This window comes from Sorex araneus, chromosome 7 (assembly GCF_027595985.1).
Source record: "Sorex araneus isolate mSorAra2 chromosome 7, mSorAra2.pri, whole genome shotgun sequence".
Lineage (NCBI taxonomy): Eukaryota > Metazoa > Chordata > Mammalia > Eulipotyphla > Soricidae > Sorex > Sorex araneus.
This window is the reverse complement of record NC_073308.1, coordinates 57364511-57508689: the sequence shown is the minus strand read 5'-3', so window position 1 is coordinate 57508689 and position 144179 is coordinate 57364511. Positions and strand designations below refer to the sequence as shown.

General features: G+C 39.5%; 1 pseudogene; it reads left to right on the top strand.

The window, feature by feature from the left end:
• Positions 1-49264: 49264 nt before the first annotated feature.
• Positions 49265-139902, top strand: LOC129406457 (probable ubiquitin-conjugating enzyme E2 W-A; annotated as a pseudogene).
• Positions 139903-144179: the final 4277 nt, after the last annotated feature.

Genomic DNA, 144179 nt, shown 5'->3' with positions numbered 1-144179 from the left:
TATGTCTGATGAAGATATTGCAACTATTTATTACGACATTCAATTAATCCTCATGACCTCCTATTTCTAGTCATCTTTCCAATATAATGATTTTTTCTTTTACTAATTCATGTTATATTGATATTTCAGAGGAAGCAGAAGTATAAAATTCTCAGTGAAGATGCATGTTGCACATTAGTGGTGATAATAGATTTTTATCTTGGGTGTCATTCCAGAGTTTTGTTGGGTTTTTTGGTATCTTATTTCATTTGCACTAAATTTATTATTAATTTTGTTTTTGATTTTTCTTGTTTGTAGCACATTATACAATTGGATCCTGAACATTTGTTAGCCACTAAATAGAAGGAGACACTTTGTACCAGTAAATAAAATGATTAGGGGCATAGTGCTCTTATCTTGACCCTATATTAATTTTTATTTATTTTAGTTGGAGGCTACATCAGTTGTGTTCACTCCATGCTCTGTGCTCTTGAGTTCTTCTTCATACTGCTTAGGCTATGGAGTTAGTGCTTTGTGCCAGGAATCAAATATAGGACTCCTGAATGCAAAGCATCCCCATTCAGACCACTGGTCCTTGATCCTATTTTTAAAAGAATGAAGTGTGCCAACTGCCTTTTATTCTTCAGTATGAATTATTCCTTGAAATGACTGGAAGTCTTGTTCATCACTCTAGTAGCTTACATTCCTAAAGAATTTGATGCGCGGATTCATAAGAGCATGGCGCTGTGGATGGGATGAGCTAAGATGTTGGGCATTGTTAGGCTCAGTTTCAAGTATTCACTTTCACACCTAGTCCTTAGGAGGGACTTTCACACCAAGTAGTTATGAGACTTTGAGTAGTCTTAAGACACCTTGTGACTTATTGTGAGTTCCAGTCTCGTGTGTTCAATAGTTAAAACGTTGAGTTTCAGTCAAATGAGATAGTACATCAAAGTGCAGAGAAACTGTACCTGTTGGTTAAGAAATTTTTGTTACTTCTTTTCATATTTCAGCTAAGGAAATACAGAGACTGAGAAAAAGGCTTGAGACTTTCCAGGTCTTTATAAATATACTAGCAGAGCTGGAGCACAGGCCTTCCAGGTTTTACTAGTATGCTTTTAATTAAAATAAAGAGTACTTTGCCCTGCTAGATTATCATGCAGATGTGAAGGAATGGTGCAGAGCTTCAGGGACAAGTAACAACAGAGGGAACTCATATACCCTTGAGAAAAGTTGTGCAAGAAGCATTAAAAGACAAGACAAAGGTCTCAGCTCTTGGCATGGAGTATGGCATTCTCTCATGTCACGTACAATTGCCCTCTACTATCCTAATAACGATTTCACCTCTAGTTTGTTAAGAGATTTTATATGTTTTGGATAAGACATAATGAAATTCATAGCGTGGGCCAATGGTAGATTCCAGGACACCTGAAAATTTCTGAAAACCAATTTATAATGCAACAGCCTGTTTGAAACCTACCTCTGTCATTAAATTTCAAATTGAAAACACAAACATCATTCTCACCAGATAAGTCCTGGCTGTCCCCTTTTTTTCTTTTAGGATTTAAAGAAAAGCTCTAACAAAATGAGAAAAATATACTTCCCTTCCATTCATTTATTTATAAGATTTAAAAAATTGAATCACTGTAAGATAGACCCTTACAAAGCTGTTCATGATTAGGTTTTAGTCATATAGTGTTGCAACACCCATCCTTCCATCAGGGTACATTCCCAGCACCAGTGTCTCCAGATAAGTCCTGGCTGTTATCTTTTTATTTTTCCCCCCAGGATTTTAAAAATTGTCTCATCATAAGATATACAATTACAAAGTTGTTCATGACTGAGTTTCAGTTTGAGTCATAATAATGCCAGTTTCCCTTCCACCCTCCCCCGCCCCTCCCCCTCGCAGCCTGCCTCTATGGAGGGTGGAAGATATTTTACTTTTCTTTTCTCTTCCCCTCTTGCTCCCCCCTATCTCTCATTTCCTTTAAGGCACCATGGTTTGCAATACTGTTACTGACAGGTTGTCAGGCATGTCACTTAACTCATTCATCTTCCTCAAGTCTACATCAAATCCTGCTGATTTAATCTCCTTTATTTCTTCAACAGCATCTTCTCTTCTGGCTAACTCATCACTGTCCTTGCTGGTGGTCTCACCAAGCTTTACCTAGTCCAGTCTAATAATTACCTTAAGATTTCTGCCATCTCTAGATCATACTTCCCAGAGTCATTTAATGAAACATGGCTTTTCCATCACCTATGTTATAAATTCAATGAGCTCTTATATTTAGTAGAAAGCTTCCATGACTGCATATATTTGTACACTCTGTTCCAGGGATTCTCAAGGCTTTGTGTGCAGAATAAATATTGCTTGGAACTTGTTAAAATGCAGGGGCTAGAGCGAAAGTCCAGCAAGTAAGGCATTTGCCTTGCACGCAGCCAACCTGGGTTTGATTCCTCCGTCCCTCTCAGAGAGCCCGGCAAGCTACCAAGAACACCTTGCCCCTACGTCAGAATCTGGCAAGCTACCTGTTGTGTATTCGATATGCCAAAAACAGTAACAAGTCTCACAATGGAAACGTTACTGGTGCCCGCTCGAGCAAATCGATGAACAATGGGATGACAGTGCTACAGTGACAGTATTAAAATGCAGACTTCATTTTCTAATGGCTTAGATTCAAGTTTGGAGGGATTAGACCAAGATTTAAGTGTCTATAATTTTATCAACTTCTCCATGTAAGTGGGATCTATGTTGTTCTTCAAATTTTGAAATGAATAAAACCCCAGTTTTGGTTTCATAGCTTACCTCCTTTTCACATGTTTTGGTCTTAGAAATATAGTTATTTCTGCACTTCACAAGAAATGTGACTGAGATAAAAAGACAGCCCAGGAATGGGAACATTACTTACCCAATATCTGTATGACAAGAGGTTAATATTAAAGATATATAAGGCACTGGTAGAAATTTATAAGAAAAAATAAAGACCAACGCTATCAAAAACTAGGGAGAAGAAATGAACAGAGACTTCCTCAAAGAAGAAATACAGATGACCAAAAAGCACATGAAAAAATGCCCTACTTCATTAATCACCAGGGAGACACAAATCAAAACAACAATGAGAATCATCTCACACCACAGAGACTGGCACATATCTAAAAGAATAAGAACAACAAATGCTAACGTGGAGGCGGAGAGAAAGAGACTCTTACTCATTGTTGGTGGGAATGCTAGTTGGTCCAGCCATTTTGGGAAACAACATGGTCATTCTCTAAAAAACTAGAAATTGAGCTTTCATATAACCCAGAAATAGCACTTCTGGGGATATACCTTAAAACACACAGCAGAAACCTCATCTGTACCTCTGTGTTCATTGCAGCACTATTCCTTATTGACAGAATCTGAGACAATCTGAGTGCCCAATAACAGATGACTGGATAAAGAAACTATGGTACATCTACATAATGGAATAATGGAATACTATGCAGCCATCAGGAGAAATGAAGTAATAATTTTGTTTTTTTCTTTTTGGGTCACACCCAGCAATATACGGGGGTTACTCCTGGATCATGCACTCAGGAATTACTCCCAGTAGTGCTCGGAGGACCATATGGGATGCTGGGAATCGAACCCAGGTTGGCTGAATGCAGGGCAAATATTCTACCCACTGTGCTATCACTCAAGCCTCAAAATTTCCTTATAATTGAATGGAGACTATCATGCTGAGTAAAATGACTCAGAAAGAGAGGAACAGATATAGAACAATTGCACTCATTTTTGAAATATCAAATAAAACACATTATGAATCTAATATTCCAATACAATAATACAATATAAACAAGGGTCAAGAGGACTGGGACACAGTTGGAAGCCTGCCACAGGTAGAGGAGAAATAGGATAGAGAAAGGACCGCTATGACAAAGACAGTTGGAATTGACCACTGGGGGGGGGGAATTGAATGCTGTTTAGAGTAGGCAAAATGATATACATGGTTACATCTCAGTACTTGTATTATAAATCATTATGCCCTGAAGAGAAGACAAAGAGAGACAGAGACAGAGGAGAGACAGGGACAAGACAGAGACAGAGACAGAGAAGAAAAGTGCCTGCCATAGAGGCAGGCTGGGGTGAGGATGAGGGATGGGGTGGTGGCAGCCAGGAAACTGGGGACATTGGTAGTGGGAACTGTACACTGGTGAAGGGATGTTTATTAGAGCATCCTATGACTGAAACAAATCATGAACAACTTTGAAACTGTATTTCACAGAGGTTCAATAAAAAAAATAGAAATTTACTTCATTGTAGTGATCTTTTATCTACCACTCTTCCTGCCGTGGGCCAAAGGATGAAGAGATCTCTAATGCAGAGATCTCTGACTGCAGCACAGCCAGAATAACTAATGACTGCTACTGTTAGTACAGTGGCATTAAAGATGTTGTGCTTCACAAGGCTAATTGGTAAAAGAGAAAATATGCCAGGAATTCCAAATTACAGTAATATCACATAAAGAGAATGGATTATAGAGTCGATCCAGGTTACTAGTAGGATAGGGAAACATTTATCATCACTAATGGGGGCTAGTCTACATATCAGTAGCTGCAGAAAGTGACGGTGATCCCTGTTCTGGGGGAACCCAGTAATTAATAATTAATGGATAGAATTATATAGAAAACAATTCTAAGTAGGATGTTTCAAATGAAATGGTGAGGATATGAAAAAAACCAAACCAAACCAAACCAGAATCTGACTTCCCTGATGAAGAATCATCTACAAGAACTGGAAGAGAGTCAGCAAGTTTCATTTCTTTTCTTGCCCTCCATGGAAACAAGATGTCAAGGGAGACTTGAACTGAGTTGCAAGCTGCAGCCCCAAACAGCAGAGTTGTAGCCAAAGCCAGTCAACTGGGAGCTGAGAACAATAGATGAAATCCAGTGCAGGCAGCAGTTGGAACCTTTGGAACTTTTGCTTGGGAAGTTGCTCATTGCCAAACAATATTAGGAGCATCTTCGAGATAAGCATGAGAGACTTTGGGCAACCAGGGCCCAGTGACTGCCTCCTTGATAACAGGTAATGTTGGGGGCTTGTTTGCTGATTTCATGGTATTACTGGCATCCCATTGCTCATCGATTTGCTCGAGCGGTCACCAGTAGCGTCCCCATTGTGAGATTTGTTGTTACTGTTTTTGGCATATTGAATACACCACGGGTAGCTTGCCAGGCTCTTCCGTGCAGGCAAGATACTGTTGGTAGCTTGCCGGACTCTCCGAGCGGGGAGGAGGAATCGAACCCGGGTGGACCCAGAGCAAGGCAAACACCCTCCCTGCTGTGCTATAACTCCAGCCCATTTGCTGATTTAGAGGTTCCAAAATCAAGACCATCTCAGAGCTCACCTCTGGGATCGTTTTGCCAATCTTTGCAACCAAATCACTTTTGTGGTATAACTAGCTTATTCTGAATGCTGGGGTCTCAAGAATAGACCTTTTAGTCCTTGTACCCTCATAATCTAGCACAGTGCCTAGCTAGGGATTTAAAATAATAATAAAGTGCTTGTCACTTAAAAATCAAAGCAGATTGATATGATTAAAAAAATTTTTTTTTTGAATCACCATGTGGAAAGTTACAAAGCTTTCAGGCTTAACTCTCAGTTATACAATGCTCAAATACCCATCCCTTCACCAGTGCACATATTCCACCACCAGGAACCCCAGTATACCCCCCACCCCGCTCCGTCCCCCACCCCTCGCCTGTGTAGCTGATAAATTTCACTTTACTTTTCTCTTTACTTTGATTACATTCAGTATTTCAACAAAAAACTCACCATTATTGTTTGGAGTCCCCCCCCACCGCCCACAACCAAAGTCAGACCTGTTGAAAAGGAAGCATTTGATAATTTGTTTTCCATTGCTGAGAATGAAGAGATATGAGGTCACGTGGTTTTGGATTTCTGTATTTTAGTAACTAAGTCCAGGGAAATTTTTGCCAGAAATTGCATCACTGAAAGCTCTAGCACCTTTTTTAGAGAAATTGCATCACTCGTACCTCCCTTTTGTGGTCGTCATAAGATGACGGCCGGGGCTCAGTTCACAGTCTAGAGACATTTCTGCAAGAAACTGCTGGTGCCCAACATAGTGTAGCTGGCCTCCGGGACCATGGTCGTGCAGCAGCAGAGAGACTGCACACGTGCAGCTGCCGGGGTTACATCTCGGCGGAGGGCCTGATATGATTTTTTTGATAACAGTTTTGTATCAGATAATTCAATGAAGTAATTTGCTGGAAAAAAAAAACAACATTGAATGCTTGAGGGATCTTTGGTGAAGTGTCCATATTTCTCGGGCAAACAAACTTGAATAAGAGTGAAAGAGGTCCAGGAATGGGCAGAGAAAGCTGTAAAAGAAGACACCTTGGCAGTGAGAACAAGAATGACACCCAGCAAAGAGACAGACATTATCCAGAGAGAGGGACAAAGATTCTCTTCCTCTAACCATTTATTTTTCCATCGATATCAAGCTTGATAATGTTTCTGCTTTTTGCTTTTCTTCCTTGATATAGTTTGCCTGGAATGTTTTGCTACCTTCCCAAACAGAATTGTGCATAGATGTGTGGAGGGGATGGGGTGGGAGTGGGGTGGGGAGAGATCATATGAAAGAGGAAAATCCCTTCAACTGCCTTTTTTTTAAAAAAAAAAAAAAGAATTTTCTTGATTTCACTAGTGTTGTTTCCTCTGTTAAAAAAAATTACACTTGTTATCTAAAACAGAGATAAGTGTAGGAAGAAAAGCAAACGCTAATGGTCACAATCCTCCTTCTGATTGTCCAGGGAGGTTTCTTCTTCAAGGTCAAGCTTGTTAATTTGAGAGTTAAGCAGTCCTAGCAGGGGTAGTCAGCTGCTCTGATGTCTTTGCACGAAGAATGGTTTTTCTTTATCAGGAGAGATGGGCCTCTCCCTCGGGGCATGCTTAGGACTCAATACAAATACTCGATATTTATTGAACAGTGTATTCAATCTGGTTCATGCTGGGAACAGATGGTCCACTTGGCTAGGAACTTTGGAAACAGTTTTTAAGAAGGAATGATTGACACAAGGGTGGGCAGGGTACAGGGAGTGATTAAGAAATGGAGCCTGAGCATCCAGATCCAGGATCTAGTAGAGAGTCATTATTGGCTATTGGCAGGGGAGAAACAGCATTCCCAGAAGAGTCCAGTCTGGAACCCTCATGAGAGACTATTGACCCTGCGTGAGGGGCAGGGAAGGCTGTAAAGGGAGGGAGCAAAGACTGTACCTTCCCCAAGTTCCCATGGCTCCTGGCAGTGCTCCCTATAGGCTGGAAGCAGCCAAAATACAGGTTTCTCAGTTTGGATGCTGGAGATCTGATGTTCCAGTCAAGAGTGGACCACAGAAGTCCAGCAAGAGATGGGGGCCAATGGAAAGGAGGTTAGACATTATGTGAATTGAGCCTTGTTGCCAATTTCCTTATGGAGAAACTGAGGCACCACAGGGAGAAGGTTATAGAGATGGCAGGTAACTATACTGGTATTAAAATCTGTGTCTTTAGGCCAAGTCATCCCATCTCAGCCAGCTGCTTTGTACTCTGCAACTGGGTCCCTTCAGGGTCCTCTCAGTGACAAACAGTTGATGTTCGATGCCATGATGTGAGATCTTATTACATTATCAAAAATAAGAGTTATTCATCTAACTGTGCTTAATACAAGATATAATTTTTAATTTTCTATTTCAACACTTTTTAAAAAAAATTATTTTTTAATTAGTGAGTCACAGTGAGGGGACAGTTACAGATACACACATTTTCGTGCTTGTTTTTCCCTCATGCAATGTTTAAGAGCCCATCCCTCCACCAGTGTCCATTCTCTACCACCAATGAAACCAGTATTCCTCCCACCCTCCAATCCCATCCCCCACCCCACCCTGCCTCTGTGGCAGGGCATTCCAGTTTGTTCTCTCTCTCTCCTTTTGGGTGTTCTGGTTTGCAGTAGGGGTATTGAGTGGTCATCCTGTTCAGTCTCTAGTCTACTTTCAGCACGCATCTCCCTCCCCGTGCGGGATTTCCAATCACATTTTACTTGGTGTTTCCTTCTTTCCCTTCCTTTTCTTGCTGTCGTTCTAGAGTCATTTGCTACTGGGTTTTGGAAACCAGACAGAACTAAGCTCTGCTCTAAGGACTTTATTACAAGTGTGTACAGTGAATGGTTTAGGAATATTTGTTATGAATATCACAAGAATGACCAATATCTAGTCACTTAAAAAGACAAAGCTCTGATCTTCCAGAAAATTAGTTGAGATAAATAAATATATTTGCAGGTGCCAAAAATGGAACACAATGTGGTGTTCCAGAAGCAACTCTGGACAAAATTCGTAAAACTGGTGTCGTAATTCTTTCCATTTTATTTTTTTTTGCTTTTTCTTTTTTTGGCGGGGGTCATACCCAGCAACCCACAGGTGTTACTCCTGGCTTTGCACTCAGGAACTCCCCCTTGCAGTGCTCAGGGGACCATATGGGATACTGGGAATTGAACCCGGTTCGGCTGCATGCAAGGAAAATGCCCTGTCTGCTGTGCTATCACTCAAGCCCAAATTCTTTCCATTTTAAAACTCTGTGTCCTAAAAAGATGGTGTGAGCATTCTGGTACTCTTATTTTCAACTTCAAATTGGGAATAGTACTTGTATAACAATGGGATTGTTGTCAGAATCACGGGAGATTATGAGGTTGGTTTAAGTAATTTATAAGATTCCTTTGGAGCTCACAAAGTCTCTAACATGCATTTCAAAGTGCTTTGTTATCTGCAAAGTACAATTCAAAAAAAATAAGGCTTACAGGCAGTATTTAAACAATTGAAAATTCTTTCCAGTACTTTTATGAACATTCATTTCAATTTTAAGACAGAATTAGAAGGTTTAAGTGTACCAGAACCAAGATAATATCATGGTTTTAGAAGAAAGGTATAATTTATTTGAAAGGAATTTTTTTTTGTCATCACATATTTTCCCAGTCCCACCTTATATTAACTTCATTTGAAATTGCGCTTTGGATTTTATACTTGACACCTTGAGTAAAAATGAGAAAGGCAGAACGGATAACTTGTACCCGTCGTGCTATTGTGCTTTCAAGCGGCTCACGGCTAATTGGCGCACACGATGTCCTGAGGAAACCACGCTAGTGCCGCTGCAGGGACAGAGAAACACCGCTCGGAGCCGAAGCTGGGGCTGGGGTTGTCAGGAGAAGCAGGATTCACGGTTACGGTTGCATTGACTATTCAAATAAAGGAAGAAAGTGATTTCAAAAGACCCATTTGAACTATTACTTGTTTGTTTGAAATAAATGGCTGGGGGAGGGGGATGCATGTGTTTATGAGAGTGGAAAATCCCGAGGAGAGGAGTTTAGATGATGTAGCTTGATAGAGGAGAGGAATCTGTCTCTTGTTCTGTTTTGTCTAGTTATCTCGTCTTCAGGAAATAGCTGCAAATGGAGGGCCGGAGAGATGACACCAAGGCTAAGGCACTTGACTTGTGTGGTCTCAGTGCCATTTAATCCCTGGCACTGCATGGTAACCTGAGCACCCTCAGGAGTTGCTCCTGAACACAATCAGGAATAGCCTCCGAGTACTATGAGTTTATCCCCCCAACCCTCACCCCTTTCCTATTTTTCAAATTTTTATTTGCAGATGGAAAGCAAGATGTGGGGATGGGAACATTTCAGAAAACATTGATGTAATTACCAAGTAAAAAAGTCTCGGGAAGCTAAACTCATAGGTTGGAAGTCTGACATACAAATATGTTCACTATTTTACTTGGCTCAATATACTATGTGGACATAATTCCAAACCCTTTACAAAAGGACTTGCTTTAAGCTTTGACAGACCATGGGTTATCAAGGTTAAAACCACTAAGTTAGTGAAAGATTCGGGAACCAGAGTGTGTGGAAGTAGGAACAGTGAAGGAAAGAGGCAACAGAGCCATTTGGGCGAGAAGGATCATTTTCAGCTACTGATGGACTTTGCTCAGGAGGAAGAGACAGAGGATTGAATGAGGATTGAAAGATAACTTTAAATTCTTGGAGGTTTCTGGTCACACCAAGTCATTTCATGATCCTGGAAATGTCATTTCTCTTTGAAGTCCACCTTCCTTTGTAAGTGGGAATCACTGTAAGATTCGGTGATTTAATGAACTGACACATGTAAAACCTTCTCTTAGAACACAAATAACCTTCATTAGGAAATAAAACATCTGAATTTATTGTTTTGTTTGCCATGCAAGGCAGAGTGAAGTCAAGGACTAGAAAGAATGAGGAGATTTGGGTTTACAGAGGTAAAACTACTGTAAAAATTATTTCTATTTAAATAGATCTTTCTCACTGCCTGAAAAAAAATTTAGAAGCAAGCAGCATCACATTTTCCACTCTCTGTATTTGAAATATTCAATATTTACAAATATTCAAATGCTTGAATTCTTAAAGAAGTACAATGTATATAATACAAGCATTAAAAGTTGGGATTTTTAAAATAGACTAATCCCAGAACATCCTAAAAATATTTATAACACAGATCATACAAATTATCTTATCAGCATTTATCCAAAGATTCTACTAGTTAAAGTGCTTTTTATAATCTGCATATCTTCTAAGATGCCAAGGCTTGGGGTCTAGGGTCAAACCCCTAGAATCAACGTCATTTTAATAAGTTAAGAAAGCTCATGAAAATTTACATTTCAACCATGCAATCCTAAACCCACCTTGCTAAATTTTGTAGCTTTCAGGGTGCTTCATCAGATGGGATTCTAAAGCTGATGCTTTATTCCATTTATAAAGTTTGAAATAAATCTGTAAGATGATTATTTGCAATAAAAATTATCTTTAGTGTCCTGAACAGGAATGTCAGTGGAGAAGTTAGGGCCAGAAATAGCAAATCAACCTCTAAGGCAGTTCAATGTGATGTAAGCGTGAAGATTTTAGTTTCTGAAATATGTGTATTATAATTCTATTTTTAAATTTTTTAATTTAATATTTGTATTCTTTTTTATTAATTAATTTATTTTTAATTAGTGAATCACCGTGAGGGTACAGTTACAGATTTATACATTTTTGTGCTCATGTTTCCCTCATACAAAGTTTGAGAACCCATCCCTTCACCAGTGCCCATTCTCCACCACCAGTAAACCCAGCATCCCTCCATCCCTCCTACCCTCCCTAATCCCATCTGCCCCCACTGTGACAGGGTATTCCCTTTTGTTCTCTCTCTCTAATTAGGTGTTGTGGTTTGCAATAAAGGTGTAGAGTGGCCACTGTGTTCAGTCTCTAGTCTACATTCAGCCCGCATCACCCTTCCCCCGAATGGCCTCCAACCGCATTATACTTGGTTAGGGCCAGAAATAGCAAATCAACCTCTAAGGCAGTTCAATGTGATGTAAGCATGAAGATTTTGGTTTCTGAAATATGCGTATTATAATTCTATAATTCTATTTTGAAGTCCCTCTCTGTGATGTGACTTTCAATTCATGTTAACTTTTCTGACCCTCAATTACAGAGATGAACAATGATTATTATAGAGTGGTAATTTTGGTTTATTTATTTGTGGTTCCAGGTATGGCACTCAGGCTTTTACACTTATAAAGCAGGTACTCAATGACTGAGCCACAACCCCAGATTCTTAGATTAGTTTATTTATTTATTTTGGTTTGGGGGGGTCACACCTAGCAGTGTTCTGGGTTTACTCCTGGTTCTAAGCTCAGGGACCACTCCTGGTGGGTGAAGGGACCATAAAAGATGCTGGGAATTGAACTCAGGTTGACAGCATGCAAAGCAAGCACCCTACCCATTGTCCTATCACTCTGGCTTTCCCTTAGAGCACACAGGAGTTTAGGAGTTTCTCTCCTAGAGTTGAAAGACAAAAGGAGCTAATTCTTTCCACAGAAAAGCTCCAAATGGTAGCAATCACAGCCATCGGACTGTAAACATTCCGGGCCTTCTAGGTATAAGGTAAAGTTAGAGAAATGCAGGAAAGAAGCACTAACTGAAAGTTAGGAGAAGCAATAAACTCGTGTTTTCAAGGACCTATAAGTTATTTGTTGAGCAGACATAGAGGGAGACGAAGGGAGGTAGAAGGTAGATGAAGGAAGAATAGGCTTAAAAACAGTAGAACACCTAGTAGAGAATGTTGGGAGGAGCCACTCGGGTAGAAAGCTGTGTGCCAAAAGTAGACAAACATGATGGCCACTCAATACCTCTATTGCAAATTACAACATCCAACAGGAGAGGAAACAAAAGGGAATGCCCTGCTGCAGAGGCAGGGTGGGGTGGTGAACTTTTAAAATTCAACTTGCATTTTTACTTTGGGTTGGGTTGGGGGTGGTGGGAGGGATACTGGCAACATTGGTGGAGGAGAATGGGCACTGGTGGAGGGATGTAAACGATCACTGTATGACTGAAATGCAAACATGAAAGTTCATAAATTTATAACTGTACCTCACGGTGATCCACTAATAAAATTTTTTTAAAAATGAGTGGTGTGATGAATGCAAAGAAATTTAAATGTTTACAAGTTAAATGTTTGGTATACAGATTATAATGATTACAAAGTTTTTCTAAGGGCTTACTGTCCACTCAACTTCATATCTGTTGGCATATGTATATCTTTTTTTGGGGGGTCACACCCAACGATGCACAGGGGTTACTACTGGCTCACGCACTCAGGAATTACTCCTGGCGGTGCTCAGGGGACCATATGGGATGCTGGGAATCGAACCCGGGTCGGCCACATGCAAGGCAAACGCCCTACCCACTGTGCTATTGCTCCAGCCCTGGCATATGTGTATCTTTTAATACCAGAGTATTTTATAGAAGAGGAACCGGTATAAAAATTTACACAGCTGATAAGCTAACTTTCAACCACTGTACATACTGTTTTCTAGTTAGCAAATATAATTAATGAATATTTAGATTATTTTCTAGTATTTTCCATCATAGAAATCAGTATTGATCTACTTAGAGCATTAAATAGAAATTTGATGTTATTAATATTTTTCTGTCAGAGATGAACCCATCATTAGACTTCGTAATGACTGCTAAAATGACGTGAGGGAAAAAAGCATTGAGGCTCTGTTTCAAAATCAAATTTGACTTGACTTTTAATGCGACTCTCTTCTATTTGCTAGATTCTGTTAGGCATCTGCACAGAACAGACTCATAAGTCATCATGTCTGCTTTTGTAAAGGGCACTTTGACATGTGGATGGAGACAAAACTCATATGTGCCTGGGCCAGGAAGTTACAATATGAATCTGTTTGATTAAAATCCTGTCAAGGTCTAGAGTAAGGACCTTAATTCTTTCTTTTCTACAAGTACCAGGTGGTTCATAGATCACAGCTTCAAGCTCCAGTTTATGGGTCTACACTCTTACAGTATGAAGTGTTTTAGTTAGAGTGCAGTGTGTAAAAGACCTTTGAAACTTTGATATAGTATCTCTAAAAGATACAGAAATGGGTTGGCACATGTGTAGATCATCATTGTTTTAGACAAGGAAGAAATAAATCCATTAGGACAAAGCCTATCTTGCTTTTTAAATTTATGGATTGTATGCTATACAGTTTCTGTTATACTTACGAGGTAGTGTTACAAGTGCTAGAGGTTAATTGGGTCATACATGTCACTCCATAGACAGATAAAGTGGTTTTGAAGCATGGAAGAGTGAACTTTTAAAATTCAACTTGCATTTTTACTTTGGGAAGTATTAATATTAATGGAGACTCACGATGGTGATATTTGCTTATGAGGCAAGTGTAATGAGGTGATAATAAAAATTAAAATATGTAAATTGTATACGGGGCAAGCATAACCTATTGAGATACTGCCATCAGTATGTTCTATGATGGCAGAATGATAAAGAAATGAGCTCTTAATGAAAATACTACAAAACCTTTTTTCCTGAATGATTTGAAAAGTAGAATTTACCATTTACATGTATCAGCAAGACTAGACATTACATTTTTGGTTTTAGTTTTCTATTTTAATCATATACTTTAAAAATTTAACTTGACCTATCGCCCAATCTGCCTGTTGTCTGTCATCTACAAGTTGTTCACTCATGTCATCCTGAATAGAATAGGCAGAACACTAGACGAAAGACAACCATGCTAGCAACCCAGGTTCCAAAAAGGATTCAGTATGATTGACCATATCCACACAGTGACCAAGCTCATTGAAGTTTCTCGAGAGTTTAAGTTGCTGCTCTGCCTAAGGTTCATCGATTTAAAGAAGGCCTTCGATTCTGTTAAGATTGAAATGGTCATTGAAGCCCTAGCCAAGCAGGGTGTTCAAACTCAGTACTCAAGATCCTCCTCAAGCTGTATTATGGATTCACCACCAGGACCTTACCATTCTACAAGAAAGTGATCATTAACGTAAAGAGACGGGTTCGGCAGGGTGATACCATTTCACCAAAACTCTTCAGTGCCACCCTCGAGAATATCATGCGACGACTGGAATGGGAAGGAATGGGAGTGAAGATAGACGGTCGGCAACTGCACCACCTCCCATTTGCTGATGACATTGTTCTAATAACACCAAACATTAGTCAAGCGGCACAAATGCTGGCCGACTTCGACCATGAGTGTGGAAAGGTAGGACTACAGCTGAATCTCACCAAGACAATGTTCATGAGAAATGAACTAGTCCCTGACATTCCATTTGTTCTCAATGGAACAAACATCTTTGAATGCAGCAGCTATGTGTATCTGGGTCGAGAACTCAACATGAGGAACGACTTGGTGCCAGAATTGCGCAGGAGGAAGAGAGCAGCATGGAATGCCTTTAAGAGCGTCGAAGAAGTTGTTAAGAGGACAAAGAACCTCTGGCTCCGGACACATCTTTTCGACTCCACTGTTCTTCCTGCACTAACATACGCCTCAGAGACCTGGGCCCTACGCAAACAGGATGAGAACACTATTCGGTCATCCCAAGGAGGAATCAAAAGAGCTATGCTTGGAATATCACATTTCACTCAAGTGAGAGAAGGAATCCGGAGTTCCGACTTCCGTCGATGATCAAGAATCAGGGATGCTGTCTCATTTACCAAGGCGTCGAAAATCAGATGGACCAGACACGTAATGCAATTTTGAGACGACCGCTGACTAGAGCTGTTACCAATGGATTCCACGGGACATCAAAAGACTGCGTGGCCGCCCACCAACGAGATGGTCAGACTTCTTCATCAAAACCCTGAACAAATGGTTTGAGGCTCTTTGTGTTTCTAGAGCGAACAGATGCCATCTGGCTACACTAGCACATAAAAGGGATGAATGGAGACATTACTGGCGCCCACTCAAGCAAATTGAAGATCAATGGAATGACAAGTGATACAAGTGAACTTGACCTTTTGAAGCACATTATTTTTCTCTCCTATAGATTTATAAGGTGAATCCGATTCAATCTGAAGAACAGTCACATTTTACTACAAATTATAGGGTACAAATTTTTACAGGCCATGAGATCACATGAAGGTTAATTAAAACTAGTCCTTGAACCCGGAGTAAAATGTAAGCTCTACAGAGTGGGCAGACTCTGAGTTCAGACCAGAGTTTATTCCTGGAAAGAGGGAAAAGGTACTTTCAGCCACTAGTTTAGCTGTAATTCTAAGTGTAATATTTTAAATATTTAAAGAACACCTGAAATAAAGACTGTAGCTAGGTATTTTCAAGTGTTAAAATCTTTGGTGTGACAGCCTTAAAATATGGTTTGTCAGTCTGTAAGTGCTTACTCTTTCTAGAATGGTTGAAACATTTTATATTTAAATTAAAGTGATAACTACTTTTCAAAGACCTTTTTGGAGTTCTACCCAATTATTTCATACTAGAACACCATGCTGCTACGAAATAATGATTTATGAAAACTTATTACAATCAAGTAGCTTTTTACCTATCAAAATTCAGGCAAATCCAGATCTAAGACTTTATCTTTAAATACTTTATCACTGGGGTTTTGTTTATTTTTAGTAGGTTATTTTTTTACAGCTAAAATTTTTACATTTCAGTATAGGTAATAGAGTTACAATAGTGACTAGGTTTCTTGTATTGATGTTCAAAATTACTGTATCCCACCGCCATCACAGTGCTCATGACCCTTCCCACCAATCCCTGTCACTTCTGGCCCAACTTTCCTTCCCTCTCACCTATGTACTTTTTTTTCTTCTTTCACAGGGGTTACTCCTGGCTCATGCACTCAGGAATTACTCCAGGCGGTGCTCAGGAGACCATATGGGATGCTGAAAATCTAACCTGGGAAACGCTGTGCTATCACTCCAGTCCCCACCTATGCAGTTTTAAACAGGCCTATGTTGTGTTTTTTTATTAAGACATATTAGCTCTGGTGTAAAGCATATGCCAATAATTATTCATGTATTTTCAGTCATTCTGTACTTCTGACCTAGGCCTGGGCCCAAAGAAAAAGAACAGCTATATGGACATGGACATATTCTCTTGACATATTGTTACCAAATTTAGAACATTGGCTCTTTTGTGAAGTAAGGTTCCTATGAATGAAGGATTACTTAGGGAAAAGGACTTTCAGTGCTAAACTTGGGTTAGTAGCAGGCAAACTGGGAAGGTGGACCCCTTGGCTAGTAGGTGTCATCTTAGTTAGGTCAGTGAACTGTGTGTTGGTATTAAATGGTTCCCACTCTGTCCTGGGTGTGGGTGAGGCTAGCTTGTCTGGTTACATCCCTACATAAGAGTAAGAGATTAGAGAACAAACGGTGTACCATGATTCATTAAAAATACATTAAGTGTCCGAAATGAGTTAGGTTTTGAAAAATATTTAAATAGTCATACTACAAGCCAGAGATAGGTTGGTTTTCAACAGTAAGGTTTTTGCTCCTAATCTTTGGTTTAACTTCTAGCAATTAGATTTCCACTAGAACAAGAAAGTAAAAAAGTAAGTGAAATAAAAGTAGCGTAAGGACAAGAATTGAAAAAACATTTCTTACTATGAAATCTAAGTGAGAATATTGACATAAAGAGAACTGCTAGAAATTCAAAAGCAGATATTACTTTTTGTTTTTCTTGAAATATGTAAAGGTCAGGCAATTTAATTAGGAACTCTTGAATTTATATTGCTGGGTATTTTAGGAGGGTGGGGAGGAAATTGGAGAAATGGTACAAAGAGATACAGAGTGTGCTAATGTGGTGCTCAGGTCATTTGGTTTTTAACAGGTTGCAAAATAAGTAAAAGCAAATGCTGAAATTTTAATTTCATGTTTTGATTTATTAGCCTATACTCATGGTAGAGGCAGTAAGAATGCGTTCAACTGATACATATACATACATATATATATATATATATATAAAATCAAAATTCTATTAGCATTGTACTGACCACAGTGTTTGGTGAGGCAGGTGGACATCATTATTTGTAATTAAACTGAGGACCCGGTAAATTGTTGTGATTTATTGCACTCAAACTTATCTTTCCTCAAGGACAAAATAAACAAAGGGAAAAATCATTTTAGAGAGAATGACTATTTTCCTAAAGAATAATGTGGCATAAATATGTGGAAAAAAAGAAAAACTTGGAGGACAACAACTTCACATTCTTATTCTTAGTGTTTTGTTTTAAGAAGCAATTTGTCAATACAGACAATGTGTTTGACTAAGATAATGAACCGTTGCTTATTACAGGAAAGACATCTGGATTACTGTCAAATTGACTCTATATAAAACAAAGATTCTAGGGACTAACCTTTGAAGTTAAACTAAATTTATTTAGCTATCCTGGCCTTGACATGAATAAGAATAAAATAGGTGAACTGCTAGGCAATGCCCACTGAGCTAGAATGAAACTTTGGCCTTGATAGTCTAGTCCATAGTCCATCCTATTATCTCCTTGGGATTCAGAGAAAGCAGCAAAGGAGAAGCTCAGCCAGGGGTCAAATAGACCCGTCTGATGTGTTAAAGCTTCTGTTAATTCTGTGCAACTCAGTCCCCACAGCTAAGTTGTCTTAAAGAGGATGGCATATCTGACAATGCTATGCCCATTAGAAAATACAGAGGTGATTACAGGAAAAAGAAGGGGGAGCAAGATATTCTCAGGAGAGAGAGAGAGAGACAGAGAGAGAGAGCCTGTCATAGAACCATAGAGGCAGGCTGGGGAGGCCTGGAGAGGGAAACTGGGGGCATTGGTGGTGGGAAATGGACACTGGTGGAGGGATGGGTGTTGGGTCATTGTATGACTAAAATGTGATCATGAACAGCTTGGTAACTATGTATCTCAGGGTGACTCAATTGAAAAATAAAAATTTAAAAAAAAAGGAGTTTGCAGTTCTGTAAATAATGGCTTCTCCCAAACTCAACCATGTAGTGTGTTTGTGCGTGTATGTGTGTGTGTATGTGTGTATGTGTGTGTGTGTGTGTGTGTGTGTGTGTGTGTGTGTGTGTGTGTTTAGATTCAGAAGATCCAGGTTGAAAGAAAATTTGTCATCAAGGTACACTTAGAAATCTTCCCGAAGAGCTATGGGAATTTGTGGGACTGTGCATGGCTACAGGTTTTAGAGTTTGACGGGTTGGTAAGTGCCTTTGTCCTGCCTCCTTTTTTGCTTTTCTTACCCATTTCTGAGAGTAATGGAGTACTTTCAGCATAATTATATTGCCGATCTTTGGAGATAGTATATCAGGGAGGAGGTTTCTTCCTTGTTAATTGCCTTCTCTAAGGCATGCAAAGATTTGCCGCACTGCCCCAGATGGACCAGGAAATTTTCCCAGCATCAACCATGGGTTCAAATGTGGGAAGGAGCCATGAACTTCAGGTAGGACAAAGTAAAGGAAAAAAATGAAAGATTTGAAATTTCGGTGCCCGGTTTTCTTCCCTTCCCTTCCTGTGATGTTCTCTTCTGCTCGTCTCTTGGTTTGTGTTCTGAGAAATGGGAGTCTGAGTCCTGGGATGTCTAATGCTGGAGTTTTCCTGCATTTTACCATAGAAATGGAAATTAAAAAAGGAACATGGTGTCCATGAATAACCCAGGCATCCTTCTGAGTCTTGAGTAGTTCAGGCATTAAGACTACAGAACTTCTAGTTGAGATTTCTCCCAATAAGAATAGGATTGGCACATTAATGGCAATGAGTGGGCAGCATATAAAAGGCATGCACAGATATAGCCCAATTCAGTTTAATGACCGTCTCATCTTCCAAGCCGTATTTTAGCAAGTCCTTGGGTGAGCAGAAATTTTTACATTCTTCTCACATTAGGTTGTGCCTGACACACATTTTCCTAACGTAGCCCCTTTATCTTCCTGGACAAATCCATTCCCGCCTACTGTGCCTAAAGAATCCTGTGAGAACCTTGCTCATGTGTCTGCTTTTAGTGAATCATTATGCCATTAATGTCCATTTGGCTATGAGCAGTTCCGGCGATCAGAAGCGCTGAGTCCCCGTCACACCCCATAGTCTCCATAGAGGAGTCTCTACAATTACATCTGGTTGGCAGGTTCTTATTACCACTAAGCATAGGTGGGACACCCACAGTGATTCCCTGGAAACAGAGGCCCCTGATGGGTCCTGTGCTTCATTAGTCTTAGAGCATATATCTAGCGGTTCTACATTTATGACGCATTTTCCCAATGTTCTTTTGACTAATGGGAGCAGAGCTGTATCCTGCTTGCCATTTGAGAGAGTAGAAAGCAGGGAGGTAAGTAGGGGGTCTCCTATTCCCTTTGAAGAACCCACCTGGTCCTTCTGCTTGTCAGGGTGTGAACATGTGGGGATCTTTCTTCCAGTCATCTAGTGCTCATCAAGCAATGGCATGTCTTTCTTGGACTCCTCTGCTCCCTCCCATGGCCCTTCAGCTTGGTGACTAAGCTGTAGTTACTGAATGCAGACAGCTTGGGTCCATTCCCTGGTTTTGCAATTCAAGTATCCATGTCACCCTGTGATAGAATAACTATTTCTCACTCCAATTGGCTGGTAACAGACTGTCTCTTGGTTTTGTGAGGATTAAATGGAATTACATTTGCCAAGTACCCAGTCTGCATATTGCTTTTAAAAAGCTATTGTCTTCCTATTTGCTTTTGGTACTTCTCATGAGGATACATTTTGTTTTTATTTCATCAGCCTTGCTACAATCTGTTGAGGGTAGTGGAGTGATTGCTTAAAATAATGTCTAGGCAATCTACACAGTGGAATACTATGCAGCTGTTAGAAAAGATGAAGTCATGAAATTTGCATATAAGTGGATCAACATGGGAAGTATCATATTGAGTGAAATGAGTCAGAAAGAGAGAGACAGACATAGAAAGATCGCACTCATCTGTGGAATATAAAGTAAAAGAATGAGAGACTAACACCCAAGAGTAGTAGAGATAAGTACAGGGAGGTCTGCTCCACGGCTTGGAAGCTGGCCTCACATGCTGGGGGAAAAGGCAGCTGAGATAGAAAATGGAACTTCAAGTGGAGGATCTTGGGTGAACCCATTCGGGTTGAAAGATGCATGCCGAAAGTAGACTATAGACCGAGCATGGTGGCCACCCAATACCTCTATTGCAAACTACAACACCCAAAAGGAGAAAGAATAAGGAGGAATGCCCTGCCACAGAGGCAGGATGGGGTGGTGGGGGATAGGGTGGGGGTGGTGGGAGGGATACTGGGAACATTGGTGGAGGAGAATGGGCACTGGTGGAGGGATGGGTAAACAATCACTGTATGAGTGAAATGCAAACATGAAAGTTCATAAGCTTGTAACTACCTCACGGTGATTCACTAATAAAAATTTAAAAAAAATGTCTAGGCAGCTCTAAGTGAAGGGGGTATAGAGAATGCATCTGAGATCTGGATGTTTGCTGTTCTTCCTTACACTTCAGTAGACCCATGGAAAACACTTCAGAATGTAATACTTCCACAGGGGTCTTTTTTTCCTTTTTGGGTTACACCTGGCAATGCACAGGGGTTACTCCTGGCTCTGCACTCAAGAATTTCCCCTGGAGGTGCTCAGGGGACCATATGGGATGCTGGGAATCAACCCGGGTCAATAACATGCAAAGCAAATGCCCTACCCGCTGTTTTATAGCTCCAGTCCCAGCCACAGGGGGTCTTAATGGGAAGTCTCCGCACCACCAGGCGTGACTCCTGATTGCAGAGCCCCCAAACAAAATGAAACAAAACAAACAAAACAAAAAAGTCTCCCTAGTACCTGAGTAATTTGGGCATAGAATCTCAAATCTGCTTGGAGAATTAAGATCACCTCGGAAGCATTAAAGCCATTCCCGAGGTTGGGCCAGTAAATCTGGGGTGAGCATTGGAATTTTTATTTTTGAAATATTCTCTGGCGCACTTTGATGATAAAATTCTGTTTACAAATTCTGACCAGTTGGTATTTAGAGAACTTGGCTATTGGTATTATAGCAAAAGTTAGCTCCATGTGCTAGTCACACACACACACACAGAGAATTATGTTTTATATTAAAATTCTTTCACAAAGAAAAGTCCAATTGTGGGATTTTTTGGGGGGGAGCAGCTGAGGGTACACCTACCTAGTGGTACTCAGTTCACTTCTGTCTGTTTGCTTAGGGTCAATCCTGGCAGTGCTTGGGGGACCTTATGTAGTACTGGGGATTTTACTGGGGTTTAACTTCTGTACTCTCTCACCTCCCCAGTTGTGGTTCTTACTAAATTTGACTTTGGCATCAGCTTGTAAAACTGTCCAAATATCCCTTATATGCAAGCCAAAGAGTAGGAGATAAGAGAGGAATTCCATGGGCTGTATTATTTTTTTCTTTGTGCAATTCTGGTGTCAAGGCTATATTATTTGATTGGCATGTACATTTGGGAAAAGAAATTATAAATCATCATTACCATTAGCTGGAATGTTTTCTTAGTACCCACTCCACTGCTACGAGGTCATTCATTATCCACCTGCAATATTTACTGCTCTGAGAATGTTTTCCATCTTCTGACCTTTAGCTAAAAGAGGTAAAATCCGTGCCTTGGAATACCAGCCAAGAATGAGCTAAACGGGAAACAGAAGTTTTATGTTAATTGTATCTCATGAACACACAAAGCCAATATATGTAAATATTGAGTTTCAGGGGAGTAAATAGTTTAAGGGAAAATTTACGTTCACTCTCCTTTTTATTACACCTTGAAAAAAAGTAAATAGAGAAACTATCTGAAGAATCATGTGAATGGCTCTTCAGTGTAGTAGAAAAGACTAATTAGGTGTTTTTATTGATCTGGTCCCCAAGCAATTGCTCAACTATCTATCAATTCTGCCATCCTAGATACGAAATGCAGCAGAATAGAGCCCGATCAATTTTTGATCACCTTGAAACTGCTTCTGCCTCTCAGTTCCCCTCTAGAACATTAGATGGATGAGTTGAGTGCAGGGGGCCTCCCTCGCTGCAAGGGTGACTCAGGCGTGGCCTTGTCACATTCTCTTTGGACAGGCGCCTTTTCCAAAGCTCTGGGCCACTAACAACTACTTTCCTGTAGGATCGTCCCCGCCACACCTTCAGGATTTTCCTTATCACACTGCCCTTCTGCTTCCCTCCTTCTCTTTCTTTCAAAAGCTTGATCCTCTTGGGGAGGAAGGAATAGCACAGTGGGTAGGGTTCTTGGCTTGCACTCGGCTGACCTGGGTTTGATCTCCCTCATCCCATTAAGGTTCCCCTCCTCCCCCCATCTGCAGCACCACCAGGAGTAATTACTGAGTGCAGAGCATGGCCAGATGTGACCCCAAAATAAAACAAAACAAAACAAAAGCCTGATGCCCCCCACTGTCCCTCCCCAGCCCCACTACACACACTGCTTTTGCCTTTTTTGCCTACCTCCTCAGTAAGTGGTCTTGGATCTCTACCTTTACTTTTACTCTTCCATTTAAGCACATGAATGAAATGGTCTATCCCATCTTTAATAAGAGTACTATTACTGTTATGTTTTTGCTGCTATTTTTTAAAAAATTAATTTATTTTTTAATTTGTGAATCACTGTGAGGGTACAGTTACAGATGTACACATGTTCGTGCTTGTGTTTCCCTCATACAATGTTCGAGAACCTGTCCCTCTACCAGTTTCCATTCTCCACTACCAATGAACCCAGTATCCCTCCCACCCCCAACCCCATTCCCCCCAGTCCACCCCGCCTCTGTGGCAGGGCATTCCCTTTTGTTCTCTCTCTCCTTTTGGGTGTTGTGGTTTACAGTAGGGGTAGTGAGTAGCCATCATGTTCAGTCTCTGATGAACACGGCATCTCCCTTCCTTCATGTGGTGTCCAACCACATTTTACTTGGTGTTCCCTTCTCTATTTGAGCTGCCTTTTCCCCCAGAATGTGAGGCCAGCTTCCAAAACATGGAGCCAACCTTCTGGTACTTATTTCTACTATTTTGGGTGTTAGTCTCCTACTCGGGCTGAAGTGATAGCACAGCGGTTGGGCATTCGCCTTTCATGCCGCTGATCCAAGTTCCATTCCTCCGCCCCTCTCGGAGAGCCTGGCAAGCTACCACGGGTATTGAGCCCACGTGGCAGAGCCTGGCAAGCTACCCGTGCATATTGGATATGCCAAAAACAGTAACAATAAGTCTCTCAATGAGAGACGTTACTGGTGCCCGCTCAAACAAATCGATGAGCAACGGGATGACAGTCTCCTACTCTGTTACTTTATATTCCACAGATGAGTGCAATCTTTCTATGTCTGTCTCTCTCTTTCTGACTCATTTCACTTAGCATGATGCTTTCCATGTTGATCCACCTATATGCAAAGTTCATGACTTCATCTTTTCTAACAGCTGCATAGTATTCCATTGTATAGATATACCAAAGTTTCTTTAACTAGTCATCTGTTCTCAGGCACTCTGGCTTTTTTCAAATTCTTGCTATTGTAAGCAGTGCTGCGATGAACATATTAGTGAAGATGTCATTTTGACTATACTTTTTTGCTTCTCTGGGATATATTCCCAACAGTGGTATTGCTGGGTCAAATGGGAGCTCAATTTTAATTTCTTAAGAAGTGTCCATATTGTTTTCCAAAAGGGCTGAACCAGTCGGCATTCCCACCAGCAGTGTAGAAGGGTCCCTTTCTCCCCACATCCTCTCCAACAGTGGTTGCTTTTGTTCTTTTGAATGTGTGCCAGTCTCTGTGTTGTGAGGTGGTATCTCATGGTTGTTTTGATCTGCATCTTTTCCTGTTATTTTTACTATTACTACTATCATCCTAGATGATGGTGATAAAATAATCATAACTTTTCTTGCACACTATTTGCACATGAGGGAGAAAACAAATGAAATGAATGGCTAATGCTCTGCACTAAGTGAAGACAGATGGTAAGAAGCACATGTGATTTTGTGGTTTATACCTTTTGTAGGATCATGCCACTTACATTCAGCTATAGGATGCATTGGTTAGAGTCGGCTAGAGTTTTATGAAAATTCCAGCTCTCTACTACCTTACTAATTCCAGTGCATTTTAGTCAGTATCACCCATTTTGTGTGTGTGTGACTAGGGTGTGAGAGGTTGCTCAAGATTCCTCATTTTACTGGCAGCTTGGAATAAGTGAAACGGAAAAAATAAAATGATGCCAAGTAATAAATGGGAAGAAAATTGACAAGATGCACGTCTATGAGACAGCAGTGGAGCTCCAGAACTTAGTGTGTACTAGCTCAGAACAGCCAATGGGGCTCGCCTCTGCCCACAGTGGCCAGACCCTCTGCTGAGAATCCATCACGGTGAGTTTCATTCCACCACAGAAATCCGCAACGCTGCTCGTGCTGCTCTGAAACTTTCCCCCTGGGAGTCTGTGATAAAGGTGTGTTTAGGGTGCACTGCCTTTGGGGGGTGGGGGGTGGGGAAGAGGATCTCTTCTTTCCCTGCTTCAGCTTTGGATATTCCTTGATTGTGGCTATATCCCTCCCATCTCTTTGCCTTCATGACTGTGTTACCTTCTCATCTTCTGTAGCAAAACTCAACTTTTTCTCTCTTATGAGGGTATATGTGGCTACATTTAGCGCTCACATGGATCTAAATCCAGGATAAATTTCTCCTTTCAGGAACCTTAAGTTATATCATTTATTATAAAGCCTTAAATCACATTATTTGCCAAATAAAAGTGACCGTTATTTTGCAATATAAATGGTCACCTGCAATATAAGTTTCTGGGTAATAAACAGGGACTTTCATGTAACCCAGTGCACGTCTAAAAGTAGATTTTTTTATATATTTTTTTTAAAAAATAGTGCTGGTTTACCTGTGTACCACTGATCCTGCATTAAATAAAAATGTTTAACTGGGGTGTCACAGGAAGCAACACTTCAGTGCAAATGCCACCGAGAGATTACTGGAAGAGTGAAAGGAGAATGTACTAGCTGAGTGGCCTCTCTATGTAGGTCGTACCTTTAGCATTTTAGAGAAAAAGCCCAGTTGATTACATTATTGATGTGCTAAAATTAAACTCACCCTTCATAAGAATAAATGGTACTAATATTTAAAAGTTATAAAAGAATACAAAATGGACATTATGAGACTGCCTAAAATTCATGAAGAAACTTTTCTAATTAGGGAATGTCCTAACTTAATAATGGCCTAAATTCGTGACGGACTTATTGTTAGAGTCTTTTGAGATTTTTCAGTCTTTCTAAGTTTCATCACAAATGTGGTCTTCTTGATTTTATAGGTGTCCTAGTTGACTCTCAAAAAATTAGATATTGAATTCCCATTTGACCCAGCAATACCACTGCTGGGAATATATCCCAGAGAGGCAAAAAAGTACAATCGAAACAACATCTGCACATGTATGTTCATCGCAGCACTGTTTACAATAGCCAGAATCTGGAAAAAACCCGAATGCCCCAGAACGGATGACTGGTTGAGGAAACTTTGGTACATCTATACAATGGAATACTATGCAGCTGTTAGAAAAAAGGAGGTCAAGAATTTTGTGGTCAAGTGGATGGGCATGAAAAGTTTCATGCTGAGTGAAATGAGTCAGAAAGAGAGAGACAGACATAGAAAGATTGCACTCATCTATGGTATATAGAATAACAGAGTGGGAGACTAACACCCAAGAACTGTAGAAATAAGTACCAGGAGGTTGACTCCATGGCTTCGAGGCTGGCCTCACGTTCCGGGGAAAGGTCAACTCAGAGAAGCGATCACCAACTACATTGTAGTCGAAGGCCATGTGGGGGAAGGGAGTTGCGGGCTGAATGAGGGCTAGAGACTGAGCACAGCGGCCACTCAACACCTTTATTGCAAACCACAACAGCTAATTAGAGAGAGAAAACAGAAGGGAATGCCTTGCCACAGTGGCAGGGTGGGGTGGGGGGGAGATGGGATTGGGGAGGGTGGGAGGGACACTGGGTTTACGGGTGGTGGAGAATGGGCACTGGTGAAGGGATGGGTTCCCAAACTTTGTATGAGGGAAGTATAAGCACAAAAGTGTATAAATCTGTAACTGTACCCTCACGGTGATTCTCTAATTAAAAATAAATAAATTTTAAAAAAAAATAAAAAAAAATAAAGGTGTCCTAGTAAAGGGCCGGAAAGAGAGTATCGTGGGTACGGTGCTTGCCTTGCACAAAGCAGATGCAAGTCCAGCCCTGACAGGACAAGATAGTCCCCTATGCACTTCCAGGAATGATCCCTGAGTGCAGATCCAGGGGTAAACCCTAGACAGAGACAGGTGTACCCCCCAATAAATAAATAAAAATAAAAGTGTTTGTTCAGTGATCGTTTTTCACAAAGATAATTCCATTCTTAGATAAATAATCCATTTCAGAATGGGGAAAGGAAGTATTTATTTACAGCTGGGTTTGGTACTTTATTAAAGAAATGAAATTTTGGGGATGATTCCAACTCATTTAATATTTGAAAGTGATAGTTGATAAAGGATTTGTGACAGTGAATCTTGGAATGCCAAGACCGAAATTTAATTTTTTCCCTACTCATTAGTTTTGTACTTTTTAGTCAAATTGAAAAAAAATAATGTGTAACTCTTTTTGTCCACAGTATTAGCAGTGACGTCTAGTAAAGCTGGAATCCTACCAACTTCCATCAATTTTTGTGGCTGTTCTCAAAACATTCCTGTCTTTGCCTACATCGATCCATAAAAAGGCCGAGGTTTTAGATTCCTTTCCAGGTTTACTTGGTTCTCATGCATTCTCTTTTATTTTTTATCTTTTAAAAATCAATTAATTAATTAATTTTTGGTTTGGGGGCCACACTAACATGCTAAGGGGTTAGTTCTAGCTCTGCACTTGGGAATTACTCCTGGTGGTACTCAGGAAAATTTAGGGATGCTGAGGATTGAATCCAGGTCAACAATATGCAAGGCAAGCACTCTACCTGCTGTACCATCTCTCAGGCCCTTGCCAGTAACCCTAAATGTCCCTATTGTCATGCTAGTACTGTAAGATAGAGACTGTACTCTTAAACAAACTAGGCTTTTATCTTCTACTTGCTCCCAGAAACAAGTTCTTCAAACACGTTACTGGAGAAGAGTATGGCACTTTCAAGAGTCATAAAATTGACCATATTAGTCTCAATTATCCCCGACTATGAATTGTTCAAGATCAATTTGCATGGTTCCTAAGTTAATTGAGCTATTTTCCACTCTGGTCTTAAGTCTGTCTTTTTAATCATGTAATTGCTTATTAGACTACCCAAATGATAATGCTGAGAAGACAGATGAGAGTTCAATAAATTTCCAAAATGTAAGCTTTTGAAAGAGGCTAAAAAAGTTAAACAATGGGGTCTGTACAATTTATAGGAATGGTACATACTCATTACAAGAAATTTAAAGAACTGTAGCAAGTTCCATCCTTCCTTCCTTCCTTCCTTCCTTCCTTCCTTCCTTCCTTCCTTCCTTCCTTCCTTCCTTCCTTCCTTCCTTCCTTCCTTCCTTCCTTTCTTCCTTTTTTCCTTCCTTCCTTCCTTCCTTCCTTCCTTCCTTCCTTCCTTCCTTCCTTCCTTTCATTTTTGTTTTTTAAACTGAACCCAGGGATGCTCAGGGGCTACATCTGGCTCTGTGCTCAGGGATCACTCTTGGCAGTGCTCAGGAGACCATATGTAGTATGTGGTATCTAACCCTGGCAGGAAGCAAACACGGTAACACCCGATTATCTCTCCAGTCCTAAGTGTATGGAATTTGAAAGTTACAAACACGGAAAAATCTCACAATCACAATTGAACAGTGTTAATTTTTAAAAAAATAATAAAATTTTAATAATAAATAAAAAAACCTACCACTCATGGATAGAGCATTTGCCTTGCATGAGTAAAGTCCCGGTTTCTGGACACTGCTAGGAAATGAAGCCTACCCTTCACTCAGCCACCTAAAAAAAAAGGAAAAAGAAAAACCTGGAGTCAGCATATTCAAATTTTCTGTATCACTGTATCACTGTCATCCTGTTGCTCATGGATTTGCTTGAGTAGGCACCAGTAACATCTCATTTGTCCCTGTCGTGTTCAGCATCAGTGGAATGAGGCCCATTATTCAAATTTTACATATAGTAAATTTACTTCTTAATATGTATAACAGAGGATCAATAGTAATTTTTTCCTCTCATTTATTTTTGTCTCAACAGGCTGGATATTTTTACCTACAGTTGTACATTATTAGCTTGGACTACTTATACTATGTGGAACCATAAAGTCCACAATTACTTACTATTGATTCCTTCTTTCAGTGGCATTTCCATCAGCTGTTATGGAAGTTCTGTAAAGTGAGGCTGTGCACCTCATTGTTTACCACTACCTAAGGATAATTCTAGTAATGTAAATATGTCAAATAGATATTATTTCTGGAGTATTTAAAATTATTTGTACCATCCCTCTCGGAGAGCCCAACAAGCTACCGAAAGTATCCCGCCCTCATGGCAGAGCCTGGCAAGCTCCTCGTGGCATATTTGATATGCCAAAAACAGTAACAAGTCTCACAATGGAGATGTTACTAGTGCCCGCTCGAGCAAATCGATGAACAACGGTCCGACAGTGCTACTGTGCTACAGTGATAGTTGGTTGGACTGGAGCGATAGCACAGAGGGATAGGGCACTTGCCTTGCACACGGCCGATCCAGGTTCGATTTCTTTGTCCCTCTGGGGGAGCCTGACAAGCTACCAAGAGTCTCTTGTCCAAACACCAGAGCCTGGCAAGCTACGCAGGGCTTATTCGATATACCAAAAACAGTAACAACAAGTCTCAGAGTGGCGAAGTTATTTACTGGTGCTCGCTTGAGCAAATCAGTGGACAATAAATAGGACTATAGTGCAGTGCAGCTAATATGTATATTCATTCTAATCACATTTTACAATTCATAATTGTCACACCGATTATTGTAGCTCTTTTTTTCTGTGCCACTTATCTGCACAAACCCTTTTTGTAATTCTTAAAAATTAAATATTTAACAAACTTGAAAAAATCCAGATTTTTGAGAACATAATATATTGTGTAAAAGAACATTATAAAAGCAAATTAAAATAGAAAAATCTCCAGATACCAACATCAGTATCATTAAAAAGTTTTTTAGTCTCAGAAAAGAAAAGTTAATAAAAAATATTTTGGCAGATAATATAAAGAAACAAGCAAATAGAAAACTAGAACCAAAAAAAGTTCTAAAATTTCAAACATGGTAACTGAACTTATAAACTTGCTAGATTAGACTCAAAGAAGATTAGACATAGTTGATAAGAGTCATAATGAACTGGAAGATACGTCCACAAGAAAATAATGTGGAATCACATACGAAGACATAATGATGGAAAATACGTAAAGGGTAAGAAACATAGACAATGTAACTAAACTATCTTCAAAGGAGAGAGGAACAAAATGCACCAGAAGCAATATTTGAGGAGATAATAACTGAATGTTCCCACGCGGATGAATCACATTGAACTGCAGGTGCATGAAGTCCTCCAAAACACAAACCAAGTAATGAAAAGAATTAGACGCTTTGCACGTCAAAATAGAACAGCTGGGAGCGGGGGGATAGACAAATCTTAAAAGCAGGCAGGAACCAGAGAACTGAGGTAATACTAATTTCTTCCAAAGAAGCAATGATTTAACATAACCACAGTTGACTTCTCAAAACCAGAAATAGTAGAAGCCATAAGGAAATGGAATAGCATTTTTATAGTGTAGAAAGGATATAACTGCCAATAAATGCCATAAAATCAATTAGTAGGTACTAGAAGGCAAAAGGAAATCAGTTTTAGATGAATGAACATACATTTTTCATCAATGAATTGGTAATAAATAAAATTCTCAAAGATGTTATTTGGGAAATGATTGATATGGAGACACAGGTAAAAAAGAAATGAAAAAATAAGTATGTTGATAGGTATAAAAATATCATTCAATACATAAAATGATTTAATAAAGTATCAAACTCATTATATATTAGATTTCATGAAAGTTTAATAATGAAAATTTGAAAGTACTTTTTATAGAAAGTATGAAACAGAAAATTAAACTTTTAGCAATTGACCTAGCCAAGGGTATGAGATTTACTCAAAAAAAAAAAGGAAGACATTGAGAAAAACCGACATATGTATAATCACAAAAATTTAGAGATAATCACTAGAAGAACCATGAACAGAAATATTAAATGAGTAAAAAGAATTACCTCTGAGGAATGAGATGGGGGGAGGAAGAATAAGAACTGGGACACTAGCATCAGAGAACCAGGATATGGGTTAAGACACTTTCCTTGCATCTTGCCAACCCTAGTGGGAATCCCTGGCATCACACATGAGCACTGTGAAAGTGGGGTGAATTTACGTACTCATGAGACAGAGCTAGGAAGAGATCTTGAACATGGCCAGGTGTTACCCAACACTCCCAACCACCACCAATAGAAAGGGTATTTTGTACCAGTGGAGTCTCTGCATATGGAATTTATTGCTTTCTTAAACATAATTTTATATGAAACACAAAATTTAGACTAGGAAACAAAGGTGTTTGTACCCAGGGGAAATTTTCTCTGATAACCAAGAAGCAATTGTGCCAAACTGGTTTTGAAAACAGGATTTAAAAAATTTCAGAAAACATGAATTTGGGAGCATTTCTGTAGTAAGAAGGAAATTTAGTAAATTGAATCATAAGATACACTTTCTAGGTTCAGATAAAACATACTATCTTATTATCTTAAGCATAAACTTACTATCTTAAACATACTATCGTAAGCATTATTGTAATTCGAATTGACACCATGCACAAAAGTCAGATCAAAATGGATTAAAGACCTCAACATGAGACCACAAACCATAAGGTACATCAAAGACAAGGCAAAACCCTCCACGATATTGAAGCTAAAGGTATCCTCAAAGATGACATGCAACTGATCAACCAACTGGAAACAGAAAAAAACAAATGAGACTATATTAAACTAAGAAGCTTCTGCACCTAAAAAGATACAGTGACCAGAATACAAAGACAATCTACAGAATGGGAAAGGATATTCACCCAATACCCATCAGATAAGGGGTTGATATCAAGGGTATATAAGGCACTGGTTGAACTCTACAAGAAGAAAACATCCAACCCCATTAGAAAATGGGGCCAAGAAATGAACAGAAACTTTGCCAAGGAAGAGATACGAATGGCCAAAAGGCACATGAAAAAATGCTCTGCATCACTAAACATCAGGGAGATGCAAATCAAAACAACCATGAAATACCACCTCACACCACAGAAACTGGCACGCATCCAAAAGAACAAAAGCAACCGCTGTTGGTGAGGATGTGGGGAGAAAGGGACTCTTCTGAACTGCTGGGGGGGATACCGACTGGTTCAGCCCTTTTGAAAAGCAATGTGGACGCTTCTCAAAACATTAGAAATTGAGCTTCCATTTGACCCAGCAGTACCACTGATGGGAATATATCCCAGAGAAGCAAAAGAGTATAGTCAAAATGACATCTGCACTTATATGTTCATCGCAGTGCTGCTTACAATAGCCAGAATCTGGAAAAAACCCGAGTGCCCAAGGACAGATGAGTAGTTAAAGAAACTTTGGTACATCTATACAGTGGAATACTATGCAGCTGTTAGAAAAGATGAAGTCATGAACTTTGCATATAGGTGGATCAACATGGAAAGCATCATGCTAAGTGAAATGAGTCAGAAAGAGAGAGACAGACATAGAAAGATTGCACTCATCTGTGGAATATAAAATAACAGAGTAGGAGACTAACACCCAAGAATAGTAGAAATAAGTACCAGGAGATTGGCTCCATGGCTTGGAAGCTGGCCTCACATGCTGGGGGAAAAGGCAGCTCAGACAGAGAAGGGAACACCAAGTAAAATGTGGTTGGAGGCCACACGCGGGAAGGGAGATGCCTGCTGAAAGTAGACTAGAGACTGAACATGATGGCCACTCAATACCTCTATTGCAAACCACAACACCCAAAAGGAGAGAGAACAAAAGGGGATGGGGGGATGGGATTGGGGAATGAGAGGGATACTGGGTTCATTGGTTGTGGAGAATGGGCACTGGTGGACGGATGGGTTCTCGAACATTGTATGAGGGAAACACAAGCACGAAAATGTGTAAATCTGTAACTGTACACTCATGGCGATTCACTAATTAAAAAATGAATCCTTCTTTCCTTCCTTCCTTCCTTCCTTCCTTCCTTCCTTCCTTCCTTCCTTCCTTCCTTCCTTCCTTCCTTCCTTCCTTCCTTCCTTCCTTCCTTTTTTTTTCTTCCTCTTTCTTGCTTTCTTTTTTTTCCTAGTATTCTTAAAAAATCATGAGAGAGTAAGGAAACTCTATTGGGAGTGTTAACAGTAGAGTTACCTTTTAATGTTACCCGGAATAATTTTAGTGATTGATATGCTTTTGCTTCAGGCATCTGCTAAACTGTCTCTGGGAGATTTAGTTTTCAAGCTGAGAGTTAAAGTGCTTGGTTTTAAAACAGCAGAAACTTGAACTGGACAAATAATATTCTCTTTAAGCCAGAAACAAAAAACATTCCAATTTTTTATTAAATGGAATGATATTGTTAATTAGGAAAAAAATAATATTCATCATAAATTAATCCAATTTATTACTTTGTAATAATTGAGAACATAGTTCAGTTGAAGTTCAAATAATTCCCCCAAGAAAATCAATTAGAGATGCAGGGATGTTAAAAACATAAACATGAAATTCAGAATATTAGATTAACTATTGTTAGTGAAGACAGTAAGAATGCCATTTTCAGTTTAGTTCAGTCTGACCTACTCTGTCAATTAGGATAAGCACATGCTGGATTGAGTTCTTTGTCCTTGTGCGTTTCACACCAGCAGCAAGCTCTTCCAATCGCGTTCACTTAATATCTCGCCAACCCATTAACTCTTCGTTACATCTACATCTTGATGTTGACTCCTTCAACAGTTCTCAGCTATAGATAGATAGTCTCCCTTCATATTTATGTGATGATCTCTGAGTTGCTCCTTTATGATTTAGCACAGGTTTCCCTTTCTAAAAGAAAAAGAAGCTGACGGTGTTAAAAGAAGTTCAAGAAAACGGAGTTACAAAGAAGTCAACGGTATCTAGTATTCATATCTCTATGTGCCAGTGCTGCATGTGGTACTTGCAGGCATTCCGATAAAATTGGAGGCCACTGAGGACAGAACAGAAATCAAATACACCTGGCTCAAATGGTGTAGCATTTATTTATAGCAGGAGTCAAAAGAGAGTACGGGGTCCAGCCATTGCAATTTGTCCCTATGGCCAGAGAACATTCTCCAAATCTGACAATGGCAATGTAACTGCACACACAGTATCAGGATCTGATCCGTGTGCCAGAGAGGGAGTAGGGCACTTGCCCTGCTCAGTGGTACTCAAAGGACCAAGTAGTGCTGGGAATTGAATTGGAGTCTGCCACAAGCAAGGCATATTCTTTGGCATTTACTAACTTCCTGGTCCCCCCCCACCCAATCCCCCATCCTAGTCTTATGCTGTTGAGTGGAGACCAGAGGTTACATCTTCCAACAACAGAAAAAACAGTGCCATATTAAAATATCATAACACATGACTTCCAGGAAGTTGCTTTCATATTTCTTTCTATAAAGATTTTAAGTTATTGAGGGTTCCCAAAAAACAACATATTTTTCTTCAGCAATGTTCTAAGATTTTTATTAAGAATGTTATGATTCCAGCCCATAAATATCTTTTAAAAGTTAATAAAATACAAAGAACTATTGAAGTTTTAAAATGAACAACAAAGAAACAATTACTTATTATGGCTGGTTGTAAATACTTCCTTATTTGTAGATAGGCACGTATCAAAGATACTGTTTTTGGTTCTAGTCTATCACAGTAAAGTGAATGTAACATTAAAATGATTGATATCAAATGGATGGTTTTCCAGCCCATGTATAAAAGTTATGTTTTTACTAGACAGTGGTTTTTTACCTTTGGTACATGGGTATGTGATAGTTTACAGAGATTTACATTTGCAGTCTGTGAAAAAGTTATTGCTTCTTGACACATGAGATGCCTGAGTTTTTGTAGACCAACAGGAAATTTCCATTTACTGGAGCTAAAAAAATCACTGTATTATGTTATAGCTTATTAAATGTGCAATACGTCTAAAAGTATCTCCAAAGAACCAATCTATATCTCTTAATTAAATGTAACAGGAAAGCAGGCTAACTATATACTAGAGAAAGATGGTGCTTGTTCAACATAAGACTGCTACAGCTTTTTATTTATAAGAAGAACAAGATTTATGAAGGGCAGTGAATGTATTCATAATTAATTATTTTACAAAAAAATCTGTGGATGGTTGCTGAATGACTATGGTGTTGAAAACTATGAGTGGTAAATTTCTTATTATACTATCTTGTTGTTCTCACTGTTAAAGCATGCGATCTTTAAATATAATCTCATATTTTAAATTTATTTTTTTGTTTTGTTTTGTTTTGGGGCTGTACCTGGCAGGGTAAGGGATTGTATGTAGTGCCAGAGATGAAACCTGGGACCGCTGCATGCAGGGTAAGTTCCTTACCCGCTGGGGGCTGGAGCAATAGCACAGCGGGTAGGGCATTTGCCTTGTACGCAGTCGACCCGGGTTCGATTCCCAGCATCCCATATGGTCCCCTGAGCACCGCCAGGGGTAATTCCTGAGTGCAGAGCCAGGAGTAACCCCTGTGAATTGCCAGGTGTGACCCAAAAAGCCAAAGAAAAAAAAAAGCTCCTTACCCGATGTACTATTTCTCAGGTCCCAAATATAATATTTTAGAAGTTAGTACATATAAGTAGATATTAGAACAAATAATTATGCAATGCTATATATATTGTTCAATTAACTTACAAATACAAGAATACAGTTTAAAGAGAAAATCTCAGACATCTATCTTGCTTAAACAGGTTATGGAGGAGGTGGTATGTAATTGGCATGCATCTCTGGAATGGCTTTGGCTTTATTCAGGTACCTAATTATTGTAGGTTCTTTCAATTGTCTTGACAATTGGAGTCTCTCCAGTTTTGTTTTCTGGCGATATACTCTTTAGATTTTTTAAAATTGTTCTTAACGTTGATTTGATAAACTGCTGTTCTTTCTAACAACTCTTTTTCATTAAACCAACTAGTTTCTATTTCTCTGCTCGAAAATAGAAATACACGTCTTTTCTTCTAGATATACTGTGTCTGGGTGATTTTCTTGAAACCATCATCATTTTACAGGAGAAAAATAAGAACTCCTTTCTCTGGTAGAGAGTGAAGGAACATCTCCAATTACTTTGGTTATCATTCACTGAATGGACACACATATATTGTCCATTTCCCAGTGTTTGGGAGGGGGATAATCAATTCAGACACATTTAACTCTGGAGAAGAATTCCAGCCCTCAACCTTATTTGGCTCTTTCTAGGAGAAGTTGTACTTCACATTCTTTAAATCCTCATGTTTTGGGTTCCAGTTACCAAAGATAGGATAATGAAGAGTTTCCACACAGCATCTGTTTCAGGAGCTATTGGAAAAACTGAATAGGAGGTATTGGTAGCTTGAGTGCTGTTTTTAGCACTGCAGATGAAGAGAAGAGAACTGCGCTGAGTTATGATCAAAAGGTAGATTATGCAGCTCTAGATCATTGCTTGGGGGTGAAAGGATAAGGTCATGAATTAAATATCCTTCTGGACATTGGTTTGAAGAAACAGGTGTTATTGTTTCCTCGGATAATACACAGAAGACGTAGGAAACAGAGAACAGAGTTGGGCCAAAGTTGAGGTATCTTGTGAGATAGGCAATTCAAGATGGTAACAGGGAAGGCAGAGAGTCTCTCGCCCCCACACCTGGCTGTCTTCCCCGGGACCCCTCAGAGGGGATGGGCTCCAGCTTCCCTCCGCACCCCGAGCAGAGCTCCCAGCAGCCAAAGACCACCAGAACCTAGCTACAGCCATGCTTGAGGCCCCTCTCCACACGTTCGGAGGGGCCTCACGCATGAAGGTACCTGCAGAGGAACCCAGGTGTGTGTAATCCCATCAACAGCCAACATCCAGAGACTTAAAAGCAAGCTCCCAGAAGATATCTTGTAGCCTACTTCTCCCTCTGGGAGAAACTGGCAAGCTTCTGAGAGTTTTCTGCCCACATGGGACAGCCTTGCAAGCTTCCCATGATGTATCCATAGGCTAAAGCCAGTAACAAGCTGGATCTCATTCCATTGACCCCGAAAGAGCCTCCAGTGCGACATCGCTGGGAGGGCCGAGTTGAGAGAGACTTCTAAGATCTCAGGGAAAGGACGAATTGAGAGGTTGCTGAGCCCGCTCAAGAAATCTATGATTAACGGGATTTTGTGATCGTGATCGTGAACAGGGAAGTCAGCATACAAAGAGAGAGTCATAGATATTGGATACTGGCAGATGATGTCGAGGGAGAAAAGAAATGACGCAGGAAAGTAGATGCTTTTCTTATCATTTCTTGCTAAAGAATGTGAATTGACTATGTTTGCATGTTGACAGGAAGTAATCAGTGTTGAGAGATTAAAGAGAGTGAAAGTTGAATAGAGAGTAGCTCAAGTGATAAATCTGGGAATGAAGATATTAAAACAGAATTTGTAAGGAAGAAATTGTGATGATTAATTGGCCAAAGAACACTTTTTGATTGTAAGAGAAAAGATTGAGGAAAGAGTAATTATGGATCCAGATAGATTTATAGTCACTCATAGAAATTTAAAGAAGTTCCTATCCTATCACCAAAGTTCAGTAGGGACTTGGGAGCAAAATGCCTCGCTGGCATCTAATAATTATTTCCGTCATTTTCATGTTTTTGTGATTATTGAAGCAAAAATGATTCAAATAATTTTACATTCCAAATCATATCTTAGAAGTCAATTTTTTCCTGGGGTATTAATATAAACTTTTACATATGCCAGGACACTCAGTAAAATTAAGTAAACTCAAATCAAAGTTTGAAAAGCTTTATCATAGTGAGCACTTTGAAATCAAACTCTGAGATCCAAGTGTCCATTTTGTGGCGATAAAATGATATACCTAATAGTAATTACTGACAGGTTTGATTTGAAATCAGAGCTAATGCTTGTGGAAGGAAGAGTTAACCTTTCATATCCTCTTATTAAATTTTTTTGAAGCCTCCCACTCACAGTAAAATGACACTTTCTGGGCAGATAAAAAAAGAAGTTATTTTTTTCTCTTGTAGGCCCCGTGCTTATAACTGAGATTTAAAAGATAAGTCACTGTGATGTTGTCAGACACTTACAGCAAAGGGATGCACATTGAACAGGGGAAATAAATCATCCGTAGGGAAGAGTTTTTACTCAGTGATTCAGGGCCCAAGGCAGAAGGCACCCGGGGCAGACTGCTGATGTCCTTGCGGAGTGATGAAATGCAGAGAAGACTCTGCTGCTCTCTTTATTCCCACCAAGTGCTGGGCCACAGAGCAGGGGGAGCATTTCCCTCAGAGATTTGCTGGCCTGCCATCATTTAACTTGGCATCAGCATGCAGAGGACTCAACAATAAACATGGAAGGGTGAAAAGGGGGGAACGGTGTGGGGGACGAAGGAAGCGCATTCCACTGTCAGTCCTTGTTTCCAAAGCACAGTTCCTCCAAAAAGATATTTTTCCTCCTTTTGGTATGCAGTCCACAAGCCAAGTTCTGGGTGTGCTGAGCCTGATTCAGCGGTCTTCATTAAAAGACACAGGAGCTGCCTGGTCACTGTGAGAATAGGGAACTATGGTAAACTGTCAGCACTGTATCACTGTATCACTGTCGTCCAGTTGCTCATCCATTTGCTTGGGCGGGCACCAGTAACGTCTCCATGGTAAGTCTTGTTGTCACTGTTTTTAGCATATCAAATACGCCATGAGGAGCTTGCCAGGCTCTGCCGTGCAGGTGGGATACTCTCTACTCTCGGTAGCTTGCCGGGCTCTCGGGAGGGGTGGAGGAATCAAACCCAGGTTGGCTGCGTGCAAGGCAAATGCCCTACCTGCTGTGCTATTTTAGCAATCCCTCAAAACGAGTATAGGCTGCTTAAGTGAGGGGAAGAACTAAAGAAAAGTTTATGGCAATAGCTAAGTATCGAATTATAAGGAACTGACTAAATATGCTAAGAATGACGGAGATCTGGTATATTAAATTGTGGAGGAAAAAAGCAGAAGCAAAGTGATTAGAAAGCAGGAGAGAAGCATTTCAAGCTGGAAAAATATTGGAACTAGGGTTCCCCAGGGGCAGGCATTAGGAACCCCCCAGTGAGCTATTCACAGTTGGGGGCTGATGCAAAGAGGGGTGAAGAAAGGGAATGAAGGATTAAGAGTAGTTGAGATGCCACTGAGATTAAAATGCCAGCCCAGGAAAGCCCCATTCCTGGTTAACCCCTGTTTTTTCTGATTGATTAATTGAGCAATCAGAAAGAAATCTTTTTTTGATATTAGATACATTATTCCCTTTATTAACGTTAGCACTGTAGCACTGTCTTCCCGTTGTTCATCGATTTGCTCGAGCAGGCATCAGTAACGTCTCCATTGTGAGACTTGTTGTTACTGTTTTTGGCGTATCGAATGCGCCATGGGTAGCTTGCCAGGCTCTGCCGTGCAGGTGGGATATTCTCAGTAGCTTGCCGGACTCTCCCAGAAGGATGGAGGAATCAAACCCAGGTAAAAAAAATTGTTTTTAATTAAAAAAAATAAAGGAATCCTGAAAAATGTTTGATTTGCCCACATGGGAGAGCCTCGCAAGGTCCCCATGGTGTATTAATATGCCAAAACCAGTCTCATTCCCCTGACCCTGGAAGAGCCTCCAGTATGGCATCGTTGGAAGGACGAGTGGAGAGAGACTTCTAAAACCTCAGGGCTTGGACGAATGGAGACGTTACTGAGACTGCTCAGTAACGTCTGAAATTCGAAATTCGACGATCAACGGGATGATGATGATGATGATGATGATGATGATGATTGATTTGTCTATGTTTTAAAGCAGGCTGTCTTTAAAAGATCAGGGCCTTTCTCTCCAACAGAAAGTGATCCAGATAAAGAAGGGGAAAGGCAGGTAAAGCTGTAAATGATCAGGCTGGCCCTTGTCACCATCAGGAGGGGCCTCCCCTGCCTCGACTGACAGCTGGGACTGGAGGATCATGTCAAATGGCATGAATCTCTGGGTTAACTTATTAGTTCTTGGAACAAACAAAAGAATGATGTCTAGGTGCCCCGACAAGTCATGTTCTGTGGAGCACTGTGGTTCTGAGTATTTAATCAGTGCCCAGTAGAGAGTGAAAAAGAACTTTTTGAGGGGATCGCTGACAGTTTACCCGAGTTTCCTAATCTCTCGGAAACACTGCATGGCAATGAATTTACCGCCACAAATTGACTGGATCCATTTGTTGGCATGATCCACTGTCCTAGCAAAGCAAAAGTCAAGCTGTCTCTCACTTTATTTGTTTTAACTTTATCTCATGCTTCCCTGAAATATTCCCTTTACAGGATAATTTATTAGGAGTGTTTTTTTTCCCTTGTAATGTAGAATAGCACATGTATCCCTAAGTCACCTCAGATTTCTTTGGAATACAGTAAAATGTAACTGTAAAATGCACCTTTTTTTCCTTTCCTAGTTCAAATTAGGAGCCAAGAGTGTGTGTGGGGGGGAGGGGAGAGGCGGGGGCAATTTAGGGAATGGAGGTAGAATAGACCATCCAAGAGAATCATCTGACACACAGCTAGATTACACGAATGCCTGAGGACTAGTTTTGAAGACTTTAAAAGGAATATGATTTGCATCTCTCTAAGGTGTTTTTGTTTTTATGCCAGGAACTTTAAAATGTTTATTCCAAATTCAGGTTACATTCTAATAGGAATCCCTCATTTTGGGGAGGGGTGCTTACACTCAGTGATGCTCAGAGATTAATCATGGCTTTGCACTCAGGTGTTCAGGGGACCATATGGGGTGTTAGGGATTCAATCCAGGTTGGCCATGTTCTAGGCAAGTGCCCTAACCTCTATAATATCTCCCCATTCCCAGAATCCCTCTTTTATTTTTGTGTCAGGAGTCTTCTGTCCCTCTTGGTGATATTCAGGTGAAACTGGTTTAGTTTCTTTGTGGGTCTTTGAGTTCTACATGTAAAGTTAGTATACAAAACTAACGTATAAAATAATGTGTACAAAGATAGTTCTTTATCTCAGAGCATTAAGAACATAGTTTTGAATGCTTTGATGTTCCCTATCCAGACCTCATGCTGGTTCCTTATTGGTTCCCATGTACACTATCCTTTGTCCACACTGGCCCCTTGCTAGTTCTGTTTCCCCCATATTTCTGGTCTGTTTGTTCAGCGTCCTCCATCGTCTCGGTCTGTTGCTGATGCTCTATGGTCTGTCTCTCCTTGCTTGTGCTTGCTGCTTTTTACCTCTTTGGCTTTTCACGCACAAGTGTGTGAGAGCCGTGTCCACTTGGAGAACACAGAGAGGCAGCCTTCTGGTGCTCCCCGTCCAGGCAGGGCCTAGGGGCCTTTTCCAGAAGCCTTGTGTTTCTGCCCCAGAGCTATTTCCATAGTCTAAGTGATATTTAAAATAATTCATTACCCCTGCCTCTCCGCTTCTGCAGGGAATGAGTATATCATTTCAGGCTCAAAGTCAAGTACGGAAAATGCACTCCCACCCTTATCAAGACCCCAAGGACAAAGCCTGGGTCGTGATAGACAACTCTTCTCTAGGGGAGGCTAGTGATGTGCGGACCATCAGAGAACCATCAGTTCCTCTCAGTCATTGACTCGAAGTTCACCATTGGTTTCTGAAGTTTACACAAAACTGGCTTCATGGCTTTAGAACCTTGACAAAAAATGCCCCTTTTGTCAGTGACTTGTATTTGTGACTTCATCTTACTTTATGCAGAAGTTTTAGAACTTTCGATCATCCCTTGCTATAAGGCTGACATTGCACATCAATGTTAGGTGGTACAAAGAGCAGGCCGGCATACCTCAGGGACTTCATCAAATTCCCAAGCAAAGATGCCAACTGCGTCATGAGACTTCACTTTCCCTCAAACCCACTACCCTCTTTTGGTTTCGTGTACTCCCTCCACTAAACCTTAGTCAGGCCCCAACCTAAAGATAACATGGTTTGGAGGGACAACAAATCCACTATCTCCCCTGATCCCCAGCATCTGAACGAAACTTTTTCACTCACACCCACTCCTGTTTCCAGTGCTGAGCAATGACAAGACCGAAGTGGAACTGGTCACACTTTCAGAATTGGTACCATTCCAGCCCTAAAATCTGCTAGCCATTCACTGGAAGCAATACCAGGTATGTTCTCTTCCTTCTCCCAATCTTTCCCATGTCGTCATACCATTCCCCTGTTGCATCCTCGATCATACAGAGCTCATGGAACATGGTGACCATCAAGTAAAGCAGTACAAATGATGAGAAACACAGAACTAATTTCTTAGCAACTCTCCAGTAGAAGAAGGTGAAACATTTCACTACATCCTGGTGACTCACTCTTCCCTGAGAGAGGAGAGAATACTTTCCCTGAAGAAATTAAACTCCAGACACAGAGCTGAGCAGTTTCTACACAGTTCTTATTCCCAAGGAAAAGAAACAAAATGGAATATTTCTGTGATTTTGTTGCAACAGGACATCAGAAGCTAAGAGATGATATTAAAATCTAACCACAATCTCCTTTTCTCTAAGCACAATGAACACAATCCTTTCAGCCTTGTAAAAACCAGGGAGTTTTTAAAACTGATCATCTTCATTGATGTGCCTTTGTCCTCAAATCCTCATCTTTCTCCTTAAATTAGAACCTCCACTGGCTGCCTTGATGCATGGCCTTAATGGGGTTTCAAACAACATTTTAGTAACCATTTCTCCTCCACAGAATTTTATTTTTGTACTTTGTATTTAATTGTGCATCTTTGGTAGGTCCTGCACATCTTTGCTCCTGGATGTCTAAAGACTCAACCTTTCTTCAAGGCATCACTGCATTCCAGACTGTTTTATTTTTTTCCTGTGACAAACACTTCCTGGGGCTGTAATTGTCAGAGCAGATGGTCAAGGCCTGAGTTGATGAAAGGATCATCACAGACTGAGCCTAATCACTTGCCCTCAGTCCATTATTCTTTCCAGATCACCCTGGGGTAATTTTCCAGGCCTGTTGAAAGCTTTCTCCTCAGTGTCTTAGAACCTTAGATGCTGCATTAACTGATTTCAGTGACTCTATATTCCAGCTACAGTACAACCATGAGAACTGGTGTGTGTCACCCCTTTGGGTTTTTTTTCCTGGTTCACATAGACTTTTGCTCTTTGGGAAAATGCTTCTGGCTAAATGCTGAGATGGAAGAAGAAAAACAATTCCCATCTTAGGGTAACTGCTACCAGAATTCCTGATAATGCCTTAGACCAGTTTGATGGGTTTTTAACTTCTATCCAGTGATGCACCCTGTTTTTTTTTCTTTAAATGTTTACCTACAGATTGAGTTAACTTTGCCGTAAAGAATGCTTAGTTAAATAGGGTTGTTTTTTTTTTTGATCTCTCATAATAAGGTGGGTGAGTGGGTGGGTGGTTCAGTTCCTTTTGGGCATCCCCTGGGACCCAGCTCTGCCCTTTTTATATCTGTTGCCTTTCAGCGTTTCAGAAAGCATTGTGCTTTCTCTCATGGATTGTCAATGGAGATTGTGAACACATTGAGATGAAACTTTCGTGACATTTAGACACAAGATGAAGGAGTCTAATTAGGGAGGGCCTTTTCTCCTCTCTAGAAATATGAAGCTCTGCTTCATTGGCCATCCTTTTGGCCCCATATATCTGCAAAGGGGAATGGGAATGGATTCTTCAGTCTCAGTCATGGACACAAGAGAAGGTGTTGAAAGCAGTTTGAACACCCAACCGACGGTACTGCATAATGAAGGCATTTCACAGGCATCACCGAGGGCTCTCTCAGTGCAGTAGTACATACTGGCTTCTTACGAACCTGTCAATCATTAGACGGCATCTGTCTCCATGACTGGAGATGAAAATGCCGGATAAATATTTTTTTAGCCTCAATATCCATAAGGCGAGGGTAAACAGGGGCCAGGAGAACTGGTCAATGGTTGGAAGTTTGACACAAGAGTGTGTGTGTGTGGAGGAGGTGAAGGATAGAGAAGGAATCAGCATGACAATCATTTGAACAGGAACTGAGTGTTGAAAGTAGGTAAAGGGATATAACTGATAAACTTTCTTTATCTGTTGCAAACCATAAGGCCCAAAAGGAGAGAGAGAGTGAGAGAGACAGAGAGACAGAGAGAGACAGACAGAGAGACAGAGAGACAGAGAGAGACAGAGACAGAGAGACAGAGAGACAGAGACAGAGAGCAGATGGGCAGACAGACAGACAGACAGACAGACAGACAGACAGACAGACACAGAGGATTAAGTCTGTCTGTGGTTGTCCTTGAAGGCTGTCTTGATCCCTTCCTCTCACCAAAATAGCTCCGTTACATGGCTAGCTCACACTGTTTGTTTCCTTAAGAAAATTTGGCTTGAATTTCTTGACACTTGAAACCAAAAGCATCCTAATTAGCATATATTTCTGAGATAAAATTTATCAGCAAACTTCATGTTGGCAACAACAACAACATTAAAAGGCTAGCAAAAGGTCAAATTCCTGGCCTTCCTTCTTGAAATTGTCTCTCAACCTACCTCAGCAAATTTGCTGTCTGTAATGTTTTCATCTGTAAGATAAATCATGAAAGGATTTAAAAATATGTTTATAAAAAAAGTGATCCAGAGCTTCTCTCCCCTCTTATTTCACTCCATTTGAATTTTTTTTTTTTTTTTTTTTTTTTTTTTGCTTTTTGGGTCACACCCGGCAATGCACAGGGATTACTCCTGGCTCTGCACTCAGTAATTACTCCTGTCGGTGCTCAGGGGACCATATGGGGTGCTGGGAATCAAACCCGGGTCGGCCGCGTGCAAGGCCCCGCTGTGCTATCACTCCAGCCCCTCCATTTGAAATTTTCACTCATTTTAATATTGTTCAAGAGAATGTTTGGGGGGTTTAGTAACAAGCCTCCAAGATGGTCCCCAAAATTCTGCTCCTTGACATCCATACCTATGTGGATCTCTTTGTCAAATAGAACCATCCAGTCTGATTCAGCCTACCTACAAGTCGGCATATTATTTTCAACACAGGTGTATAAGAAACTGACACTTCTATCTTGGACTTTTCTTGCTTTCTTTCCTCTTTTTCTTGGAAAATCTAGCTGCCATGTTGTAAGCAAGTCTGTGAAAAGAAACTGAGATGGAAAGAAACTGAGGTCTCTAGCTAAAGAGTGTGAGTGAGCTTAGATGAAAATCTTCAGGCCCAGTTGAACCTCAAATGATTGTGTCCCATTTGACAGTTAAATTATAGCCTTCTGAAAGACTATTCTGTACCAGAATCAGCTGTTCTTACATTACTGACTCACAGGGAAAAAAATGTTTTTCAGAGCTTCTAATACTTTGAATGATTTGTTAGATAAGTTAATACAAGATTAAAAAAATTAAATAGTTGCATGAAGAAAATGGGAAAAAAGGAAAATCAGAATAGGGAAGGGATAATGAGATAGAAGTGAAGTTTCAACACAGAACACTTACTACAAGATCTTATTAGTTTGCTAGAGATACTCGACTGATTTACTAAAGGTTTGGACAGTCAGTGCAAAGGGAGGGAGATGTAATTAGTATCATTTCAGTAAAAATTAATTTTCCCAGTAAATCTTTATAAAAAGAATGTGGTGCAATATACAGTGAACAAGTGTTTCCAAAAAACCATAGCAGAAATAAAATTACATGTCTACTACCGACACAACTCCAAAATTAAAATATTTATTTTACTACTCTTTAAAAATGTTCTAAACTTAGAAAATATAAGAGTCTAAACTCAAAATTTAGTTTGATTTTCCATAGGTGCTTTAAAGAATTTAATTTTTAATTGATTATTTAATATGAGGGTGCATTTATAAGACCCAGAAGGAAATGGGTTCTATGGAAAGTATGATTTTATTTATAAATCCCTGGGGAACAAACGGCCCAAGTGTTCCAGGAAATATTCTGGAACCTGCCTTTATGTATACACCAGATAGCTACAAAACTAGAAGAGAAAAGGCCAGGCAGAGAGATAATACATGAGTTAAGGCACTTTTCTTGCATAAGGTTGACCTTGCTTTGATACCCAGCAACCCCTTGCCAGAATCACTTCTGAGAAGAAAGCCAAGAATGACCCCTAAGGACTGCAGATACCCAAACTTCCATCCCCTACCCACACTTCTACCCCTTCTCCCCAAACCCAAAAAGCAAAATCTAGAAGAAGGTATCTAACTAACTACTTCTCATGTGGATCTTTTAGATTTGAGCTTTGTTGTGGATATTGTATATAATGCCCATATATTGGCACATATATGTAAATGTGGTAATTCCGGGGCATGTGAATAATAAGAATAATCATGCAATTCAACAACGTGGAAGCAATGCACACTTCCCGGGTGATTAGAGACTTTATGATGCTAATTAAAGTCAGTTGCTAGAATGTGGCCACACACTGCTGGATGAATTTCTCAAACAAAATAGGGAGTAAATGAAGCAAAAGATGGGCATCAACGAAACCATTTTTTATATGAACTTAAAAACAAGCCAAAAGCTCTATGTATGTGGAAGCTCAGATACATTCTGTCCTAAGAAAAAGTGTGGTGGGTGGAATGGTCAGGAGGTGGGTTTCTGGGGGTGTTGATAAGACTTTCATGTCTTGATTTTAATGTTGGCAACATGGTCATCTTTTTAAAAATACACAGACAATTCATCCTTATGAATAGTCGAATAGTTATACATGTCTCTTTTTTGTGTATATATATATACACACATATATATATTATTCTCAATAACAAGTTAAAAATAACAAAAAGTAAGCAAGTCACTAAGTAAAAAATGAGTCAATAGGATAAAACACATAAAATCAAGGAGAAAGAATACAATAGAAGACACCAAGAGCTCTTCAATGTAAAGCTTCATGTAGGAATGGGTGGCGTGTTTGAAGTGGTGTAGGCGGATTCAATATTTGTGGAATCAATGCACAGTGAACATATCTCTTAAAAATCTTTCAACCCTTCAAATGCACGATTATTTCAAACACTTCTATAAATCTTTTTCTTGTTAACAGAAAAAGATTATTTTAGTTCAGTATTACAAAACTATAGTCTCCCTGTATGTACTCTTTTTGGCATTCATTTTGCTTTGTAGCATATGTCATGAGACAGACAACTGGCATAATGAGAAATCTGGAAACAATTTGACACACACTTCTTTAGGGAAAGTGATAGTAGTCCCACTATTTGTAAATTTTCAAAACATCCAAGAGCCTCATTTATTGACAATCCAAAATGACGTTCATGCCAGTGTCTGCTGATGATGTCTATTGGTCGGGGGGCAGATTTGGCTTTTTAAACATCATCGTAGTGAGTGGGTTTTTACTGGATTTTATGAGTTTATCAAATAAGGTTTATATCAAAACTACATTTTTACGGGTTGCCTGGTTTAGATTCTCAGTTAATCATCAGTTAGATTTTCCAGTTAACATAGGCAGATGCTTTTACTTTATTGGGCAAAAGGAACGAGTATTATTTATTCATACAATAAAAACAATGCAATACAAAACAATAGGAGAAGATCTTTTTCATCTCTGTTTTTCAACTTTGTAAAGTCTTGCCTTAATGAGGAAGACAGAAATAATAAGAATGGGGCTGTATTCTGTTATCTATTTCCAGATAGCTCCATAAATATTATGTATCTCAACGATGCTTCTCATGTACATGAAAGGACTATGAGTTCGGGACTGGACTCCAGTAAGTACCATGAATGGAGTTCTTTTCTGTTGCTGTTTACTTCAGAAACCATATGGCTTAAGAGTCTGGAATACCGGAGCTCAGATTGATATCTCATTAGGACTGACAAGAGACATATTAGAGCTTGTTAAATTTAATCTTAAGAGGAAACCAATGCTGTGGCATTGTAGTCAAATTCATATACTCTCCATATGAAAGTTTTAATGTTTTCTCCCTATAGCTTGACTGATTTATTTAAGATTCCATAGCATAAACCAAAATTTTTTTAGGCAATATTTAATTTCTGGACCCAGTATTCATAAAATAGAGATAATGATAACTCAAGAAAATTCTTGTCTTGAAATAAAATATGTCAGTAAAGTATTTCTGTACTTTGTGAGAGAGTGAAACCATCCGTTCAGGAAATGTCATTGTATTTTCATTATTTTTGACTGGCATTTCTTTGAATTTGATTCAACCGAAAAATTGAACAGTCATTATTAAGCATTCACATGCAGAGGAAAGCATAAAAATAGTTTAGGGAGTATTTCCTGTAGTTAACAAGCTTCAAAAAAAACTATAATGAAGATAAGTACACAAGTGTGAGATGCTCATAAATACCATATAATGAATCTCCCAGAACATGAGTGCTATTGGAATTTAAATGCTAGTAAAAAAGATGGATTATATGATTAATACAATTGTACAAGGTGGAATGTATAATCCATTATATGAATTTTAAAATGGATATAAAACTGGTTAATAGTTTTTGTGGAAATGAAATATATATTGTGTTATATCTGACATCTTCCTTTCTGCATGATAAAAATCAATTTTATTTCTACCAAATAACATTTCACTAATATTTAGTGAATAGGACTGATTTGCATTATTCTTTGTTTTCTACACCTTAATTTATACTTCCATTAATTCATAAAGTAGCCTATTCAACGGAAAAACAGATCTCCATGCTGTAAAGAGTTAGGGCCACAGCAGGGGTTTTGGCCCCTGGCTTTTACGCAGCTGATCTTGGTTTTATCCCCAGCACCATATATTATCCTTCAGCACTATGAGGGGTCAGTCCTGAGCACAGAAAAAGAAGTAATTCCTGAGCACTGTTGGGTGTTGCCACTCCCCCAACATGTCCCTAAAAAATAATAATGAAATCCCCAGAGACTGCTCCTATAGTGCTCAGAATTCACTGAAAGGACACCTCATAATAATTTTAAAAATCTGTTACAAAGCTTCTATCCTTTTTCTTTCTATCAGATAGTGCTCTTCAATTTGAAGTTATTTATTTTCTTCACCTCTGTCTTTATTTTTGGTGGCTGGTATCATTATCCGGTTATCTGAACTGTCTGTAAGTTCTGACACACTATGAGTGACATAGTGACTAGTCACTATGAGTGACTAGTGTGACCTACATTTTCTAGGAGGGTGGTTGGAAATGTGATGGAAATTAGCTTGCACTTCTGCCGATCTTAGTATGGAGCAAGTGCAAGAAAATTTGTTGAAAATTTTCTTAATGTGAATTCTAAGCTGGCTTCCTTCCTTCCTTCCTTCCTTCCTTCCTTCCTTCCTTCCTTCCTTCCTTCCTTCCTTCCTTCCTTCCTTCCTTCCTTCCTTCCTTCCTTCCTTCCTTCTTGCCTCCCTCCCTTCCTTTCTCTCTTCCTCCCTTCCTTTCTTTCATTCCATCACAGATCAAACCTAGGGTTTTACCCAATAAGCAAGCCAATTGCTCTACCTGTGAGCCTACTTCCCCAGACTAAGAATTTTTGCAACAGAAGTAATGAAGTTCTAGAAATGCACAAAAATGAAAGCAGGGAAATTTATCTGACCTCCTTTGGGAGGTCTTTACATTGTCTCCAAATAAAGGTTACTGTACTAAATAAGATGTCAGTTCAGGCATTAATATAAAATAATCGATCCCTGGAAGCTTCTACTTTAAGGTGTACTCCTCCCCACCCACCCCCCACCCTGACATCAGATTATGTGTAAATCTTATTTTCATTAAGAATATTGAAGTCGAGAGACACACAAAAGAGTCTTGGAACCATGCAGCTCGCTGCAGAGATGCCTCCAGACCTTGCACCAGGCCAGTTTCACCGGGGTGCCTCAGACGGGAGCAGGCACCGTCCCTCCACCTGCCTCCAAGGAATCCCAGCAGCTGCCAACTTACAGAATCCAGTGAAAAGCCCAGGTATGTGGGATAAGTGACAGCAAACTCCGAGCCTCAAGGGATAGGGGATGGGTCAGCCCTTCCCATCTCCCTGCTCCAGAGGAACTTGGATGTCAAGCCCATAAACCGCCTTCAGATGCTATTTAAGTTTGCTAATGGCCACGATCCAGAGACACACAAAAGAATCTCACATCCCAGCAGCTCGCTGCAGAGATTTCTCCAGACCCTAATTATCTAAAATTTTAGAGTTCTAGGAGCTCGCAGCCACGCTTGTGGCCATGTAACATCTTATGCTATTCATAACAAGCAATATGAAATAAATTATCTAGCATCGGCCTGTTGGGCAGGTTTGAGTGGTGGTGGGAAAATTCAAAACATTGGTGGTGGGAAGGTGTAATGGTGGTGGGACTGGCATCAAAATATTGAATGGAATCCATTGTTGTGAACAACTTTATGAAAATAAAACTTTAAAAAATAGAATATTGAAGTCTTGGGGACTAAATAGGTATTACAATGGGTAGATCACTTCCTTTGCATGTGGCCAACCTGCATCCAATCCTCAAAACCCCACATGGTCCCCTGACTAGGAGTGATCCCTAAGCTCAGAGCCAGGAATAACCTTGAGTACCTCTGGTATTGCTCCTGTGATAAAATGAATAAAAATATTGAATTCTTTATAAATTTCTTCAAATAACTTTATGTTCTTCTTTATTATCAGAAACATTTGGAATAGGCATGACTTATTTCATCAATCTGAACAAATCACTTAAATGAAAGATCCCTGAAAAATGCTTTAAAATTTCCATCCAAATGTTTCTACACTAAAATATGTGCCCAAGTGGGCAGTTTAGTAAGTCTCCAATGTTGTGCTTTTGTATAGTCCCAGGAGATGCTGGTGGCCCTGGCTAATGTGACTGCCTTGTGTCTGAGTCTTGCTCTACCAAACGCTCTGAGATCAAGCCTCAGTTCGTGGGAAATGAGACTCAAATGCATCCTGAATGAACATGCAGTTCCTTTTTGGTGAATTTGATTTCTTTTTGTGTCCAAAAGATTTTTTGATGCTGCTACTTTTTAATCTTTGGGGGAGGGGTTTTATCAAACAGAAAAGCTGCTCCTTTACCTTCAACATGACTTAGTTTTTTGGACAAGGGTTTCCAACATCACGAACCCTTTTCTTCTTCCTTTCCTCCAACCATCCTTCCTCTGTACCGGGGTGCAGAAGGACTCTCAGCAACCTAAGCCTCTCAAATCTTCCTCTTCTGAGCTTCTCCAATAACAGCTCTGTCCCTCTGTACTATCCTCGTCTTTCCTCACAGAACGTCTCAAGGGTGGAACATCTACCTATTGTGACTTCCCAAGGACAATGATGAGGACCAAGAGACCATTGCATTTGTTTCATTCTCTGTGGCTTATCCAGAAACTAGAATAGTGGTTTATGCAGAATGATGTTCCATAAATGTGAGTGTTACTAACAGAAATTGTACTTACTCAGATACATTCACAATGTGCACTGAGCAAATGCATTTGTTGCTCTCATAATTGCAGAGTGGTTTTCAGTTAACAGAACATGTAAGCTGCAGCAGAGACAACTGAAATGAAAATACTACCATCTCCATATTGAACTGATATGTGTTCCACGCCAACAAGCATCTGCTTAAAATTTTCTTTTTTATTTGCACCCACATACTGTACCAAGCAAAATTAAAGGCTGTTAAGCATATCTGGACACGGCAACTGAAAGAGTGTGAGTTAGTTACACGAAGAGGACATAAAGAACACTGGGCATAGTAGAGGAATTCCCAAAGGCAACAGAAGTTGAAAACTGGCTTGAAATTTACTCCAGGGAAGGCAAGGGAGCAATTAGGATGAAGGGAGGAAATTCTGGGACGGTTGTCCTCTGGTGTCCAGAGGGTTTGATGCTGGAATGAGTTATACATGCACAAAATTCTACCAAAACAGTATTGTAAACATGATGCCTTAACAACAACAAAAAAATCTACCGCACAGGTTAAAAACTCATCTTATACAGCCCTTCATTTTAACTTCTTGTTTGTGCACGGGGAGCAAAAACAAAATAAACAAGGAAAAAACTGTAAAGAGACCAACCTAATCATTCTCTTTATCATATTCTTTTTCTTTCTCCTTTTTCATGCTTTTTATTCATTCTTGTTTTTCCACCTTCAGTCTGCGTCTGGCTTTCCTTGAACTGGAAGTAGCAGTAGCCTTCGGTCTGGGCAAGGGGGGATGGGTCACAAAACAAGGCTCCGAGTTGCCTGGGGCCACTTCAACCAATGTTCAGTTCAATACCCGGGCTGGGGGGAGGGGCAGTCCTGCTGGGCCCCTGTAGAAATACGGTCCAGCTCTCTGTGGCACCAGCTCCCTGGCTCTGTTTCTCCTTGAGCGTGGCAAGGTTCCCTCAGTGTCCCAGCGTTAGTGCCCTTCTCCCCCAGGCTTTTGGCTCCATCTTCAGTGAATAGGTGAGAATGCTCTGTAATTAGGGGGTAATATTCGAAGCCAAATAAAGAAAAGGCCGAATGAGGTATACGGTGGATTAGAATCAGTGAGCTGTTTTCCATTTCCTCTTTAATGGTAGAATTTTCCATTTCTCTTGACTTAGGCCCTCTCCCCAGCTACTGATTTTTTTTTTTTTTAAGGCTTAGAACTCTGCCCTTAAGCTTATAAATGTGTTTGATTTTTTTGTTTTGTTTTGTTTTTTATTTGTTTGGGGGCCACACTCAGCAATGCTCAGGGCTTACTCCTGGCTTTACCCTCAGGATACTCCTGGAAGTGCTCAGGGAATCACATGGGATGCCAGGGATCAAACCCAGGTTGACCGTATGCAAGTCAAATGCTCTACATGCTGTTATTATAGGTCTGGCCTCTGGTTGGCAGGTTTTAACACTGTGTTATGTGTTCTACCTAGATTGGGGTGGGGGAGGGGAGTGTGGGCACAAGTAAGGGGGAGAAAACGGGAGTAGAAAAGAAGTGGATGGGAGGTAAGAGGTGTATGGGGGGACGGGGGCAGGGCCTCAGGCACATTGGCAATACAGGGGTGTTATATATCTGAAATATATATCAGAAGTTATATCTGATCCACAGAACCAACAAAACTAAAAGAACAAGATCCAAACTACAACAACCCACTTAAAAATGTGCCTGTCAAGGAGGCAACCTGGTGGGTGGGAGGGAAACTGGGCACGTTGGTCTTCGAAAGTTGACGCTGGTGACAGGACTGGAGGTAGAAAACTGTATGCCTGAAACCCATCTATGACTACATAACTTTGTAAAGCCTCCTGCCTTCATTTTAAAATTTTGTAAAAATGTGAGGAAGTTGAAGAAGTGTCCAATAACATGGGTGAGTGCAGATAAGGCTGGACGTCATTTCAGTGAAGACAAAATACTGGAGATTACTACATACTCCAGGAGTAAAATCAGACTACCTCCAGCTCAAATTGACTGGTCCAAACTTCAAGGCAAGTTATTTTCTCAACTTTTATTTCTAATCTTGTCATGTGTAGCACTGATAGTAGTTGTTTGTTTTTACAATGAAAGGGGTAGGTTTTGGATCCAAGACAGGGTGCTGGCTCTAGCTTAGGCTAGAGTTGAATGGGCATATATTTGAAATAAAGTTATCTGTAAAGTACAGGGAAGTAATAACACATAAAGGTAATATGTTGATAAGTCTTTTTTTCCCCTTCTTTTTCCCTTCTTGTCCTATTGAACCTTCCAAGCTCAAGTTCCTGCTTTTCTCATTTTCTCTATTGTCTACTCGAGTTTTCTTTTCCATTCATTAATATGGGGAAAGTGAAATATTTGCTGATTTGGAGTTATATTTCATTTGTTATGAAGGAAATTATCTAGACATTTTTTTCCATGTGCTTGTGAGAACTGAAAGCCCATTAAAGGAAGTATATGTTTATCACACCCCCCATAGGTGCTTCATTTATTTGCAAATTCCTCATGAATATCAATTATAATCAAATTGTTTCATTTTGATTCAAACTAAAGAATAGGTCTTCAAATAATTAGTTTTTTAGAGGTAATGAACAGAAACTTCAGCCCTTGCTTTAGAGCAATTATTTCATTAAACTTAATCATCTGAGTACAATCATCCTTTCAGCCCTGTTTCCAACAAAATAACAATCACCCTGTGTTTTCTTTTTTCAAGTGAAAAGTGGCACCTTTTCTTTCAAAGTGACAAGTAATTAGGGAAAAGAAAACACTTTTCAGAATGTTCCTCACCACCTTTGCTGCCCTTTTCTTCAAAGAACTTTCAGTTGGCCCGGTTTACTTCTCCTACCCCTCCTAAATCTGGAGTAGAATCCATATCCCTGGTTCTTCTCTAAACAACCTGGGTTCCTCCAATAGAAAGTTCTGCCATCTCTTCACTGTCCACTCTCCTAAGGCTACCTTACCGTGTTCCACCCACGTAAACCACTTTTTTGGACTCTGTGATTGCTCTCTTTCTCTAAAGCTCTCATAGAAGGCAAGGAAAAGGATATATTACATGTCAATAGTCTTTTCACAAGACATCAATATGTCTTGGCTCCCTAGTCAGGAACAAATCAAAGGGTGAATGTGGGAGTGTACGAAGAAGACAAGAAAAGATAACAGAGTGCTTCATAGGAAGCCTTAGTTAACATCTTTCTAATTTAAATATATTTAGATATATTCTTTTCTTAATAATTTGGTTCTAAATTATTTAAATTAAAGTAACATTGTTTCATAATATCAGATGGTATATGGGTGTCAGATGTGCTTTGTCATGAATCAGCATCTCTATACACTCCCTTGCCATCTCACATTTTATAATAGATTTTGATATAAAAGATTCTGCTTCAGCTATTATTTACTATTTCACAAAATGATGTGCATTTATTTTAGAGCAGATTTTTACAAGTTGTCTCTCTCTCTCTGTGTATTTGTGTGTGTGTGTGTATGTGAATATCTCCCAGGTACATTACCATTCCCATTCCCCTAGCATTGAACAGTCACAGGAAATACAAGTATAATTTGTTCTTGTGCTGCTACCGATGCAAAAGCACCATTATAAGAAGAACCACATGAGCACTTTTGCCAAAATCACAGCCATTTGGAAGTCAAAGCGATTTGGAAATAGATAGCAGCTGACAGACATAGTTTGTAAAGTAGTTTTAGTAATAAGTTTTCTATGACAGTTCTTCACAGAACAGAGGCAATGAAACTCAGACATTTTAAATTCAACTGAGGACTATTAAGAAATTGTTGGGATGAACAGGTAAAGTTGATACCTACTCTTTTAAAATTTAGTTTCACTTTATACTATTTATTTTTCTTCTTGGACTTCATTGTCTCAGAAATAACCGCAACGTTTTCACCACTCTTGGCCACATACTTTCACTGCATCACTGTCATCCCATTGCTTATCTATTTGCTCAAGCGGACATCAGTAACGTCTCCATTGTGAGAGTTGTTGTTACTGTTTTTGGCATATTGAATATGCCACGGGTAGCTTGCCAGGCTTTGCTGTGTGGACAGGATACTCTCAGTAGCTTGCCGGCCACATACCTTAGGGCAAACATAATATTTGGGGGATTAATTCAGAGAGAAATAATTTAACAATAAAAATCCAAAGAAAGAGATTGGAAAGATAATAAGGTGCTTAGCTTGCATGCAACCATCCCAGTTCAATCCCAGGCACCACATATGGTTCCCCAAGCATCTCCAAAAGAGATCACTGAGCAAACTGGAGATGGTACAACCCCCCCAAAAGTGGAATGAGATAAAAAGTTGGACAGTAATGAGGACTTAGAGTCAAAATTATGGTTGCTTGTGTTTGATAGATGTTGATATGGACGTAGTGAGTTCAAATGGTCAGAGAGGCAAAGGAAGTCCTTGATGGGTCTTTTCTGTAAGTTTGGGTCACTTGAAAATTCTTACCTTGGATTCGATGAAATCTGGTCAACTGCTCAATAAAACACCCACAGTTATGCTCTATCTGTGGATGAGACTTTTGATGTTAGTGTTCCCCTTCTTAATCAAGAATCCATTTCCATAGAAACACAAATAGGAAGAGCATCATGAAAGCAATTTGTCTGCTTCTGCTTCCATTTAAATGGAAATGGAATTTGCAGCAGTAAAAAAAAAGGAAGAAAGCAAGCAAGCAAGCTTTAATACATAATATTTTCAAATATATCCTTCAAATTCAACCCTCTCAACTTATAAAGTAGTTATTGGTAGTTGAAAATTTGAAGCACAACAAGGCAATTTATACCTGGAGCAAATGATCAGGCCCCTATTCAAGGTAGCATAGACTCCTGACCTTGAAACACAGGCTTCCCTCGGCTTCTCCAGAATCAGTGCAGCTCTTGTGTCTGGGGCTGTCTCCTACGCATCCTTAGAGACCACCGTGATGGAGGAATAGTTGCCACAGGAGAAGTAACTTAGGTCATGAGCTTTAGTTTTTGTCACTTTTCAAATGCTCCCAAAAGTGTTTCCTTTCTTCTTTGGTTTGTTTATTTGGGATGTGTTCCACCCACACCCAATGGTGCTCAGGGCTTACTCCCGGCTCTGTGCTCAGGGGCTCATATGCAGTGCCAGGGATAAAATCCAGGCCGGCCACCTGCCAGGCAAACACTGCCTGCTGTACATAACCCAAGCTCCACTCCCATCTTTGACTTTTTCTGCCTTGGCTTTACTCTGTTGTGCTCAGAGTGTCTAGACACCATTCCCAGTGACTTCATCTAGGTGGTTAAATGTGAGGGTCTATGGAGATGGCACTGCTCACATCTCATAGTGCCAGGAAGTAGACACGCCCACCCTCCCAGTCATGCTTGGGGCACATCCAACTGGCAGTGCTTAGGGGACCAGGATCATAGGAGGTTGGGGCAGGTGAAATTGGGGCATTGTACCATCTCCACAGCCCTTCTGATAAACATTCCAAATATATGGCGTTTATTATATCTATGCCTATATGTCCACATATAGTCAATATGTTTGGTCAACATGTGAGAGTTTGTGTTGTATGGGAAAATTTTTGCATTCTTCCTCGTACGGCTATGAATTAACAAAATGTCTAAAGGCGACAAAGTCCAAATACTGACTTACAATATGAATGAAAACTGGATCTTATCACAAATCCTTTATTAAGCATTTCAAATTATTCTCCAGGCTTTTATTTCAAAAGTACTGTTTGTTTCTATGTCCCCTGCCCTTTCTTGCAGCCATTATTATTGAGATGATAGGGCGGGGGTGGGGTCACCCATCATGCTTAGTTGTAGTATTTTGCACTTACGTTTATAGCTCTCACACACTCAGCCATGATGCTCTCTGGGACCACAGATTTTGACGCAACGTTTGTATGCAGGACCACTGGGGATCACAGTCATTTAGGTGTGATGCCCACACACAATCTAGTTACAGTGTTTTCCCGAGTTGCTGTGTGGTGACACCCATGTTCATGGGGAAGCTTGAAACCCAGAATGGGGTGCGCACACATCTTGGTGGCATTGCCGGAGCGTACTTGACTGCAGTACTTGGACGTGGCACTTCCTGTTGTGGTGCTGATAGTCCCAGCAGAGAAGTCAAGCCAGAGCTCCATCCACTCGGCCAGCACAGGGTATCAGCTCTCACCTCACACTTGACCACAGTTCCTTAATCCACTGAGCCCCTTCAAACCAACTTGTTCTATGTTGAAAGATGGAATTCGACAATTAGTAGAGAAGATAAAGTGTCATAGACAGATGTTGATTTAGGACGGTGTACGCTGAAACCTTTATGATGCTATAAAAATCCTTTAACAAACATTAAAAATAGATCAGAGAAAAAGTACTTTTGGAATATAGTTATATTGCAGGCATAAAAGAATTCAATTTATACAAACAATAAGTGAAACTCGAAGTGAACTAGGATTTATATCTATCAGATGGTTTCACTCATTTGAGACATGCAGAGAAACAAAAGAAGGGAATCGACAGTGTTGAATGATGAAAAACTCTTGGTCTTGTATTTAAAAATGTGAGATTAACAAACAGGGACATAGAATAGAAGTACCTTAAGGACATCAATGGAAGGTCTTGGAAACTTTGGTGGTGATGAGGAACAGTAACTTTACATCACTTGTATCACTTGTATCACTTGTATCACTTGTCATCCCGTTTGTCTTTGATTTGCTCAAGCGGGTGCCAGTAACATCTCCATTTGTCCCTGTCTTGTGCTAGTGTAGCCCAATGATATCTGCTCACTCCAGGAACAGGAAGAGCCTCAAACCATTCATTCAGGGTTTTGAAGAAGAAGTCTGGCCATCTCGTTGGTGGGCAGCCACTAGGCCTTTTGACGTCCCGTGGAATCCAGTCAGTAAAAGCTCTAGTCCAGCGGTCATTTCTGAATTCAATTATGTGTCCGGCCCATCTGATTTGTGATGCCTTGGCAAACGAGACAGTGTCCCTGATTCTTGACCATTGACAGTGGTCGGAACTCCGGATTCCTTCTCTCACTTGAATGAAATGTGATACTCCAAGCATAGCTATTTAGATTCTTCTTTGGGATACCGGAATAGTGCTCTCATCCTGTTTTCGTAGGGTCCAGGTCTCTGAGGTGTATGTTAGTTCAGGAAGAACGGTGCAGTCGAAAACATGTGCCTGGAACCGGAGGTTCTTGATGTAAAGTTGTGTTGTAGTTGTTGTTTGACACAACTTTACATCAGTAACATAAATGTTAATGCTATTGTAAACATGTTACCTAGACTACAGCAATAAATCCATAGGACTAAAATCAGTAGCTGCTTTACTCTAGTTGTATGAATAAAGCGGGTGTGACTATAGTCACATGAAGTGTTGGCCTGGCCGGGAAGTCAAAATTATCCTTCATGAATGCTTCTGCTTTGTGTGTATATGAGGGATATATATGGGGAAAGAGGCAGGACAAAGTTTGAGGAAAAGTGGAATCATGGTCACCTAACATAATGAGAAATTAATTTCATGAAGTTAATAAAAAGAGACTTTTTCTCTCAAAATGAAAAGTGAAAATAAAAGCTTCCATCTCTATTCATTGCTCAAGGTCCTGACTAGTTCTATGAGGGAGAGAGGAAAAGACAAACTGAAACTAAAAGGGTCACACCGGGGAGAGGGGCGGGGTGTAAACCCCCATGCAGGGGAAACATTATTTCTGGGTCTATTAGAAGAGTGTTTCTGGAGAGGCTCACAATGAACTGGATGAAGATTGCCCCCCTCTACCCAAAGGGCACAGTCATGCAACCTCCTGACATTCTCTTCTCTGGTATCCACAGAGCACAAGCCAGTGGAGGAGGAGGAATATGTTCCATTTTGGCTGTGTCATTGCTTAAACTAGTATATTTCTTTCTCATCTCTTTCCTGTAGATTGGGATTTATACTCTTGACAACTCTGGTTCTCCTTTCTGACTCAGTCTCCACTGACTTCCCTGGAGCTCCAACATCAGAGCAGGGATCATGTGATTTTTTGGACTTCATAATAGTATGAGCTGCTTCTTACAGTGATTCATTCTATCTATCTATCTATCTATCTATCTATCTATCTATCTATCTATCTATCTATCTGTCTGTCTCTATCAACATCTATTATCCATCCATTATCTATTAATTATCCAACCCTCCCTCTATCTTTCTCTCTATTCTATTGGTATGCTTCTCTGGAGAATCTTGACTAACATACTATCTTTGGACCTGGGAGATAGTAGAGTGGTTAGGGACATGCCTAGAGACCTGGGAGATAGTATAATGGTAAGGGTACTTTCCTATCTTGTGTCCAACTTGGTTTATCTTCAGTGCTGAGTGGTCCCCTGAGCACCACTCAATGTGGCCCTGGAGACTCTCCAAGCACCCCTGAGTGCTTGCTGGCACTACAGAGCCTGAGCAGCATAGCATCCTTGGGCCCTTTCATTGAACCACTGGTGGAGTCCCTGAGCCTCCTGAATACTGCTTAGAAGGCCCCCAACTTCCCCCCTCATTCGCCTCCAAAGTAGACCCAACCCACCTTATCCAGGAAGATTTCTTGCTACTCACTTCACATCCACCTCTTCTTTTTTTGGGCTATCAATACCTTTCTCTTGCTCTGCCACTTAGTTTCTCCAATCATTTACCCAGTGACTATATTTTGATGGTGCAAACACTTTGTGTGCAAGAACTATCACTAGCATTTAGCATGGCGTCTGGTATGTTGTAGACACTGAATTATGAATATATGCATTAATGACCTGGAATGCATCAGGGATTCATCCTCCACTACTAAAAGCTTGATATTTCACCGGCATTCGGCCCACTTAACAGCAGTTTGGTTCACTTACACATAGAGGCCTTGCACCTAATTATATCAGTTGGTTGGAGCAACTCAGACATTCATGACCTCTCTGACAAAGACACCATTTTTCTTTACAGCGGCCTTGGATTGCAATGTGATTTCCCCCTCCTATTTCCGGCAGATTTAGGAGTGCCTTATTTCAGCAAATAGATGAATTGTTCCACTTCCAAAGAGCTAAAGCCTCCAGTAATAGCCATTTTTCTTCCAAAGCACTTTTTCTGCTTTGGGTCATCATGGGATTAATAGAACATAGTGAAAAGATTATTTTTTATTAACACCCTACAGTGTCTCTGATGAGACTACCACATAGAGTCTGAAAAATGACAATTGAAATGGGGAAATGAGGACCCTGCAAGGCAGCCTTTTTCACAGCGAAGGCAGTGTGAGGATTTGATAATGGGTTGCTGCATTCTACATTGGAGACTGCTACAGTCTTCTTCATTGGCTAAGAGCAGGTTCTTTGAACAAGTTTCTTCCCACACAGAGGGTTTTTGTCTGGAGACTGATTATAGACCTGAAACCTGATTCCACTCTATTCTTTGTCGCCTGGTTTTCCCTGAATCTTATCTGAACCCATTGATTTAATATTTTAGGGGTGGGGTAGAGCTCCTAAACACTGTGTTCCTCTAGCGATTCTCAACTAACCAGTCTGAGGATCACCTCAGTGTTACTTGTGGTCCTTCATGGCAACACCTGGTGATGCTTGGTACTATGTGGTGCCAGATACGGAACTCAGGTTGGACATGTGCTAGGCATGAACCCTAAACACTGTACCTTCTTCAAATCCTAGTTTTTTTTAATTTTTAAAAAACTTAGATTCATTAGTATTTCATTTTAGGAAGAGTTGTCTATATATTGAATTATCAGTGGACGGTGTCCAGGTTCCCTCCACTCTCTTTATAAGAACTATCAGGTAGGCTATCAGGTACATATAGGTTGCCATTGGGTCTCAAAAGAAAGGGTTAGGGTTAGGGTTAGAGTTTATACTTAAATATAAACATTTGACTTGGAATAAGAAAATTCATGCTGACAATCTGGAAAAAAATATTCTTCTATGTCATGAAACTTGCCAATTTTTCTGAGTAAAATCCCTCTAAACACATTTTTTTTGTTTGTGTTTTTTTTTTTTTTTGCTTTTCACTTGATCCTCACAAAACAGCTTGAGTGAAGTGAAGAACAAGTAGAAAGTGGGCATCTTATTATCAAAACATTCATATATTCTTGGGATATAAAATTCTAAATATACAGAGCACAGAGCGAAAACCGTAATTCATCCTCTACTGCCTCACCGTGTACAGACTCTTGGAATCTTTCTTCAAAAATGTCACTAGTGTTTACAGAGCCTTTGCAAAGTCTTATCTCAAATAAGGCTCCATGAAAGGTTATCTTGCAAGAACCTCTTGCAAATTGTCAGGAACCTTGAAAAAGAATCATCTGGCTCCTGTCCTCAGGAAGCACAACCCTATAGCTCATGAAATCAACTGCAGAGACAAAGTGGGAGAAGGCCCCAATGGTCAGCGGACAGCCTGGGGGTTGGTTCCAGTGTCCAGTGATTCTGTTGCAAGAATCATAGTGTCTTCACTATTGGTGCAGAAAGGGAAATCTTCTACCTAATTTCTGCCTAAGGTTAGGAGAGAGAGCTGTGTTGACACCTATCATCTATCCACTTATCATGGTGGCTAAAATCTGGGAGCAATCAGGATGATTTCAGGGAGAGAATGTTAAGTATCCTTTGCCCTATGCTCCTGGGATCAACAAAACATTCTTTAAGTGGCTCATGGGATCTACAATGGCAACCCAGAGGTATTGAGAAGAAATAAGGTAATAGTCTTGGGACCCATACATTTATCTACTATTTTTTTTTGTCTCAAAGATTCTTCATTTCAAATACTCAAAATGGAACTCAGAGTCTTTCCCAGATATTCAAATGCTTCACACCACACATGCGTAAGGATCTTTATATCAGATCATTGTTTCCCTCCTACCCATTTTTGAAGAGGTTCTTCAGATCTTAGACCAGAGGTCAGCTGTGCATATTGCTATATAGCTATGTGTACATTTCCTATATAGCTTTTTAAAATATGAATTATTTGGTTAATGTCTGTCTCAAGAGATGGAAGTACTTTGAGACAGGATGGTCTCCTTTAAAAGTTTGAAAAAATACATTAGCTCAACCATGCATTGACGATTACTATTCTTTCAAACTATTGACAGAAAACTATTGGTTCCTCTCTAAGGATAACCCAATGCTCTGATTTTCTCTGCTAGTCCATGGGGGAAGAGAATTGCTATCTAGGATGACACATGAAGCAGAACTGAATGTATTTATATATCAATGGGTCTTTATTTCTTGCAAATTAACAAAGCAAAAAAAATGACATGCTGTTGATATGGAATCCAACTCCTTTCTTCTCAGTCTTCTCATTTATCTCTGTATGCGTCTGACACAGACAGATGTATGCTTCTCATCCCATGATGAAACAAACATTACATTTTTTTCTTTGCTTTTTGGGTCACACCCGGCTATGCACAGGGATTACTCCTGGCTGTGCACTCAGGAACCACCCCTGGCGGTGCTCAAGGGACCATATGGGATGCTGGGATTCGAACCTGGGTCAGCCTCGTGCAAGGCAAATGCCCTACCTTCTGTAAGAATTAAACACTGTTTAATTATCTTCCTTAATCTTCCTGTAAGAATTAAACACTGTTCAAAAATGCCGCCATGTAGAAACACATATACAGAGTTATGGAAATGGACAGTTATGGGGCTGGAGAGAAAGCACAGTGGGTAAGGTATTTGCCTTGAACTTGGCCAATTCAGGTGGCATCCTATATGGTCCCTTGAGCACCACCAGGAGTAATTACTGAGTACAGAAACCAGAGTAACCCAGAGTATCCTCAGGTTTGACACACACCCTCCCTCCTCTAAAAGAACATTTACAGTCATGGCTATAACATGATTCAAAGGTGTACTTATTTCAGCAGATTCTGGCACTATTTTGGTCAACATTATTTATATGAAATTCAGTTTTTAGTAGCATTGCAAATTTTATAAGAGCTTCCTTCACAGACTAGAGGTGAGAGAAAGTAATCATAAGCCATGAGCACACTTGAAATATTACTTTTAAGTCTAGTGAACAAGAATTTCAATCCTTATAGACTATACCTCATCATGATTAGTTATATTATTAGAGATTAATTATATGATTCATATATTCTAAAAAAGTACCTTCAGTTTCTATGTAACAAAGGGAGTAAAAATATTTTTAAGCTTGACTATTGTTTTTTGACTATATAAATATATACTTGCACTTTTTACATTGAGGCAGAAAGATTTTTGGTAAGATTATTTTCTAAATTGGAGCGATTGTGCAGTGGGTAGGGTGTTTGCCTTGCATGCGGCCGACCCGGGTTCAATTCCTCCGCCCCTCTCGGAGAGCCCAGCAAGCTACAGAGAGTATCTCACTCGCATGACAGGGCCTGACAAGCTCCCCGTGGCGTATTCAATATGCCAAAAACACTAACAACAAATCTCACAATGGACACGTTACTGGTGCCTACTTGAGCAAATCCATGAGCAATGGGATTACAGTGATACAGTGATACAGTGATTTTCTAAATTGATGGTATTTATTTCCTGACACTGATAGCAAGTTGATAATAAATTAGTGTATCATATGTGAAGTACCTGTGAAATTATTTTAAAAGTCATTTCAGTGGAACAATCCTACAGATTGTCAAGAATCTCATTAACAATGTGACTTGTCAGAGCAAGGCAGACATGAGGCATCCCTGATGATAACTCACATGTACTTTCTGAGCAACATTTATTAAATTTGTTTATTTGTGGTTCAAAGCAACTTGGCAGTTTGACCTCTCATTATTGCTTTGTTTTTCATTCCCAGAGTTAATCTGCATGTGAGAAACACAAGAGTCTAGGATATCCACAATATGTGTCTGAGGGTAATCACACCAGAAGAACAACATAATGATAGATAAAAATCTCTCACTGACGCTCTATTATCACTCCGTTCCCTCCTGAGAATTATTTTGAACTCTTTTGATGATGCACCGTGCATAGCGGTGCATCATCTTTGTCAGCCCACTTAGAGATGGTTTCATAGTGTGAACTGTAATACTGTAAAAATTAAAGGAACAGCTGGATTTCATAACTTTAAATGCCCAGCATCAGAAAGAAGCAGTGAAATAAAGAGATTGTTTACTTAAAATTCTCTTCCCCACATCTGATTTTCACTTCACCTTGGAAATAAAGTCCAGATTAGTGAGCTTCAAGTCCACAGGATTCTTAGATCCTAAAATGTCTGATGGAATTCAATATATCCCCATTAGGGCTGCCTAACACTGCATTGGTGATTTTAGCATTGGTGATCATATGTACTTAATTTTTTTATTAGTACCCCATGATTATATTCACTTTTATGCATTCCAGGTTTATTTTTTGGTCAACAAAAATTACATAAGTATTTTTCTTGAAATACATTTGATATATATATATATATGTATATATATAGATCTATATGGAGAAAATTGTTTAAAGGGTTCCTTAGTGAAGAATAGTTCTTCAATCCTTGATACATTGCCTTTGGCTTTGCTAAGGAGTGATATGAATTGTTCCTGAGAAGTTATTAGTCCAGAAGATCTTGGAGTTCTGGGCAGGTGGATAATATTGGAGGCTAGCTATGGAGGATGGATTACATATTAGTCTGGACTTTGCTTTGAGCTCTTCTGGTAGGCAAACCTGAGCATATCACCATCAATCATTTTTGCATCCTGAACAGACTGGAGAGGAAGGCCCAGTGGGGACCTTGGCGAGAACTTTTACAGTCAGCTCTGTAATTCCAAGACAGGTCATCTTCCCTCAGCCCTTGAAGCTGGGTGGTCTCTGCAGGCTTCTCAGCTGAGCCGCCGCTGTACTGGCAGCACCCTGAGAAGCTTGACTAGCATTATTATGAATTATTTCTTTATTCTATGCTTCATCTCTTGTAAATGTCACTTGTCACTTGTCATCCCATTGATCTTTGATTTGCTCGAGCGGGCACCAGTAACATCTCCATTTGTCCCTGTTGCGTGCTAGTGCAGCCCAATGATATCTGCTTGCTCCAGGCACACGAAGAGCCTCATATCATTCATTCAGGGATTTGATGAATAAATCTGACCATCTAGTTGGTGGGCGGCCACGAGATCTTCTGACATCCCATGGAATCTAGTCAGTAACAGCTCTAGTCCAGTGGTCGTCTCTGAATCATATTACATGACCGGCCCATCTGATTTTTGATGCCTTGGTAAATGAGACAGCATCCCTGATTCTTGATCATTGATGGAGGTCATAACTCCAGATTCCTTCTCTCACTACTAGATATACTCCTAGAATAGCTCTTTCGATTCCTCTTTGGGATACCCTTATTGCGTTCTCATCCTGTTTGCATAGGGCCCAGGTCTCTGAGGCATATGTTAGTGCAGGAAGAATGGTGGAATCGAAAAGATGTGCCCGGAGCCGGAGGTTCTTCGTTCTCTTAACCACCTCTTTGACGCTCTTGAATGCATTCCACGCTGCTCTCTTCCTCCTGCGCAGTTCTGGTACCAAGTCGTTCCTCATGTTGATTTCTCGACCCAGGTACACATAGCTGCTGCATTTGGAGATGTTCATTCCATTGAGAGCAAATGGAGTTCAGGGACCAGTTCGTTTTTCATGAACATCGTCTTGTTGAGATTCAGCTGCAATCCAACCTTTCCACACTCGCGGTCAAAGTCGGCCAGCATTTGTGCTGCTTGGCTAATGTTTGGCATTATGAGAACAATGTCATCAGTGATGCGGAGGTGGTGTAATTGCCGACCGTCTATCTTAACTCCCATTCCTTCTCATTCCAGTTGTCGCATGATGTTCTCAAGGGCGGCACTGAAGAGTTTCAGTGAAATGGTATCACCCTGCCGAACCCCTCTCTTTACATCAATGATCACTTCCTTGTAGAATAGTGAGATCCTGGTGGTGAATCCACAATACAGCTCACAGAGGATTTTGATATACTGAGTTTGAACGCCCTGTTTGGCTACGGCTTCGATGACCACCTCAGTCTCAACAGAATCGAAGGCCTTCTTTAAGCCGATGAATGTTAGACAGAGCGGCATCTTGAACTCTCAAGAAACTTCAATGAGTTTGGTCACTGTGTGGATATGGTCTATTGTGCTGAATCCCCTTAAGAACCTGGCTTGCTCGCATGGTAGTCCTTTGTCTAGTGTTCTGCCTATTCTATTCAGAGTGACACGAGTGAACAACTTGTAGACAACAGACAGCAGGCAGATTGGGCGATAGTTGGTGATTTCAATGCCAACTTCTTGTACAACAGAATGGTCCTACTGGTTTTCCACTGGGACGGAACCTTGCATTCAGACAGATAGCGTGTGAAGAGTTGAGCCAGTGTATTGAGTACTGGTGGCAGATTTTTGAGGTGTTCGGGTCTGACCTTGCCCAGACCAGGTGCTGTATGAGTCTTTACCAACGAAATGGCTTGTCGGATTTCCGAAGGGAGAAGGTTGGGAATGATATATCCATCCTGTGGAATTTGGTACGTGGGCAGGTGGACATGGTTGTCAAAGAGATCTGAGTAGAAGTCGTGAATAATCCTCTCCATTGCCTTTCTGGAAGATGTGATAGATCCATCGGGACATCGGAGGGCAGTCATCTTGGTCTTGTAGTTCGTGAAGGACAGGCGAGCATTGTGAATACTTTTCCCGGCTTCTGCTGCACTGGCCAACGCTGCTGCTCTTTTCTCTTTGAGGTCTTCTTTTATCACATCTCTGAAAGATGAGTAAGGAGAGGCTGAAAAAAATCTCGGGGATGAACTAGACTGCCAAAACAAAGAAAGACTAAAATGATTGTCTGTACTTTCAACACACCTATGCTGGCATCAGAAGCATCCACCAAGGACTTGATGGTGCAAGCGTAGAAGATCAAGTACGACATCATTGGTCTGACCGAAACGAGGAGACATCAATCACATCATGCCATTTTTGACACTGGAGAAGAATTGTTCCTCAGAACATGTGGCAACAGAGGCGTTGGTAGCATTGGTGTCCTTGTCAACACGAACTTGGCCATGAGCATCGATTCATTTGAATGCCTAACAAACTGAATCGGACTATTACGCTTGAATAGATGTGGCTCACTGCCTGCAGTTTCTATCTTCATTGTCTACGCACCAACTTCCAACTACGATAAAGAAGAAATTGCGAGGTTCTACATGGAACTGGAGAAGTTCTATAAAAAAGACCACACCTTTTACAAGATCATTATTGGTGATTTTAATGCCAAGATAGATCCGAGAAGGTCTCCCAAAGAACTCCACATTGGGACATGATCAGGGTGAGAGACTGTCTGAATTCATCATATCGACCAAGACCATCCATGGTAACTCACAGTTCCAAACGCTGGACATGGGAGTCTCCTGGTGGACAGTTCCACAATGAAATTGACCACATCATATTCAATTGAAGGTTTTGCCTGACCAATGTCACTGTTGTCCCAAAATTTCAAACGGGATTAGACCACCGTCTCCTTTGTGCAAAATTCTGTTTCACAAAATTCTGTTTCTGGGAGCTCTTTGGCACTATTGCAGCAATGTGGGAAGATGCTGTCCTTGACAACATCGACGAGGAATACGATCGACTGATTCAGCACCTCCATGACTCTGCAAAGAATGCCGAGAGTGAGAAAGCCACAAACAGATGCCTGTCTTCGGAAACTCTCAAGCTCGATCGTCAACATGGTTTGGCACGAGCCGCAGGCAACCACAAGCTAACGTCCGAGCTCACAAAGCTGTGCAGAGATCTCTTGTAATTAATCAAGCTTTTTTACTAATTTTAGGTGATTAAACCAAGTGAAGAATTCTGAGCATTTGTTATCAAAGAGGATAAATCAAAACATTAGGCATCTGATTAGAAAGCTGATGGGGATCGATTAGAGTTGGAACTTCTGTTCCTGTATGCTGAGAGGCATAGTATTCTACATGCAGCTTGTGGAATTCGGGACATTTTCTTAATTACGTGTAAGTGATAAGTTAACTGCAATTTGCCACTTAGTTACCTTTAGTTTTCATTCAGTATACAAAAGAATACAACACAAAGACTTTCTAAATAAATGTTTTGCCAGATTTACTTCTGATATTCTTATCGGGTGCACTTTTAGCATCATTTAAGGAGGAGCTGTAAGATTATGCTGGGCATCAAATTCAGAGCTTTGCTCATGCCAGACATGTTACTCCACCATTTTGATTTCTCTCTTTGGCTTTTTCTAATTAAAAAATGTGCATGTGAAAATTAATATAGGGATGAAGTGTTATTTTTCTTTCTCAAATTGATTATATTTATTTTCTTATAAGAGATAATTCCTATAGTAGCATGGTAGCACTGTTGCCCCATTGTTTATCGATTTGCTTTAGTGGGCACCAGTAACGTGTCCATTGTGAGACTTGTTACTGTTTTTGGCATATTGAATACGCCACGAGTAATTTATAATAAATTTTTCCAGTTTACTTTTGAAGCCTTTTTGCTACTTGCATGTAGTACTGTTCAAATATATTTACATAATTAGTTTTGCATAAGTGATATGATTCATTCTATTTTACAAATTTTACTTTAAATCCTATAAATTTCTTATCAGTTGCCAGGAGACTGTGCTGGGTAACCCAAGCTATGAGTGGCACCACTTTGTGCATGCCTACCTGTGGTTAGCTGTGCACTTGCACGCCAGGTGGAGCAATCTGGTGGAGATCAGTGGCACTGGGCCTAAGATGGCACAGCTACTCTACTACCACCTTAGAAAGACCCTAGAGTTCAAGTGCTAGATCCAAGGCTAGGAAGTTTCTTCTGCCTTGTTGATACCTGAATGATTCCATCAGTTAATATGATCTTATGCTAAGAAACATCTCCATAATAACACAATGAATATAACAATGAAATTAAAATGTCAGTAGAGATTAAAAACTATCCATAGGCCCAACAATATAGGCTCTCATTCACCATGGTTATTTAACTACTGCTGCTGTCAAGAGGCCAACTTGTCAACAATATAGCTACAAGATGAGCTCTCACTGTGGCACCTTGGTTCTAGGAAATCAACCAGGCTAGGAGCAGGGGGTTGATTACAATGAACATCTTTTTTTTCCATTCTGAAGAGATGATCATTCATTTTAAAGAGTTTAGTTATGTTGCCTATACTGCTTGCAGGAATCCATCTAGCACTATTACATTATTCAGGCTATTTAAATGATTGACAACAACTCTCATGCGACTATATATGAGTAAGACAAATGTGGTGGTAGGCACATGACTAGAAGAATCATCAGTTTTATCTCATAACTACACTTCCCAAGAAGCCCCGAGCTAGATTGAAGAGGTGGGATATGCTGATTTTGAGACAATATTACATAGGAATGGAACACAATTCTCTATGACACAGTAATGAATGAAGCAGGGAGGAAGAGAGTGGGAATTCTCGAGCAATGAGTTCTTGGGAAGTGAAAAAAAAAAAAAGCAAGTTGAAATTTGAAGAAGTTATTCTGTCACTAGCTCAAAGTAGCTAAAAGCACTGTGACCAAACCCACTTGGTGGACAAGGTAACTGAAGTCTGATAAGATATAACTGACGTCTGCACAGGACTCTGAGAAGGGTGGTAACCTCTTTGGAGAAAGTGCAACAGGAACAAAAGGTTGTAATAAGGACAGGAAAGTGGATGACCAGAAGTTTGCAGCTCATCTTTTTGACAACATAGCATGGGACTTTTTCTTAGGACGCCCCACACATAGGAAGCTTGGGAGAAGATCTATGAAACCAACTCTGCAATGCAAACTCCCAACTCCCTATTCCGAAGGGCGGCCCACATCTTCATCTGAGATGTGTATGCTCAGCTCTTTCCTCTCTGGAGAAGCTCATGTTTTCTTGAACACCTTTTTTCTTCTTTTCTTCTCCATAACCACAAATCCAGCATTTTTACTTCACTATTCATCTCCTCTTGAAATTCTTTTCTGTGAGGGAAAGGTGATGAACTTGACCAATCTGGGTAAGACTTAATGACTGACTTTTCTTTCCCGCAAAGATCATTTCCTCACTTTAGCCTAAGCCCATGATTTCCTGAAAAATCTGGTGGCAGATCATTTCCCACACCATGAAGAACAAGTGGACTTCAGGTTCAGCTTCATGGCTGCCTTGTGGAACTGTGAGATTCGAGGTCTGTACCAAGCAGGGGCCCATCACAGACTTTCATCAGTTCTACATTTCCCCAGGCACTTCCTGTGGGACCACGGCCCCTCTCCATTTTATCTACTGAGAGGGAAGTGGTAGATGCCTTTCTTGACATTGTCACTTCTTCCTTCTCCCCATTCACATAAGTCACCTTCAATGATGTGTTAACTAAATCCAGGAATATCTTATATCCTTATCCTTAAGCTCACTTGACGATTTTGACTTCTGTTCCTGGAACTCTTGGAGCTGCAGGCAAAAGGTTTTATTTCACACATCAGAAAGATGAAGTTTCTACCAAGAGACACAGCAAAGAATGAATTAATCATTTATCTATTGCTGCCTCCTGATTATCTTGAGTTTCAGTAGCCGAAGAAAACAGTCATTATTCTGGGGAAGTTGATCCTGGCCTTTAGGAAAATCCAAGACTTCTGGTTCTAGGTAAGGGTGGAAAAAATGATACCTGGCATCTAGGTGATTGATTATTGGTTAATCCAATGATTTAAATTATATAGAAATGCCAAGAACTAAGAAGGCATGAGTCCCAGTGGCTCATCCTTCTGAAGGTAAGAAACACAGTGGATTCACCCAGTACCTTACTGTTTTCCAGATACATTTTTATCTTGTTCTAGTAAAGAGTAGGCAAATTTTGCTAGATCACTGGAGTCCATGACCAAATTGCAGATTGGCAAGATATTAAAGGTGATGTAAGTTGGGTTCACATATCTTGAAATGCCTCATCACTCATCATTATTCTGCAGCTGTACTGAAGTAAGAAGGTGGCAGTACTGTGCATCCAACTTGATTCTGGAATGCAACGTTTTGCTACATTGATTTAGTGGTATCCCATTTCTGGTCTTGTAAAAAAAGTATTTACTGGGCAAAAGAAAACAACATAAAATCAAATACTTATCACCTTCAGTAAAACAGAAGATTTCATAGGGACCTTCAGTGCTGTATAACTTTAGAGAAGATTTATCACTTGTATTACTTGTCATCCCATTGATCTTTGATTTGCTCAAGTGGGCACCAGTATTGTCTCCATTTGTCCTTGTCGAGTTAATATGTGTGGAAAAAGACACTCCCCGTGACACTTTTCATTTTGATCATTAAAAAAATCCTTCAATATAGTGATAATTAGCATGTTAAAACTGGTGGATAGGACTTGATGGTAAATATGGTGAGAAATAGAAAGGTCTTCCTTCTCTCTTCCTCCCTCTTTCCTTTTGTCTCTCCCCCTCCCCCCCGTCTTTCTATCTCATTCTCTGTCTCTATCTCTGTCTATCTGTCTGTCTGTCTGTCTCCTACATAGTTTTAACATTAACAAACTGATGTTTAGTTCCTAGTTTATACTATGTTAATGTACGTCTGGAATTAGTACCAATTGGCTGATTTAGAAAGTAACTTTTGTTTTCTTACTTGAGTAAAAGAATAAGTCCTTGGTCTACATACAAGATAGTATAAACTATGACTTTGTTATTTGGAATTCTAGTTTCTGATTATAATGAAGTTTTAAAGGATTTGTAGCTACCTCCCCACCAAGGCATTTAAAATAAACAAAAGAGCCCTACTCTCTCTAACAACTTTTGAGACATCAGGCAAAAATGGCAGTTCAGCTAAGTGGTATCTGCGAGATGGGATTGGAGTAGGAAAGAATAGGGCTGTATTGATTTAATTCATTATTATTTATTTATAATTTTATCTATTGGCTTTTGTTGCCAGACCTGGTATTCAAGACTCATTCCCAGCTCAGTTCTTGCAGGCCATTTTTGAGATGATCAGAAAACATGTAGCAGTGTGAGGGATCAAACGCTAGCCACCTGCATGTAAAGTATGTGCTCCAGTCCTCTGAGTTATTTCTCCAGCTCATTTCTGCCATATTGTCCCAGATATCTTTTTAGCAGAAATTATGGGACAATAGCTTAAAGTGGAAATCCATTAGTCTCTCTGAGCTGAAAGACTTTGAGGTTGCTAAGATTTATGGGGATGAGTACTGTGGGGAAGTGAGCAACACGGAGAAAAATCTCCTGAAACGTGAATGGTCGTCTTTTATGTCATTGGATCAATACCATTTTTCACATGTGTAATGTGTAGCCTCAGGTAAAGAGAAATTCCTAAGGAAAGAACAATGAGCAGAAACACACGATCAACACCCAAAGGTGGTATGACTGAACAGTACTGGTTAATTTCCTCTGCTAGTGCTAATTATTAGAACAGGAGTGTGATCTCTTGTTGAGCTATAAGCTATAAGTAATTTGTTACTAATAACTTTTTTGGGAGGAAGAGGATGGTGTTTTATAAAACTGGGATATTAACAAATATCCAGGGTTTTCAATTTTTGATGTATGTATATTCTATCTATTCTTGATTGATAATAATATTTACCTATAAATATCTTTTTATAGTCATATGTTTCATCAGTCTTTGAGCACAAGTTTTAGTTTTTTTAACATGAGTATTATTTTTCTTAAATATCAAAATTGCATAATCATGGAAATGTAGTTTACATTTTACTTACAATTAACACATTTTACTTATAATTAAACCAGAAAGGCTGAATTTCTCCTCTAATTCTTCAGATCATTTTTTATAGACCAACAAAAAAGATAACAATAATGTTGAGGTAATTATATTTGAAGAGGCCAAGGAAACTTAATTATTCTTAATATGTATTCTTATACGATGAAGAAACAAATCTGTTGTTAATGACTATTTATGAAATCCAAATATATATTATTCATTAAAAGCATATTTGTTTTTTATCCTAATTTGAACGGGGACCTAAATTAGATAACTATAGAATCAATGAGTTTTTAGAAGAGTGCACATGTGAAAATAATTCACCAAAATCTAAGGGCAAGAAATAAGTATAGAAAATACCTTTTCAAAAGTAAGTCATAATGATCATCAGATAATAATTAAAGGTAAATTATGATGATTATCAGGAATTTTTGTTAAGACGATTAAGAATATGGCAAAAACACAGTGCATAACAATACTTTGATACTAAATAGGTCATTTTGGGGGGGAACAAAAAATACCCTGCAATTTGGCAGAAACAAAACACAATCCTTTGTTTTTCTCTTTGTGAATCATCCATACAACAATTTTCAGTAAAAAACTCCTCAGTCTCAGAATTAGCTGATCTTTACTCATCTGGTTTATTTAAAAATTAGCATTTGTAGGTATTGCTGTCCCAAAACGATCAGGTTCCTCCTCAGTCTTTAAAGCATTGATATCATGTTTGTTCCCAGTCCAATAAATAGAAGTAGAAATTAATAATGAGGAAACTTGGAAAAGGTATCAATATGTAGAATTACAGCCACACGCAAAAATGGAAAGCTTCTGCACCGCAAAAGATACAGTGACCAGAATCCAAAGACTATCCACTGAATGGGAAAGGATATTTACACAATACCCATCAGATAAGGGGTTGATATCAATGGTATATAAAGCACTGGTTGAACTCTACAAGAAGAAAACATCCAACCCCATCAAAAAATGGGGCGAAGAAATGAACAGAAACTTTACCAAGGAAGAAATACGAATGGCCAAAAGGCACATGAAAAAGTGCTCTGCATCACTAATCATCAGAGAGATGCAGATCAAAACAACCACAAGATACCACCTCACACCACAGAGTCAGGAGGTCACAAATTTTTTATTTAAGTGGATCGGCATGAAAAGTTTCATGCTAAGTGAAATGAGTCAGAAAGAGAGAGACAGACATAGAAAGATTGCACTCATCTATGACATATAGAATAACAGAGTGGGAGACTAACACCCAAGAATTGTAGAAACAACTACCAGGAGGTTGACTCCATGGCTAGGAGGCTGGCCTCACATTCTGGGGAAAGGGCAACTCAGAGAAGGGATCACCAACTATAATGTAGTTGAAGGCCCTGTGGGAGAAGGGAGTTGCGGGCTGAATGAGGGCTAGAGACTGAGCACAGTGGCCACTCAACACCTTTATTGCAAACCACAACAGCTAATTAGAGGGAGAGAACAGAAGGGGATGCCCTGCCATAGTGGCAGGGTGGGGTGGGGGCAGATGGGATTGGGGAGGGTGAGAGGGATGCTGGGTTTACTGGTGGTGGAGTATGGGCACTGGTGAAGGGATGGGTTCCTGAACTTTGTATGGGGGAAGCATAAGCACAGATGTGTATAAATCCGTAACTGTACCCTCATGGTGATTCATTAATTAAAAATAAATAAATTTATTAAAAAAAAAATGGAGCGGCAGAAGCAAAGTTAGTTTGGGCAATAGTCAGTCATGGAAATTTCTTTTGGGGAGCAGGTCGGGACTCAGCAAATCTCTCAGAAGCAGCTGCCGCCGCCTGGGCTGAAGTAGGCTTTGAAAAACTCCCCCATTCCATCCCCACAGCTCATTTCCAATCCTAATGCCACTCCTCAGTCAGGTGGGGCCCCGCTTTTATGCCTGTGTTATATACAGTTCAATGGCGAGAGGGAAGGGGAGAAACGTTTTGATTTTGATTTCATCTGCTTCTGATTAGAGGGTGGCAGAGGACTTTTTCTGAATTCACTCTTCGGATCGCTGGCAGATGTCTTCTTAACATTTGTACTGGAATGTAGAGAATTTTAGGAAGTGTATTCAATGATTTTCTGGTAGCTGTGGGATTGCAGAGCTCCTGAATGTGTTAGTAGGACATTTGTTTCCTTTGGAAAAATCTGATTTTCAAATGGTAGCAAAGAAGGCTTGGAGAATCATTCTGAAGGCGAATTGATTTGGAATGAAGTGACAAGCTCACAAGCCGAAAGTCACAACTGTGACCGCTGACCTAGACTAATTTGTTTTTCTGCTTCTGAGTAGACCAGAGCCTACATGTTTACAGGAGCACTTCATACTGATGATTTGAACAACGGAAAACTTTTCTGATGAGGTTATGAAAAACTAAGTAAACAAATGCTGAGTAGGAAGCCTGGGCCTTGGGGCCTGACCACCTTTTTATTCAAATGGACCCCCCCCCTTTTTATCTTTTTTTTTAATGGGTAGAGTAGAAATCTAGAGATAAACTACAGGATTAAGAATGATATAGTCACAGTGTTGTTGTTGTTGTTTAATTTAGATGTCTTGCTTCTTTCCCTTGATGGATTCATTTATCAATGAGTTGATGTCATTTTAAATAATTCTAAGAATTATTTAAGGGAGGATCTTATTAGGTCATATAATATAATAAAAGTGTGGTTCTAATTAGAGTACATCCTTATGCTTCTGAATAATGAGGGCAGTTAATAGCCTAGCTGTACTTAATAGCATTAATTATATTTACTAATATAAATTAATTCAATATACTCAGGATTACCACATCAAATCAAGACAACACTGGGTCCCTGGCCTTGGAATCCTGTGCCATATGACAAAAAATATGCAATATTTTGGAATCATTTAAATGTGCGTAAGGAGAGTTGAAAAGCTTTTGAGAATTGGGCCTCAGGAAGACCTCAGCATAGCCAGATTCAGCCACTTCCAGCAAGAAGCTGCAACAAAGTTGAGTTTCCCCAGATGCTTATTGTTGTAGCTTCCGGTCCAGACACTCAGGTTCTTGTCCTCAAATAGTCAAAACAGAAAGCAAGGCGGTAGAGACTGAAGGGCTGAATTCAGAAAAGACAAGGAGAAGAAGGCAGAAATATTTGCCTTCTGAGGTTCTGACAGAGGTCTCCTTAAAAGGATTCTAGAACAAGGCAGAAATCTTTCGCCTTTTATATCATTTGTTTCCTTGGGTTTGGGCCAGTCCCAGCACTGCTCAGAGGTTACTCATGGAGTTACTCCTGGCTCTTTACTCAGGAATTACTCCTGTCAGTACTTGGGGGACCGTATGAGATGCTGGAAATTGAACTCGGGTCAGCCACGTACAAGGCCTTACCCACTGTACTATCGCTCAGGGCCCCCTTTTATACCTTTTTAAATATAAGGCGAGGGTGAGAATTTTTCATTGAGTTTAAAGTAGATAGGCCAGTAAAATGGATTAGGATGTTGAGACGATGATTTGCTAATGTGTCATCTAGGCTACAAGACAGATCCCAGGTCATCTAGGTTATTAAGCACTCCCAACACCCACCTCTGTAACATTTGATGCCAATAATTCCTTTTATGAGGGCCATAATCCTAATGTCATCCTATCTATTCACTCTCCTTTTGTCCTCATTATTACCAAACTCTGGCTTTGCTTCTCAGCAAGTGCAGAGCTGAAAAGACAGTGTCAAAGAAACAGGTCAAAGAGAAGTTTATTCCAGATTGTGGCCATTGTAAACAGTGCTGCAATGAAAATACAAATGCAGATGTCATTTCTACTATACCTTTTTGCCTTTCTGGGATATATTCCCAGGAGTGGGTAAAGTGGGAGCCACAGCTTGGAAATTGGCCTCACATGCCGGGGGGAAAAGGCAGCTCAGATAGAGAAGGGAACACCAAGTAGAGGATGTTGGGAGGACCAACCATTCGGGTTGGAAGATGTGAATTGAAAGTAGACTATAGACAGAACATGAAGGCCACTCAATACCTCTACTGCAAACTACAACACCCAAAAGGAGAGAGAACAAAGGGGAATGCCCTGCCGAAGAGGCAGGGTGGGGTGGTGGGGGATGGGGTGGGGTGGTGAGAGGGATACTGGGATCATTGGTGGAAGTGAATGGGCACTGGTGGAGGGATGGGTGAACAATCACTGTATGAGTGAAATGTGAACACCAAAGTTCATAAGTTTGTAACGGTACATCACAGTGATTTTCTAATAAAGTTTTTTTTTTTTAAAAAAAAATAGAGATATATAAATGGGAAAAAAAAGAGAGAAGTTTACTCCTCATAGCCAGGTTAGGGAGACTTGGGAATCAAGCTCAGCAAAACCCACTCCCAGATCTTGCTGGTAGGATAGAATTGAGAGGTGTTTGGGTTTTGCAAAATAATATTGGTCATCTTGCTGCTGGGAAACCGCACTTGTTCTATGCGTGTCTGAGGTTCACAATATGCTTCTGTTGGTTCAGAAAATGTGGGATAATTCTCCATCACTGAAGCTCTGCTCCTCGGACTTCTTCAGGGTACCGGGCTTGGATCATTAGCAGAAATATATGGCAACAGCCAAATGGCCTGTTGTCCTGGCAAATATTTTTTTTTTCAGGGAGTTCTGAGACGAACTCCGTAAGTCTAGGGGCATTGCAATGACAGTGAGAAACTTAAGGTAGGGGGTAATTATACAGGACTGATAAGACAGTTCATGACTGAAGAATTAAAGCTTGACCTATGATTGCCTGATGATCTTTCTCCCAGGTGAAAGTGTACTGACCGAACTTCTGATTTGCGTAAGACTAAGTAGCCTGACATTGGGTATAAACAATCACTCTGCACCCCAGGGAACTAAACCACACAACTCTTGGGTGTGTGCTACCAGGGTTTGTAGTCCCTATAGAACTCCCAAATACATGTTTAAATCAGGCTTATTTGTTCTTATGATTCCTTATCCCAGCAGTCCTAAAGGGAATGTTTCTATCTAGCTTTGCTTCTTGCTTTCTGTTTACCTTCTTCCAACACCCTCACATGGGGGATATAATTATCAGAGTGGAGAGAGCCGAGAACAAGGCTTAGCTCCTGCTTTCTCAGCTGGGATGGGTAGAGTCTTTATTATTCCCAGACTTGTGTAAGACATTTATTCCTGTTCTCTGCAGACACCTGGCCAAATTGTTTTCTTATCTTTCGAATATATAAATGCATCCAAGAGAATTCCTATTCTTTTAGCTCCTGGTTTCTTATACTGTGTTGATCCATAGTCAAGATTTCCTTTTAGAATACGACTCCTAAGAACAAAAGCCCCTAGTTTTCCCCAAAAGGTATTACTTCGACAGTAATCAAATATTAGAATTTTAACTAAATGCCAATGAATTAGAAAGAAAGACTTGCTTCTGTATATACTGTTCAAATTAGTCCCAAAGAAATAAAGAGCTCACCTCAAAATTTAAAAAGCCAGTAAGCTTTTTTTTTTGGAAATGCTGTCCTTATTTCATCCTATAAATAAAGTTTTGCTTGAACCCCCAGAGTCCATGTTCAGATTTGAAGATTTGGTGTACTATGTCTCAGGGGACTAGTCCACAGGGAACTTATTGATCATTGATCACTACTTGCCTTCTAAAAATGTGCTTTCCTGTTATTTTTCTCTAAAAACTGCTTCTTGTGACCATCCAAACTTGACAATTCTCTAGGATGTGAGTCTACCATCTTCTGACCTGCCAGTTTGATGCTAATAAAACTTCTTAACGTTGACTTTGGTTTTCAATGATTGGTGCCACTGATTGAACTCTGGTTGTCCACTCAAGGTCAACTTCAAGTTGCATTTGACCCCGTTCTTAGAGGTTAGATTGTCTTTCTTGCCCTAGAGTTTCCTGAAAGATAGAGGTGAGTATTCAGTGAGATTAAACCTTGGATTTTTGTTTTCATTTTTGGGACACACCTAGGGATCACTTTTACTCAGGGATCACTTTTTTTTTTTAAGGGTCCTTAAATAAACATTTTTAATTGAATCACCATGAGATATACAGTTACAAAGTTGTTCATGATTAAGTTTTAGTTAAACAAACTCAAGTTACAACACCCATCCCTTTACCTAGTGCATATTTCCCACCACCTATGTCCCCAGTTTCCTTCCCACCCTCCCTCCCCTCCCTGCCTTCATGGCAGACATCTTTCTCCCCTCTCTCTCTTTCTCTTATTTTTCTTTTAGGCACTGTAGCTTGCAATACTGTTACTGAAAGGATTTCATACATGTCACTTTATCTCAGTTTTTGCCCAGAGTGTCATTTCCAACTATCATTGTCATAATAGTCCCTTTTCTGTTCTCCCCCTCCCCTTTTGTGGCAAGCTTTCTACCTTGGACCCTTGTTTCTATGTCTCTAGCTAGTTTTTCAGATACTTTTTTTTTAAATATTCCACAAGTGAGTACAGTCATTCTGTTTGTCCCTCTTCCTCTGACTGACTTCATTTAGTGTGATACTCTCCATGTAGAAACATATGTTTATATCATCCATGTATAAACAGATTTTATGACTTCATTTTTTGTAGCAGCCTCTGTGTACATTCCACTGTGTAGATGTACCATGGTTTCTTTATCCAGTCATCTGTTCTCTGACATCCCGATTTTTCCAGATTCTGGCTATTGTGAGTAGTGCTGCAATGAACATGTGGATGCAGTTGGCTTTTCTGCTGTAAGCTTTTGGGCCACTAGGGTATATTCCCAGAAGTGGTACTGCTGAGTTACATGGACGTTCAATTTCTAGTTTTTTAAGGAATGTCCATATTGTTTTCCAGAAAGGCTGGACCAGTTGACATTCCCACCAGCAGTGAATGAGAGTCCCTTTCTCTCGGCATCCACACCAGCACTGGTTGTTCTTTTTGACGTGTCCCAGTTTCTGTAGCATGAGATGATATCTCACTGTTGTTGTTTTTTTTTTTTAAATTTATTTATTTTTAATTAGAGAATCACCGTGAGGGTACAGTTACAGATTTATACACTTTTGTGCTTATACTTCCCTCATACAAAGTTTGGGAACCCATCCCTTCACCAGTGCCCATTCTCCACCACCCGTAAACTCAGTGTCCCTCCCACCCTCCCCAATCCCATCTCCCCCCCACCCCACCCTGCCACTGTGGCAAGGCATTCCCTTCTGTTTTCTCTCTCTAATTAGCTGTTGTGGTTTGCAATAAAGGTGTTGAGTGGCCGCTGTGCTCAGTCTCTAGCCCTCATTCAGCCCGCAACTCCCTTCCCCCACATGGCCTTCGACTACAATGTAGTTGGTGATCGCTTCTCTGAGTTGACCTTTCCCCGGAATGTGAGGCCAGCCTCGAAGCCATGGAGTCAACCTCCTGGTACTTATTTCTACAGTTCTTGGGTGTTAGTCTCCCACTCTGTTATTCTATATACCATAGATGAGTGCAATCTTTCTATGTCTGTCTCTCTCTTTCTGACTCATTTCACTCAGCATGAAACTTTTCATGCCCATCCTCTTAACTACAAAATTCTTGACCTCCTTTTTTCTAACAGCTGCATAGTATTCCATTGTATAGATGTACCAAAGTTTCCTCAACCAGTCATCCGTTCTGGGGCATTCGGGTTTTTTCCAGATTCTGGCTATTGTAAACAGTGCTGCGATGAACATACATGTGCAGATGTTGTTTCGATTGTACTTTTTTGCCTCTCTGGGATATATTCCCAGCAGATCACTTTTTTTTTTTAACTTAAATTGTTTTCTTTAATTGAATTATCTTGAGATACAGTCTAGGGATGGAACCCAGCATGGCTGCAAACTAGGCAAGTACCTTGCCACATGTACTGTTGCTCCTGCCCTTAAACTTTGGATATTCATGAATCTCTGATTATAAATTCCAAAATAAAAAATAACTTTTTAGAGCTCATAACAGCTCGCTTCTTTGCTTACTACGCTAACTTACTACATTATTTTGCTGACTTTTGGGGGAAATTTTCTGTTTGTTTTTTCATATCTTCGTTATCACTGTTATTGTTTGTTTTTGGGGGGAGGGAAGCGGCCACACCTAACAATGATAGGGTGTTCTCCTGGCTCAGTGGTCAGGGGCTCCTCCTGGCAGGGCTTAGGGACTTAGGCACTCTCTAGGGTGCCACTGATTGAACTCTGGTTGTCCACTCAAGGTCATCTCCATAGTCGCTGTGTCCATTATCATGATTATTGTCATCATTATTATAGTTTGGAGTACACGTTACTATAGTGTTTATAGTTTATGGCATTGATATGCACTGTTACTATACCCCCCTAAAGCATCAAGACCCTCTACTGTCCTTATGTCACCTCTAGTCCACCTCCTCATTCCCCTCACAATGCCCCCAGTGCTTTCTAATCTCAATTGTCATTGTTTGATACTATGTATTCCCTTGTTTTGTTTCTCTGTATATCCTGTATTTGTACTTCTCTGTCTGACTTATTTAACATGACACCTTCCAGCTTCCAGTCCAATATAGAACTTTATCTTTTCTGATAGCTCCATTGTATTCCATTGTGTACATATACACCACAGTTTCTTCACCTACTTTTAAATGGAAACTATATTAACCTGGTGATCCTATGTACTATTTTACTCCATATTGCCTTTGCCTTTTACTTCTACCATACACATGGCCATTATTTTCCCATTTTCAAATTAAAGGACTTGATAGGGATCTTTTTCAGGTCACCTCCAATCTGGAAGATTGTCTGACACTGAAAATATTTTTCTTGTGATCTCAGACCCACTAATAGAGAAATCTGTTTTTATTTTCACTTCAAATCTTTCCTCTGAGTTTCCTTTATTTCCTTCAATCTTACTCATGTTTAAATTTAATACATTTTATGTCAGAAAAAACGTTTTACATGACTCAAATAGTCAGAAATGGAAGAAGACACTGAGTTAAACAGGTCCACCATATCTAGGAGGCCTTTTAAATAAAAGACCTTCATACAAAATTTGCTAGTGTCAGAGGAAATAGATCAAGCCACTTCTAATCCTCCTCATTTATAGCCTTTTCACATAACCGAGGTTATTACATTTTTTTAAAGAATAAGGCTTGCAGCATTCTGAAAAGAGCTTAATGTTTTTATGAATAACATAATTAAAATGAAGACTCACATCAATGACTTAATCTGGGTCACTGCTTTATGAAGAAGTTCAGAAAGAAGCGTTTATTTAGGAGGCCTGTGCAGAGGAGAATGAAAAAGAAAAAAAAAAACGGCTTGGACTTGAAGCTGGAGGTTACACAGCCTTAGGGGGAAGCTGGAGCAGGTTCAAGCTGGACACAGTGACTGCTTGGAACTTCAGGCTAAACAGGTGGAAGGAAAACCGGATGAGGAGAGGAGAGCACAGTCTGTGGTGGAAACTTTAACCTCTTCAGAATAAGCATCTGAGACTCAGTACTCAGACTTCAGTACTACCTAGTAGAGGCAGAGAGTGAAACACCTGGCGAATGACAGGTCCACAGAGGGAGGGAAGGGGAATTTAGCACCTGCTCTATGGAAGCCTCAGCATAAAGTCTTTTATCTCCTTTAATCTTTGCATCATTCAGTGAGAAATCATGAATCTCATTTGACAGACAAGGGAACTGAGATTTGGGAAGTTGTATGACATGCCAAACATCACACTGTGTTTAAAGGATAAAATTGCAATTTAACTTTTAGGTGTCTGGAGACCTGGACAATATTCAATAGACTAGTCAGAGTGCTTGTTTTTGTATGTAGGAAGCCTGGGTTTAATCCCTGGTCCTCTGATCCTCTGAGAACTGCTGGGAAAGCCCCTAGATAAGTCATATTTAGGTGCCTGACTCCAAAGACTCTTTTGCACTGTTTCCTCTTTCCTGAAGAGATGACCTTGCTGGAAAGAGGCATTTCACTTCCTGTAGACCAGGAGGAGTTGGGGAGCTGGATACTAGGTTAGTTTTGTAACAAAAAACTTTCAATCAAGCCTAAGAAAAGAGCTGCCAAATCACACATTTCTTTATGTTCCATTGTGCAACTTTAAGATTTGATTGCTTAGAATTTTTTTTTTTTTTTTGCTTTTTGGGTCACACCTGGCAATGCACAGAGGTTACTCCTGGCTCTGCACTCAGGAATTACTCCTGGCAGTTCTCAGGGGACCATATGGGATGCTGGGAATTGAACCCGGGTCTGCTGCATGCAAGGCAAATGTCCTACCCGCTGTGCTATTGCTCCAGCCCCCAAATTGCTTAGACTTCTTTGTGGAGACTTTCTGTGTTATTCTGATATCTTAGCCGCGAGGAAATATTCTTTACCCTGACAGATCTTGACTTCCTGCCCTGTTTCTTGAGAACTGGTGCTGCATGTGTGTTTGCTGCATGGTCTCTTGTGGAAGAGAGAGGCGAAAGACATCAGGAAGTGGTGGAAAGCACTCCGCCAGCCTCAGTCAGGAGGAGCGTCTATTCCACCACTTGCACTAATTAGTTGATTTTTATATTTTTCCCCCCAAGGAGTCACTCAATGAACTATTAAATGTGGAATCCTCAGTTCTGTTCACACATGGAATTTTTCTTCTAATTCTAATTTGATACGGAGAACTTTTTTTCTGGGAAGGGGAGGGCTGTGGTTAGGTTATCCCTGGGCTGCTCACAGACTTAGCTTCTCCTGGCTCATTGTTTGGAGACTGCCACTGAGGGCCTTGAGGAATTGTGCAATGTTGAGGATCATCCTGGACCTTTTGCATGCCAAGCCCATGTCTAGTCCTCTGACCTCTCTTCCCAGTTCACAGAGAATCTAAGGAACACGGCCCATGGAATGTTGGGTTTCTTCGTCCCCCATCCCCACTTATTTTGGTTTGTTTTTTGGCCATTCCAGACAGAGGTCAGGGCTTCTGGCGCTGCAGTGAGTAAGCATTCCTGGCAGTGCTCATGCGACCATATGGGATGACCAGAAATTGAATCTGGATTGACCACGTGCAAGGCAAGCACTTACCCACTGCACTATCTCTCTAGCCACCCAGAATGTTGATTTTTTTCCTTTTTGGGTCACACCCAGAGATGCTCAGGGGTCACTCCTGGCTCTGCACCCAGGAATTACCCCTGGCCGTGCTCAGGGGACCATATGGGATGCTGGGAATCGAACCCTGGTCGGCTGCGTGCAAGGCAAACGCCCTACCCGCTGTGCTATCACTCCAGCCCCCAGAATGTTGGTTTTTAAAAAATATTTTTTTCTTGTGTGTTTTGGAGGCTATTCACTAGAGTTGCTTGTGTTTTGATGTATCATGTGACAGAGGTGCTAACTGCCCTTTTGTTTTGAACTACCAGTAAGGTTCTATAAAGCAAACAGTCTTGAAAAGAGCATTTCTGCAAAAGAAAAAACAGGCATACTTAAAGTTGTTTTGTTCCTCTTTAATGAAGAAAAAAATTATTGTGATAGTTAGCAACACTTTTTGTGTCATGTTTCCAACAGTTGCATTAGTTTTTGTGGTTTTAAAGTACTTTTACTGCAAGTTACCACCACAAAAATACCTAATATGCTCGACCAATGTCCATGCTCTTTCTGTTCCACCTCTTCATTCCTCCCTCCCTTTTATTCCCCTTTCCCTGCTTGTCAATCTGTTTTGTAGTTCAGGGTCAAGGATTTGTCATCAATCGTTACTATTACCTTGCCTTGCTTCGTTCCCAATATACCAGCATCTGTTCTTCTCCCTGACTTTTTCCTAACATGGTACCCTCCAGTTCCATCCAACATATAGCAAATTGCAAAATGTCATCTTTTCTTACAGTTGCAACGTGCTCCCTTATGTATATATATCGTAACTTCTTTATCTGTTGATCTGTCATTATATGTGGGTGGTTTCCATAACCTAGCTATTGTACTGAGTGCTGCAATAAACATAGGCCCGCATGTATCTGTCTGAATTCATATTTTTGTGTTCTTAGGATTGATGCCAATAAGTGGGATTGCTGGGTCATATGGAAACCCTATTATTAGTTTTTCAAAGAAGCCTTCATACTGTTTTTCATACAAAATTTCTCTTACCAGCGGAGAGTGAGCATGCACATTGCCCACCAGAAAAGATGATAAAGTTTCCTTGCCTCTGACACAAAACTACTCTATGCTTAGCTATTTGTCAGGGCCCATTTATGTCCTGTCTTTGGACCTGGGATAAAGAGAGAAAGATGCTGCTGCAGCGACTAAGTAACAGTGTCCTTTATTTCTGACCCTTGAATCTTGTGTCTTCTGCTAGCATTCCCACGTCGCTAATTGGCTGTGGCAGACTGGTTTATTAGTTTGTATACGGGGTAAAGCTTCAGATGATTTATTGTTCTTGCTGAGATGGTGCCATGAATGACATGTTGATGGATACTAGAAATGAGAACATCACAACATTTTAATCTTCCCTAGTGTTCCCTTTGTTTACGTACAAGCTTAGCAAGGAGAAAACTGAGGTCTAACAATTTTTATGAGCTTGAGTAATATGAAACATTTATTTAGAAATATATCATAAGCATATAATATACATCAAGATGTACATATTTAATTCTCAGAAGCAAAATTTGTAAAGTTTTGAGTTGCCTTCTGTTGTGACGAGTGCAATTGAAATAGGCTCTGTGTGGAAATAAAAGATAGTTTATCAAAAAGTGAAAACAAGCAGAACATGCAAACTCAGAAAACATTGATGCCTGGGGGAATGAAATATGGCAATGAAATAAATTAAAGAAACTCTCAGGCTCAAATGTTACCTAAAGCTGTCTTTATCTAATACATGGCAATCAGATATTGATTATTAAACAGAATCAAGTAAAGGTCATTTTTTTTTAAAACTCAGTACGCACAGGATACCAGGGCCCACACATAGTTAAATATTTACAAAATTTGTCAGCTTGATTGTAGGAAAACTAGGTTCTGGATAGAGAGAGATAGAGGGAAAATTAAACAGTGTCAACGAAGGGTCTGTGAAAGACTGGGAAAACATATTTCTGAGAGAGGGCTGCCAGTGTAAATATGATTTAACAATAGGGTAATCAAGTTTCCCAAAGAATATGGAACTTCTCTGAACCATTCTTATCACTTAACAGCAGGAGGAGGGGGGTGATGCTGTAAATAAACCCTATCTCTGCCTGTGGATGTACCTACATAGCCTTCATATTTGCAGAGCTAGACTGGACCATGTTATCTAGGCCTGTGGCCAGGACTGATAAGCTAGTGTCCAACCAGCTGGGATTGCCAAGTCTCTAGTCTGGGACTGGAGCTGTTCTCTGCAGAGCGCTGTTTCGTTTCTGGGTCTTTGCCGGGAGTCCGACTGCCGGACTGGGAAAGGCGGAGAAGCAGTGCTTGTGGCGCTCAGTTATCAAGCCCTAGAAAGTCTCCCGGTGGAGCCCAGAACTTTCATCAAGGACTTGACCATCTTTCAACTGTTATTATTAGTGTTCCTTGTCCTTTATGCTAATAGTTCATTTTTAAAATTTAATTTTCATCCTTATAAAAAAAACTATGGCCCAGATCTCTAGTTTAAATTTTAAGCTTTGTTTATTTTTTATGGTCAGCTTTAATGTGAAGCTTTATTTATTTATTTATTTATTTATTGCTTTTTTGGGTCACACCTAGTGATGCACAGGGGTTCCTCCTGGCTCATGCACTCAGGAATTACTCCTGGCGGTGCTTGGGGGACCATATGGGGTACTGGGTATCGAACCAGGGTCGGCCGCGTGCAAGGCAAATGCCCTACCTGCTGTGCTATAGCTCCAGCCCCTAAGCTTTATTTTTAAAAGTTTTTGAAGCTTCACTTTTTATTTACACACACACACAAGCACACACACACACACACACACAAGCACACACACACACACATAGTTTAAAAAAAAAAAGAAATTGGTCCCAACTGGAATCATTTATGCAAGATGGGTCCCATCAATATAATACCTAACCTAATTATAGCTTCAGCCTTTCCCCAAAGTAAAATTTAAAATCAATTTATTTTATATACATACATACAATCTCCTGCCCCCATGCCAGGCTGTCTTCAGCGGGGCCCCCTCGCAGGAGGGTGGGTTGAGTTTCCCTCCCCACCCCAAGCAGGGCCCTGGCAGCTGAAAACCTCTAGAACCCAGTCACAGCCATGCTCAAGGCCACTCTCCACATGCCCAGATGAGCTTCACGCATGAAGGAACCGACAGAGGAACCCAGGTATGCGGGACCCATGGCTGAGATCTCCAAGCCTGCTTGGATCAGGACTGGGCCTCCTCCACTCAGATCACCAGTTTTCTCAGTAGCTTGGCAATCGCACCCATAAACTGCCCTGGCGCCATGTAATCTCATCAACAGCCAAGATCTAGAGACTATAAAACAAAGCTCCTGGAAGAGAGCAATGGAATTTTTCCTGGATAGTGCGGCTGCATTCTTGGCCACACAATCTCTTTATTTTTTATTTATTTATTTATTTATTTATTTATTTATTTATTTTCCCCTGCCTGGCAGAGCCTGGCAAACTACCCATGAAATATTTGATATGCCACAAACAGTAACAACAATGTGCTCTTTGTGTTCCTGGAGTGAGCAGATGCCATTGGGCTACACTAGCACACAACTGGGACAAATAAAGATGTTACTGGCCCTGCTCGAGCAAACTGATGAATAACGGGATGACAGTGATACAGTGATACAGCGATATGTATGTAGATAGGTAGATAGATAGATAGATAGATAGATAGATAGATAGATAGATAGATAGATAGATAGATAGATAGATAGGTATATATAAAAGAGAAAGTGTGAGTGAGAAAGAGGGAGGGAGGGGGAGAGAGAGAGGGGGGGAGAGAGAAAGATTTTCACACCTGGTAAGCTCGGGGGACTGCATGCTACTTACTGTACCATCTCTTCAGCTTAGATTGGAAGATACATTTTCAGAAACAGTAGGTCACATAAACATGATGCCAAGATAGTTAATAAATTCCATTGAGTTGTGAACTCAAACAGATAATATTGCCTTACATATGGCATACCCCAGTTAGCTCCCTGACACCCTATTCCCCTGGGCCTCACCAGGAGTGATCCCTGAGCCCAGAGCCAGAAGTAAGCCCAGTGCTGCTAGGGTCCCGAAACAATGAAAAAACCCAAATTTCTTTGGGGTGCTTCTTGGATTGGTCCTCTGAGGCATATTCTTATATATTTGCGAATCTAAGGAAGACTTGTATAAGATGTCAACCTGCATGTTTTCTTTTTTTGCTTAGGCTTTTTTTGAGGGCAAACTAAGAGAAAAATAAGAGAAAGTCTTTCCATTCTTAATAGCTCCTGCCCAAAAGAGTGTGCTGGCTGTAACTTGAGCTCAGATCTAAGTCTTTGGGCCTGTTTCAAAGTCAAAATCAAGCTGAAGAGTCACTGTAGTGAAATAGAATCACCTAATTTTCTCTGAACTGGGTCCAAACCAATAGTTTTAATAAAATGTTAAGCAAATGATTGCTTGAGAACTGGTGATTAAGGACTTTTAGCTAGAGAATAGATAGTTCTTTTGTCATCCTTTGTAGAAAAACTATAACCCTTAGCATAGTCAAGAATAGGTTGCCGAACACTAATCAATGCTTTTTATTTTTTTGGTTTGGTTTTAAACTACTTAAACTCATCTTTCTCTTTTCCACCCATAAAAGACTTTGACTTGTCCTTTCTTGGGGTAAGTTTTCTATAAGAATCTTTTTTTTTTTTTGTCTGTGTGTGTGTTGTGGGGTAGGGGGTTCCACCTTCTAATTCAGGGCTTGATCCTGGTTCTGCACTCAGGAATTCCTCCTGACCAGGCTAGGTGCAGGATCCTTTGGGGTGTCTGGGATTGAATTTGGGCATAAGCCACGTGAAACACAGGCACTTCACTCACTGTACTCTTTCTAGCCACTGTACCTGAATCTATGTACTCTCACTGGAACTCTTTAATCCCAAATATATGTGCTTCGTTTTTTAATTACCTTTTTGAGTTTTCAGGTTGACATTTTATAGTCTACTATTGGTAGACAATTTAGGCTATTTTAATATTCCTCTACTATGAAGAATGCTGCAAAGATAATTTCTTGTACATCTTTTAGGGCAGATACTTAAGTCACTCTGTTGGATTGATATGTTATTATAGTATAACTGTTGTTTGTAGTGTTTAAATTTTATGGGTTATTTTATGTGCTGTTTTATTTTATGCCCATATTAAACAATATTTCCAGGTGAGACTGTGAGAGTGGATAAGATTAGCATTCAAATCAGTGGACTTAGTAAACTAGATTGACATCCCCCCAAATACATGGGTGCCATTCAATGTATGGAGGACCTCTGAGGATAAAAGGGGCCTGATGGGCACATTACTCACCCCTGCCCTTTTATTTTTCCCTGTGTGCTTCTCTGTTGGGCAATTGTCTCATTTCATCTTCTGTGTGTCTTACAATGGAGCTGGAACCATTAGCAATCCAGGTTCTGCAGGTTTTTGTACTTCAGATACTGACTTTTCCGAAGGCAGGTTTGGGAACCCTTCTAAACTTGTGAGCCAATTCTCATAACTCTCTCTTTCCCTCTCCACTCTCTCTCTCTCATCTCTCTGTCCTACATGTTTTTAACTATTAAACTTTGTACAATTTTTATGCTCCATTTGAATCGACTGTATATATTTAAAAAGATATTAATTGTAATCTTATCAACAGAATATGGCAATTCTCCTTTCCATTGTCAAAATTTTGGATTTTTAAAGTCTGTGTCATATCATATTGTGACATTCACTTACATTTGCTTCATGGTTAGTGAAGTTTAGCACCTTTCAAGACTTTCACTTCAAACTTTTGGTCACTTCAGTTTTGGTGTTGTACATTTTGCCTTCCCTTTCCAAAGCTCCACTTTCCTATCTTTGTGACTCTAGATTCTTCAGTCTGTCCATTTTACACACTGTATTCTATCTTTTTTTTAGTGCTATCTAGGGTTAGAGCCATAGTACTCTAACCTAGTGGGTAGGATATGTCTTGCATGTGGCTGACCCAGGGTTCAATCCTGACAACCCTTGGTGATCCTCTGAGAGCAGAGTAAGGAGTAAGTCTCAAGTACCTCTGGGTGTAGCCTCAAAAACCAATAACACAAATAAAATTCAGTTGTGTCTAACTTACTGCTAATTTTTCTAATTCTTGATTTCAGTTGCTCCATCTTCAGATTTTCATTTCATCATTGTCAATTCTTTTGATATTTCCATAATGCCTCTAGTTTATTAAACTTAGTAATCAGTTTTATTAAAAGAATATGTCTGTAATAATTTCCTGAGAATGTGCTTTCTCTTTCTCCTTTTCTTTATGACTCCCTCTTTCCCTCCTTCCCCTTCTTTAGATTTCTCTTTGGTTACTTGTCTAATCTGCAAATGATTATAATATTGAGTTAATTGCTGCAGAGTAATAGGAATAATTTGAGGTTATATAGGATTTTATCTTTCTTGGAGTAAGAATTTTTTTATGTCTTCTAGAAGACAAATGTTACCAATGCATAAATCAAAAGAAGACTTTATGTATTCTGGCTTATTTTTGTTTCATTACTACTTTTAGGGTGGTAATTTTCTGGAGTAACAACTAACACCTTGTTTGTTTGCTTGCCAAAATTCTTCTTTTCTGATGTGCCAAATTTCATAAAAATAAAATATTGAAGCAAAAAATAAAAAAGATACCTAATTAATTTTGAACTTTAAAATTTTATTATTGTATCAGGTACACTAATACTAAAAAATGTTTTTATCTGAAATTCAGAACAAACTGCCATTTGCTATTTTATCTTGCCAGATACTTACCAGTCAATCCCAGTGACTTCAGTATCTCTTCCATCAATTCTATTTTAGCTTCTTAGCCATGATGTAGAAATGGTAAATACTTCAAAAGGAAAAGGGTACTGAATGTTGTGTCTACTCCTGAACCTCCTTTTACTTTTGATCTTAATTTCAAAGGCCTATGTCAATTGTAACTATTTGATTCCTCTAGAAAAATGTACATTCCCCCCATGCACAACTAATTATGATAGAAGTATCTTGTATTCAAAATTTAGATCCTCTAATTAAAGATATAATTTTGATGTATAAGTATAATTAATAGAAACAACAATAATAGTAGAAGATAGAATATTGAGCACAAAATGTGTGTTGGGCAATGTTTTAAATATTTTTTGTGAGTTGACTAATTCAAACAACAGCAATCTAAGATAGGTATTATCATTATTCCCATTAAATTTTGTGCTCACAAACAGTGCTCTAAAGATCTTCTCTATCAGTTACGATAGAGAAGGGATCAGTATGACAATAATAGTTGGAAATGATCATTTTGGACAGGAAGTGAGTGTAAAAAGTAGGTAAAGAGATATACCTGATAACCTTATGATTGAAAATCATAAGGTCCAAATGGTGGGGGGGAGAGAGACAGAGAGAGACAGAGAGAGACAGAGAGAGACAGAGAGAGACAGAGAGAGAGAGAAGAGAAGAAGATGAGAAAGAGGAGGAAGTGGAGAAGGAGGAGGAGGATGAAGAGAAGAAAAGAAGGAGAAGGAGAAGGAGGAAGAGAAACTGCAGTAGCAGCAACAAGGAGGAAGAAGGAAGAAGGAAGAAGGAAGAAGAAACAGTGCCTGCCATAGAGGTGGGGTGGGAGGGAAACTGGGGACATTGGTGGTGGGATACGTACACTGGTGAAGGAACTGGTGACTGAAATCCAATAATGAACAACTTTGTAACTGTACCTCGCAGCGATTCAATTAAAATAATTTTTTTTTTAAAAAAAAGACCCAGGGGTTCCACCAGTAAGTCCTGGCCATCTAGGCAGAAGTTTAATGCAAAGTCTGAAGGATGCAACACTGCTTAAGCCCTTTAATTCTGGAGATTTCCCGAGGTCTCCAGAGCCATCCCTGTGGTACTGGGAGTCTCTAGGACCACAACTGGTGGTTCTAAGGGGCCTCCAGGTCTACCCCCAGTGATGCTCTGGGAATCATGTAGTGGGGACGACCCCAAGTAGAAGCTCATTCCCTACCCCCTAATTGCTGTCCAATTTCCAGACTCCACCCATTTTTATGTAAATTTTTAAGACTGAATTAAATATCTATTAAGGCTCAAAAATCACAGCTGCAAAGAATTCAGAGTACCTTTTTAGCTCTTAGTTGTTGCCTACCATAGTGCCTAGTAGTAAGTAATCACTCCATAGCCATAATAAGAGACACTGGGCAAAGATCAATTTACCAGTCCTGTGCACATCACGCATTTGTTACTTGAATTCATCATTTTTTTCATTAAATGTAGTTATACTTTCAAATTAGAGTAGTGGGGGGGTCCGTGTACAGCCTTTTAAGGAAAAAAAGAAATCGGATCCATTTTATTTTTCACTTTAATCTTGAATAATACTAGTATATATTTTTATTTTATTTTCCTGCTAGATTATTTTTTTCAAAAGAGTACTAAAATTTACTATCTTTTAGCTGATTGCAAAAAACTTATATAATGTTAGTCGTCATTTACATAATGGTGGTTCTATAAATGGGCACATGATAATTGGGAATTCCATTTTCAGATTTTATTTTAGAAAAGTATAAATAATATTGCCATTAATTTCATTATCCTTTAAGGTCTAAAACGAAATGGAATTTAGTAGTCAGGGAAATTCCTTCATAGATAATTGACTCAAAATTAAGAAATGTTTAGATTGGTGTGTATATTAAAGAAAATATTTCAAAGATATAGTATCAAATTAGAGTAATAAGTTATGAGAGAAAAATTATTAAAATCATTTTTATGATTAAGTTATTTTGGAAGATTTTATCTTTGTTATGAAAAAATGTTAAATATTCATATTACAATGCTCATTTATCAACTCTAATCAGCAATCTATGAAAGTGTTACAAAATGATCAGGACATGATAATCACCTAATTAAATAGAAATTTGACTAAAATGAAGGATGGCATGTCTAATTAGGTCTAATTTAGGCCAATTTACACGCAATAATTTCAAGTTTAAGGGAGTTTGCAACAAATACAGATTTCACAATTCATCTATTCACTCACTTATCACTTTCATGCATTTTTGCATGAAATCATTATTTTGTTTTTTACTCGTGTATGATATTCTACTGTGCCCATGGTCCAGAAGGAGGAATTATGGCACTGATTCTAGATCTTCTAATCTCTGCCTGAATATGTTATGGCACTAATTCTAGATCTTCTAATCTCTGCCTGAATATGCCTTTCTTGGGACTTCTCTGAATCCTATTTAAATTAGGTCCCACAGAAATAGTCATATCAGTGCTTTCATGCTGTCTTTTATAGGATTTATCACCACTTGCTTATTGACTTTTCTACTTATATTTTAGATTCCTATTATTTGAATGTGCATTTAAAGAAGCTGGGTTAATTAGCATATCGTCAGTGCCCCAAACGGTGTTTTCTGAAGTAGGTACCGTTACCCCGTTCCCACCCCCGTTCCAGTTGGGAGGGGTCTGTGAGTGGCAGTAGCTTCAGATGCAGCTGGGAGACACTTTGTTCCTATAAAGAAAGTAGATTCCAAGAAGGGTTCTGAGTGATCTCTTAGTTTTGTTTTTTTGTTTTTGTTTTGAAAAGGGGGTAGTAGGCCAAGTAATTTTGTGAAAATATGGCATATTATCTTATGCTCATTTAGAAAACTTATGTTAATTGCTCAAGGACTTGTTTTCCCTTTTGAATAGTCTATTAAAGAATTCTGAAATTATATTTGATTTTGTTGCTAGATGGTCAGATCAGATCTCAATTATGTAGCATATAATTGTTTTCATTTACAAAGATGATTTAATTTAAAAAGAATAAAATAATTAAAAAATGGCCTCCTCTATAACTTAGATTAAATGCGAGAAGGCTGGCAAAATAATACAACAGGTAGTTTGCTTGCCTTCTATGCAGAAGGCCCGGGTTAGATATCAAGTACCCGATAGATTTCCCCAAACCCCACCAGGAGTGATTCCCAGGAGCAGAGCCAGGTGGAAGTCCTGAGCACGGCTAGGTGTGGTGTTCCTCCCACAGGAAAAGATCAAATACTAGAATATCTCCTCATTACCCTTGTCTGACTATGCACAGTACTGGCCAGCACCCTCTTGCCCCATGTGATATACCCAACAACATCCCTTGGCAAATATAAATATAAACTCAGCACTTTGGTTGCAACAGACTTTACTCTCAGCTACTATCTCCCCTTTTAACTTCACCCTCACCATTGATCTAAAAATGTAGAACCACTAACCTAGGAAGATTTTGCCTTCTCTTTCTGAGTGTGATATATTTGCCTAGGAATTTGAAACTTTTGACCACCTTGGGTAATCCACCTAAACTTCACCCCACGAAAATCTTCTTTCTGCTTCTTTTCCCATGTGTCTCATTCTGTCAGCACCCTGGACTCCAGCTCTGCTCTCACCCCCAGCTACCTTCCCCTTCTATGTTCAGCAATTTGACATTGTTAGTGTATGGGAAAAATGCTCATTTAAAAATGCCTCAGAAGAAGAGTTTTGGTTTCCTAATGAGGTAAATAGGAAAAAGAGGAACAACTTAATTAACGTTGCAAATGTGATGATTTATTTTTATATCAAATCAAATCCAGGTTTCAAGCATGCAATAAAATGTGATTTGTTGTTGTGGGACCACACATGGCAATGCTTGGGGAAATTCCCAGCGGTGCTCAGGAGATGATGAGGTGTTCTGGAGGGAACCAGGGTCTCCAGCTGCTGAAACATGGGCTCAGCCATCTCCAATCTCTAAAAGGCAAATATTTCTTAGAAAGAGATAGCGTTAGTGCCTAACAGTCTTAGCTTTGTATAAAAGGGTTTGAGGAACTAAGCTCTCTTCCAGGTTCCAGTAATGCTAAGGTGAATTCCTCTTGGACTCCACATATGAATTCATTCGTAAGAAACATATGAATCTGATACAGATACACATTACTTCCAAATTCTTTTCCAGCAATGTAGTGACTATAGGTTAATGATCTTCTACATATGAATGAAATGGTGCTAAAATTGTTTTGCTTGCTCATTCTAATGGATTTCTTATTTGTTATTGAAGAAGTTACTCAAATCTCTGTTGAAGTTATTACAAAATTGAGGTGAATTATTATGAAACATGATCAGAAGATCGGGAGCGATGTCACGGAGAACGTTTATAGATTTCTGCACATCAAGAGCCAGAGGCAGGGGAAATCACAGAGACACAGTCTCAGGTACTGCTCGCGCCTCCGTCAGCTGGTTGTTGTAGTCTCCTTGACAACACATTCTCTCTCTAGCCTGTGGAAATTGTTACCCAGAAGAAGCAACTTGGACCGTTTCAGCAATGAAGATACTGAAGAACAAGGGCAAAAGATCATTGTTTTTCTTCCCAGTAAGAACTAAATTGCTCTGGATGTATGGGAGTCAGTCATAACTTAAGCGTTCCACTTTGTGCTTGATGCAGGCTGTGGCTTGATGCAGGGACTCTCATGCTGCGGTCCCACAAACAGGCCTCGAAAATTGCTTGCAAAGCCAAGTGAGCTCTGCCAGGAAAAGGACAATTCACAGTTTATTTCAAGAATCAATTTGGGTTGGGGATGAGTGAGTATGCCTAGTTTCTTCTTTGTTTTCTGCTAAACACCTTAGAAAATGCAATAGTTGAACACCACCATCATTGTAGGGTGTGTGTGTGTGTATGTGTGTGTGTGTTTGTGTTGGTTTATTTTAGTTTTTTTGTCCACCCCTAGTAGTGCTCAGGGGTTATTTACTCCTGGCTTGTTTCTTGGAAGTTAGTTCAGGTGGCACAAGAAGAACCATGCAGGCTGATGAGGTATAAGCTAGGTCTTGTACCTGCAAAGAATGTGCTCCTGACCTTTGCGCTATCTCTTGCCTTATTATTAAGATATTTAAAAGAATGCAAACTTTATTAGAATAGTTAATTGCTAAACCTGAAATGACATAGAAAGGCAATGTGCTCACCAAAGCTAATTCTGAGAGTTTGAAAGGAGGAAAGGCATTCAGGGAAATTGTCATTCACACAATCCTGTCCAGCTATGAGCACAGGGCTTTTATTTTCACATTTAGAGTCACATTTAGTGCAGCATGTTAACAGCACTTAAAATATCTCATAAAACTTCTGCCGGGCATCTCTGGAGAGGACACACAGGAGGTGACAAATTCGTGCAATTCTACATTCTGCTCTGACACTTTCCTGGTGCCAGTTTGTCTCCACATGCTCTAAGGACATCCACAGTCATTACATTGGTCAGTGTCTTCTCTGAGAAGCTAAAGACCTAAGAAACAGGGTGTCTGGTTCTTGATGCTACAGACAGCTCTGTATCTGTTGGTATTCTCTATGCTTTATCATGGGTCAACCAGGCTCTATACATAATTTCTATATAAACAGCTACTTAAGATTTAGTACAGAGGCTCTATGGCATAGACTCAAGCACAATTCTCTGATGACCAATCATTTTTTATTCTTCCCTCTTTATTTTTTTTTAAGTGTTGAGGTTTGAATCCAGAGTCATGTATTTTACCACTGAGCCACATGCCCAGCCAAGGACGAATACAATAAACACGTGATACCATGTTTCAAAGCCCAAATTTCTTCCTTCCAATAAATCATAGGCAAGGTTTTCCCTCCATTTACAATTTCTAGCTCTTTGGTACCAGGAGAAATTTCAATTCCTTTATTTTGAAAAATAAACCTTTAGGAAAATGAAATATTATCAATCAAATCATCTCTAGTTGCATCCCATGAAGTACTGGGGATCCCTGAGGTTGTGCTGAAAGATCCAGTAGGCCCAAATCATTGTCATACAAAATTTCTCCTTTTATTTACTTTCCTGGATTTTTAGGATTTTTGAGACCGTGGCTCAAAATTTGAATTTTTAAGATGAAACAAGCCCTATAAATGTTTCACTCATACACATCTCTCTCTGGAAACTGGCAGAATATACATGGGAAAAGAAAGCTCAGCAACTCAAGTAAGGAGCCCAGAAATAAAGCCCAAGATGGGCTTGGTTGGATGCGCATGGCGGTGAGAGAAGGCTGTGCTGCTCACGGGCTGAGGCCCTAGTGTTCTGCCCACTGTTCACGGCTTCCAATGCTGTCAGTTAGTGCTGCCTCACCAGAAATGGACAAGTCAAGTTTTTCTTTTTTTAAATTTTGTAAATTTTTTTGCAATCTCCAAAGGGAACAAAGAGATTCTAAAAAGCATACACATATAAAGCAAAAAAAAAAAAACCCAATAAAATTTAAGCAAGTTTTATCCATATGATTTTTAAAAAGATACCTACACTTAATCCAGTCGGTGACAGCTCTAGTCCAGTGGTTGTCTCTGAATCGCATTACATGCCCGGCCCATCTGATTTTTAATGCCTTGGCAAATGAGACAGAATCCCTGATTCTTGACCTGCTTCCTTCCTGTTTTGAGAGGGGTGGGGACACCCAGAAATTCTCTGGGCTTACTCCTGGCTCTGTGCTCAAGGATTATTTCTGGCAGGGCTTGGGGGGATATATATATATATATATATATAAAACGCGGGGGTTGAATCTGGCTTGGCTATGTGCAAGATAAGAGACTTACCTGCGGTACTGTACTGTCTTTCCAGACCCCTTCCCAATTTTTCCATTCCATAAAATATCCTTTTCTCATACTGGGAAGTGGCCCAAAGAGCTCTAGTGCATGGTTTGTATGTGGTAGCTCTGGGTCCAATCCCCACTACAGCATTGTGTGAACATCAGGAACAGTGACCCTAAGCACTGCTGGGATGGCCCAACAACCATAAGAAATCCCTGTCTTGAGCTGGAGAGATAGTACAGTGGGTAAGGGTAAACTGCTGACCAAGGTTTAATTCCCAGCACCACATATGGTCCCTTCAACCCTCACCAGACATTCTCCCTGGGCACAGAGACACAGAGACGGGAATAAACCCTGAACAGTCTTGAACATAGCCTATCATAAACACACACTTCCCTGTCCCCCCAAAACCCTCTTTTTCCTTAAATAAAATTTCTTTTAAAATTTAAACAATTGAGTGAGTTCTAATCTTTTAGAAACAAATAATTTCTGTCAAAGACAAAATTTTATGGTGAAAAGAATTCTATTTGCACCCATGTGACACCTCTGAGTGAATTTTTTAAGAGTACTTGTTTGTCAAATAAAATGTATCTTATGTCAACGTATTATTTATGTAGCAATGATAGAAATTATGTATGATTAAGGCAATTGTGTGATGAGTACACCATGGTTACAGATGGAAAATAATTGTGGAAATACAAATACATTTGAACAAGAAAATTTTACCCACAGTGATTAAAAATTGAAAGTCTTCAGGTATAATAATCATCATCATCGTAAAAGAGTGGTACATCAGCCTTGTGGGTTGAGAATTCTTTATGATAGTGTCAGTGCTTACTTGCTTGATTATTGCATTCACGATAGAAATGAATGTTAGATTTAACAATCTTTCTTGGGTCATTAAAAACCTTAAGCACTTTTCAATTGCAATTTTGAGAAACTGTTTTCATTGTGAGCAGTTTTTTAAAAAAATTATTATTTGAAAGCTACACAAGTGTTCAAAATTTGTCTAGTGAAATGTTGCAGTACATATATAAAATGTTTCAATAACATCCTTCTTAACTTTTAAAAATATTAATTTATTTTAGTTTTGTGGACATTTGTTTTTATCAGTAACATATACCTTGTTGTGTTAAATAAGTTTTCTGATGATTTTTGTATTATTGTACTAGCTCACATTCCTTGTAATTTGGTTAGCTACTAAATATATTCTAAATAATCAAGAAAACATGTTATTTAAAAAATCACAATCCAATTATCTTAAAATAATATCATATCTAACATATATAAACTTACAGTTTTTTAAGTTTTGAGGGAATTTACCAAAATAATGACAAATCTGGTATAAAAGATTAAATGATTGTTGATTCTTTTAATCAAATTTTTAAATAAAAATCTTTTAATTAAAATATTTTTCATTTTTATTACAGCATAAAATTTCAACAGCATCACCATTGATTCTGTGATTTAATGGCACTAAGTACACTCACAAAGTTACAAATCCCTCACCGTTTTCTGTCTCCAGAACTTCTTGATTTTTTCCAAACTAATTCTATACCTATTAACCAATTACTCCCTCTAAAGATATCTAATGTAGCCTAGAACTTTTTAGGTTTGGGGAAATGTCATTTAAGTGAATTCTGTTTTTTTTCTATAGAATTTTATATAGCTTAAAAATTGACTAAGTATTTGACATAAATTATTTTTTCTGCATAAATAATACATCTTCACAATCACTTCAAATAATTTCTTACTATCTGAGTTTCTAAGAGGTGCCCAGTATTAAATATTTTTGAAGCAAGATATTTATTATTGAAACTTATTTAGAAAAATATGAAGGGAGAGAAAAGGAGAAGTGTGTGTTCAAAAACAATGGTCTTGGGGCTGGAGTTAGCACAGTGGGTAGGGCGTTTGCCTTGCACGAGGCCGACCCGGGTTCGATTCCCAGCATCCCATAAGGTCCCCTGAGCACCGCCAGGGGTAGTTCCTGAGTGCAGAGCCAGGAGTAACCCCTCTGCATTGCTGGGTGTGATACAAAAAGAAAAAAAAAAAACCACAACGGTCTTCAGAACAGAAATACAGGTAAGCAAATGAGATACATATTCAATGCAGAACATGGGCTTGAAGCTTTAATCTAAAGTTTTAGCATGAATTTGTTCTAAATATGAGCTTTCTTTAAGTACCATAGTAAATTATACCAGACCAAGAAGTTAACTAGTGAACAGTTTCTAAAGGATGTACTTTATACATTCTAACATACATATAAAAAGTTTTTGATATCTTATTACCAACATTTTTTAAAAATCATACTATTTGATTAACTTTTTAGAACTTGATTAACTTTTGATTAATTTTGATTAACTTTTAAACCCTCCAAACAAAAAACAACCCCTAACATTCCTATTTATGATTATTATTTAACATTTAACATCAGATTGAACAACACTAATTTCTACCTTTATATTTTGGTGAACCTTTGTCATAATTGTTTAAAATTAGTTTTTTTTATATAACAAATTATTTCAAGTAATAGATGACTTTCTTTCTTTATTTAAAAGGTTGTTTCTTTCAGGTTCTCTGAGAACGTCTTTTTTGCTCTAACTGTTAATGTGTGGCTGGAAAAAAACGAAAGTCCAGTTGGGACCCACCATCTCTGTTGAGTTTAAGAAAAGGCAGAAAAAAAGACATCAGTGTACATCAACCCAGACACTGGATTCACATAATCAAATGGTTTTTCTTCTGATTCTGACTTCTACACTTTTTTATTTTCTTTTATTTAAACCGTTAGAGTGGATTGAAGAAAATTAGTAGTCCTTTTAGGAATTGAATCTCAGTAGAATAACCCAGGAATGCCTACCATCGTGTGTTGTGTTGGATTGTGTATTGTGTCTTATGTGTGTGTTTTTGTTTTCTATCTACTCCACAGGGAATATGAAAATTACTAGTATTCAAGGTCCTTCTGTCTCCAGAGTGTTGGGTTATATTTAATGTAATCAAAGTGAATTATTTTTTTTAAAAAGTATATAGTTTCTGGTACAATAAAAAGCTAAAAAATTTCTTTGGGAAGAAAATAATAAAAGAACTAGAGTATTTAATAAGACCGACAATAAAGATGACAGTGTTCAAGCGATTTTGAGAGGTTACTCCCACAAACCCAGCCTGTTCTAGTTGCTCTGTGTGTGGGGAGTGAGGAGGAAGAAAATTAAAGTTTCTATTCTCGAAGGATAGGCATTCTAGTTTAGACATGAATATGTAAAATATTGAGGACAAGCCAACAGAATATAATAACCTGCCAGAGAAAGAAGGGTAGATAAAGGACAATGGAAATAAGACAGCGGAGAGGGAAAAAAAAAATCTCAGAAACTAATAAAGATCTAAAGGAAGATTCTAGAACAAGTATGAATTTGAATATGATAGAAGTGGAGAAGGAGGGAAAGTGCTTCCGTTGGGGGTGTTGTGTATGTGTGTATATGTTTCTACTGTTAGGGAAGCAAAAATGGATGTATATAAACAAGGATAAACCTTGAAGTTAAGCAGCCGCATCTGGCATTAAGTTCTGAATAGGAGAAGGCTATTGGAACTTTGTGAGTAAGGTAGCAATGTAAAGCAAACAGAATTTCCATCAGGTTACAGAGCTTAAAATAACTGAAAGAAAAGAGAGTAGAGATCAGAAAGACCATGTAAGAAGCTAATTTTGAGAAAGATAGGTCTTCCTAAGATGTATAGAACAAGTATTCATAAACCATGTCACATTGCAGGCGGACTATTTTAATACAAGGTCAATCAAAGCCTTGTAGTCTCAGGAGAAACATTTATTGCTCCCTTAACTACATAGATGGATGCCAATTGGGAGTATTACCCATATACGTCTTTTAAAATCAGAAATGACCTCCCTATATAGAATAATAGACTAGGAGACAACACCCAAGAATCGTAGAAATAAGTACCAGGAGGTTGACTCCATGGCTTGGAGGCTGGTCTCTCATTCTGGGCAACTCAGAGAAGGGAACACAAAGTAACATGTGGTCGGAGGTCATGCGGGGGAAGGGTGATGCGTGCTGTATGTAGACTAGAGACTGAACACAATGGCCACTCAACACCTTTATTGCAAACCACACCGCCTAATCAGAGAGAGAGAACAAAAGGTAATACCCTGCCATAGTGGCAGTGTGGGGTGGGGGGGGATACGGGACTGGGGAGGGTGGTAGAGATGCTGGGTTTACTGGTGGTAGAGAATGGGCACTGGTGAAGGGATGGGTTCTCGAACTTTGGGGGAAACATGAGCACAATAATGTATAATTCATTTCAATTCTTAATGTAATTTTATTAGATCAATAAAGTCCAGATGAAAAAAAAAAGAAATGACCTCCCTTATGAGGGAAACTTATCTGTATGATAGGACAAAGAAATGCAGAACATCTGTCATCTTTAAAGGAGTTTTCCTCTCCTTGTCATGTGAAATGCCTCTCCTTTCTTTCAGATTCATTTCTCATCATTTCCCTTAGCTCAGGATGTGTGATCTCATTTTACCTCATTTGCATTAGCATCTATCTCAATATAGATCCTACATGCATCTCCTACTAATATGTCTGAAGTTAGTTTGATGCCTTGACCGGTTTGAGAAGAACCTGTAGGGGTAGAGGGAAGTTTTCTTTAAGCCTTTATATTGATAATCCAGATATAAGGTAATGTGACTTAACACAAAGGTAATAGCACTGCAATATAAGAGAAAAAAGGGGAAAACAGAATGAAACTTGAAGACATTTGAGATGGCAATAACTATTTGTGATTATAGGTGATGAAATCTAAGAGATAATGATGTTTTTGCCAAACCTACACAGATTGAGATGAGAATAATTTTCTGTTGGATTGATGGTGCCTTCCAAGCAGCTCTTAAGGTATCCTGAGAGTCAGTTCCAAAGATTCTGCCAACTCCCAGAGAGGGCCAATAAGGAGATGCTGCTTGAACCTTGTGGACCCAGGCACCATTAAGGTTATCCTGTGGTGCATGGGTCTCTGAAACTACAATCAGTATGCTCAGAGACCTCTAGGATAGACCCAGCAAGGTTTGGATGCTATTTGGTACTGGAGATCAAACCTGGATGGGGTGTAGGCCTGGTACCACACCCAATACCTCTACTTTGTCCTTGACTGTAAAAAACTAAGGCTCGCCGATGGGGCGCGTGCACGCGAGGGCTCTCCGGGCAGCTCTGTCTCAGCGCCTGCATTCAGTGCTCTGGAACCGCTGTGTATGGGCTGGATCGGGACAGCCGTTGGCCAAGGACAGGCGAAGGAAGAACGAGGACCAAGCTGGTTGCTGATTAGTTACCGTTTATTCAATCTTCCATCTTTCTCATCTCCCACACTCCCAGCTCCGTCCTCTCTCTCTCGATCTACTCCAGCCTTTCTCCTTCTCTAGTCTCTCCTCCTATTTGTCTCTCCCACCTTGCCCTCTAGGCTACACCCCGCCAGGTAGCAAAATCAACATAAGAAAGCCCTTCCTGAGGGCAGGGCATTCCAAAGCCCTTCCTGACTCTTAAGGGTTTCTTTTCCTTTCCTTAGTCCAAACACTTACTAACATCTTAATACTAGTCATTTTTGTATGGACATAGCAAGAGATACATTGAGGTTTGCAAGGCAGCTCTCCTGGCAACATCTTGCCACAGACTCAGACCACAGACCATAGCACTCAGGCCAGATTAACCATTCCTCACCCTAGCAGGGTCCAAATCTAATTATCACTGTTTGGATCATGACAACATTTGTCCATGATCAAGCTCTTAACTTATAGTTAAGCATTAGGCATTTTGGCCAGGCCCATCTCGATGCCAGGGTAGCATACAACTCACCACTTGCCCTGGGTCCGTCTCGTCCCTCGTCGGGACCCTGCTTTGGGGGGTGCTAGGAAGTAAGGGCAGGTGAGGCTCAGGTTGAGAGAACAGATGCCCAGGAGGAAAATATCATGTAGAGTCAAATGACTCCCAGGTTTTAAAGCATAGCATTTGCTAAGTCTTCCTGTGTCCATACAAAAAGGACATTGCTCTGAATAAACTATGCAAAGGACTCAAGGAGAAGAGAAAAACAGTATTTACAAGTCAACAGAACACTAAGAAAGAAGCTACAAATAAACACAGAGGAATAGGAGCACTGTAACGGGAGTAACCCAATAAACCTAAACTACCTGAGGCTATGTTATCCTACACTTGACCACAAGAATAGTTTCTGATAAAGAATTAGGACCATGGTATTGATATACAAAAATGGCTTTTATGTTATTTCATGAATTATTATCACTCCTCCGAAGAAATTCAGAGTTGCTGAAAGTCACTGAACATAATTTAAAAATTAATTATTAACAGGGACTTACATGCATAGTACATATCTGTGATGGCCGGTGGCATTAATCTGAATCTCTTTGCAATCTTATTCTTTGTGAGAACTTAAAAAAAAACCCGCATATTCTATTCATGTGTACGAAACTTGGAATTCTTACCAAAATATTGTTAACAGCCTTTTTCTAAATGCAGGCTTGCTGAAGGTGGTACTTTACATATCTATGCTATGCTTGCAAGACAAACTATAGAAATAAAACTGAATGTTGTCCACATCACTTTCTTAATATATGTATGGCTCTGGCAACAGAGTACATATAAATTCTTAAATACTTTAAGAATTTCATAAAAACAAGCCATTCTTTTAGCTCTAAATTTGTAAGATCTGTTTTCTTAATTTAACTATATTGTAGGAAGAAATCTCTGAAAAATTTGAAAACTACTGTTTAGAACTATGTTTGGTTTAAAATTTTCATAAAACACAGATGAAAATAGTAAAGAAAACTGGAAATATGGGGGCTTCTCTGTTGAGGATTTACTGGTGACAGACTTGAAAATATCATATATAGTTGGAAGTATAAAAGTGAATTGAGGGGCTAGAGCGATAGCACAGTGGGAAGGGTGTTTGCCTTGCACGTGGCCAACTCAGGTTTGATTCCCAGCATCCCATATGGTCCCCCGAGCACTGTCAGGAGTGATTCCTGAGCGCATGAGCCAGGAGTAACCCCTGAGCATCGCTGGGTGTGACCCAAAAAAGAAAAAAAAAGTTAATTGAATTCTTATATAAAAGTGCTTTGTCGGACTCCTAGGATTATGGAATATGAAAATGGATAGGAAAATGAGAGATTTGGAGGTGTACTAGTACTTAATTTGTCAGACTATTGAGTCTTACCCTCAACTAGAGGCTCAGACTCTTTTGAGGTGATTGCTGAACTCAATGTAAACTATTTCTAGGAAATGTATTGAAACAATGCCAATCAGATTCCAGCGGGTGTTGGCAAGGAAGAAATCTAAAATGCTGTGTATTAGTAGAGGCCTGTTCGAAGAAAAATAAATGCACTGCATTACATCTCTACTAACATCTTTTCTAACTGCTAGGACAGAGAAGGATTGGGCTGGTGGAGTTATTTAATAGAAAAAAGTCCTGACAGTCCTTTGGACATAGCCAAGCACGTGCAGTGTTAAGTCTGGAGGTAGATAGGGAAAGGATAACAGAGTGCATTCTGTATAACAAATTAAAAGCCAGTAGAAATTAGGTAAAAGAAACTAGCAAACATGAACCTATAAAACAAAAGAGAATAAATAAAAGGGAAGTCAAAAGATAACTGAGCACGGAAGAAATAAACAACAATGTACTTCCTTTCTATTGGGCAGGATGAAAATAAAAAGGTACACCAGGAAGAAAAAAGAGTAGATATTCAGGCCTCAAAAAAAGACACAGGAAAGAAGAGAAGCTTCAATTAAATGAGCCTGTGTTCATTTTCAGGTTGTGGACATTTTTTATTTCTAACCAGAAGACAGGAATACTGGCATTTCATTAAAGATCCCAGGCAGTGCTTGTAATATTTTATATTAGTTTATTCTCATCTTTCTTTCTGAATAGACAAAGTATTCTCTTTTATATCCTATTGAAATTGTTACTGAGTTCTGATCATTTTTCTGATGAGAGCTAAGAAGTGATTATTTGAGCTTATTTATTTGATTTGTAACTTATATTTCCATGTTACAAAAAGAGTAAACTTACATAATATGTTTGTGTATGGATTCTATTTTAATGTGCACACAAACATATGTACAAGGAGAAGAAAGAGTGATTACATAGAATGTCTCTGTATGTATGTGCAATGATGCAATTTGGACAAATAAGTGGTGGTTAATAAAAGGTTCTTTCATGTTGGAAAACTTTACAAGGCAGTTTTGAAGAATGACACACTTCACAATAGCACAAATATGCAAACAAACTACTTCTAGTTAAGCTTTATCTACACAAATTTCTGACTTGGAGACTTTCCAGTCTTGCAAATTGGTGCAAAGCTTTCCTTGGGCCATACTCACACTAAATTCTCTCAACATTCCCCCAATGAATGTACACAAAATCTTGGAGATGGAAATAGTGAGTCGGAATGAAGAATTGTTCTTTCACCTATCTAACCCATCTAAAAGCACACATCCTGGGGCTGGAGAGATAGCACAGCGCGTAGGGCGTTTGCCTTGCACGCGGTCGACCCGGGTTCAAATCCCAGCATCCCATATGGTCCCCTGAGCACGGCCAGGGGTAATTCCTGAGTGCAGAGTCAGGAGTAACCCCTGTGCATCGCCAGGTGTGACCCAAAAAGCAAAAATAAATAAATAAATAAATAAAAGCACACATCCCAAAGCCCAGAACTCCTGCTCTCTTGAAACCACCCCTGGGATCCAAAGCACCATTTCTGCCATTACAATAAAGGGATTAAACTACTCCTATGATCTGGGATTTAACATATTGGAGCTAATCTCTTCCTCACTTTGTGTATAGCTCTGATAACATTTCAGGACAGAAGCTCTGAGGACCTTCAGGAATCTGCTTTGTGATTTTCAGGCTCCCCTAAGGTTTGGGGGACAGCCATATACCCCAGTCAGTGTCTAAGCAGATTAGTCACTGATCCTCTTTTTTCAAAGGCATCAGCTGTATCATTCTGTAACCCCTTCCCCGCCATCATTGCTTGTCTGGACCAAAAGCTTTGACCATAAGCCTTATAGCCCATGGACCACCCCACACAGGGGCTTTTAGGGCCCTGACAAAAACTCAATTATGTTATGCTTTCCTACATTATCCTGGGCACTCAGCATTGCAATATTCTCATCTGTAAGAAGTATCGATGTGACCTTTTAGATGATCAAAGTATGTCTCTCTCATATATATATATATATATATACACATATATGACATATATATCACTGTATCACTGTCACTGTCATCCTATTGCTCATCGATTTGCTTGAGTGGGCACCAGTAACATCTCCATTGTGAGACTTGTTGTTAATGTTTTTGGCATATCGAATACGGCACAGGTAGCTTGCCAGGCTCTGCCATGTGGGCAGGATACTCTCGGTAGCTTGCTGGGCTCTCCGAGAGGGATGGAGGAATCGAACCGGGGTCAGCCGTGTGCCATGCAAATGCCCTACCCGCTGTGCTATAGCTCCAGTCCATCACTTGTTTCACTTGTCATCCTGTTGATCTTCGATTTGCTTGAGCGGGCGCCAGTAACGTCTCCATTCATCCCTGTCTTGTGCTAATGTAGCCCAATGATATCTGCTCGTTCCAGGAACACAAAGAGCCTCAAACCATTTATTCAGGGTTTTGATGAAGAAGTCTGACCATCTTATAGTTGGGCGGCCATGCAGTCTTTTGATATATGTGTGTATATATGTATACAAACACACATATATATGTGTGTCTGTAAAAAAAAAAAATTTCCCTCTAAGATTGGTTGCCTTCTACTTTAAACCCCATAAAATGTGGTGCTTACATTTGCTTACTCTTGTAGTCTGGGTGTTGTGAGGTATGAGTTGTCACATGGCCACATTTGCAGTCCAGGAATATGTTCACTTGTGGGTGATGCTCAGTCCAAGCGTGTGGAGAGCAGCCCTGGGCATGGCAGCAGGCAGCAGTTGAGTTCTGGAGGTTTTCGGCTGTCGGGGCTGGGTCCCCTGGGGCTGGGAGGGATTTCACCCGCCCCCCACGGGGGCACTCCCCCGTGAAACAGCCTGGCTCGAGGTCCACCGGCATGATTATGGCATATATATATATACATATGACACATATATGTGTGTGTCACTGTCACTGTCATCCCACTGCTCATCGAGTTGTTCGAGCAGGCACCAGTAACGTCTCTCATTGAGAGACTTATTGTTACTGTTTTTGGCATATCCAATACTCATGGGTAGCTTGCCAGGCTCTGCCACGAGGGCTCGATACTCTCGGTAGCTTGCCGGGCTCTCCGAGAGGGGCTGAGGAATCGAACTCAGGTTGGCCGTGTAAAAGGCGAACGCCCAACCGCTGTGCTGTCCCTCCAGTCCATGTGTGTGTATAAATAAACAAATATATGTAAAAGACTTTATCCTTCGTCACTGACTCACAGAATTCCCAACTGTTGGAATTTTGTAGTATTGAGGGTGATAAGGGTGTCTTTTTATGCAAATGAGGTAACTATTAGAAGCACCTGCGAATGGGGCCTGGTTGCCAGAAGAACCAAACATGTGATTGCCATGATACTATCAGTTTCACCCTAAACCTTCAGGGAATAAGAGGAGAACTGGATTGAGTTCAGTTGCCAATGGCCAAAGTGTTCATCTATTATGTATAAATAATAAAACTTAAAAAAAAAAGGTTCTGGAACTATGGGATTCAGAGAGCTTCCTGGTAGGTGAATGGCAGAGGTGCTGGTGAGAGGTTCCTGGAAAGGATTTGCAAGCTTTGAGCCCTTTACCCCACACCTTGCCCGCTGTGTCTCTTCCAAATGGTTCTTTCTCAGTTGTAGGCTTTGTAGCAAATGAGTAATATAACTAAAAAATGCATTTCCTGAGTTTTCTGAGTCATTATCACAAATTAAGTAAAAATGGAGAGGGGTTCTAGGAACCTCTGATTTATAACTAGCAGGGACAATAGCAATGAATTATCATTGTCACATGAAGTTAAAAGAGACTCATGGGTGATTGAATCCACTTCCTGTGGATTCTGATACTGTCTCCAGCCGATAGTGGCAGAATTGGACTGAATTAAATTGAATAATTGGACCCTGGGCTGGTGTTAGTGAGTTGTTTATTGGTTTGGGGCAATTCACTCTTATGCCAAGGTTGGAAAGAAGTCTAATTCCCTTTCACACAGCTCCAAATTTTCAATACACTTGGTATTTCTTGATATTTATAAAAGAATATAACAAATGAAACAATATTCATTGTCATGATTTCACACCCAACTTGACATGTTCAGAATTCAGTATAGATTATGAAATAACCTATTTTACCATTGAAAACAATCAACTAAACAAGTATCCAGTACACTACTTAAATTTTGTGAGAAAGAACTTTCCAAACACAATAGAACTCTTTACACTGATTTATATGGAACACCAATTCTTCAGGAATCTCTGGGGTCAAAGGAGCACCTTTTCTAAGGAATGTTCTTCAAATAAATTCTGCTTCATTGATTACTAATATCATGTGACTTTGAAAATTGCTTGGAGATGTTTTTACTTATTATCTATACGATTTAAATTTTTATTTCATAAGACTGCAAAGGAAAAATCATTGATGTTCCAAGGAAGATTTTATCTGACCTGTGTTAAAATACTTTGACCTAACTGTAAAGATGAGGCTGAGACCAACTAAAGTTCAGCTTGCTTCCTCATATTTTTTTCTCAAAATTTCTTATTTTTTATGGATCTCTTTAGTAATGGACATTGGTAAATACAGGAGTACAGGATATTGGAAAGTATATAAATGAGGAAATATTTTGAACCTCTGATGTCATTTAGGGCTAGAGCAATAGCACAGTGAGTAGGGTGTTCGCCTTGCACGCAGCCAATCCGGGTTCGATTTTTCTGCCCCTCTTGGAGAGCATGGCAAGCTACCAAGAGTATCGAGCCCACGTGGCAGAGCCTGGCTAGCTACCTGTGGCATATTTAATATGCCAAAACAAGTAACAACAATTCTCACGATGGAGACATTACTGTGCCCTCTTGAGCAAATCAATGAGCAACGAGATGACAGTGACGGTGACATTGATGTCATTTAAAACTTCATAGTGACTCCCTTTATTTCATATATAAGGATGTCTAAAGTCATAGGGACCCAGATTTGTGAGAGCTACAGATAGCCAGACTCAACAAAGAGGAGAATGGGACACAGCAGGAATTTGTATGCCTTGAACTCTTCACTATGTGTGGGGCTTTCCAGACAGAATTGGTTTTAGGTTGACAAGATCCAGTATTGCACAATGAGGAAATACCATTTTTTTTTCACTGTTCTGAATGTCATCTTTCCAACTGATTTTGGAAAAAAGCTGTTGTTTTTCTCATTTCTGAAGGTAGTCTTTCCGAAATATCAGAGCTTGTGAGTAACTGAGATCTCACTTTCAAGTATTAAAAATGTGATTTGATCTGCTGGCTGTTCCTAATCTCTCCCATCTCCTTGTTTAGAATCCTTGAGAGAAGTAGCTGAGGAAAGGTTTGATTTAAAACTATTCTCCCAAGCTCTTCAACCTCCAATTTTTATCACCCGTGTCACTGCACACTCACCACTTTCTTTACTCCCTTGGAGAAGACCTCTGTGTGCCTGAATTTTCTATAAATTTTTCCGTATTATAATTCCTTCTTATTGGTTCTATCAATGTGAGCAAAGTAGTTCATCTTGAATTGTTTCAGATGAAATAAAAAATTTCCAACAAAGTTATATAATTTCATGAATGTCCTCAAGACCACCAAGAGTGGTGTTCCTGGGACTCAAAGACCTGTACTTGGATACCAGAATCTAAGTTCTTTTCATTATTCTATAACGTTTTTCTCTAAGGACAACCATGAAAAAGTATTTTATACTTTTTCTGTAACTTTCTCTCTTCCAAAATCAAGTTATTCAATTCACAACTATAGTATGACTAATACAATTAAAGAATCAACAACAAAAGTATGATATATAAAATGACTATTATATTAAGTGTAATTTAGCAAATATTAAATGCTATAGGTTAAATAAGCATATTTAAATAAATTTTTCTACTAAATTCCCATTAAATATATAATATACATAATTTTATATATATTTGATATTTGAGAGGGGGCAGTCCCAGCACTAATTCCTGGCTCTGTGCTCTGAGGTCATTACTGGCTGGGTTCAGGGTATCATATGCTGTTTCAGGTGTCAAAACGAGATCATTCACTTGCAAGTCAAGCACTTCACTCGCTGTAACATTTTTCCAGCCTCAAGTATTATTTTAAAAATAAAATATGTTTTACTAGGGAGGATCAGAATATAAATCAAAGGTTTTTAAAGACTTGACTGTTTAGACATGTTGAAAACTATCTAGGAATCCTCAGCAAAAATAAAAATGTGAAAACTTCAAGAGTCATTGACTGTCCAGATATTCGTAGAGGTTTTCAGAGTCACTCAAATAAACTTTGCGTGCATGTAGGTTGGATCTGAAGGGTATAAAATGTGTTTTGGAGGTAAGAAAAAGAAATAGCAGTGGTTTAGAGGTGTAAGTATTACCAATTCCATAAACCCTTAAGATTGAATTTCTAGTTCTCTGTATTACCACTGAGAGGGCTATTACAAGTCAAAGTGAATCAGAACTTTTCTGAGCTATTTCCTTGGGGTGTTTAAAATCAAAGAAAATCACAAATCACAAAATCCCATTAATCGTCGATTTCTCCAGCGGGCTCAGTAACTTCTCCATTCGTCCTTTCCCTGAGATCTTAGAAGTCTCTCTCCACTCGGCAGAGAGTCTCTTGCCCGCACACCTGGCTGTATTCCCCGGGGCCCCTCGGAGGGGATGGGCTCCAGCTTCCCTCCCCGCCCTGAGCAGAGCTCCCGGCAGCCAAAGACCACCAGAACCTAGCTACAGCCATGCTCGAGGCCCCTCTCCACACGTTCGGACAGGCCTCATGCATGAAGGTACCGGCAGAGGAACCCAGGTGTGTGTAATCCCATCAATGGCCAACATCCAGAGACTTAAAAGTAAGCTCCCAGAAGCGCATGGCTCCAAAGCAGCTGTGCGATATCTTGTAGCCTGCTTCTCTCTCTGGGAGAAACTGGCAAGCTTCTGAGAGTTTCCTGCCCACATGGCAGGAAGCCTTGCAAGCTTCCCATGGTGTATTCATATGCTACAGCCAGTAACAAGCTGCATCTCATTCCCCTGACCCTGAAAGAGCCTCCTGTGCGACATTGTTGGGAGGGCGGAGTCAAAGAAAATATTTTTAGAAATTTGGAAAAATAGAGTGGGGGGATTGACTTGAAGATCTGGAGTAGATGTGTCGCAGGCATGGAGACCAGCAATGCATGACCACTGAATAAGAGTGTGGCCAAGCTGACCTGAAGCAGCACAGCGCCATCACAGAAGCACCCTGGAAACCATCTCTGGGCTGCCTGCACTCCATGGGGAATGCTACCTTCTTTTATGAGTCAGCTAAACAAATTAAATACTAAGAAAGAATCTATAATTTAAATTGAGAGATTTCATCAAGAATATACAGATTAAGAATGTTGCTTTCCAATCCTGCCTCCCTCGTCCTCTGGAATCCCCAGACTCACTCTTTTTGGTCCAGTATTAAAAATTGGTTTGCAAGCGGCAAATAATAAGACAGTGAAATTGAAGGTCGTAGTGACCTAGCACATGATCAAGACTTGGTGTTATGTAAGGGTATACTTATCTATAGTATCTGTATGGCAATTATATTTCTTTTAGAGGTATTTGCTATAGGTGCTATAGCATAACGTTTTGTTGGCTAGCTAATTAAAAAATCAACAACTTTATGATAATTCATGATAATAATAGGTAATAAATTCAATCTACTTTTTGGGGCTTCCAGAGCATAAAGTATTCCCATAAAAAATAGCTTAACGGGCACAGATGCTATTGGATATACACAGTGTTGTATCAGCAGCAATGAGTCATTGCTCCTTTATATCTGGCAGACTTCTTTTGGCTGGAGGGTCTCTGAAGAGAACAGACTGATGATTACAGCTAGAAAAGCTCATTATTAGTTTCCATTTCTTGTGGGCTAGGTCTTCCTGACACGGTTGTGATGTTCTGAGAAGCAGTTTGTTGATGTGTTGCTAAGGTTCATTTCTTATAAGGATAAAACTTGAAATGCCTTATGTAATAGAAATTTAAGAACCAGAAGGGGCTTATATGATAAAAATCTGCTTTCTGAAATGTTTAAAGGGACAACTACTACTTTTTTTTTAAAAAAAATCATCAGCCAGGTTGAGGATGAGAGATCCAGCAGTAAATTAAATTCAATATAGTAGTTGTGTTCATAAGGGTCCTTCAGAAAAATAAAAGTTAATATTTGAGAAGGTAATCTTATAAGGAATTGGCCATGCAAGTATAAAGGCAAATGTTGATGATACTAAATAGATTTGAGTCCAGGCATATAAAGGGGGGAATCACTACCGAAAATTGCAGTCCAAGCGCATGAGACAGAGATGAGATGAGATACCCTAATTTAAGATGAGGCAGGAAAAAGGGGCTACTTCTTCCTCCTCCACCTTTTGCTTCAGTTATTTTCATGCACTCATGATATTGGACAATGACCAAGGACAATGGAGAGAGTCATCCAGTGAGGCCACCATTTTAATACTAACCTAACCTAGAAGCACCATCACAGATTCACCAAATGTTGTTTTACCAGTTTTCACTGATCCAATTAAGTTGACGCATAAAATCCACTGTCACAGTAACTAAAAGAAAAATGAACAAAGGATTACTTTTCCTTAAGTATTCTATAGAAAGAAACCCATATTAAGGGGGGAAATTGCTTGAAGTGAAGTCAATGAGAGCTATCTTATTCGGGTAGCAGAGGGTATCAAGATATGATGAAACAATAGTAGAATGACTGAAGTCATCTATATTTTCAGTATCATATTGGTCAGTCTTGAAAAGTTAGTTTTGAAGTTATTTGTATCTGGGAAGTTCTTGAGGATTCTCAGTTTAAGACCTGCTGATGGAATGGACATTCAGCGGTCTTGAGAGGAATGGTACATGTCACTTGCCGGTCATGAGTTCAAGCTTCATCTACAAGTGAAAGGAAATCTTGTATTTGGAGTCTTTAGAAGAAATAAAATCCGGGAGTTACTGCTCATGCAAGTTGTGCGAGTGCTAAACATGTTTTCAGAGATGTTATAGAACATAATTGCCTCCAATTGGTCACTGTCACCTCTCATGGATTTGTTCGAGCAGGTGCCAGTAACGTCTCTCATTGTGAGACTTATTGTTACTGTGTTTTTGTCATATCCAATACACCATGGGTAGCTTGCTGGGCTCTCTGAGAGGGGCAGAGGAATCGAACATGGGTCGGCCACTTAAAAGGCCAATAGCACAGCAGTAGGGTATTTGCCTCAAATTGGTAAACTAATTTTTTAAAGTGGGACAGAAAAGCAGGGGAAAAGAGGAACGGTTATGTGTCTGCACAGCAATAGATTGTCCTCTTTAAAACCAGAGTGGATTGTGTGTGTTCATCTCCAACCCCACAAATTTCATCTATGAGGACACCAGTTTTTTGTGTATATTTTGCAGTGGGGGAAGGGACAGAAAGAAGAGATACATACATTCTAAATCCAGGTTCTTACGTGGCCAGGTGTGGTGGGCATGACTGCGTTCTAGTCCCTCGATGCTCTCCATTGGAAATTCCCTTATGAATTTTAAACCCATGATTTCTTAAGAACTTCACACTTCTTAATTGGAAACATGAATCTAAAGATTGACTCAGTTTACCTGCCTTACTGGTTTCTGTCAATGCTTGACATTTTCCCACAAAAGTTCACGGGTTGAGTTCTTGGGTGTCCTTCCCCCAACTTTTCAGTCCTGACCACAGAGGGGTGCTTGGCAGACTACTGTAATGATGGAGCTTAAAACTTGAAACTGGGGGCCAGAGAGATAGTACAGTCGGTAAGGGACTTGGGTTTGATCCCCAGCATACATATGGTCCTCTGAGCACTGCCAAGAGTGATTCTGAATGAAGAGTCAGAAGTAACCCCTGAGCATTGCTGGGTCTGGCCCCCAAACCAAAACAAAACCAAAAAGCCCAATCCTGAAACTATTGGGTAACCCACTCTCAATATTTACTTACATTAGTTTGTAATACGTAAGCTCAGAGGTTGTAAATGAAATTCTAAAATACATAAAAATTCTTGTTGACTCCAAAGTAGATAACTAGTACTGCTTCTGGAAGCTGATATTGCTGTCAGTATCACTAAATGATAATGTTTTGTGTCTTGAACATTCAAGGATTTCTGATAGATTTATTCAGAATAAAGTTTTGAAATTCATTGCTACTCTCTATTTTCCTAATTGTCTAGATGTAAAGGACAGTAAAATTTCTGAATAAAATTCACATATGTACTGAGATAGCTAATACCCATTCCTGGAGTTTGTGTGTGCCACCTTCATGTGGGGCTAACTAAGTGCTCCGACTTTCACCCCATCGCAGATCAAGAAAACAAAGTCAGGTTATTGTTGCTATTGTCATATGGTCAGTGTTCTCTAGCCAGGACGTTCTCATTTCACCCTAAATATGCCTGACCAGTCGTGGCGCACTGAGCATTATGCCAAATCTATTCGGAGGTCTTCAAAGGGGCTTTGATGCTTTGCTTTTTTGTCCTATTTTAAAAGTTTTGGAAGGAATATTCCATCAACAAATAGGATATGTGTCAGAGATATACTCAGCAATACTCTTGAGAGCAGACTCCAAAATTATTTTCAAATTGTTTTCAAATAGCGATTTATCTCTACCTCTGTGGGTGATATGATGAAACATTGGGGGTGTATGTGTGGGCAGGGGGAGGCAGTTTGGACCATAACTAGCAGTGCTCAGGAGTTATTCCTGGCTCTGTGCTTAGTGATCATTCCTAGTGGTGCTCAGTAGACCATATGCAGTGCTAGGGACCAAATTGGCACCAACTCTGCAAGCTTGCTTTGCAGCACCTTCACCTCTTCGTTATCTCTGATAAAACATTTTGCTTAACATGATCTGAAATTCTTTGCTAGATGATGGAGCCATCTTTTGACTTCTTAAGTCAACCCTAGGCATTATGTGTCTGACTCTCTACAGTGTTTTTTTCTCTTCAGAGCTGGCTTGTTCCAGACACTCAAAATAACCTCTGTAAGCGTCTCTCTCTTGCCAAAGTGTTTATAATAGGCACAGTCACTGCTGGTAAATCTTGTTGGCTTATTGCAGTGGCTAGCTGCTATGTTTAGCTTTTGCTGTTCAAAGCCTGTAGACCTCCAATGGATGGTAATTGGCTTTTTGGCCAAGTACCAAAGACATGAAATTTTGTAAGTAGTTCATGAACTCCCCTTCTCCACTAAATTTCAACAATGCTTCCTTTAGACTGAATGTTTGCTTCCTTGGGGTTTCTTAATTCTTAATTCTGAAGAAATCTATTATCCTTAGGTCTATGATAATGGACAAAATTTAAATTTCAGCTTGCATGCATATTTTTAATCAGGGTATTCAACAAGGTACGTTAAGTCATAATGGTGTGCTATTGAAAAATAAAATCTGAAGTTAAAGACATGAAAACAGATAATCAAGGATTAAAATAATGTGAAATTTCTGACCACTGAAAGGTTAATGGATTTTTTAAAAAGCAGATATCAAACTGGTATGTAGTTTATATTCCATGAAATACATTTAAAGGAGTAATATAGCAAAGTTGTAAAGTTGTGTTTACAATATCAATATCTATAGTGCACAAGAAAATACACCTTTTCTTTTTAAAAAAGTTTTATTGAATCACTGTGAGATAGTTACAAGCTTTCGTGTTTGGGTTACAATCACACAATGATCAAACACCCATCCCACCAGTGCACATTCCCCACTACCAATATCACTGGTATACACCCCCTTTCCCACCCTCCCCCTGCCTCCATAGCAGACAATATTCCCCATACTCTCTCTCTGCTTTTAGGCATTATGGCTTGCAATACAGACACTGAGAGGTCATCATGTTTGATCCATATCTACTTTCAGCACACATCTCCCATCCCGACTGATTCCTCCAGGCATCATTTTCTTAGTGATCCCTTCTCTATTCCAGTTGCCTTCTCCCCTCTGCTCATGAAGCAGGCTTCCAACTATGGGGCAATCCTCCTGGCCCTTGTATCTACTGTCCTTGCGTGTCATTCTATACTCCATAAATGAGTGCAGTTCTTCTATGTTTGTCCCTCTCTTTCTGACTCATTTCACTTAACGTGACACTCTCCATGTCTATCCATTTATAAGCAAATTTCATGACTTCATCTCTCCTGAAAGCTGCATAGTATTCTGTTGTGTAGGTGTACCAAAGTTTCTTTAACCAGTCATCTGTTCTAGGGCACTCGGGTTGTTTCCAGATTTTGGCTATTGTGAACAGTGCTGCAATGAACATATAGGTACAGATGTCATTTCTTCTGTGCTTTTTTGCATCCTCGGGATTTATTCCCAAAAGTGGTATTGCGGGGCCATATGGAAGCTCAATTTCTAGTTTTTGAAGGGCTGTCCATATTATTTTCCAGAAAGGCTGGACCAGTTGGCATTCCCACCAATAGTGAAAGAGCGTCCCTTTTCCCCCACATCCATGCCAACACTGGTTGCTTTTGTTCTTCTGAGTGTGTTCCAGTCTCTGTGGTGTGAGATGATATCTCATTGTTGTTTTGATTTGCATCTCTCTGATTATTAGCGATGTGGAGCATTTTTTCATGTGCCTTTGGCCATTTGTATTTCTTTTTTGAGGAAACTTCTGTTCATTTCTTCTCCCCATTTTTTGATGGGGTTGGAGGATTTTTTCTTGTATAATTCTACTAGTGTCTTATATATCCTAGATATTAATCCCTTACCAGATGGGTATTGGGTAAATAATCTTTCCCATTCTGTGGTCTCTTTATGTATTTTGGTCACTGTTTCTTTTGAAGTGCAGAAGCTTCTTTTAGTTTGATGTAGTCCCATTTGTTTATGTTTGCTTCCACTTGCATGGTCAGTCTGTTTCATCCTTAAAGATGCTTTTAGCTTCAATGTCATGGAGGGTTCTGCCTACATTTTCCTCTATGTACCTTATAGATTCATGTCTGATACTGAGGTCTTTAATCCACTTTAATCTGACTTTTGTGCCTGGCATTAGACAGGGGTCAGAGTTCTTTTCTTTACAGATAGCTATCCAGTTTTCCCAGCACCACTTGTTGAAGAGGCTTTCCTTGTTCCACTTCACATTTCTTACTCCTTTCTCAAAGATTAAGTGGCCATATAGTTGGGGGTCTGTGATAGGATATTCAACTGCATTGCATTGGTCTGAGGTCTGTTTCTAGCCCAATACCATGCTGTTTTAATTACTACTGCTTTGTAGTAAAGTTTGAAGTTGGGGAAGTTGATGCCAATCATCTTATTTTCCCCAAGGATTGCTTTAGCTACTCGTGGGGGTTTATGGTTCCATATGAATTTCAGAAGTGCTATGTCTATTTCTTTGAAAAATGTCATGGGCCTCCTGATAGGGACCACATTAAATTTGTATAGTGCTTTGGGCAGTATTGCCATTTTGATAATGTAAATTCTCCCTATCCATGAGCAGGGGGTGTGTCTTCATTTCCTAGAATACACCTTTTCTTATATGAAAAATTTGGGGTCATCTTTCAAGTTGGTGAGTAAGTCTTGTGTTTTGCTCCTTTTTAAGTGTTTGAACTGAAAGCTTTTTAGTGTTTTCAAAAGCTAGGGGGTCTGATGTTTAGTACTGGCTATTCATTAGAATCATGTCAGCAACATTTAGTGCATGTTAATAACTTAGATGCATTGTTGTGGGAAGGATTTTGGCATAAATCCTTTTATTCCCCCAAACTTTACAGACATTTTATATATTCTAGTGTGAGGATCACACATCTCAAAGCAGCTCTTCTGCTGCTGATATTTCTGCTGAAAACTGCATTTAAGAAGATTATCATTCTGTAGTTGGAAATCTGCCATAGCTGGGGCAGAAGCTAGGTACTATGTACAAGGATATATATGAAATAATAATCTTCAGAAATTAAAATGCTTTATTTTGAATAATTATTAAATAATTACATAAATTTAGTAAAATTGATCATATAAATAAATATGATTCACTTACTAAAATAATAATTTTATATAATGGTAGTATTGTTTTAAAAACTCAGGTTGGTTTGGAAATAACATATATATGTATATGTGTATATACATATATATGTGTATATACATATATATAAAACCTACTGATACAGATAAAATCCGGCCATTTGTGACAACAGAGATGAACAGCAAGGGAATGATGATGAGTAAAACAAGTCAGAAAGAGAAAGACCCTCTATAATTTAATATGTAGATAACCAATAACATAGTTGACAAACAAAATAAAAATGATCTTAGAATATAAGAATAATTTGATTACTAGAGGAAAGGGGGAAGGTGTGAAAATCGGGTAAAGGAATTGAATTTTATGGTGGAGATTAGAATATCTGTGGGGCGTGTTGGGTTACACCCAGCTATGCCCAAAGGGACCATGTGCAATCGCAGAGATCAAAGCCAAGTTGGCTGCTGCAAGGCAGGTGCTTTGTGCTCTGTTCTATCTCTCTCTCCCACAATAAGGGCTCCCCACCCCTACTCCTGGTGGTTTTTTTTTTTTGAGGGACACACCATCTGTGCTCAGGGGCTGATCCTCACTCTATGTTCAGAAGTCACTCTTGGTGATGCTCAGGGTACCATACTGAGTGCAAAGGATTCACCCAGGGTTGTCACATGAAAGGCACACATCTTGACCTCTGTAATATTCCTCCAGTCCTGGGGGTTAGATTTTTGGTAGTGCTTGTAACATAGTAAGCATAGATGTCAAATTGCAATGTTGTATACCTGAAACCAATATAATTTTATGAAGAGATGTTACTTCAGTGAAAAATTTTAAAAGTAGGCTAAAATTATTATTTGAGAAATTTGGACTAATCAGATGATTTTGAAAATGAAAAGATTGAGAGGAAATTCTGAAATATTAACATTTCCTCTTGGTACTAGAATAAAATTACTTCCTGATACTGGGAATACATAGTACTTTTGTGTGTTTTTTAAAGTATATCTATCTACTCAGAAATAAATTGTGAATAAATAACTCATGAATAGGCTCAAGCAATTATAAAATTGTCACAATTTGGCAAGATATACTCAGAAGAAATTTTTTTGTCTTTTTTTTAACAACCGTGTTTTCCATCAGTAATATTATTTTCCTTTCACTGAATTCCAAAAACCTGTTTATGTAAAAGGATGAGTTTAATTTATTATGCTTGTAGCTCATGGAATCGTTGTCTCTATGGAGACACACACACTGACCAGAAAGTTATCAAGATAAGACTGTTTATCTTGGAGGTAACCTAATCTCCACACAGTACTCTCAAGATATATTGTATTCTTTTTATAGTAAAGGAAAAAAAATTTTTTTTTTTAAATAAAAAGGTCTCTGACAGTACATCAAAATTCCTATCTCAATTGGTGCTTTGATCTCAAATCTGGTTAAATTTCAGAGTATTCATGAATGTAAATGTGCACAACACACACACACTCACAAACACACACACCCACACACTCACAAACACAATGGGAAACTGGGGTTAAATAGCCCTGACCTCATGAAGAACTGGTGTCTTATTTTTTTTTGGGGGGGGTCACAGCTGGTGATGCACAGGAGTTACTCCTGGCTCTGCACTCAGGAACCACTCCTGATGGTGCTCAGGGGACCATATGGGATGCTGGGAATCAAACCCGAGTTGGCCGCGTGCAAGGCAAACGCCCTACCCGCTGCGCTATCACTCCAGCCCCAAGTACCAGTCTGTAAAAGACCGTGAGGAGGCTGGACAACCCCCTCCAACAGAAGCTCCAGCAGAAACAGAAGGTCAGGAAAGGAATTTCAAAGAAGACCATCACCACTCCCAACCCCCTTGGTAACCTCCCTAGCAACTACTTTGACCTAGGTAGAAGCCCCACATGGGGGCAGGTTGGAGAAGCCCTATAAAGGCCACCTTGAAAAAAGGAAGCGCGGCATATGCTGCCCGAGCCCGTGTGCTGCTTCTGCTTCTGTGGCCGAGCTCACGCAGTGCCCCCGCATCTCCCCTCTGGAGGTGTGTACTTTCATGCTTTCTTGTCTAATGCTGCAATGTGTGTAGGGGCTCTCTCCGCCCTTGGAGAAGCCCGGGTTCTCTCTTGAGCACTTTGCTCTCCACTCTCTCCCACTTTCTCTTCTTCCTTCCTTCCAAAACCTCCAAATAAAAACTGTGCAATTTCACTGCTCATCTACTCTTGAAATTCCTTTCTGCGAGGTGAGACAAGAACCCAGTAACCCTGGGTCCCGGGTGGCAGAGGCATATCGGGAGAAAGTGACCGTCTTTCTCTTCCCCACTTCACATGAGTCATCCGTGCCCCTCTCCCCACATCAAAGGCAAGTGGTGTTGTCACAGGGAATATGTGATTACTGAATTTTCATTTTATGGGGGCCATGCTCAGCAGAGTTTTCAGGTAGAGCAAGTGATGGTGGTATCAGGTGGGTTCACTGGTCCAAACCAAGTATTTATCCAGTAGTGGTGGGAGAGCAAGCAGGTGAATATGTAGTGCTAGTGGGCCAATGCAGGACCTTTAAGTGCTAGGTATGGAGCTAGGAAGAACCCCTAACATCTTCAGGTGTGACCCCCCAAACAAAATGAAAAAGAAAATTCAAGCATTTCAAATGTTGTTTGTGAGGGTTGCCTCTGAGATTATGGGCCATGTCTTTTAGGCGCTTCTCTTCTTGACGTCCAGCCTCCTGCTCCTTCAAGACTCCTTGGAGCAGAGGGAGAAGGTGAATGGGAGGAGCAGAGGCTTTGGGGTCCTCCTTACCTGGGCTCAAGCCTTCTGTAATTGATGGGTGAAATAGCCCCGGGAAATGCCATTCCTGCTCCTGGGTCTTCCTTACTTCACTCTCAGCATAACAGTGATGATCTTACACAGTTCTGAGGCTCTGTTTGTGAAGAACTGAGTACTGAAAAAGTGGATTTCTCACCACGCTTGGTCTCTAACAAAAATACTGAAGACCAGGTGCCTTAGAACCCTCTGATATTCATGTCTTCTACTTCTGGAAGCGTCATTTGAAGACCCTGCAGAGTGGAGGTCTGTGTGTTTAGCCAACAGGCTGTTCTAGGCCTGCGGGATGTTATCTCCAGAGAGTGAGCAGGGCTGAAGTGGTGAGGGGATTCTCCCGGGTCTCTTTCAATGCTCCTTTCCTCACTATTCAGAAATAATTAAGGATGGTTCTGTTCTCAGTGTTCAGAGCTAATGAATGATGATGATCTTTTTCCCATTGTTCAGAAAAATAATTTTTGAACTGAGTCTAGATCTGCACAAAGAGACAAAACTGCATTAATGCACAGGAATAGCAACGATTCTCTGAAGACATCTGACGGATGCATCCTGTTACCAACCAGGCCACTTTTAAGAAGATGGAAGCATCTCTCTTTAAAACTGTGCTCCTGCTACCTCACCCAGGCCACTGTTCCTCCCTCAGCACATGCTCACACTTGAAGTTTTCGTGGTGATCTCACGAGCAAGCTGCTTTCTATAATTTTATTCCAAATTAATTATCCAGGGGTGATGGAAGTATCAAAGTGAAAGTATGAATCATTCCAATTACAACTGAAATCCCTGAAGAGTGTTGAGTAAAATTTGGACAGATCTAAACTTTGTTGAGCCTTGTTGTTTTCAGGATTAAGAGTGGACACTCCCTTTCCTTTTTTATAGCCTCTGAAAAAAGTCCTTTGAGAACTGTCATCAAGCTACATTCCAACATGTGACTGAGACCATCCTAGCAAAGTTATACCAACTACTAACAACTGTGAGACTAAGAGGTCTGACTTCCTTTCTACAACATGTTATGGACCATGAATCCAACCTCTTGATTTGCATTTCCTCATCTTTAGTTCATTTATTAAATTACATTTTATTAATTTTATTAGTATTAAATCAGTAATATTTAGTAATCTTTATCACTATATATAGTATAGTTCAGTAACAGGCACTAAACATATCAACCTTATCACAATACTCCAGCATTCTATCTATTCCAAATTTACATATCAAAATACTGACATTCAAATAAGTTAAACAACTCATGGAAGTTCACATAAACAGTGTGTGAAGTAGCTGGATCTTCAGCTTCGGTCTACAAGACTTCAATATCCCCATTCTTCACTGTTTGCTAGTGATTTCTCCATTGCAAGAAAAATAATGCTGGGATAAATAGGTCTGACCCACTGCAAACCTGTTTAAAAGGATAACTCTGAAAATTTTTCAAGTTTTGAAATCATTTTAAAACATCAATAAATACTGTTTTACACTGCAATTAAATGCATGGTCAAGAAATGATCTAATTCTATACTACTTCTTGCCTCAGATCTCTAAGTCTAGAGATATTTTTGTGTGTGTATATGCTCTCAGGGTAGAAAATTGCAAAGACCAATAGAAGCACAAATGCTTTCTTTCTTTCTGTTACTTCAAATACAATCTCCTTCCAACGTCCTGTATTTGGGTGTCCCCTGGAAGGTGGTACAAAAGTTGTCAAGCTTCCCTTCATTAGTTTCTTCTTCCAGATGGCCCAAGACTTTAAATGCTGAAGACAAAGTTCTTTTAATCCATGCAGTAGTGATATTTTATAGCAGCTAACAATAGAGGTAACTGTGAATAACTCTTAAGTTTCTTCAAAGGAAAGAATAAACATTAATCACAATATGTGTCACCATTAAGATGATTATCCAGAAGAAAACATTACCAATATTAATATGCTATGACAGATCCATAAGTGCTTTTCCCCTACTGCAAAATGTATGTTCCCATGGATACCTTTTGCTTGTCTACAAAAAAAAAGTGTGCTTTTCATATTGCCTTGATTAGCTAAATGCCAAATGTTAAATTATAATACTTAAGTAATCTAAACCTTAGGAGATGGAAGCAGCCTCAAAATTCAATTGAGTTCTAATTATTTACCTTACTAATTATCCAAATAAAATGTTTTCTTTACAAATGAAGTCACTAATTGAGGAAAAGGAATGTTAGCAATCTTGTTCTGATTTTTTTTTATATTTTTATATGGAAATAGATTTGTGGAATTAAGCAGTAAAAATAGAGCAAAGGAAAAGCTCATTTTATTATTATTTTTTTGAAAGCTAGAAATATTTGTGCTATTTGCTAAGCGTTCCACAATACGCAGGGCTACCCACAGGAAGCTTGCAACACATTTGGGTTTGTTGTCTGAATAAAGCACCAGAACCTTTGAAAAAAAGAGAGAGAGAGATGCTTTATGGGCATGAAAATAAATTGGGTATGAAAAGATGTCTACCAGCACAGACTGGAGGACAAGTTTTGAAGAGAGGAAATATTGGTCTGGTTTCCTAGCACCAGAGAGCTAGGGTAGGGTAACAAATTGCATGTACTCCAGTATTTTTCCAAGGAAAACCCACACTAATATGATGGGCAATGTTGGGATGGGCAATTGAGGAATGTACATCATATACAGAGAATGGTGGGGAGATGTCATTGGACTGCGTTTTCAGTATGGTGATGGAGATGGAGGTGTGGGGAGGACGAGAAGGTCTCCAGTGCTCAGCCTCTACTGGCCAGCACTAGGCAGCCTGGGCCCTGGGGTCCTTATCAGTACAAGTGTTCAAGGGTTCAGTCTTGTTCTGAACATAGTCAAAAGAGCGAAACCAGATGGCTTCTTCCACAGAGAGGTTGTGAAATATGACACAATAACCATCTTAAATATCCTATCTTAAATATCTGTCTTAATTTTCCGTCTGCCTCTAGTTTAACATAATCAATATTGTGTTTCCTCACTCCCTTGTTTACAAAGATATAGAAAAGGGAAAACAGCCATTCCTCATAGGATTTCCCCTCTTGGTAATGCCCTCCCAACCTGTGGGTGCCTACCCTGCCTTCCTTCCTCCTTCCCTGCATCCCATCCTTCCTTCAATTTTCCCTTCTTTTCCTCTGTTCCCCTTCCTTCCTTCCTTCCTTCCTTCCTTCCTTCCTTCCTTCCTTCCTTCCTTCCTTCCTTCCTTCCTTCCTTCCTTCCTTCCTTCCTTCCTTCCTTCCTTCCTTCCTTCCTTCCTTCCTTTGTGGCTAGAGATAAGAACCTGCCAATGGTAAGAAAAACATAATATGCTCTTGTATCAGGGAAGCTCTTGTATAGCAGGGAAGTTGTTTATCCTGCACAGGGCAAACCCAGTTAGGGGCAATTCCTGAGTGCAGAGCCAGGAGTAACCCCTGAGCATTGCTGAGTGTGGCCCAAAAAACAAAAAAGAAAAGGAAAAAGAAAAAAAAACCCAAATATTAATTACTTTTTATGTATTTCTCTTTATATTTTTAATACTTCTGGATTTGAGTATGTTGAAACATGGGAAGTACCTATAATATTATAATCACTCTGTATCACTGTCATCCTGTTGGTTATTGACTTGCTCGAGCAGGCGCTAGTAACGTCTCCATTCATCCTAGCCCTGAGATTTTAGCAGCCTCTCTTTATTCGTTATTCACAGTGATGCCGCACTGGAGGCTCTATCAGGGTAAGGGGAATGAGACCTACCATTGTTACTATGTCTGGCATAACGAATATGCCATGGAGAGCATGCCAGGCTCTGCCTTGCAGGCAGGATGCTCTCGCTACCTTGCCAGATTCTCCAAGAGGGAGAACTAGGCTATAAGAGGTCACGCGGATGCAAATGCGGCTGTGAGCTTCCAGGAGTTTTGTTTTATAGACTTTGAATCTTGGCCGTTGATGGGATTACACGGAACTGGGGGCAGTTTGTGGGTGTGGCTGCCAAGCTACTGGGAAATGGGGGGTCTGGGTGGAGGACTCCCAGTCCCAATCTGAGCAGGCTTGGAGATCTCAGCCCTGGGTCCCACACTCCTGGGTTCCTCCATGTGTGAGGCTTATCTGATCATATGGAGAGGGGCCTGGAGCACGGCTGTGACTGGGTTTCTGAGGTCTTCAGCTGCTCAGGGTGGGGAGAGAAACTTAACCCACCCTGCTTCGAGGGGCCCTAGTGAAGACAGCCAGCCACAGGGCAAGAGATTCTGCCATAATTATAATTATAATTATAATTATAATTATAATTATAATAAGATATGCATATTTGACCTTTGTCCCATTTGACAAAAAGCTCCTAAAAACTTTGAATTTTCTAATAAGAGTAATAAAGGTATCTTTGATTATGTTAATAAGGCCATTTTTGCAAAACACCTATAAAAGGGGTTTGGTTAACAGCGAACTCAACCTCTGATTTGTCCCAATCTCCACACACACCTTCTGTGGAGAGAGAAAAGATGCTAGATATGGAGTTTAATTACCAATGAGCAATGATTTAATCAACCAAGACTACTGTAAAAGTCCAAGAGGGCAGATTCCATGTGCTCTTGTGGAGTTCTGGGCAGAGAGGTGTTTTCAGAGAGGGCAGGACTGTAAACGTTTCTGCTATTTCCATGCCTCACCCTCTTTATCTCTTCTGAGGCTTTTCCTTTTATATTAAACCAGTAACCTAATAAAATGTATTTCTAAGTTTCGCATGTCTCTTTAGCAAATTAATCAAATCCAAGGAGGTCATCATTGAAACCTTCGGTCTCTAACTATTTAAAGCAGATTTGACAATCTCGACTTTTAAAAAACATCTGAAGTTGGGGTGGGGGAGTGGCAGTTGTTGTAGGACCAAGCACTTACCTGTGAGATCTGAAACTGTCTCCAAGCAGATAGTATTAAGTGGAAGATTCTCGATAGTGTCTGAAACTTCCTTGTTAGTGTGGATGAGTGGAGATGAGTGTAATGTTAATGTAAGTGACAGGAGAGTTTAAGGAAAAGATTGTTATCCTGAATTGGGGGACTCTTTCTAGAGCAGTGAGAGTAAAGAGAACGAGTACCCAATTAGATAAATCAAAGAAATCAGCCATTGACGTGAAGGGTTACTGAGAAAGTTGTAGCCTAGATTCTCAGCCTAATTTTGAAGTAAAGCATCCAGGCTTGTGGAGATGTTTGTTACAAAGCATTATTTCATGAGCATTGTAAGAAAATCACTAAAATATTAATTAACTTCGGTCATTATCTTGAAATGCTATTTTCTTGGCTCTCCTCTGCATTACAGGATGTCATCTGTCCCCTCACCTCATCTTTTGGTATTAAATAACAGGAAAGTGCAAAACCATAAAGTACCAACCTTTGGATGAGCCAGTTGTGTTTTAAAGATGTAGAAATGTGTAAAAATCTCCTAGGGTGGCCGGGAGAGGCCCTGATGGCTCTCCCCCTGGCCGCTCGGGTTCGGGGGGTCGGTCCCGGGCCACTCGACCAGCAGAGGCAGCCCAGGCTATGGGGCAGAAGGAAGAGGAAACGAGGGACAAGCTGGTTGATTGATCAGTTACCATTTATTCCATTCTCTCCACGCACCTGTTCCAGTCTCTCTGAGTCCCCATTCTAGTCTCACACTGCCCCTCATTCCTGTCTCCTCTTGTTTCTGCTGCTCATGTCTCTGTGCTCCATCTCGCAGCCTGGAGTCTCTCTCTCTCTCCTCTCTGGACTCTGACTCTGACTCTGACCTCTGGATTCTGACTCTGACTGCTTCTTTCCCAACAACTCCCTGATTCCCCTTCTCTCTCTCTCTCTCTCCACTCATCTCTCCATCCCTCACCCTCTAGACCCATGCTACACACAGTCTGGTAGCAAAATCAACATAAGAAAGCCCTTCTTGAGGGCCCACCAAGCTCAAAGGTATACCTAGAGGTATTCCAAAGCCCTTCCTGACTGCCCTCTGGCAAAATACCTCTTTAAGGTGTTTTTCTCCTTCCCTCAAGTCCAAAAACTCAATCAACATCTTAGTGCTAGTTATTTTTGTTTGGACACAGTAAGAGATACATTGAGGCTTGTAGGGAAGCTCTCCTGGGAACATCTTGCCACAGACTCAGTGGCAAGTCCAGCGCTCAGACCAGATTAATCATTCCTAACCCTAGCAGGATCTGAATCTAGTTATTACCTTTTGGATTATGACAGCATTTGTCCACGACCAAGCTCTTAACTTATAGTTAAGCATTATGGCACTTTGACCAGGCCCATCTTGATGCCAGGGTAGCACAGAGCTCACCACTTGCCTTAGTGCATACAGTCCCTCATCGGGACCCTGTTTTTGGGAGTGCTACAAAGTATGGGCAGCTGAGGCTTAGGTCGAGAGATCAGAACAGGAGGAAAATATCATTTAGAGTCAAATGGTTCCCAGGTTACAAAAGCATAGCATTTACTGTCTTCCTGTGCCCATACAGAAAGGACATTGTTCTGAATAAACTATGCAAAGGACTTAAGGAGAAAAGTAAAACAATATTTACAAGTCAACAGAGCACAAAGAAAGAAGTTACAAACAAACATGGAAGAATGGGAGCACTGTGATGGGAGTAACCCAAATAAACCTACGATACCTCTGGCAATGTTATCCTACAGAAATGCTAAGATCTTAAACTAGTTTTGTGGACTAAGTGACCACAAAGAAGCATAACCTCTATTCTAAAATAGGTTTGCTGTGATAAGAAGTTTGGTGAGCATGCTATTTTTGGGGGGATGTTTAGGTACAAGAGATCTGTTTTTTTGCAAGAGACTCATCTACTCTGCCTTATCAACAATATCTACATTCCAAAATGTTACACAAGCCTTTTGGTGAATTCAATAAATTGGCAGATCATAACTGTTTTTAGAGACCCAAAGTGGCTATGCTACACGTGGAAACTTTGTAAAATTCTTCTATGAACCTGAACTTAGAGAAGCCAGTCTCTAGTCCTTCAAGAGTTGAGAACACACAACACATAGCAAAGAAAAATTTAGTCTTTACTGTCAGCTTATTTTAGCTCCACTTTGATGCTAAAGATGAATCATAAAGCTTGCAATCATAAAAATCCTCCTATATTTTTTTTGTTTTGGTATACTCCCAGTTCAGTCAGGTACGTAAAAACACACCATATTCTGCTAAGTAAATAAAAGCTTAACAACTTTGAAAGGCAGCTAAGCATAATGGAAAACAGAAAAATCTATGAAGCCATAAAAAACATTGTATTTCAACTCTCCCACTTACTCATGAAGTGAGCCTGAAGATGGAATTTACTTCTTTATATTTTATTGTTTTAAACAAGAGAATAATAGGAGTTGGGGATGTGACTCAGTGGTAGAGTGTATGCTTTATTTTTGAGATCTTGGATTTCATCCCTGGTATTATATCAAAAATGAACCTAAAACAACCAACAACCAAAAAGAGAGGATCATCATCATCCAGTTCTTTATACTCTGATGAAGGGCACTCAATGATGTCAGTTTTGAAACTGCTAAGCATCATGCTAGATATATACTTCATATTAGACAATTGTTCATTGTCCATGTATTGGCTTGATTTACTTCAGTATGTCAATAGGGCTAATCGTGGATTTTCTTTTCTTCTTGTTTTAGAATTTTAAAACAACCAATATTTTCAATTGTTCAAAATCTTAAAGTCTCACGTTTTAAGTGAAATTGTTGTTAAAGTTATTTCTTAACTTACATGTTAGCTGAAGAACATTTACATTATTTATTACATTGAATGTCTATTCAGCATGTATGTTAGGTATATTATCCTTATTCTGTTCATGATTGTTGATGATTAAGTAGTTGCGTAAATCCTTATGGTAAGGGAGAACTCTTGTTTCTGTATCTTTGCTGAGTTCTCAGGTATTCAACACTTAAGCATTTATTATGAAAGAAAAATTCATTCCTGGATTTTTTATTTATTTATATTAATAACTTTATTTTATTTATCCTGAAATTTATTTATTTATATTAACTGAATCACAGTGACATATGAAGTTATTGTGTCAGATAGGAAACATCACTTTACCCAACTTCAAACTGTACTACAAAGCAATAGTAATTAAAATATCATGGTACTGGACAAAGACAGACCCAATGGAATAGAGTGGAATATAACACCGACCCTAAGATATATGATAATTTAATATTTGATAAAAGAGCAAGAGATAGGGAGTGAAGCAAATAAAGTCTCTTCAAGTGGTACTGTAAAAACTGAGCAGCTACATGTAAAGAAATGAAATCAGACCTCTTTGTAATGCAATGCACAAAAGTCAGACCAAAATGGATTTAAGACCTCAACATCAGACCTGAATAAGGTATATGGGTGGAAGAAAACATAGGCAAAATCCTCCATGATACTGAAGCTAAAGGCATGTTCAAAGATGAAACACCACTGAAGAGCAAGTGGAAGCAAAGATAAACTTGTGGGACTACATTAAACTAAGAAGCTTCTATATCTCAAAAAATATGGCAACCAAGATACAAAGACAGCCCATGAAATCATAAAAATTATTCATCTAATACCCATTTGATAAGGGGTTAATATCAAAGATATCACTGGCACTGGTAAAACTTTGCAAGAAAAAAATCCAGTCCCATCAAAAATGGGTGAATAAATAAATAGAAACTTCCTCAAAGAAGTAATACAAATGGCCAAAATGAACATTAAAAATGCTCTATATAATTTTCTTTTGCTTTTTCACAAAAATTTATTTTTTTATTTGTTCTAAAAGTTGAAAGTGACTTTTCTTTCTTTCCTTCCTTTTTTTTTATTGAATGCCTCCATCAGTGCACATTCCCAACCACCAATATTCCCAGAATACCCCCCCTTTCCCACCCTCCCACTGGCTCCATAGCAGACAATATTCCCCATACTCTCTCTCTACTTTGGGGCATTATGGTTTTTACAATACAGATACTGAGAGGTTATCATGTTTGGTCCATTACCTACTTTCAGCACACATCTTCCATCCCGACCAATTCCTCCAACCATCATTTTCTTAGTGATCCTTCTCTATTTCAGCTGTCTTCTCCCCTTTACTCATGAGGCAGGCTTCCAACTATGGAGCAATCTTCCTGGCCCTTATATCTACTATACTTGGGTGTCAGTCTCATGTTATGTTATTTTATATGTAGCAAATAAGTGCAGTCCTTCTCTGTGTGTTCCTCTCTTTCTGACTCATTTCACTTAGCATGATATTCTCCATGTCTATTCACTTATAAGCAAATTTTATGACTTCATCTCTCCTAATAGCTACATAATATTCCATTGGGTAGGTGTACCAAAGTTTCTTTAACCAGTCATCTGTTCTAGGGCACTTGGGTTGTTTCCAGATTTGGGCTATTATGAACAGTGCTGCAATGAACATATAGGTACAGATGTCATTTCTATTGTGAATTTTTGTACCCTCGGGATATATTCCCAGAGGTGGTATTGCAGGGTAATCTGGAAGCTCAATTTCTAGTTTTTGAAGGACTGTCTATATTATTTTCCAGAAAGACTGGACCAGTTGGCATTCCCACCAACAGTGAAAGAGCATTCTGTTTTCCCCACATCCACGACAGCACTGGTTGTTTTTGTTCTTTTGACTGTGTGCCAGTCTTTGTGAGATGATATCTCATTGTTGTTTTGATTTGCATCTCCCTGATGACTAGCAATGTAGAGTATTTTTCATGCATCTTTTGGCCATTTGTATTTTTTTTTTGAGAAAGCTTCCGTTCATTTCTTCTCCGGATTTTTTAATGGGGTTGGAAGATTTTTTTCTTGTATATTTCTACTAGTGTATTGTATATCCTGGATATTAATTCCTTATCAGATGGGTATTGGGTAAATATTCTTTCCCATTCTATGAACTCTCTCTGTATTTTGGTCACTGTTTCTTTTGAAGTGCAGAAGCTTCTTAGTTTGATGTTTGTTTATGTGGGCTTCCATTTGCTTGGTCTGGTATTTCATCCTTAAAGATGCTTTTAGCTTCAATGTCATGAAGAGTTCTGCCTGCATTTTCCTCTATGTACCTTATAGATTCATGTCTGATATTGAGATCTTTAATCCACTTTGATCTGACTTTTGTGCCTGGCATTAGAAAGAGGTCAGAGTTCATTTTTTTTTTTTTTGAAGATAGCTATGCAGTTATCTCAACACCACTTGCTGAAGAGGCTTTCCTTGTTCCACTTTACATTTCTTTCTCCTTTGGACGGATATGGAGAGAAACATCTGACTTTAAAGAGACGTTCTGGTTCAGAAGATAAAGTTGATGACTTAAGATGACTTGAAAACAATGCCAAAAGTCAACAAAAGCAAAACATTGTATTGTAAGAGAAGACATTTGTGATTGGAAATTCATTTGTGTTTGTGTGATCTCCTAACACAATGTTTTGTTGGATTTGAAGCACATTGATTTTGGTTGGGTGGGGTCATAGTGCAGCGCGTAGGGCATTTGTCTTGCATGCAGCCAATCCAGGTTCGATTCCTCCACACCTTTCGGAGAGGCAGGCAAGCTACTGCGAGTATCCCACCCACATGGCAGAGCCTGACAAGCTACCCGTGGCATATTCGATATGACACGGGTAACAAGTCTCACGATGAAGACGTTACTGGTGCCCGCTCGAGCAAATCGATGAGCAGCGGGATGACAGTGACAGTGACAGTGATTTTGGTTGAGCTGAATTTGAAACAGGTGATAAACATAAACATGGGAAATTTAGTCATTTGCCTATATATTCTAAATAATAATAAAGTTTTGACTAAGATATGAATGATGTAATTCTTAGATGGAAGAACATTAACTATGTTTATGAGTTGAGGGCCTAATGTTAGACTTGCCCATTCATTCATTTATTCATTTTACTACCATTTTTATTTACGTGTATCGATCAATATTCTAATAAAGTTTCCTTTTCTTTTCTTTTCTTTTTAACTGAATTAGGTTACTTAATTTATACACTGTGTGACATCTCTGGAAACTCATCTGTTTGAGTGTAAATCAAACACTGCTCTTAACACCATGTAAGCTCATTAAAAGTAAGTAAATGTTATAGAGCTTGGAGAAATGTTATAAAGAATACTTTCTTCTTTTTAGCAAATCCTTCAGTCTTCAGTGATCAGCAGCATTTCCTGTATGATTGGCTAATTGGTTATATTAGAACTAGAACTGAAAGGTAGGAATTAATGAGATAATGATCATAAGTTTGATTTAACAATTAAAAGTTCTATGATAAGCATGGTTTACAAAAGGGAAAAAAGCATTTTCTACAAAAAGAATCACTGACAAACATTTATAAATCTCAGCATCACAGATTATCATTTTAGAGACATAATTCTATATATGTTATTCAACAATCGGAGAAGTTCCTTTGCTTTCTTTTTATTAAACAGGGTTTGAAATAAAATCAATATTTGTGATGATAAAATAATAAATAACTTTAACATAAATTTTCTGATAATTGGTGCAAATACCTTCCAATTTATGGAGCAATAGTACAATAGGTAGAGCATTTGCCTTGCATGCGGCTGACCCAGGTTTGATTCCTCTGTCCCTCTCAGAGAGCCTGGCAAACTACCAGAGTATTCTGCCCGCACAGCAGAGCCTGGCAAGCTACCCATGGTGTATTTGATATGCCAAAAACAGTAGCACAAGTCTCACCATGGAGATGTTACGGGTGCCCACTCGAGCAAATCGATGAACAATGGGATGACAGTGCTATAGTGTTACCTTCCAATTTTATGTTTTAACTTCTTAAAACACTAGTTCAAACAGAATTTTGCTATAACATAGTTCAGTAATTTTTTTCTCATTAATTATGGCCAAGTAGCAACCATATAGTTGAGATGCGCCCTCCACAACCCAACCGCCTCCAATCTCCCAGGCCGCTTTCCACACACTCAGGCCAAGCTTCACATACGAGTCAACATAATCCTGGACTGTGCGGCCACTTTTGTGGCCATGCGACACATCATAAGACACTCCTTACTCATTTTCCATACCCCTCAGAGAGCCTGACAAGCTACCCGTGGCATATTTGATATCCCCAAAACAGTAACAATAATGTGCTCTTCATGTTCCCGGAGCGAGCAGATGCCACTGGGCTACACTAGTACGAGACAGGGACAAATGGAGATGTTACTGGTGCCTACTCAAGAAATCGATGAGCAATGGGATGACAGTGATGACAGTGATGAATAATGGTTGAAGCTAAAAAACTTTGGGTTCAAATATAATTTTGATTAAGAGTTAACATATTTTGGGTTTATTAAAAAATTTATAATATGCATGTACTTATGTATAATTAAATAAACTATCCATTCATTTTTTTACTATTTTCCATCCTTTCTTCTTTCAATGCACCCCTTTCTCTTCTACTTCCCTTTCCCTTCCCTTTTGACATTATAAAATTTCCTTTTTCCTTAGTTCTTTGATTTACCTCACCACTTTTTGTCTTTTTTTCCTTCTTTATTTTGTTTAATTTATTCTAATCATTGTGATGTATACTTAAGTGTTTTCTGCTCATATTTACACTACTATAGGTTTACAATGTAAACAAAACTTAAGTAGAGTGTTAATGTGATGCTAAATAGAACCGCTAGTGGATTTTAGTTCTGTAAAATTCTTCTGGTATTTTTATTAAAGAGCCATAATTTTATAAATTTTTCTCAATATGAAGCATCTCCACAACAGATGAGCAATTACATAATTTGGTTGGCAGTAAGAGACACAAAAAAAACTTGTAAAGAATGGTCTGTAATTATTAACTACTTTTACACAGATTATTTCTAAAAACTGTTGGACTTAATAATTAATTGGCTTAAAAAATCTAGATTCTTAGGAATCTTTCTAGAACACAGAAACTCATATACCAAACCTATCGAATAGTCCAAGTTTAATTTTGTGACACACATTTCCCACAGAGATATTGCAACTTAAATATATATTATCTTTTATTTCTAATTTAGCTATTTTTTTATGAATATTGGGCGGTTAAAGCACACCTACGGGTTTCCGGGAATTGCTCCTGCTGTGTAGTTAGACATCCTGGCAGTGTTCAGTTTGCTGTGGATTGAACTGTGGTCAGCTGAATGCTAAAAAATACACCTTAACCCTACCTATTTTATGTAATGTTTATGTATAGAATTTCTGTTTTGGATAGTAGAAATGTTGAATTGCCTAAATATGTCTATTCTTTTCTACCTTCTGATTTATGGGATGACTGAATTTGATAAACTGTACATATAACTCAATTAACTCCATGACCCATTAGTGTTAATGATGGTGATGGTCGTGGCTATAAAAGTGATATAAAAGTTAAATTTGTGATGCCTGCACATAATAAACATTCTCTGCTCTATTCTTCAGATATTCAACTGCCCAAATATCTGTGATGGAATTTTTTTATAAGTTTCTTAGAATCATATTGGTCTCAAATAACTTGTAAACGTCTACCACTTCTTTTCAGAGCATTTCATCACATTCTCCATCAATAACGTTCCCTGCTTTCAACCCTGTACTCCTGCTTGTACCCTTGTGTGGGTCCTTGGTATCTTCTTAATGCCCTGCATCTGTTCTCTCACTTAAAAAACTAAGAGAAGCTAGGTGTGTGGAGGGGGGAGGTGGAGGTGGGGGACTGGTGTGTGCGTGTGTACACTTGTGTATGTGTGTGTAAAGAAAAACATGACAAGGGCAACACAGCATGTCATAATTCATTATTTAATGCTTTCATTCAATGTTTATGATTATGCATCAGGGATTATGCTTAATATTTGTGTTCTAAAAATAAATACACATGAAAGCTCATTACTTTTAATGTTTTCAGTTTCTAAGCTGTGAAAACAACTCATGCTTAACTATTTGGTTGCAGTACAGTGCTCAGACTGCAAACTAAATTTATATTTTATTTTATTTAAAGGTAAGTGATATGTTATCTTCAGCAAAAAAATGGTGAATTTGGGGTAATTTAATATGCAAGTGCAAACATATAAGTATAGCTTTTGTTTAGTTACTGTAGTGACCAATTTTTGAAATTTTTTTTGAGTTCTGATGTTTATTTCCCCCCTTAGCTCTGCTATGCTTTAAGCAAGAAATTTTCAAATGCATTTAAGTCCTTTTGTGTTTAGACAAAGAAAATTTCACTGATTAAAAGAAAATATCAAATGTGCTATTAACAAAATATTTTAAAATCTAAAACAAAGCCAATAATAATTCTTTTTAAGAAGACAAGAAAACAAAATTACAGTTTTTAAAATAACTGCCTTTTTATGATATACCATAATTTGGGGGGTACTAATATGATACTTAAGCAGGTGGGTAAACAAGAAATTGTAGACTGAGATGTCAAAAACACTGATGATATGTTTAAACATATGTCTTAAAGTTAAGCCATCTCAAGAAGTTTACTAAAATGCTAACATTTACTTCTGTTAGAAATGTTGAAAATTAGCAAAAGTAATTTAAAAACAGGGTAGTAAAACTTTAAAATTTACACTAACTCTAACATTCTATATCATCTCCTCTTATTTTGCCTCTTGGAACATAAATGATTTGAAGTTGGCCTGATTGATTATTCGTCTCTGCACATGCAGAATCTGAGACATGATTTTGAAACAAATTAAAAAAATTACAATATATTAAAATATTTGCAACCTACCAACTGAAGGGCTGGAGGGATAGCACAGCGGTTGGGCTTTCCCCTTTCACTCGGCCAACCCGTGTTCTATTCCTCTGCCCCTCTCGGAGAGCCCGGCAAGCTACTGAGAGTATCAAGCCCGCACGGCAGAGCCTGGCAAGTTACCTGTGCGTATTGGATATGCCAAAAACAGTAACAATAAGTCTCTCAATGAGAGACGCTACTGGTGCCCGCTCGAACAAATCGATGAGCAATGGGATGACAGTGACAGTGACCAACTGAAAACAAACATAAGGAAGATGCTAAACCTACTTTTCACCCCCACTAAACTCTGGTTCAACTAGGAAAAGCAATCTAACCTCTCAGAGCTACAAAAACTAGCATAGATACTAAAGTTATTACACTGTGCCTAGACTTTGACAAGAAATGGTGCTCAGTATCACTGTCATTGTCATCCTGTTGCTCATTGAGTTGCTCAAGCAGACACCAGTAATGCCTCCATTTTGAGACTTGTTAGCTGTTTTTGGCATGTTGAATATGCCATGGGTAGCTTGCCAGGCTCTGCCATGCGGGCAGAATACTCTCAGTAGCTTGCCTGGCTCTCCGAGAGGGACGGAGGAATTGATCCCGGGTTGGCTGCGTGTAAGGCAAATGCCCTACCTGCTGTGCTATGGCTCCAGCCCGGTGCTCAGTATAGTACTTCTAAATTCAATTCAGAAGCTCTTTATGGGATTGACTTGCACACCTGTAACTCTTGCTTCTATTATCATACAATATCTAAAAATTATTGCTGGGTAAAATATGTTTTATTTCCTGTAGGGAACATAGTGCAATCATGACTTAATCCTGGCTCCTTTCTAAAAGAGTGCAGAATACTCCAGAATCCAGTTGAATTGACCTGCACTACACTGTAGCACTGTTGTTCCATTGCTCATCGATTTGTTCGAGTGAGCACCAGTAACATCTCCACTGTGAGACTTTTTGTTACTGTTTTTCACATATCGAATTCGCCACGGGTAGCTTGCCAGGCTCTGCCATGCGGGCAGGATACTCTTGGTAGCTTGCCGGGTGGCTTGGGAGGGATGGAGGAATTAAACTTGGGTCGGCCGCATGCAAGGCAAACACCCTACCTGCTGTGCTATCACTCCAGTCTAAATTGACCTAACTGGATAATATTCGAAGTATTACTCCTTTGAGGGGACTGGAGCAATAGCACAGTGCGTAGGGCATTTGTTTTGCACACAGTCGACCGGGTTCGATTCCTCTGTCCCTCTCGGAGAGCCTGGTAAGCTGCCGAGAGTATCCCGCCCACAAGGCAGAGCCTGGCAAGCTACCCATGGAGTATTCGGTATGCCAAAAACAGTAACAAGTCTCACAATGGAGATGTTACTGGTGCCCACTCGAGAAAATCGATGAGCAATGGGATGACAGTGACAGTGACAGTGACCTCTTTGAGGGCTGGAGATAGTACAGTGTGTGAGGAGCTTGCCTTGTATGTGGTTGGTCAACCAGGGTTCAATCCCCTGACATTCCACCTGGTCCCTCCAGCACTGCCAGGAGTAATTCCTGAGCCTGGAGCAAGCCCAGAGAATCACCATTTGTGCCCTTTCTCACTTTTCTGCTGGAACTTGCCCCAGCAGAAAATTAGAAATTAGAAGTCTAATTTCTGTTGAGCTGACTGTAATTAAATAATGCTGACTGAATTGATAATCAGGAACCAAGACAAGATGTTACTGGGGAGTTCATTTTCTTTGGGGTTTTGAAAGAAAAATATTACGTGGGCATTGTAAGTTCTGTGATTTAATATTTGGCAATTACTTCACTGCAAACTAGATTCTCTTCTTAGCAAATCTCTGTTTTCCAGTACTTTCTCCTTTTACACCTTCAAATTTTATTGCAAACCATGTAGTTGTTGTGCATTTAAAAATACTATATGAAGATCTTTGAAATTGATTCTTGGTGGTTAAATATGGCTAAGGAAAGAACCTAGGTTGCCTAGACTCTAGTAAGGTTCTAGATGGCCTATAAGAACAGTTGACCAATAAAATAAATCACAAAGTTAGCATATCCGGATAATTATCTAAGCTCCACTGATGATTGAATTTGGGATTCTTTTAAGTGAAAAGAGTTTGGGTAGAGAACTGATTACTGTCTCTATCTGACATATTGTGTATATATATTATGGTTTGTGGCTGATTAAATTAAGTGTTTTTTTAAATCATGCTGGCTCCAGCTTATCATGATATCTCTATTCACTGCATTAAAATCTCAGGATTTATGCTCTGAATGTTTATATTACTCATATATGGTCTTATTTTAAAAGCTAGTACCATATTTTTTCTTTCCTTTCTACATGCCATATTCTCATAGTTTATATTATATATTTTTCCTTTGATAACACAGTGGGTAGGGCATTTGCCTTGCACGAGGCCAACCCGGGTTTGTTTTCTCAGTCCCTCTCAGAGAGCCCAGCAAGCTGCTGAGAGTATCCCGCCTGCACAGCAGAGCCTGGCAAGCTCTCTGTAGCGTATTGGATATGCCAAAAACAGTAACAACAAGTCTCACAATGGAGATGTTACTGGCTCGAGTTTGAGCAAATCGATGAACAACGGAAGGACAGTGCTACAGTGCAAAAAAAAAAAAAAAGCCATAAATACTTATTATCCTCTACTATAGTTTTCTTTATGCCTTAACTTACCAACAGCTTTGTGCTCACCCATGAGATTAATTGACTAATAGAACATTAGCAAACTTGGTGGAAATAGATGTTGAAAGTGCTTGCACATTGGGGCTTGCTCTCATCTTGCTCTCGGAACTCTGCTCTGTGTGTCACACTATGACCCAGTTTAGGGTCAGATATTGTGAAAGGCCATCCTTGAGAACATTCCAGTTTGCCAAAGAAAAGAGTGCTCTAGAGAGTTCAGTAGTAATTGACTTATTTTCATTACTTTATTGATAGCCATCCTAGCTCAAAGAACCACCCCACTGACTAACCAATAGTGAAGAAATAGGGGGCTGGAGCAATAGCACAGCAGGTAAGGTGTTTGCCTTGCACTCGGCCCAAGGCCAATCCCCAATTGGTTCAATTCCCAGCATCCCATGTGGTCCCTTGAGCACTGCCAGGGGTAATTCCTGAGTGCAGAGCCAGGAGTAACCCCTGTACATCCCCGGGTGTGACCCAAAAAGAAAACAAAAAGTGAAGAAATAGTTTTAGTAAACAATGCTTCCTCTGTGTGCAATTAGCTTGTTTAAAGGGTAAATTTCTTTCAGTAAAAACTTGACAGTGACATCTGGACGAGGGTTGTTTCCAACTAATAGAAAAATTAAAACTTAAACTTAGTAGAAATGTATAGTGCCTTTGAAACCATTCACTGGATAGTAGATGATGTATTTTGGGAAATCTGAAAAATTGGCAAGAAAACTGCTAAGGTTAGAGGTTCCAAATTTCTTTGGCTGTCGACAAAATAGAAATGAACATGAGGCCAAGTAGAAATTCAGGCTGTTTATTATTTGCAAAATCATGCATAAGGAGACAGCATCGGGTAGGAATCTTGTCCAACACCCTGCTCAAAGGCTCAGGAAAGTTTTTTTAAAGAGCAAAGGTGGGAAAGACATGATATCCAGGTATGCAAGGATAGAAAGACACAAGAAGTCAGGTACTCAGGCTCAGTATACAGAATATGCTTTTTCATAGAGCCCCTGTGTCATTGGCTATTAAATCTTTAGTCCTTGGCATGATTTCGAGTGTTAAAATTAGAGATAGTTAAGTGATGGGTAAAAACTGGGGTCCAAATTGGAACAAACTGCTTTAGTCTGGTTCCTTCTGTCAAGTTAAACTGCCTCCCTCGGCTGTTCTCAGAGATATGTTGCTCAAGGACATGTATCTTAGCCTTTCCTGTTGAGGTAATAAAATAACAGCTTTTGTGGTACCTAACATACTCCCTATTGTCTCTCACACTGGGAAATGGAGGAATGGGACACATGCAATATTTTTAAGCAATTAAAATTTGTAGTGTTATCATGGTGTTAAAGGCAGAAATGACTACAGAAAGAACTGTTGGCTTTGCAAAATGACCCACCTTCTGGGGTGACTTTCAGTGAAAGAAGTGTTCAAAATTCAATTTCATGGTCATGTTTACTAGTGAGCATATTCCTGTTCATCCTCATGTTTATAGCAATGGTCATATATGTTTCTCCCCAGCCCTCTCAGCCCAGTCAGTTTGTCTTAGCATTACCAGTATACTTTCCAGCTGCAAAGAAAAGAGACAACCACCAGATAATTCTTTTTATGTTCGAACATGCAACAAGAATCCAAAGAAAACAAAATGGTGGTATCATGATGATACTTGTTGATGCCACTGTTCTCTTCCTCCTAGCAGAAGATAGTGCTAGTGAGAAAATGAGCACTTTGATCGTTCAGTCTTTGAATTTTAACCTTTGACTGGACGTGACCTACAGGCAATGAAGACTACTTCCTTTGACTGCATTTTTACTCTTGTGCATTCTGGGCGCATGTTGATTGCTGGTTCAATCCAGGCAACTGACATACTTTTATTTGTCATACAGTATTAATGCAGGTGTCAGGAAATTCCAGTTTTTATGTTTGTTTTTGTAAGCATTTGGAAAAGTTCTAGGTCCTCATGTATTGTGCAATAACAATAATAACTTCCTTGGTGGTTTTGGGACATTTATTCTCGGCAGTGGACGTTATAACAAGAAAATTTTTCATTAACTCCTGCCACCCAGTGATTAATGCATGATAGGGACTATGAAATGAACTTACAGTTATAATGGGATTAAAAATAAAGTATGGGATTCAATATTTCTCTGAAAGTTACCCCAACTCTTTGTATTTGGATTCTATGCACTGTGATCCTAAGGTTAACAGCATGAATTTACATGCATCTTTAAAGGACAGTGAAGAAAGATCATTGTGCATTTATTGAATTGTTTATATCTGCTGTCAAATTATTTTGACATGGAAGGTTTTCAAGTGACATTGGCAGAGAGGTACAATATTTAACCCTATGGTGAAAAATAAATTCATTTGTTGTATATAATTAAATCTGCAATCTCTGAAGTAAAGGTATGAGTAATATAGGTCATGAATGATTTAATTAAGGCTTTATTTTGGAAGTAAGAAAAATGACAGTGATGAATGAATGGCTGCAGTCAATAATTGGGCTTGTTATTTGTACAGTAATAATTTTTCCAAGTAGAGTATACTCTGTTATACTTCCTGCTAGCCATCAGCATGAGCCCCATTGCCTAACCACTATTTCATTTATTTATGTTTGGAAATCCATAAACATTTTTGTTTGCTATTTTGTTTCCTTTGTTATGTTTTAAGTCAAGTTTGAATGTTATACTTTAATTGAAAACTTTTGTCATGGTTTTTCTTGTAAATTTCTTTACTTGTATCATTTTGTCCTCCTATCCTGTATCCTAAAATAAGAAATACGTTTTTGACAGAGGCTTAGTGTATTTATTTATTTATTTATTTATTTATTTATTTATTTATTTATTTATTTATTTATTTTTTAATTAGTGAATCACCGTGAGGGTACAGTTACAGATTTACACACCTTTGTGCTCGTGTTTCCCTCATACAAGTTTCGAGAACCCATTCCTTCACCAGTGCCCATTCTTCACCACCAATAAACCCAGTATCCCTCCCACCCCCCAATCCCAGGGAAGCATAATTTTTTGGAGGGTAGGTTGTAGACAGGTGGATATCAAAGGGATCAATAAACTACTTCTGGAGCTGATCCCCTGAGGCTCATTGTTTCATCAGCAAACATAAACAAAGCAAGGGTTTAGCTCCCAGGGGCAAGGTCAGGAGGAGGTCAAGTCCCCTTGCCCAGAAGATCTGCTAGTAATTCAGGTCTTCATTTCTTATGGGCTTGTTCCATCCTTTGTGAAGGTGAGCCTGAAGGAAACTTGGCCCTGTCACTCTTCTCACTCAATGGAATATGCCCCAGTCAACTGTGAATTGAGTCATGTCAACCTGAATGAGGCCTGCATAAACCTTGAGTCACAGTCAACCAACCTCTTAACTAAAACGTGAGGCTCATCTAAAGAGGTTAGCTAGACTTTACCAAACCACAAGAACCAAACAGGCAATACTTAGAACTGAGAGTTAAGGATATTACTGGAAGTGTTCGACTTGGGATGGCTTATTAATATAATAAACTTAATCATGCATACCTTGTCTAAAGCACTTAAGTGCTATTAAAGCATTTAAGCTCATTCAGCCATCTACTTAAAATTCTCTATGAGTGTGCTATCAACCACCATGCTGTATTGGATGGGGCCTGTGCCACCTCTTTTTTGCTCCCACATGGTAGAATGCCTAGAAGGAAATTCAGAAGAGAAGTGTGATTGCCCTTGAAAAATATAAAATGAATTATGTCACTCCCCTAATTAAAATTTCAAGGCGCCAAAGTATACATCAGAGAAATTCAATAAAAAATTCTAATGCAGGCTTGCTTTCAACATGACTTTTTTGTTGACATATTGATGATTTTCAACTCTACCTTCACAAGCTGTAGCTTGCTGAAATTATGCATTAATTCATGATAAGTTTGTTAACACATAATCTATGTTAAGCATAGGATGTGCTAACATTCTAGCAAGGGAAATGAGATTTAAAACAAATGCAAATGCAAAAACTAAGTATTACTAATGTAATCATGAGCATTCATACAGAGAGCACTGCCAGCACCAAGAAGCACATTCTATCCCGCAGGAAGCACAAATACTTCAGTGGTGCTCAGGGGGCTACAATTGTTGGGAAGAAAAGAAGAGAGGAGATGAGCAAAACAAGAAACAAGAATAGCATCAGCATGATAGGAAATTGCTAGGGATCTCCAGTGCATATAGCTGGACTCTAAAGGCTGAGGGTGGAGGGTAACATGTGTCTGAAGAACTGGAGTAAGGATAGATCATGACAAACTCTGCTCTTGGCATCACGGAGCTTTGTCGTCCTCCAAGCGGAGCTGAGCCAAGGGTAAAGAGCCGAGGTCAGTCATGCTCAAAGGACTGTGTGTTAGGCTAATCATCCCAAGGGGAAAAAGTACAGTGATGGTCAATTTGTTTTTCATCCAAACAGATGTAAATGCAAGAATCTATGGCAGGAATATTAAGGGTTCACTAGATCTTTTTATGTACACACATCAATCCAGCTGTGTTCATCTTGGAATTGAAGTTTCTTGAAAGGTTGGAAAGTAGTTTTGTAGATGAGTAACACTTTTTGAATACTGAATACCAGAGGCTGAGCCCAGTATTTTTTTATTTCAAATTAGCTGGAGCTCATAAAGTAAATGTAAAGTAAAACATCTATGCATGTTTTAAAAGTAATGTTGCCCTGGTGGTTTTCAGGTATGGAACAAGATATTTAGACTGCCTACATGTCCATTTGGGGGCTGGAGAGATTGTACAGGGATTAAGATCCTTTCTCTGTATGCCACCAACTCCAGTTTAATCCCCAACACCATCAGGTAAGATTCCAGGACACAAAGCCAAGGGTAAGACCAGAGCACAACAGGATGTGACCTAGCCCCCACCCCCAGCCCCAATTATTTCTTTACAAGTTCAGGTGTTGACAAAATTCTTTCAGTCATGTATTCTATCTTTGCAAGGTGTATTTACAATTTCCCTTTTTATCACATTTTAAACTGCTTTCAAGAGACATAATTCTCTTAAAGGTTATTTTCAGAACTGCCACTTGAGTGCTTCGTGTTTGTAGGCATACTGTTTTGTTCCAACAAGGCTTTCATATACTTCTGATTTGTATTTCTCCTTCAAAATTCAATCTTTGGGACTGGAGAGATAGTACAGCAGATAGGGCATTTGCCTTGCACGCGGGTGACCCAGGTTCGATTCCCAGCATCCCATATGGTCCCCTGAGCACCGCCAGGAGTAATTCTTGAGTGCAAAGCCAGGAGTAATCCCTGTGAATTGTCGGCTGTGACCCAAAAAGAAAAAAAATTCAATCTTGAATGTGCTGCATGAAAGCAGTAGTTTGACAAAAGGAAGAGGTTGGATGGATAGTGGAAGGTGTCCATAGAGGCTGCTGAAATGAGTGCTTAACCTTCCTGGGAGTAACTATTAACTGCACAGTGCAAAAAAGGAAGAGGATTTGAGTGGAGGACTGCAAACCTTATCTCTGAGTGGGAATCCCTAGCCATTAGTCATGCTTGTGAATAAATACCCTGACCCTCAAATATCAACCTTTTGTCTTTATTGGGAGGGGTGGCAAGTTTTCTTCTTCTTTTTTCAATTTAGTTCATGAGTCAAAACCCATTGTCTGAAGTGCTGCTAGATGTGGCCAGACAGCCGAATATGATACTGATAGACTTCAGGTAAAATATCCCCACGTGGGTGCAGTATTAAACTTCAATTTTCCATGAAACTACCTCCAATACAATACAGCAAAAGGGAGAGGAATGAGCTTGTATAGTTGAGCCAGAGGTGGTTTGTGGGCATGGATCCCATTTATCTAACTTTTGGCCATTTCATTTATTGGGAAACTTGGTCCCAAGTTGTTGGGGTCCGGCCAGAGGCACAATGGCAATTTGGGGGTATCAGGAAGTGTGAAGGCACCATCAGGCTGCTGATGCATTTACCCC